At 32.8% G+C, this 144179-nt stretch overlaps 5 protein-coding genes and 1 long non-coding RNA gene across 9 annotated transcripts; 3 read left to right on the top strand and 3 right to left on the bottom strand.

The window, feature by feature from the left end:
* Positions 1 to 5220: 5220 nt before the first annotated feature.
* On the bottom strand, positions 5221 to 25193 carry LOC109803296 (villin-4). 2 transcript variants are annotated; one of them, XM_020364809.3, is made up of 24 exons: positions 24773 to 25193; positions 23206 to 23303; positions 22926 to 23025; positions 22305 to 22373; positions 21955 to 22191; positions 21644 to 21821; positions 21432 to 21564; positions 20451 to 20613; positions 20203 to 20350; positions 19965 to 20065; positions 12138 to 12293; positions 11551 to 11619; positions 11386 to 11454; positions 11148 to 11285; positions 10882 to 11010; positions 9774 to 9921; positions 9644 to 9654; positions 8236 to 8376; positions 7890 to 8015; positions 7738 to 7803; positions 6388 to 6721; positions 6051 to 6253; positions 5739 to 5904; positions 5221 to 5659 (listed from the first exon to the last, which is right to left on the bottom strand). In XM_020364809.3, the coding sequence occupies exons 2-23, from the start codon at positions 23259 to 23261 to the stop codon at positions 5791 to 5793; spliced, it is 2889 nt and encodes a 962-aa protein (XP_020220398.2). In that variant the 5' UTR covers positions 23262 to 23303; positions 24773 to 25193; the 3' UTR covers positions 5221 to 5659; positions 5739 to 5790. The 2 variants fall into 2 exon arrangements, with proteins under 2 accessions (XP_020220398.2, XP_020220397.2); XM_020364808.3 differs by having other exon boundaries at positions 5221 to 5631; positions 24773 to 25192.
* Positions 25194 to 49862: 24669 nt separating this feature from the next.
* Positions 49863 to 76298, top strand: NOF1 (U3 small nucleolar RNA-associated protein). Of its 2 annotated transcripts, XM_020364695.3 has the most exons (24): positions 49863 to 50021; positions 50280 to 50343; positions 50944 to 51065; positions 51463 to 51640; positions 52057 to 52195; positions 52858 to 52981; positions 53306 to 53403; positions 53480 to 53596; positions 53963 to 54043; positions 57065 to 57249; positions 63204 to 63276; positions 65955 to 66014; positions 66143 to 66181; positions 66277 to 66365; positions 67932 to 67996; positions 68478 to 68524; positions 69249 to 69308; positions 71436 to 71507; positions 73870 to 73899; positions 73995 to 74089; positions 74250 to 74355; positions 74469 to 74531; positions 75045 to 75116; positions 75809 to 76298. In XM_020364695.3, the coding sequence occupies exons 2-24, from the start codon at positions 50309 to 50311 to the stop codon at positions 75884 to 75886; spliced, it is 2028 nt and encodes a 675-aa protein (XP_020220284.1). In that variant the 5' UTR covers positions 49863 to 50021; positions 50280 to 50308; the 3' UTR covers positions 75887 to 76298. The 2 variants fall into 2 exon arrangements, with proteins under 2 accessions (XP_020220284.1, XP_082915260.1); XM_083059134.1 differs by lacking the exon at positions 71436 to 71507.
* Positions 76299 to 78491: 2193 nt separating this feature from the next.
* On the bottom strand, positions 78492 to 91276 carry LOC109803141 (pumilio homolog 6, chloroplastic). Its single transcript, XM_020364592.3, has 10 exons — positions 91027 to 91276; positions 89422 to 90122; positions 87760 to 89117; positions 87526 to 87667; positions 87315 to 87422; positions 86195 to 86407; positions 85997 to 86107; positions 84622 to 84816; positions 83768 to 83936; positions 78492 to 78937 (listed from the first exon to the last, which is right to left on the bottom strand). The coding sequence occupies exons 2-10, from the start codon at positions 90058 to 90060 to the stop codon at positions 78924 to 78926; spliced, it is 2949 nt and encodes a 982-aa protein (XP_020220181.1). The 5' UTR covers positions 90061 to 90122; positions 91027 to 91276; the 3' UTR covers positions 78492 to 78923.
* Positions 91277 to 96212: 4936 nt separating this feature from the next.
* Positions 96213 to 102868, top strand: LOC109803142 (mitochondrial outer membrane import complex protein METAXIN). Its single transcript, XM_020364594.3, has 6 exons — positions 96213 to 96540; positions 96847 to 97178; positions 97550 to 97626; positions 97771 to 97831; positions 100414 to 100576; positions 102477 to 102868. The coding sequence occupies exons 1-6, from the start codon at positions 96375 to 96377 to the stop codon at positions 102608 to 102610; spliced, it is 933 nt and encodes a 310-aa protein (XP_020220183.1). The 5' UTR covers positions 96213 to 96374; the 3' UTR covers positions 102611 to 102868.
* Positions 102869 to 111539: 8671 nt separating this feature from the next.
* LOC109804033 (nitrate regulatory gene2 protein) lies at positions 111540 to 116698 on the bottom strand. Of its 2 annotated transcripts, XM_020365773.3 has the most exons (6): positions 116532 to 116698; positions 116368 to 116420; positions 114510 to 115815; positions 113977 to 114188; positions 113145 to 113368; positions 111540 to 112402 (listed from the first exon to the last, which is right to left on the bottom strand). In XM_020365773.3, the coding sequence occupies exons 3-6, from the start codon at positions 115708 to 115710 to the stop codon at positions 111694 to 111696; spliced, it is 2346 nt and encodes a 781-aa protein (XP_020221362.1). In that variant the 5' UTR covers positions 115711 to 115815; positions 116368 to 116420; positions 116532 to 116698; the 3' UTR covers positions 111540 to 111693. The 2 variants fall into 2 exon arrangements, with proteins under 2 accessions (XP_020221362.1, XP_082915257.1); XM_083059131.1 differs by lacking the exons at positions 116368 to 116420; positions 116532 to 116698 and having other exon boundaries at positions 114510 to 116337.
* Positions 116699 to 133366: 16668 nt separating this feature from the next.
* LOC145949369 (uncharacterized) lies at positions 133367 to 138358 on the top strand. The gene is made up of 2 exons (XR_014427564.1): positions 133367 to 136598; positions 138144 to 138358. It is a non-coding gene; the product is annotated as an uncharacterized LOC145949369 (long non-coding RNA).
* Positions 138359 to 144179: the final 5821 nt, after the last annotated feature.

Raw genomic sequence — 144179 nt, forward strand, 5'->3', positions numbered from 1 at the left:
TTGTTGAATTCTGCTGAACAAAACTCTAGGCCATTATTAGTTCTGAACCTTTTAATTTTCTTACCTGTTTGATTTTCCATCAATGCCTTCCATTCTTTGAAATATCTGAAAGCTTGATTCTTATGACTTATTATATATATCCATGTCATTCTTGAGTAGTCATCAATAATGGAGAGGAAATATCGTCCACCACCTAGTGAGAGTACTCTAGAGGGCCCCCAACAATCTGCATGAATGTAATCAAGGGTTCCCTTGGTGGTGTGAACAACTTTAGGGAATTTAATCCTATGTTGCTTGCCAAATACACAATGCTCGCAGAACTTAAGTTCATTCAGTTTCTGATTTCCCAAAAGTTTCTGTTTCTGAAGTGTCATCATTCCTCTTTCACTCATATGACCAAGCCTCATGTGCCATAATTGAGTTGAGTCAGGTATGTCCTTATCAGATTTTGATGCTACAAACACTGAAACAGCATTCACACATGTTGTGCCTTGAAGTACATAGAGATTTCCCCTCTTTATACCCTTCATTACTATTGTAGAGCCTTTCTGAAATTCCATAATTCCATTTTCAGCGTTGCACTTGAAGCCCTTACCATCCATTACACCTACTGAGATTAGATTTTTCTTCAGTTCTGGAACATGTCTAACCTCAGTGAGTGTTCTGATAATTCCATCATGCATTTTGATCTTTATAGTGCCAATTCCAATTGTCTTGCATGGGGCATCATTTCCCATAAATACATTTCCACCAGATTTCTTTTCATAGGTGTCAAACCAGGTTCTGTTAGGACACATATGAAAAGAACAGCCGGAGTCTAGTATCCACTGATCTTCAGAATGTTGGGGGTGATCAGCAATTGAGAGTACTAGCTCATTTTCTGATGTGGATTCTTCCTTAGCAACAGCAATAGAGGGTTTACCCTTTTTCTTGGGACAATCTTTCTTCCAATGACCTGGCTCCTTACAATAGTTACAAATGTCCTTTGGATTGACATTTGTCTTCCTTTTACTTTTGTGCTTCTTTTTCTTCATGTTCTTGCCAGAATTTGAGACCACTAAGCTAGAACCATTTGATTCTTCAGAATTTCCAGATGCCCTTAACCGAAATTCCCTTGAATGTAGACTGGATTTAACCTCCTCCATGGTGATACATTCCTTACCAACACTAAGAGAGTTCACAAAACTTTCATATGATGGTGGTAGAGAAGCTAACAGAATCATGGCAGCATCTTCATCCTCTATCTTAACATCGATATCTCTTAATTCCATCAAAACAGAATTTAATTCATCAAGATGGTCCTTTAAAGGTGTACCTTCTTTCATGTGGAGACCAAATAGACGCATTTTCAAGAGAAGTTTGTTGCAGATGGATTTGGTCATGTATAGTTTCTCTAATTTGCAACACAAGCCACTTGCAGTTTCTTCATCAGCAACCTCATAGAGTACTTCATCAGACAGAGAAAGCAGGATTAGTGAGTGAGCTTTTTCTTCCTTTTCAGCAAGTTCTTCAATCTTTGAAGCAGAGGCCTTTTCTTTGGGTTCAGAAAGCACTTCTTGCTTCACAAATGCTGATGCTAGCGGAGCCCATACGCGTTGTTCCTTCAGCAAAGCACGCATCTTGATGCGCCACAGATTGAAACTGTTCTTTCCATTGAATTTCTCGATCCTGATTGTGTTTGACATGATTTTTTTTTTTAGAGTTCTTGATCCCAAGTTCGTAGTACAAGCTACTAGAAACAAGACTAACAGAGTTTGATCTTTATATTCAGACGAGAATCTTGAATTCCCTTGATCGCAACTTGAGCTCTGATACCAATGTTGGAGAGTTTTTAATGCCGGGGAGCATTCCACACAATGGGTAGTGAGTAAGTCATACAAGTGAGCTTGACACTACAACATAACCTAAAACCTTAAGGCATTAGGTAGGTGGGTCTTTCTCACTTATATATTACTCAACATGCCCAACTCTAACCAATGTGGGACTTCACTTCACACTTGAACTCCAACATACCAATGTTGGGGAGTTTTTAATGCCGGAGAGCATTCCACACAATGGGTAGTGAGTAAGTCATACAAGTGAGCTTGACACCACAACATAACCTAAAACCTCAAGGCATTAGGTAGGTGGGTCTTTCTCACTTATATATTACTCAACATGCCCAACTCTAACCAATGTGGGACTTCACTTCACACTTGAACTCCAACACTCCCCCTCAAGTGTGAATCCCTTCCACATGGTCACGCTCCTCCTCAAGCGAAAGCTTTTTCTTTCGTCCACGAGTATTCAATGGTGGCCTTACTTGCACTACCGTTGCACTTCAACGACACACGTCCTCCACACCTCTAGAGAGACTTTTAGTACAAGGGATGATCCTACTCTTGGATCTCCTGCCAATTTCATTTAGGATCCCACTCTTGGATCCAACTAATACTCGTCTGAGCCGATCACCATTCACTTGGTCGAACCGTCGGCTCTGATACCAGTTTGTTGTGAATTTGAAAAAGAACAAACAAAAACAGAACGTAATATACACAAAGATAGAGAAATATAAATGCGAAAGAAAAAGAGAAAGAATACAATGGATTTACGTGGTTCACCCACAGAATTGGGCTACGTCCACGGGAGGAGCAGAAACAGATTTTATTGCTTAATGAAGTACACGAACCAGCAGTACAAAGAAAGAAAGCTTCGTGACCTTTTATAACATGGGTTAGCCGAAGCATATGCTTTGTGGATCTAAGTCAAAATACCAACATATATATATATATATATATATATTGATCTTTCATTTTATTTATGTTAATATTGGAAGGTTATGTATACATGATATTTTTGCATATTATGTGTTTGGTGATTATTTATTGTTGCATTTGAAACTAATTTCTAATGCATGCCAATTTTTTTCATTTTTATTTTATGTTTAATTTAAAACAGCATATTATGTTTTGTAAATAGAAAACTCGTCATAATCACATTCATACTTTGGAAGATAATGAACAATGCATCAATGATTTAAAGGGAATGATGTTTCTTTTGGAAGTCATTGATACTTATGTAAGTAGAACTAAAAAAAAATAGTAGATGATCAAAATTATTTGAAATACATATTGTATTACCCATGAATTCATAAATTATCTTTATTTTTATGAAATCTTTGTATTAAGAAAAATGTTTAAATTTTGATTTCTTACATTCATTATTACCTTTCATTGGATTTATACATTTTATAAAATATATGTTAAAAAATTCCAACATATTATTAATTTTTTTATTATTGTATAATCTAATAGCACACATCATACTATTTTTTATGAGATTGTTATGTTGAGATTTGAAAATCTTATTCAAGTACCGGATGAAATAGACAATCTAGTATACCTTATTGTTGATTAATCCGGAAAGATATTGCTTATCAAACAACTAAAAAAGAATGATTCTATTTAGTTGTATTATTTTAAGTGACAAAATTTAAGTTATTCTTCAAAATTTACATGATGTACTATAATGATAGATATTGATTACAAAATAGTGTGATAGTTAAACTATGTGATTTTGTGTTTTTTGTTTTCATTTTAAGCATATTAAATTTATAAGACTTAATTAATTGATGTAATTAACTAGCACAAATTTGAAAAGATAAAATAACTAACATTTTTAAATCAACAATAAAACATTAACACGATTGCACATCTCCAAACAAGAAAAATATTAAAAAATTAAATAATTCAAGTAAAAAGGTTGTTAAGCCTGTTATGGGACACAAAAGAGCGATTTAATGCTCTCGGATCAATTTTTGCAATACAAAATTAATGGTTAGTCAATAAAAATTATGCCTCACAATTTAGATAGTCTTTCGCTTTCGATAATTACTTTAGATATTATATATCTATCATAATTTTTTATTCGTTTACAGTAATATTTAAAAATTAAACTTTTATGATCCACTGTCCCAATTCTTTTTTTCAAATTTCATTTTGACAACGCTGGAAGTGTTTTTGCATACTTTCGAAAATTAAATTCCCAAAGTCGATTCAATTTTTATATTTTAGAACATAATTACCAGAACTCATATTTTCAATGATCCAGAACTCAATTAACATAAAACCCGGTATATTAACATAAAATTAGTATTTTAGTCTGATTACTATATTTAAATATATAAATTATATTTGAATTTTTATAATGAATATTTTAAAATATAAATTATATTTTAAATTTATGATAAATAATTTATATTGTGACACAAAATTATTTTTAATTATTGATAATTAATCTTAAGAAAATTACATTTTAATTTATAAATAAAAATAAAAATAAATATGAAGTTAAAATAATTTCTAAAAGTATTTAAAAACAATCATTAAATCTGTGATGCAAGATAGTAGTAACTGATTGTGTTTAATATACACGTGTGGATGCATAATGTCGACAGATAGAAAAGTGAAAACTTCACCGAAAATATTAAAAAGAATGACATCGTAGTTGTGTACCAGAAAATGGTGTGCACATAAAGTACCTAAGGGTGATCATTATGTGGTGCGTGGGTTGGGACCTGCCCACTAATTTCCATGCCGTAGTTTTAAATCCAACGGTGATGCACAAGTGAATCATGTGAGTGACTCGGTGCCCACACTTATTCTAATTAGTTCATATTTATTTAAAACTACAAAATTAAGAAGAAGAAAAATATTACAAAAAATATTATAAACGAATTTTGTGTTTTAATATACTGTTTATGAATATTGAAAATATGAAACTACCGCATATTATATTCTAATTCTAAAAGTATGAAAATGGGAATAACTTAGGGAATATACTTCTAAAATCCAATTTCTAGAACAATAAAACCAAATTCATGTATAAAGACATTGAAAATAAATTAGCCATAAATTTGAGAAAGGGTGTAAATAGCATAAATGGGATGAAAATTCATTTGCCAACAAATATAGGCCATTTTATTCACTTAAAACACGTACACGTTTAGTTGCGTCTTCTAGTAAGATTAGACTAACTGAGGAATTTAAATTATTTGCACAAAATCATAGTTTCACTTACGGTAAGGTAATTAGATTTCTTACATGAGATTATACATTCAAATCTCAATGCTCCTATTATACCCCAAAAGAAATTACCTTGATGATGATGATGCCACTACTTGTTAGTTAAGCTGATACATATCAAAGTTAATGAGTTAGGAAATTTAGCTCGAAAGTGCAATTGAAACAAAGAATCACACTTTATTTCCAAAACAAATTACGAGTTGACTGATAGTTACACTCACTGTACACACTTCATCCTCAATATCAGTAAAACCTAAGTAGACCGCATTTGCAACCCAAATTGCTTGACCAAAACAATTTTAAATTAAAAAATAAATTGAAGACTAACATGTTGAGACCCCAAAAAATATAAATAAAAAAGCAAGCTCACAAACAAACTCTGCCCTATAAAATTAATGCCACGCAGCTAACTCAACAAAGAAATAACTAACATTCAAACCATTTCAAAGAGATGGGAAGAGGTGGAAAATCTCTAGTTTCTCTTCAAGAAAAGTTTCTTGGGAGCAGATGCAGCTATGCTAAAAAAAACACTGATGCTGTCCCTTTTACTTCAACGTTTAGTTCCTCACTGCAAAACAGAGAAGCTCCCTTGAGCTCTAAAACACACAATACAACAAGTAAACATAAAAATGTCAATGAGAAACACTAAAATTTTATGATCAAAATTTCTTCTACCTGCAACCTAAACTGCAGGGAGCTGATAGAAGGCTAAGTATACTTGCAAGAATCAGAATAACTGAACAGCCATTTTGAGTTTGTTTTGTTTCCATTTGGGCAACTTGTAAAAAGCATCCTTGGACATCCCAAATTTCTCTTTGAACTCCGCAGATGATAGATAAGTCTGTATACGTCAAAGCACAAACAAATCAAAACTAAAATGAAATAAAGCCCTATTATAAGTTGCAATTGTCAAATAATAGCAGAAAAGCAACAAAAAGGCAACATAAAATGAGAGAAGAGATGTTATAGCTAGATAATCCATTATACCTCTCGCTTGGTCACATCAATATTTGTTACAGGATCTGTGGATGTTATTTTAAGGCATTCATATGGGTAAGTCACAAGACCTTCCTCATCTTCAACTTCATCCTCTTTCACATCTTCCTGTATGGTTAGTGATTCAACTCTGCCGCTCACAGAATTCTCCTTGTCATTTTTCTCAGGGTTTGATTTGGGCATTACTGGACTCACTTCACATTGTAACAACCCAGAGAAAACAAAAAGCTTATTGTATTTAAGTAAATTATAACACACTAAGCTGTACACAAACCAGGAAAGGGGGGGGGGGGGGGGGGGTGGAAGAGGAGGACGTTCAATTATTTACCTTTAACTGAACGAGGTATCAAACTTTCTCGTGCTGAAGGTGGCTGTTCAAAAGAAGAACTAAGTGCAGCTATGGCTGCAGATTTTGGTGCCAGTATTGCAGAATCTGGTGTCACAGATTTTGGATACAGCTTTCTAACTACTGGAGGTGGGGTTGAAAGGTTCCTTGCATTAGGGTTCTCAAAATTAGCTGCTAGGGCATTAAAGGCTGGAGACCTGCCCCTCACGCGAACACGATCAGGACTGACGGACATGCTGCGGGAGGAACGCTGGGATTTATCTGGCACGCTACTCGACCGTCCCCCATAAGATACTGGTGTTCTCCGTTTGGGTTTCTGATAATATACCAGGCATTCAACAATCAAACAGAATAAATGCAAATAGAAACAATATATTTAGACTCAAGTATTTTTGCCTCCAACGTAGCAAGGCAGAGCAGATTAAAAGATTAAGTACACCAGAATGATCTGTGAAGCACCTCAGTTTAAGTCTGAATAAGTAGTAACTGTTACATCTATATCATGTAATAATTAGATCTATAACCTACTCAGGCTTGTATGATCCTTTATCAAGGATCAGAATTCAACAGCTTCACATATCCTCAAATTATATATTATGTTCTATTTTATCACGCATGTGTAGCTCAACTAAGTCTAACAGAACTTGGGTGTGATAGTCATGTCAGACATTTGATCCACCCTATCAAACCAACTTTCCTCCCTTAAATAGTATATATGATGCATACATATATAACTGACTCTATATGCATACATACATACATATACACTCGATCAACCAGTCCGTTTTTATTTTCCAAACAATCAACCTGTCTAAATTTAATTTCCAAATAACCCACATTTAATGAATGTAGCATTAGGAAAGCATGTTTAGAAGTTTCTAAAAGCTATAATATAAGATTAGGCAATAATTAACTACAGAAAAGAAACAGATTTTTTTCCATAATATAATTTATTTTTTCTTTTTTACAGTGAAGCCATTAGAACATTTATGCCACCCTGCCGTATTTAATTAATTTATATAATAAGCACAACTGCACAAGTATGCAAAACTCGATCACTAAACTATTTGCACAACATTTTGTCCACAAAGCCTAAATTAGTTGCAGTTATTATGGATCCCTATTTTAAAATTGTATACGTTACCCACAATAATTTACATAAGAAAAGGGGTTAAGAAAAATCCTTTAAGTTGAAGCAGCATTTCATTCATTAAATTGCAAAGAAGAAAAGAACATTGAAAACTTGACTTTTGAGTTTGAACAAAATATTTATAGGCAAGAGAAGAAACATTTCATTAGTGATGTAAGAGGGGAGGACAACAAATGCCTTACATCCAAAAGTGGTGCACCCCCACTTTTCACAATTGTAAGCTTCCTTTGAAATGAGTTCCCCAGCATCTTCAATGTAAAAAAGGAATAGCAAATAGTTAGGATATTAAAGCGACCAGAAATCATATCATGATGTCATTACATTGAGAACTTACTGCAGATTTTGCAGAATCCCATTTGAAGAAGCGTGTGAAGAAAGGTGGCTCGCTCCCTTCCATGACAACATATACTGGAGCTAGACGAGATAATTTTTCTAGAAGAAAATCATGCTCAAGAAATTTCTGTTCAATTCAAAAGAAAAATTCAGTAAATCCACACCTGACTTTGGAAATTTTAATATGATATCAAAACCATAAGATGTAAAAGACAGAAGAATGCTGAAATTATGATTTTCTAACAATACAGGGATGTTGTAGGACTTAAACATTAAAATAACTGAAAAGGCAAAACAAAGTCTTTAAAACAGTAGTCACTAAATTATACTAGCAAAACCAGTCATACCTCACCAATTGTTAGAGCCTGCATTCTACTCTTGGAGTCGACCTGCTGTCCAACCCAGACAAAGATATCCGTGCGACAATTCAAGATGAAAATGTCTTCTGTCATTAAATCATCCTGGGAGAAGTTATATACCTCTGTCACCTGAAAATATTTCTTCAGATTAATGCATTGCAGCAGAAATGAATCCAAGTAATTTATCTTCATAAGCAGCATAGCACACTGGAGTAAATTAACCCTAAAGATTTCATAGATGTGCTTCTAGTATAAATGGTAACAAAAAGGTGATCCATAGACATTGAGCAGACTCTGTTGGCATTCTTCACCAAAAGTCAGTCTCTAAAATAAATGAAAAAACCATAACCACTTTGAGTGCTCAAGCATGCCCCAACACCTAATATTTACAGTGACCCATTAGCAGTTTTTGTTCTATTTTGCTGCTCAAGTGCTCATTATAAAACTAGTCATTAAGTTTGACTCTGAATTATATTTTCTGCAGTGTCAATACTTTTCAATAAATATGACAGAACAGAACATCTAACTGAGTAATATGAAGACATTAGAACATTATGAATGCCACTATAAAGAGGTTGATCATCATCTGATGATGTATTTTTTGATGGAACTCATGTTGATGAGCTTCCTATGCAGGTAGGTATATTGGAATAGGAAAAAAAGGATGCCAGTCAAGGCCAAAAATGCATGAGTTATTGGAGGAAAATTCTAATAGATCGGACATAAGGCAGCTGGAGATAGGAGACAGGGATGAGGAATCATGGGGCAAGGCTTGAATATGAGGAGGGGAGAAGAGATTGAGGATGAGAGGTGTCCCAAAATATAGTTAGGAACTTAGGGTGGTTTAGAGGCTTAGGCTGCAGGGAAGAGATAGCTCACTGCTTCACCAAGATTTTTTCTTTTTTTTCTCTCATATTTGTCTCTACATTTTCATCTATTTTTACCATTGTAAGAGAAGCAGTGCTCCCAGTTTTTCATACTGAACCATTATTAATATCGGTACTTATCACTTTTCTATCTCAGATTTTTTCTACAGCACAACTGATTTTGGATTATGTGTCTTTCAAAATTGTATTTCATCCTCGTTCTGTAGCTATTCATTGATCATCACCTTCACCATCATTCTTGAGAACTGTGATTTATCACTTACATTTTCCAACAGTATCAGGTTGATCAAACTAGCATCTATTTCAATCATTTTAATCATGTGCTTAATGAATGGCATCATTAAGCTTTTATTTACATGACAAGCAACTTGACAGGTCAAAAATAATATATTTTTGGAGGCAAAGAGTGAAGGACTACTTTAATACACCTTCATACACCATTGGATCTCCATAAATTACAAAATCATGTATGCAGAGACTAGAGCTTACAGATCAGTGGGTATACTCACCTTTAAATTTCCTGCACATTGCTCAGTCAGGCAGCGCAAGAAAACCATCATAACAAGTCAGCTGTTTTGCCTTCAAAAGGGGGAAGGGGGAATGGATAAATCATTTTAACAAGCAAAAATTATCCCTTACCTTTAGAGAAGTGACAAGAAAATAGGTGAGGATCACTTTCTGCCTCTCTAAGAATCTTCTGACTGGGATATTCTGATTTTCCTCCTAACAATTCCCAAAACTGTTCAGATTCGGAACCTTCCCTTTGTGGTTTGGATTGTAAATTTGGCTGCAGAAAATAACAGAGCATGAGAACCAGATAAACGAAGATAACAAATATATCAGAACTGGGTAAAGATAAATTACACTCTCCTCCCTTGGAAGATGCTAAAATTACACTGTCCTCTCTAATTTAAAAATTACACTCTCTTTCATAAGAGGTGAATTGGGCTACATTTTAGTCCATTTTAAGGGAAATGAAACCTAAAGCCATGGTGAGAAACTACAAACAATCGACCTAGGGGGATACTTCCTCACTATGAAACTTTTAATTTCACTGAACTAATTCTGAACATCCCATTATTGGTTTAGAATATTTATAAGATTAAATAAAGTTTTACATATTTCTACTATCAGCTTCAAAACTACACCTAAAATCTGCATTTCATCTTTTAGGTCTTGAAGTTGTAAGAGTCTGAAACTAATTTACAATGATGTTAAGAATCACAAAGAGAGAAAAATTGTCCTTAAGAAGCTCCTTTACATCAAAATTGGTTGCAGTGTGATGCATATCAATCCCTTAGGAGAGGAAATTATAATTTTATAAAATTGAGAGAATGATAATGTAATTAGACATTTATCAGGATGGGGGGAGTAATTTACCCATTTAATAATAATCTTCTAAAAAAACTTGAATATTTAAAAACTTGAACTTTGCATAGATGTATTGATTAATATATATATTTTTTTAATATCAGTATAATTTCTTGGCTAGGAAAAATAGTCATTTGGTAAATGCCACTAATTAAACACGAACCTAAAACCTCTGTGACAACAGAAGAAATCATAAAGCTACTAGGCTATAGCCTAAATGGCAATTTTTAATCATTCTTAACATGAAAACATGTACATTTTCACGTATAGCTGCTTTTCTAACAATTAATTTGATCAAATGGTATGCTAACTTCCTCGTATTGGTTTAGATGCACGACAGTTTTCTCACTAATTATATCTTAAGTACATATCAGACCTTTATCAAATCCAGCATCCTCTCAACAAGTTCCTGGTCTTCTGCACTTGTAGAGTTTCCAGACCAAGTAAAGACAGCAGGCCCATTATGAAGTATGTAACAATAAGAGGAATTCAAGGAAGAAGCAACCTGGTTGACATAAGAAAATGACAAGGAAAAATTTAATGCCAAAAATAAAATTTGTACATTCAAAAATGTGTTGCCCAATATAAAATGACTTGTTACTGGATAGGCATATGACACTACAAAGAGAAATCAGGGCATACTGGTTCAACTTGTATAGCTTGCATATTGTCTGGTCCAGAGCCCTGGATGCGGAATAATGCAACACCATTCTCATTGTATGTCTCATCAGGAATTCCCTTTTCTGCAATGTAACTCTTGTATCCTTCACTAAGGCCACCCTAATGATTAAAGGAATAAAGAGTTAAATGGCCAGTACTTTACACACACTCATGCTAACAAGAGTATTTTTTTGGTTCCCACTATTAGGATCCCACAAACCTTAAAAACAATGAAGCTTTGGAGGATAGAATGAAACTGAATTGGTTCATTGCCTTCGTATATACGAGCCTACAGTTAATCAGATATGCATTATATCAGTAAGGAGAGAAATGAGCACAAATAATATCTAAGTGAAATGAATAAGACACTTTCCAGAAAAATTACCTGGGAAGCAAGAAACTTCATTGACTCAACCATTTTGCTTGCCAATGAATTGGCTGAAGCTCGTTCTTCCTGTTTTTGAATAAAAGAGCTTGTAAACAATGCAGGCAGTAGGTTCACAATATAGATAGATAGATAGATGTAGATATATAGAGATAGAGAGAATTGTTGAGCTTAAGAATGCAAGCAGTAGGTTCACAATGCAATCTTTACACACAAAAATCCCAAGATAAGAAATGCAATCTTTATGTTTCTAGTCTCAATAGTTTAAAATAATAAATGACTTCTTAAAATTTCCAAAACTTTTCAAATAAGATCACCAAATCCAATATGTTGTTAGGTCCCTATACAGATGTGATTGAAAGAAACAATAATATAGGGACCCAAACCCAATTATAGTTTTTAAACTGAAGGGGCCTATTTAAGAATACCCTACACATAAAGGGGGTTGCAGATTAACTTAACTGCTAATATATACTTCACCTACAGCCTATATGTGAACATTTTGCAACCAGATTAGTTGTTTATTTTTATATTAAAATCACATATAAGAAAAGGTAGAATCAAATACTAAATAGTAAATATTTTACCTCAACACTATTCTTTCCAATCCACGTTCCTATAAGACAATCTTCTTTATCCTCTCCAGGATATGTATACTGAAAGATGCAGCAATCTCCGCTATAAAATTTTGACTGATCAGAAGCTTGAAGAAGAATCTTTTCCTGGCCATTGACGCGCCAAACCTGTGCAATTAGAGTAAAATCATTGTCAACAACAGAAACAAAAGAAAGCAATGTTGGGATTGTATCACACCAGATCACAACCTCTCCACCCTAATAAAGAGAAGGATAAAGGGTATCTTTCAAATTCTCAAGGAATAAAACAAACAACACCTAACATATCAACTGCAATCATGAATATAACCCTATAGTTGGAAACTAAATTCACGTTGATGTTTAAAGTCTCAACTTAACTTAGTAAATTACAACATGTTTCCAATGGAAAGTTGAAATCTAAGTGTATATTTGGAGAATTCTTTGGCACACCAAAGCAAAAGGGAAAGAAATGCGAAAAATATTTATTGAGACTAATATAAGCATACGCAAAACAGCCTCTTTTCTTTTTTTCTTCAATTCATTTTGATATTTCTCCTAGTCATACCTAACCCACTTTGAGGTCTGTTAGAATGTAGGTTTGTGTCAAACTCAACCTCACAAAACCAACTTGTAAGGTAAAGACTACTCCCTACTTATATACATTATTAAGGCTTTATCTCTAATTGATGTGAGATCTCCAACAAGATCAAAATACTATGTTAAATGTATTGATGAAAACCTTTATTATAATATACTTCATGTGAAAAAGAGGTCTGAATTGTTCTTGTTTCAGAATTTTAATAAAGAGATCAAAACTCAATTTTGTATTCATATTTATACTTTATTATAGTTATTGAGAAAATCCCAAGTCTCACATTGATTAGTGATAAGGCCGAAGTAGTGTATATAAATGAAGGCAACCCTCACCTTAGAATTCAATTTTGTAAAGTTGAATTAGGCCAAAACCCACATTTTAAGATGATATCAAAGTCTATCCTAAATCCATTAACGGGTCACCTACCATATTACCTATGTACTAAGCCCAATAGTATTAGACATTAAGGAATGTATTGGGAAAAATCCAAGTCTCACATTGACTAATGATAAGGCCAAAGTAGTGTATGTAACTGGCAACAACTTTCACTTTAAAAATTGATTTTGTAGGGTTGAACTGGCCCAAACCACGTTCTAAGAATAGTGATAATGCCAGTAAATTTTCATTTGTTTTTTCAAATTCATTTTTGCTTCTAATGGCATTCTTCATGATCACTTGTGCTCATACTCTCAACAAAATGCAGTTTCTACTTGCTAATCACAAAACAAGCACTTTACCCATACATCACAGTAGTGTCCCTTTCTAATTTTGGCATGATGATCCTTATTGCCTGCTATTTGAGATTAACAACATGCCTCCTCTGGGCTTGAAGTATATACCTTATTTTGTTGTTTCCTCATTGTTAGATATAATTTTATCTTATAGTCTTTTATCTTATAGTTTTTATCTTATGGGCCTAGGCCCACTACTTTGTATTTAAACACATCTTTTGCTTTGCAATACACAAGGAATATGTTCTCTTCATTCACCATCACTCTCAACATGGTATCTAGAGCCTAATCCTTGACCTCCCGGTGGACCCACTGTTCATCGGTGCCCGGAAAACGTGTCTCATTCCGTTTTCCGGCTACCCACCCTGTCGTGTCTCATCCCGACAATTTTTTCCTTTTTTTTTAGGGTTTTCTTCGTCACTACCGCTGCTGTCCACCGCCGCCGCCGTCGACTTTCCGGCCGGCGACCAACCCACCCAGGTCGCCCTGCTCCGGCGACTCACCCGCCACCGGTCACGCGGCGAACGGAGATCGCACGCGCCGATCTCCTCCTCGCGCGTTTTTCTCTCTCCTCCACGTCGGCCGCCGCGCGTGGCGGCGCGTCTGGCCACCTTTCCGGCAGCGACCACCGGCACTGGACTCGCCCAGACCCCCTCTACCCCGATCTGTGATTTGTTTTGTGATCGGCCATCGTTTGTCACGGGTCTCTTCCTTTTCGGGCCGTTTTTTTTTCTCTCTCCTGTTGCTGTTTCTCTCTCCTATTACAGCATCTATGTCTTCCTCTTCCGCTGCTCGGCCTGACTCTGCTATTTTCACTAATTATGTCAATGTCCCTCTTTCCATTGACAAGTTAGATGGCACCAATTATGATACTTGGGCTTCGGATATCAAGCTTTGGCTTAAGGGACAGGATTATGTTGCTCACCTTACCCAGACAGCTACTTCTGTTGATGAGAAAGATCGTCCTCGTTGGTTGAAAATTGACGCTCAAATTTGTAGTGTCCTTAAGTCGACCATTCATCCCTCCTTAAAGCAAATTTTTCGTGCCCATGAGACATGTGTTGATTTATGGGAACAAGCCCGAGTGTTATACACCAATGATACTCAACGTCTCTATGGTGTATGTCAAAATCTCCAGAATATCATCTCCCCCCGACGCCTTGATGGTTCCATGGCTGAGTATTTGGGCAAAGTTCATGGCCTCCTACATGACTTCAATGAACTTTTGCCTCCTGCTGACACTCCTGCCAAGGAACTAGAGCAACGCCAAACATTCTTTATGTTGATGGCACTGTATGGGCTTCCTGATGAGTACTCTTCCATTCGTGATCAGATTTTGGGATCTCCGACCGTGCCTACCTTGAACTCGGCTTGGTCCACTCTGTTGCGTGTGCCCTGCAAGTCTTCCCCTAACATACCTTCTTCAGCTACCACTGGCGACTCCTCTGCTTTGGTTTCTCAACGTGATGATCGTCAGCGTTCTCGCAAACCAGGCAAAGGTCGTCCCAAGTGTGATCACTGTCACAAACTGGGTCACACAATTGACCGTTGCTATGTCTTACATGGTCGTCCCCCTCGCCCTGCTAGTGTTGTTGCCCACACTGCCTCTCCTGTCTCGACTGCATCTGGTGCTAACCCCTCTGACAGTTCTGGCTCTGGGCCCCCAGCTCTCTTCAATGACTTCCTTAAATGGTATGAAGAACGTCAAGCTTCCAATTCCACTGCTTCTGTTGCGCACACAGGTCCTTCGTTTGTTGGTCTCACTCACTCCACCTCTCTTGGCCCTTGGGTCCTAGATTCTGGTGCTACCGATCATATTTCTGGTAATCGGTCTCTTTTCTCATCTCTTTCTACCTCTACTTATTTACCCTCTATCACTATGGCTAATGGTTCTCGCGCCACATCTCATGGTGTTGGTACTGTCCATCTTTCTCCTTCTCTCTCCATTGACAATGTCCTTTATGTCCCAGAGTCTCCCTTTAATTTATTATCCCTTAGTCGTCTTACTCGTTCTCTTGATTGCCTTATTTCTTTTACTAAAGATTCTGTTTTCTTACAGGACCGGAGTTCGGGATGGATGATTGGCACCGGATGTGAGTCTCATGGCCTTTATCACCTACGCACCTCTGCTCCTGTTGGTTTGGTGGCGGATTCCCCTACCCTCATCCATGCTCAATTAGGTCATCCTAGCCTTGCCAAGCTTCAATATCTTGTACCACGTCTGTCTAAGTTGTCTCAGTTGTCGTGTGAGTCGTGTCAGTTAGGCAAACATAGTCGTAGTTCTTTCTCTCCGAGTGTTCACAAACGAGCATCGTCTCCTTTTGCTTTAGTTCATTCTGATATTTGGGGGCCGAGTCGGGTCCCGTCCACTTTAGGATTTCAGTATTTTGTCACTTTTATTGATGATTACTCTCGATGTACTTGGTTATTTTTAATGAAATCTCGTTCTGAATTATTTTCCATATTTCAATCTTTTTATAATGAAATTCAAACTCAATTTGGTGTTTCTATTCGTACTTTTCGTAGTGATAATGCTCGTGAATACCTCTCTCACTCCTTTAAAGCCTTCATGGCTTCCCATGGCATTCTTCATCAGACTTCTTGTGCATATACCCCTCAACAAAATGGGGTGGCTGAGCGCAAAAATAGACACCTAATTGAGACCACTCGCACCCTCTTACTTCATGGTCACGTTCCTCAAACTTTTTGGGGTGATGCTCTTCTCACTACTTGTTATCTCATCAATCGAATGCCATCTTCTGTCCTCAACAACCAAATACCTCACTCTATTTTATTTCCCTCTCAACCTCTCCACCCCCTACCTCCTCGCGTCTTTGGATCTACGTGTTTTGTCCATAATCACAGTCCTGGTCTTAACAAACTCTCCGCTCGGTCTCATAAATGTGTCTTTTTAGGGTATCCTAGGTCTCAAAAAGGGTATAAATGTTTCTCACCCTCCCTTCGTCGCTACTTAATCTCGGCCGATGTCACCTTTCTTGAGTCTTCTCTCTACTTTTCATCTACTTCCTCTTCTCCTACACCTGTCCTTGCCCCTTCACTCTTACCTCTTGTCTTTGATACTCCTCCTGGGTCTGCTGTGTCACCCGACCCACCACCTCCGCCTCCACTTCAAGTTTATCATCGTGGCAACGCTCCAGCCTTCCCATTGGACCCTCACCCGACTCTACTTCGGTGCCACCTCCTCTGTCTCCTCCGGCCCAACAACTTGAGTCTGACCTCCCTATTGCCCTTCGGAAAGGTAATCGTTCTACTCGTAATCCTTCCCCTCATTATATTACTCTGAGTTATCACCGGTTATCCCCCTCCCAATATACTTGTCTCTCTTCTCTTTCTTCTGTGTCTATTCCTAAAAATGTAGGTGATGCCTTGGCCCACCCTGGTTGGAAACAAGCCATGCTTGATGAACTGTGTGCTCTTCAGAACAATGGTACTTGGGATCTTGTTTCTCTGCCTCCTGGGAAGTCTGTGGTTGGATGTCGATGGATCTTCACAATCAAGGTTGGTCCTGATGGCACCATTGATCGACTCAAAGCTCGTTTGGTCGCCAAAGATTATACTCAAATTTTTGGATTAGACTATAGTGACACTTTCTCTCCTGTTGCCAAGATGGCCTCTGTCAGATTATTCTTAGCCATGGCTGCTCTTCGCCGTTGGCCTCTCTATCAACTGGATGTTAAAAATGCCTTTCTTCATGGGGATTTGCTTGAGGAAATTTATATGGAGCAACCTCCTGGGTTTGTTGCTCAGGGGGAGTCTTCCGGTTTGGTATGTCGTCTCCGCAAATCACTTTATGGTCTTAAGCAGTCTCCAAGGGCATGGTTTGGTAGATTCAGTACTGTAGTCCAACAATTTGGTATGACTCGAAGCGAAGCTGATCATTCGGTCTTATATCGACATTCCACTGCTGGGTGCATCTACTTGATAGTGTATGTTGATGATATTGTTCTCACTGGTAGTGATCATCATGGCATTTCTCAGATAAAACAACATCTTTGCCATCACTTTCAGACAAAAGACCTTGGTAAACTTAGGTATTTCTTGGGGATTGAGGTAGCGCAGTCTACAAATGGAATTGTAATATCTCAAAGAAAGTATGCATTGGATATTTTAGAGGAAACTGGGCTAATGAATTCCAAGCCCGTTGATACACCTATGGATCCTAATGCTAAACTTCTACCAAGTCAGGGGGAGCCTTTCTCAGATCCTGAGAGATATAGAAGACTGGTTGGGAAATTGAATTATCTCACGGTAACACGTCCTGACATCTCTTTTGCGGTTAGTGTGGTCAGTCAATTTCTCAATTCTCCATGTGCAGGACATTGGAATGCAGTCATCCGCATTCTGAAGTATATCAAAGGTGCTCCAGGAAAAGGTTTATTATATGGCTACAACAATCATACCCAAGTTGTGGGATACTCAGATGCAGATTGGGCAGGCTCTCCCTCTGACAGGAGATCCACCTCAGGTTATTGTGTCTTTATTGGCGATAACTTGATTTCGTGGAAAAGTAAGAAGCAGAATGTAGTGGCAAGATCTAGTGCAGAAGCAGAATACCGTGCCATGGCCTCTGCTACGTGTGAGCTTATTTGGCTCAAACAGTTGCTTAAAGAACTGAGATTTGGCGAAGTTACACAGATGACTCTCATATGTGATAACCAAGCTGCCCTGCATATTGCCTCAAATCCAGTATTTCACGAGAGGACCAAACACATTGAAATAGATTGTCACTTCATTCGTGAGAAGATTTTATCTGGGGACATTACTACTCAGTTTGTTAACTCTACTGATCAGTTGGCAGATGTCTTCACCAAATCATTACGGGGTCATAGGATTGATTATATTTGTAACAAGCTTGGTGCATATGATCTATATACACCAGCTTGAGGGGGAGTGTTAGATATAATTTTATCTTATAGTCTTTTATCTTATAGTTTTTATCTTATGGGCCTAGGCCCACTACTTTGTATTTAAACACATCTTTTGCTTTGCAATACACAAGGAATATGTTCTCTTCATTCACCATCACTCTCAACACTCATCAACCCAAGAATTTCATTTTCCCTTGAGTCTTTGGGTCAACTTTTGTCCATAATATCACTCCTAGTCCTAACTAATAAAATTTTGGCCAAATACTTTGTGTTTCTCTCAGTTACATTTAAAGTTATTCTTGTTTTTCACCTGCTCTCCAATGTTACCTCCATAGTAGTCAATCCCAAATAGCAGCACAAAAGACAGCTCCAAAAACACTATCAGGATTGTGGATAGACAGATGACTACTATTTTGAACCCTAAGTTCTAAACACAGACTTATAATACATGTCTATAAGCTGAAAAAGAAAAATATATAAAATTAAAGACATTTTCATAATTAATGATTAAAATTCATATTGTCAGCTTTTAGAGATTTAAGACAATACATAGATGGAAAGACTGAGTTTAGTGTCATTGAGTAAATCCATCAGGACATTGGCTCTCAAGGTTGAGATCCTATATCAACAAGAGATGATTGATCGCTAATGTAATCCTTATAAAGCTTGGGTACTCCTTACCTTACTAGTCAGTTTTGTGGGTAGGTTAGGTCCTAAAGCCCAAATTCTAAGACTCAATGAATCTTTATAAGGAACTTAGATAACTTATGTTTGTAACAAGCTTGGCACATGTGAGTGTGACTTACATGCCCCAGCTTGTGGCTAAATGTTTTAATAGTGTAGATGATTTTGTTGAGTGCGCACTTCATAGTGTCACTGTGGAACTGGCTGAACAGTATAACTCCTTTAAGCAGCTAACTAATTACAGCTGTAGTGAACTATTAGTTATATTAGTATTTGTCAACCATTCTATCAGAGCAGTAGATAAATATAGTGACTAAGCCGTATTGATCATTCTCCAGATTTCAGAAGGTTCACTGAAATTCTCTCAACTTTTCCTCCCATATTCTCATTCCTAAAAATTTCTTTAGAATGTCAGAAACATTCACCATTATTTCTAAGTTTAGTGTACCATGTGATTACAGTAATTAGGAAAATGCATCAATATATTTATCATAATGATGATATAATATCAAATCCATGATGTAGTTGAAAGTTGAAGCTATAAGATCTTCAACATGTCTCTCTTTCCTCTCTCAACCCTCAAGCCTCAAGTTTATACAGTCTAATTTGTATAGGAAGTGGTATGCTTCCCATTCTACACTAAGTCCTTTCCATAATCAGAGGATATAACAGTTACTTATTTAGTTCAATTCAAATACCGTATTCCAAATCTATGATAGAATACAGCTCTTACGTCTCATTCTGGATTAGAGACAGTGGGAGTTTCAAGGGGTCTCCTGATAGTACTAAGAAATTGTCTCATTAGAAGAAATCAATTATACAAGATATAAAACCGATAAGAAAGTGATAAGAGTAAAACAAAGAAAAGTTACATCAAGAAATAACAGTTGTGAGGAATACTAAGTAACTGGCAGAATACCTGCAAATGTCCTGTACAATCAATGTGGGGTTGGGGCTCTTCCCTCACTGGATCAGCTTTCAACAAGCCCTTTACATTTACTCCTTGACGTTTTAGAAGTGCTACCAAGTACAAAGTCATGAGGGGAAAAAATGGAATGATATAATTACAACATTACCAATGATATTGATGACAAAATTTATTGTTATAAGAATCACTTTAGGTCACAATAACAACTATAAAATTATTTAACACCTACCTGCTACCTTGCCACGACCATCTTCAGATACTGTTACATCAGTTGTCTGAGGCCAAGAATCAAATTTGGACCTGAACATCACTGTTTCAAATCCTTCTATCACACGAATTATTTGGGGTTTCAGTTTATCAATATCACTGACTAACTCCTGTTTGTGGATCAACAGCAATTAAACAATAATGAGAACTTATAGCAAAACTAAATCTTATAGCAAAATGCCAAATGCTACTGATAAAGAAATGTGTTACATCTGCGACTCCACTTGCACTTTTTCTCTCATCAAGGGAGGTATTTCTTCCCATCCAGACAAACACTTCAAACCCACAATCAAGGATATAGCATTTATTAGTGTCAAGTAATTCCCTTTTCAAAGAATCAGTCTCAACAGGTTCAGCCTTTTCCTTTTCAACACTGCAAAATTGATAATTTCATTAGAACTAGATTTTAGTATAACAGATGAATTTCATAAATGTGTTGTCAAAATAGTTAATATTTTGAAATTTTCAGTATTATCAATTGATACGACTTTAGACAAAGAGTTGTGGATTTGCAAGACTTCACATTGAATTAAAGTTATAGTTTCACAAGTGAAGCTGAATTAAAAACAAGGGTAAATGCTAATTTCACTCTTCAACTTTGAGCCACATGTAGACTGAAGCTTAAAGGCAGAAAATATATGTAGATCTCATAAATTTTATGTGTGCAAAACCCCTTTCACTGAGCAAACCATTAAAGAACTATAGGAAACCAGGAAATCTCATGTGAGTTACATGTTACACCAATAAAATGTTTTGACCTCAAATAATACCATGAAACTGAAAATTAACTAGGTTTTTCCTTTTTAACAGTTTTAGATTTTCATTTAATCAATATATTACTGGAGGTAAAATCTTGTTATAATAGGTATCCAGGAAAGTCTCGTGCCATTTCTATTTAGTTGACAATGACATCAGGGTTTTACAGTTGAAGTGAGAAATTGGGTTTTTGGAGGAGAGGGAGGGGGCATTTCATTTACACATTTTCAAACTATGTTATAATCAACACATGGCTAAAAATTAAAAGGTGTAAACAACTACTTACCCTAAAAATAATAGGCGAGAGAGGAGGATTACAAAACATGTAAAAAGTAAAAACCAATGAACTTCATCCAAATGACATTTAGCTAAAAATATAACAAAATACACTGTAGTGTGACCAAACAAAAATACTAGTGAGAAAACTCATATTACCAAAGCAGCTTCGGAGGGCAAAAATCAGTAGGCTTGTCATCATCACTGGCCGTTTTTCGAGGAAGAGGAGCAAATCCGCCAAAGAAACCCCAGAATTCCCCAGTTTCTGGATCAGCCATCAACTTTCCATCCTCTGCATGGAAGTTCGAGTACGGACGTTCAATTCATAATAATCAGTAATCACAAACACCAAAATATATTTGTTCACTTACCAACAGCAGCTACCTCACATTTCCCTTCATGGTAGGTATCCTTAATATACTGTACAACTTCCAAAGCTTTAGCCCTTTCTTGAATAGATGAATTGGAACCATTAAATTGGAAAATTTTTGACTCGGTATCCAGAACAAAAATATCATCATGGTTGAGTGAAGCTCTAGCAAATGGAACCTATAACCAACACAAATGCTTACTCAACAAGCAGAAAATAACATTTCTATATATGCATGCATCTGACTCAGTCTGTACAATAGTGACCTACAAGACTCAAACCTCAATGGCAAAGGACTAATCTCAAACTTGCCTCTTTGACATGTACAACATGTTTCCCTCTGCATACAAACAACCGTGTCTTATGTTTTTCAGCCTCGGCATGTTTCAAACCAGAAGCAACTCCACCTTCTTGAGGGATAATACATGGTTTGAAATAAGACAGGAACTTTTCAGTTTCATGGCCTTGAACTTCACGGTACTGAACAGCACGTCCTCCAAGAGCTGCATCCAGTTCAACTGTCTTGATGGCTGCAGTGCCAGCCTCATCCTGTTTTGATGTTACAGTCAATGGGTAACAAGTAAGCAAAAATTAAAACTAATGCTTAACCAGAAAAGGAAACAAATTACAAAAAAACAATCTTAAAAATATATAACAAGTACCTGACTGGTGTCTTTACCAAGCCAGTAATGGATGTCATGGCGCATAGCACCACTTTTTGATGCAGTTGTCTACAAACAAAGAGGATTAGAAATAAGATAATATTTATACTAGTGAAAAATTTTGTTTCATACACAACGCAGTATGCACGGGCAAATTGATGTAAATCTAGCCAAAACAAGTTTATATAGAGGAATATGTTGATATTTGAATCAAAGACCTCATACAATCTTTCTCAGCAAGGGAAAACAAAGCTCATGGGAAAGTGGCCAACAATGTATTTTCACTGACCTCATGCTCACATATGATTAAGAGAAAATAATATATTTTGTATACACAGGCATCATTTTTTTAATGAGAATTCATGGTGCACCAAAAGTGAAAAATGTATAGAAGCTCCATAATGAATGTTTTCCAAAGAAAAATGAAGACAAAAATTGATCCACATGCCATTACATACCAATATTCTGATTTTTGTCATGCTGGGAACAACAATTGCTTTTTAATTACAATGTCCATGCAATTTAATAATAAACAGAAATTGAAACTTCCTGAAATAGTACCAACATGACTACTTGAGGCTAACATTGTATGAATGAATAATCACTGAAAATATGGCTTACCTTTAAGATCACATAGGAGTCTCCAGTGAAAAATTTCCCATAAGAGGACTTAGGGACAGGAACTGGATTAAAATTCTCGATACGCCATATTTCAAGTCCACTATCTATGGTTAAGGAAAATAATGCTCAAGTACCGGGAACAGATCAACTATCGAAGCAAGAGATTAAATTAAGCATGACAAAACCAAATTAAGCAGAAACCTTGAATGAATCCTCTAAATATGAAAATCTGATAAATAGTAAAAAGAACAATATGTTAACGAGAATAGAAGCAGGATACGCCTTTTGTCCAGCTCCCTGGAAAGCAGGATCCAAATCTCTCATGGAAACGGCCATAATATTCTTCTATTACCTAACTTAAATATAGCAATAAATACCCTGAAAGAAAACCATAAATGATATAATGAGTGAATATAAAAGCAAGATCAAAGTGTTAATTTTCTGAAGCAGAAATTTCAACAAAGAAATTCTGGCACAGTAATTACTTTATTCAGACAGTAGAGAAATTTCTCAGGAGTTGGAATAGATTATACATAAGGTTAGCATCATTAATTTACAAGGGAAAGGTAATAAAAAGTAAAAAAGAACAACTAGGCAAATTGTAACTGCTATAATCTTCTTTAATCTACTATTACGAATCCCAAGTACATAAAGAGCTTATTTGCCTATATTCATGATCACAATTTAAGACAGGTGTATCACAAGAAGCAAAGAAAAATAGGAACACATTCTCAAGCACGTCATTGTCAGCAGCTACACACTCGTGGTTGTTCGCAGATAAGTAAATAAATTGCACTTTCAATAAGCACAAATGCCTTTTTCACAGAAGCTTCTTAAAAGTAGAAAAAAGCATAACAGAAAATTGCATCTTTTGTCACCATGTCCGTTCTGCATACCTAATTAATGCAGCTAAATATTTTGGTACTCATTAATTGACATAAGTTTAAGCTATGTGAGACGTACATGAAAGATAAACACGCATCCTCATATTTGCATCCAAAATAAACTTTGCACTGCACTGTGCAAAATTTCACTAATTCGATTGAGAAGTGAGTTGCCATTGGAATGGAAGCTCATAAATCCCAATTCTACTATTCTAAAAAAATTGCCCAATAATATATCAAATAAATTAAGTAAATCAATCTTGATCATCCATGTAAGAATGAATGGTCAAGATTATTCATCTGAACTCCCCCCCCCCCCCCCCCCGCCCCCTCTCTCTCTCTCCCTACGAACAATGGATAACTGATCCAACGCCAAAGATACTTCAGAAACAAACGCATCCAGCGAAGAAATTAGTCAAAACAAGTGAAAGAAAACCAAAATCACATAATCCTCCACGTAGATGACATGCCACGAAATGCACACATGACAGGTACAATTCGCAAACGCCACCGTTTAACAATTTAACAATTTAACAATAACAATAAACCACAAAGAAAACTACCCGTATACCTAGCTAACTGACACGTATTCACACACACAATACGATACGCCACAACATCACTTAAGCTGATCCCGAAAACACAGCGTCGCTAAAAACGCTCAAACACTTCCCTACGATGTCGTTCCATTCCCCAAAATCTCGAGCCTCAACATCTTAGATTTCGCAAAATAAATAAACAAATAATAAATAAACACAGTCACACACACTCACACAGAGATTTTTCAAAATCCGAAAAACGAGAGAAAAAAAAAACGCAATGTCCGATTCAGGTCAATCAAGTTCTATCGCATTTCAGACCAATCGGAAACCGGATCGAAATTCGAGCAAAACTCATGCAACTTCAACAAGAGTAAAAAGCGTAAAAAAACAAAAACGGATTCAAAGACCTTCACAATCATACCTGGAAAGAAGAGGCAGAGACAGCAGCAATCGATTTTGTCTCTATCGAAATCCGCACAAAAACCGAATATTCGAGAAACCGAGAACCAACAAAACACGAATAAACGCGAAGCACGACCTCAAGCTGAGAAAACCGGAATCGCGAAATTCAAAAAATAAATTAAAAAGAAATGATGAATCGAAATGAATAGGAGGCGCAGATCCAATCGGAGGAACAAAATTGTAGGGATTCAACGGAAGGAAAATGAAGGTGGCGGAAAGTGAGAGAGAGAAAGAAGAGGAAAGTAGAGAGTGAAAGAAGAAGAAGAAGAAGAAGAAGAAGAAAATTTAGAGAGAGAAAGAATATTTAGTAGAAGAAAAAAGCGTGAATGTGAGCGAGAGAGAGAGAAAGCGAGGGAATGATGAAATGCCAGGCGTGCTTATCACTAACGGCAACATAACCCCAACCCCACAACACACCACACACATGAACTGTAAAACTGCGTTTTTAATTAATATTTTCTTTTAGGCCACCCAAATTAAATATTAAATTAATAATCTTCATTTTTTTTTTTTTTTTTACTTTGTGGGGGTGAAAAGAAAATCATGATTGTAATTGTTGTCTTTGTTGCTGTTTCCCACTGTCTGGTTCAGGTGCCACTTTGTCGCTCTTGTTCGCGGTGGTAACTTGGTGTCAAAAAAATAAGTGCTGTAATAATTTTTTAGATTTTTATGAACCAAATGTGATGTTAATTAAATGCAAATTATTAGGTTTAGATATCGGAGTTGAGAGATATTTAGATGAAGTGAATAATAGCATTAATTATCATCTGATTGCTTCACAAGAAAAAGGGAGGAAAAATACAGAAAATGATATGTTTTTATTTAGTTAAATAAAATAAAATATTTTATATTTTTATTCTTCTAAATCAAGTGAAGCATTGAGTTTGTATTATAGTATAAATTTGATGAGTTCAATTCATTATAAATCATGATAAATGTAATTTTTGAGTTAAAATAATGATTATAAAAATTAATAAAGTTATTTTATATTCAAATTGAAATGAAATAATAGTATCAAAATATTTATACTACATAAATTATTTACTCAAATTTAATTACATTCATACATGTTTAGAAAAATTACAATTAAGTAATATTCAAAGATGTTTTTAAGTACCAAACCATAATTTAAGTGAAAAAATAAAAATATTTTTCCACTAAACTGAAACATTGTTGTTAGTCAAAGAATCTAACTTAGTTAATTCAACATTGCATGTGAGTTATTATTATAAACTTGTTTTTATACCAATTGCAAAGTATAATTTACACACATCCTAAATCAAACACAGTGAAAAAACCAAAAAGCATGGAAAAAGGTGTAAGTGAAACTGTGACACAATTAAGTAGCTACTACCCCTTTTACTAATATCCTAAAGAACAAGTTAAAAGGTCCATTTTTCTGCCTTCTTTTGTTTTTTTCTGGTAGGTGAACAGAGGGGAATATGCATTTAACCAAGCTTTGTAAGTCAATTTAGTATCATAGTAGCTTAATTCATGTTTCCAAAATTGGATTTCTCATTTGGCTAGAGGGGCTTTTGATAGTGAAGTGCAATTCATTTATTATATATTTGTGGGCGAGATGACAGAAAGGGAAAGGAGTTTGAGTTGGATTGAGGGTTAAGGGCTTAAGGGGTGACCTATGAATTGAAAGGATTGGATGCCAAAAAGGGTGAAACTTGGAAAGGTCGGTCACCGGCTAATGCTATTATTATTCATGTAAATTGCCATAAAGCCTAATGTGAGTGGGTCTACTTGCTTGCTACAAACTTTAGTATGGCAAAAGTGTCATGTCCCTCATTCACCTTTTTTCCCCCCTCTTTTCTATGTGTTGGAAAAAACCAAATTAGAATACTTTTGACTTGGGAAAAATACTACTATTTGCATTGCTTTTTCTTGTTTCTTTAAAGGGGTGTTTAGTATTCAGCCAAAATAAAATTTATAAAAAAAAAAGGGTATGTAGCTTCTTATTTAATGTTTTGAAACATGGAGAAAAAAAAAAGAAAAGGGTAAAACATGTCTTCCGCGGAATTACTTCAATTAGTAGGTTAAAAATATAGTTTGTTTTTTTATGCATTCTTATACTATTAACTAATAAAAATTAGATTATTATAATTTTAAAATAACTATTACAAAAATAAATAAATTTACTGTACGTGTAACTTATGATTCAATGACAAGGTAAAAAAAACTTGTCAAATCATTCATTATTTACGCGGTTTGTGATTTAATAGCAATATAAAAAAATTGTCATTTCATTCATTATTTTCCCTTAAAAATATTATTTTAAAATTTTCGAGGTTGGTTTTAATCAGTAATTTTAAGAGACATAAAGTGGAACCTTGATTTTGTTGCATAGGGTTTAAGGATTAGTTTATAAAACAATAATAATAATAATAAATGAATAAATAAATGGTGAAACATGATGATTTGGTTCGAAGCTTGCATTTAACATGGGGTGAGATAGGTAACATGTTAGAAACATACAAATGCAATGCCCAAATTGAAGTTTGGAGCACTGAATTTAATACTTCCCAAAGTGTCAACCATGAAACTCACACATCACATGAGAAAAGAACACCCCGACCCCGACATATTGCCAAAACACGAGGAGTGTGTCATTGTTATGTTTTCGAGTTTATATTGTTGCTCTCTTACTTAATTATTTTTTTTTATTTTTATTTTATAAAATGCCCTACTTTCTTTTTCTAATCATATTAATAGTGATGATTATTCCAAAATTATTTAAACATGTTATCATTATTAATTTTTTAATATTGATTACACTTAATTTAGAACACTAATTGTCACATTATTCCCACTTTTGTAATTTATTTTTCCCCTCGTGCAATGTACTTTTATGTGTATGTTTTTTTAGCGTGTATTAAAAAAACTGTTGAGTGAAGTAAAGTTAACTTTGAAGATTTTATTACTCAAAAGAACTGATTTTTTATCATTAATTTTTTATCTCTTTTCAATCAATTCACAATTTTGTTCTTTTATTTAAACTTATGACATTTAATCTCTTTAATTTTAAACAAACAGAATTTTGATTATTGATATTTATTAATTATTAAATTTTAATAAACACTCATGTTTAAACAATAAAATAATTGATAACATGACATTTAAAGATTAAAAAAAATAAAAATAAACATGTAAATAAGATTTATTAAGAAAATAAATATCAACTAATTGTTAAAATAAATACAAACAAAAATATTTTATATATTATCTTTTTAATTTTTATTCTTATATATCACATCATTAAATATTATTTCACTTAAGTAGTCAGTTAAAATTAGAATTTAATTATCAAAAAACATTAAATTAATGATAGGAAAAAAATTTGTATTCGTAAAAATAAGAGAGTAAATATTTCTATTTTAAAATTTAAAAAAAAAAACAAAATTACGAATTAAAAAAATGTTAAAAAAACTAAAAATATAATTTAACCTCAACTTAAAAAATTGACATGTAAAATTTTAGACTAAAAAGAATAATTTTTAACGATAAACATAAAATTATCCTTTTCACTTTTTTTTTAAAAAAAAAAAACTTAATTCTTAGACATTTTATCTCTTTTAATCTAAATTTTTTAAAAAATTTATTTGAATTATAAAAAGAAGGACAATATACACTAACTAATTAAGAAGAAGTATTAGTAATCAAATGTATCAATCCATCGATATCGATTTTTAATCAAATTTTACTTATTTTTTAACTGAATCAAATTAATTTAAAACTAAGTTTTAGAAAATTGTAAAAAAAAAAAACCAAATTTATAAAATAATGTAACAATGACGTACGTAACCTAGAAGAATTAATTTTTTTAATTGTGTTTTAATAAAATGATAAAATAATTTAGATTAGATTAAGATGAAGTTATAATTTAAAATTAGAAAAGTGATGCATTATTTGATTGGTTATCTGTAAAGTAAATGAGAGGCACCGGCCCACCGCAAAGCGCAGTCATCGCAGCCATTCACAGGTTGGTTCGGTTTCTTCTTCTTCTTCGAGACAATGATGTGTTGGACGATTTCTTTACATAAATCAAATGCTTCATGTTTTTATTCAACATTGACCAATAAAATATTGCTTCATGACAACGTGCATCTTTTAAAAGTTGCACGTATATTGCATATGTCATCATCATCATTATCTTCAATTCAAGTATTCATTTCTAAGTTATAATTTTCTTAAGAGTCAAGTGCTCGCAATGCCCACTTAACAAAAATTTGGTTTGCTTAATTTTGTTGACTCTTTCTGAGGAGAAGAAATTGTTAACTAATTAGAAAGAAAAAAATTATTACCAAAAAGAGTATTTATCTTTCTTTTTTTCGTCCATGGAGTATCAAGACAGTCATTAATATCTTCATTACGTTAAAGGCACCTCAAAGGATGAGATAACTGACAGTGACTAATCTCTTCGCTACGTTGGAGGCACCTCAAAGAGTGGGATAATTGGCCCCAAGATTTAACGTGACTACATACACAGGGCAGGATTCGAACCCCTGACCTTGCTTAAGCGTGGATCAACCTCTACTGTTGAACCACACACTTGGAGTTAAGGAGTATTTATTTTTGAATGTAACTAAAACTTAAATTTTAATTATTTAATTAAATAACTTGAATTTCTCATGGCTCGCAATGAAATTGATCGGTGTTAATTAGATAATATTTAATTAAAAATTGAGATTTATATTTGAGAAATGTTGCAATCATTGTCGATTTTCATTCATTCAAATATAAATTGATAATTTTTTTAAAATGGAATAATTTATTTAATATAAAATTATTTTGATGACGATTTGTGCTATGTATTATTTTTTTTTCATTTTAAACTTGCTTATATTTTTATATCATTTTGAAAATTGAAAGTAAACTATCAGCTGTATTTCGTGTTTTGGGTATTTTTTGTGAAATAAAACAAATTAAATTAAATAAAAATTTAATTGATAATTGATATATTAATTAAAAAAATAATGAATTTATGAAAACATAAAATACTTAGTTCATAGAAAATTATTTTACTTAAATATTATTAGTTTATGTAAAATCAGAAAATTTTGATTTTAATTCTTATATTTTTTTGTTTTCATCTTTTAAATAGTTGAAATATTTGTTTATGTCATTAGTATTAGTGTATTTTATTTCACAAATTAAATATTTATTATATAAATAAAATGTATAATAAATTATATAAATAAATATTATATTTATATATATTATGTTTAAAATTATTATAAATGGATATTTTTAATATATAAATTATATTTTAAATTTAAGATAAATAAATGTATTGTTTTTAGTGATCTTTTTGTTTTTATAAAAAAATACTTTTAATTAATTATAGCTTATTTTAAGAATATTAAAATCTAATTCATAAATAAATCTGATAAATAAAAAAATTGAATAAGATATAAAGTTTAAAGAAACCCTTAAAATGCTCTCATCAAAGAATAATTCTTAAAAATGTTCTTGTGTAAAATAATTATTCGTATTTAATATGTGTAAATTAATATTTAACTACTTATTTGTTTAGCAATTGAATGATTACAAATTATTAGTATTTGTGGTACATATCAAGACTGGCCAATACATAAAATTGGGCATATCCATATTCTAAGCTTCCACACTAGTGCAAAAAACGACATTTAATGACAAACTTTTATATCAGGTGTCACCCACGCAAAATAGAAAGTGGTGTAGTAGCATATTAGTAATTATGGCAAATTTTTTTATGATGAGTGTCGATTCACCCATCATCGAATACTTTTTCTATGTTGGATAAATTAATATCCGTCATTAGAAAGTATTGGTCTGGATTAACATAGGATTTGACCCCACAAAGTAAAACTTTTTAGGTACATTCCACTATATTAAATATTAACTTAGATGTGTTTTAGGTTTCTATAATTAGTAATAAACTTAGATAATGTAAAATATAACATTATTCAATTAAAATATAAATTAAATAATTAAATTAAGCTATAAATTTATATTAAGTAAAAATTGTATTATTAATCTTTCTAATAGAAAATCTAATGAATACATGTTAGATTATGTTAATTATATGGTTTATATATATAAAAAAATATATGTTAATTTAATTATATTGCAGTTCTTAGAATTGATCGATTGTGAGCAAATCTTAGTTTTTGGTATGAGATTGAATACAATACTTACACACTTAATGTATAATCATTGTATTGAATATTGAATGGTCCATTTGAACGATTTAGGAAGATATATATTTTTATGGTTGATTAATATACATGTAAAGGTTAAGTCACATTTTAAAATTGGTAAGATTTCACTTGAATGCATTTTTTTTTTGTTCTCTTGGTGTGACAAATTTGATGTGACCATTTTTGTGGAGAAAAGAAAAATATTAGAAGGGGGTTGAATAGTATCCATAAAAAGTTCAACACTTTTTCAAAACAGTGAAGTAGTATCAAAACCTTACAAGTGTAGATGAAGAGTTAAAAGAAAAGAACACATAGTATTTTTATAGTGGTTTGTCTTAACCATCAAGACTACGTCTAATTCTTGATCAACCCAATCAAATTTTATCATCTTTTACAAGGATATGAGTATTATTTCACAAATAACTTTTGACTCAACCTAAGTGTTCTTTGACTTGTCTCTTCAAGTAATTAATCAAGTATTTTTTGAACACAAAGCCTCTTTAAACTCCTACAACCAAGTATTATTTTAGAGTCAAGCATCTTTAAACTCCAATAAGCAAGTATTCTTCTATAATCAAGTCTCTTATGACTCAAAGCAATAATAGAAAGTTAAAGTTGAGAAATGACTTTGTTGTTATGTTTTATTATCAAGAGGTGATATAACCAATAAAGTATAAAACTTTTTATAGAAAAGAATGTATATAAAATTTATAATAGCAGTTTTCTTTGTGTGTATGTGTGTCTCTATGCCTTTCTGAATCTTCAAACTTATTTATATAGGTGTTCCGTGAAGATGACCGCTACAAATCATTGAGTATCTCTCACAAGCTTATTTCTTCTGTCTTTGCCTTTGTTCCTTGTGAAAGAAAGTGTTTATTGGTGCATTAAATGTGGGCAATAAATGTGTTTCACCAAATTATTACTCATTATCTGATTAATGAAGCTACTTATCACTTTTTTTGTAACAAAATGGAATTATTGTGTGTGTTAGTCAGAAACTATGTACCACCTTTTGTACATAAGAGTGATCATGTGAAAATTTGCTACCAGAGTTTCATTGGACATCTCCTTATCATCAAAACTATTAGAAGAATAAGAGTCAAAGTCAGAGTTTATCTCTAATCTTGTTTCGTCTATCTTTTTCATGAGACAGATGTTGACCTTTTCATCATTTGAACTATTGTCAATGTTATTATCCATATCTTTCCAAGTGACCATCAGACTCTTCTTGCTTTCTTCTTGCTTGTTTCACCGATCCTTAGAGCAACAAAATCATTTGCTTTAAGATGATCTCTATTGTTCAAATGGACTTCATGAAATCTCAAAGCTCCTAAGAGTTCATCAAGTGTAAAGAGTTTTAAGGCCACATGTTTCTGGTATCATGGTGGCCTAAGGTTCCCTACTAATCATTGGAAGACTATCCAAGATCTTGAGATTGTTTTGAACTTTAGAGAACTTGGTTCTTAAGAAATTTAGCCCATTGAGAATAGTTTGAAATCTTCCAAACATATCATCAATGGTTTTGTTCTCCGTTATAGAGAACAACTCATAGTGTCTATAAAGAGTAGTAGCTCGTTTGAGCCTAACGTTTCAATGCCCTTATGAGTTATAGATTTGTTGGCTTTCCACATTTCTTTGGCAATTTTGTAGTTGTAGATCTAGTTGATTTCTATTCTTGACAAAAAGCAAGCCAAGATATATCTTACTTTGGTGTTGAGCTACAAGTGTTATAGTCATTTTGCGAATACTCACTTTCTACCTTTGTTACTACAACATCACCTCCTGTGGTGATCTTCTAGAGATGTTATTGGGTGGAGATAATGAACATCTCTATCTTGTCTTTTTAATATGGGTAGTCTTCTCCATTAAAGGTTAGTGGACTTCTAAGAGAAACTCCTTTAATTAGGTACTAACTTTCACTACTTCCAATCTTAGGATTCTTCCCTTTAGCACGGTTAGATGCTCAACCTCATCAAAGGTTAAACTTTGATGCCAAATTATGCAAAAAAGAAAGACATCAGACCTTATGAGCGTAGACAAAAAGTTAAGAGAAAATAACACATAGTGTTTTATTATGTCCAAATTTTGATCAAATTGATCAATTTTCACCATCTTTTACTATGTGTAGACCCCTAAAATTGTCCGGGTCGGAAATAAAGCTTGAAGACTCTCAAAGACTGAAGGAAGATCCGCCAGAAGGACTCCTGGAAGGCCCTAGGAGGGTTCTCTGTAGGTCTAGAGGTCTTAGAATAGCTCAAAATAAGGAAGTGGAGGGAATGAAGCCCAATACAGCCGTACTGAACTTAATACGGCCGTATTGAAGCTTCAATACGGCCGCAGTAAACTCAATACGGCGTATTGAAGTTTCTGAAACTTCAATACGGCCGTACTGAAATCAATACGGCCGTATTGAAGCTTCAATACAGCCGTATTGAACTCAATACGGCCGTATTGAAATTTCTGAACTTCAATACGGCCGTATTGAACTCAATACGGCCGTATTGAAGTTCAAAAATTTCAATACGGCCGTATTGCTTCTGTAGGCCGTATTGCGCCTATTCCCTATAAATATGACGTCAATTGGACGTCATTCCGGACTTTTTCACTCAGTTTTGACTCCCTCCTTGAGTATTCTGGGGTTTTTGAGCAGTGTTCTGCCCTAGAAATCTCTCTGGGAGTCGATCCGACGAAGTTCCGGAATTCCGAGCACTTAGCTTGGAGATTCGAACCTAGTCGAAGGGAAATCCTCCGGATTTCCATAGTCAAAAGTTTTTAGGAAGGAGCGAGCGAGCTTGTAGAGCGAGGGAACGCCAAAAAGCTTCCCAGTCTTACTCAATATATAAAAGCACGCTTCAAGAGGTTTCTTCTTAAATCCTTCCTTTTACTGCTTTCTGTGTGCATATTTAAACTATCACCATGTAGATAGTTAATTTATAATCGCTTATAATAAATAGGGGTAATTTAGTAATTTTACGCTATTATTTTAGAAATAATCTGTCATAGGGAACCCGAAAGGGGCGCCGTGGGGTGCTAACACCTTCCCCACGCGTAACCGACTCCCTTACCCGACTCTGGTTGTAATGGCCAAAGTTGATTTATAAAATCAATTGCCTTATCCCTTTTTCCAATGTTTTGAGTAAAACATTGGTGGCGACTCCACGAACCCTCCTTTTGCGAAAACCACTAATCCATGGAGGGTCCCGCTTGGGATTAATATGGATTAGTGAGACTTTTAATAAATAAATTGGATAAGATCGACAAGGTCTCAGTTTGAGAACAAGTCGTTCTAATAATCCAATACATTTTCAAACTAAAAATAAAAGCGAGCTCGACCGTCTTCGCGACCGCCGAGGCCCGTTCGGGCCGGTGGCGACAGATGGCGACTCCACTGGGGAAGCTTCGAGAGTCAGTCCCATTTAGTGACAGATTATTTTTTAACAAATGATAGTTAAAATTACTTTATTACCCCTTTGCTTGTATGATAACATGCTTTATATATTTGGCTTTAAATAACTGTTGTTTGTTTAAAATTCCGCAATTGTTTGAAATATAAATTGCACACAAACCTTTGCACACAACAGTTCCCTCTATACCCGGGGGCATGAGTGATTAACCATAGGGAGTGGATGTTAGTACGGCCGGTTGTCGAATGGGTCTATAGGTGCCCGTAGACCGTTGTCGGAAAACATCACTCAAGGTGATAACCATGAACTTAAGTCCGACGGTGCGTTGGAACTTTCCATCGACCCACGACGAGAGGAATTGGGTCCCTATAATGGGGGCACCTTGGGGGCCTCAGACCGGTGAGAACAGTTAGATCCACCTTGAATATGCACTTTTCTGCAGGATACCCCCACCTCGTGATTCGCTCGTGACTGTTCGTGGATGAGTGAATTGTTTGTGCATTGTTTATGTGAAATTGTTTGAGCATACATTGCATTTCTTTAAACATACAACATTCCTATTCTTTTAAAATAAAAATAAATAGGAATAAGGATCTTCCATTGCATGGTGTTAACATCTACCTTCATCACATTCATATAGGTAGTTTCCCTTTTCACCCAAAAATACAAAAAAATATAATAAATAAAAATACCCAAAAAAAAAAAAAAAAAAAAAAAAGGTTATTTATCCAAACCAAGCAATATCATGCATCATCTTAGGAACATCCTAAAAACATGATAATGCTTAGTTGAATAAACACTATGCATGCATATCCACCATCATCATCTCATATCATGCATATAGATCATGGAGGGATCTAGGAGTTATTCATTTCATACATCTCTCCTAGTATTCCATTAATAAATATTAATAAAAAGAAAGAAATAATCGATGCGTATGTTCAAAGAATGGATCGCACGCCGTTCGTTATCAAGTGTAAGCCAACAACCATGCCAAGCGAGCATACGTCAACTCCGTTGTTGGTAATCAGACAAACAAAGGGGAAGGTCCAACACCATTAAGGATCACAGTTCCAAGGCCTTTCCCTTGCAAATCAAATAAGGCTGTGCCGTGGATATACGACATCTACTCTTCTGCCGACAGCGATATCTCCAACATCGCTGGACTTGGGGGCATAACTAGGAGTGGCAGGATCTACACTCCCGAAGATCTTTATGATAAAGCCCCCAAGAATAAAGAAAAAGAAGAAAAGAAAACCGAGGAAAAAGAATCTGAGGAGGAGACAGACGAGCTGTTAAAGTATATCCGACAGAGCGAGTACTCCACCGAGGATCAACTTCATAAGACGCCAGCAAAGATTACGCTGTCGTCGTTGATCCGAAGCTCCGAACCGCATCGACAAGATCTGTTGAAAGTCTTGAACAAGGCATATGTGTCGCACACTATCTCCCAAGACGAGTTTGAGGGGATTGTTAGTCACATCAAGGCTAATGACCACCTCACCTTCATCGATGAAGAAATCCCCGCCGAGGGATCAAACCACAACAAGCCCTTGCACATCTCTATAAAGTGCAAGGAGTATCACATCGCTAAAGTCTTGGTAGATAATGGATCTTCCTTGAACGTAATGCCAAAAAAAAAGCGCTCGAGCAAGTGGCAATCAAGGGAATCCAAATGCGCCAACAACATGATCGTTCGAGCCTTCGATGGATCTAAAAGAGAAGTGGTGGGAGAGATCAATCTTCCAATCCAAATTGGACCCACTATCTTTAATGTCGAATTCCAAGTGATGGACATTACTCCCGCATACAGCTGTCTCCTCGGCCGACCTTGGATTCATGATGCGAAAGTTGTACCCTCTACGCTCCACCAGAAAGTCAAGTTCATAGTGGGTGACAAACTGGTGACTGTACAAGCTGAAGATGACATACTCATCAGCAAACCATCCACCATACCTTACGTGGATGCAGCGGAGGAAGCTTTAGAAACCGCCTTCCAAGCATTGGAAATCGCCAATGTCGAAACGTTTCCCCGAGAAATGAAGAAGGTAGCCTCCATGCTCACCAAGAACGGATACTTGCCAGGACAAGGATTAGGCAAGGACTCCCAAGGAATCCCGGAGCTACCCATTATCAAGGATAAATCCGGGGAAACAAGGGTTAGGATACAACCCTAACAAAGATCAAAGAACGAAGAGGAATCAAGATCCTTCTCGACGTTCTTTAAGCCAGATCTTTAGGAAGGCCGGTTCACAAGCGTCAAGGCCGGTCGTCGTCGTCAAAATGTTTTTCTCCTTCCGATAGGGATGTATAGACTCAGTGACTATTAGAGATCACTCCTCGGGGACAGCCCGACCCCCGAGCCTCGATAGGGCACATGTTTCCGCTGCGATTATAATAAAATCATTCTTCATTAATTCTTTATTGCTTCTTTTCTCGCTTGCAATAAAATTCTAGACCACATTATTTTAACCCTGTTTGAATAAACATGAATGAGGTTAAAATCATCTTAATAAAAATAAACCCACATCATTTTTATGTGGAAGTGTGTGTGTCAACTTGGAGCACCTTTTCTTGGCCTCAATAAGTGCCGTCATGGATAAAAAGAAATCCATTCAGGACAAAAATCCTAAAAAACAAAAAAGCTCGGCAGGAAACCCAAAAAGGGGGCTGCACAAAAATAAGAGCAAAAGACCCGCTAGGAATCCCACAAAAGGGTGACCTAGGCAAAAATTAGGGTTACAAAATAATGAACAAAAACAAAAGCCCGCTAAGACATCACAAATGGGTGTTTTAGGCAAAAGTTAGGGCCGTTAAAAAAAGAAAAAAACAAAATAAATCCATGATGGTACCATCAATTGAATTCAACAAGGGGCTCAAGAAAAGCTATCCAAGTTGTCAAAACACAATCATTAATAACAAAGATGTGCTTAACCTCATAAGTGTTTAATCGAACAAGCCTAAACACATAAGCCTACCATGGCCAGCCATTCTTACAAAATCTATTTTTCAAAAATAAAATAATCCCCTCTAAAACACAAACTTTTGAAAATATATATCCTTTCCTTCTTTTCTCTCTTGTCCCAACGATTTTTGAATAATCTAGTGGAAACATGGAGATATAGTGGTCAATAGGAGGGTTGACACATCTTCTAAAGAAAGGGAAGAATCATTTGGTTGATGACACCAAAATCAAATATGCATCATTCCTCGGTAACAGAAATCGGCAGAGCACAGTCCGTCTGGAGGAATGGCAAAATCCAAACACAAAAACGCATCGGTTAATTCTTTTGAAAAAAGAATCAAATAGAATTAGGTGCATCATACTGCATACATGCATACAGATGATAGGTGTACTGGAAGATCACTTATTCTCTGTTTATTGAAAAAACAAAAAATATATAAACTTCAGAAAAAACAATACGCCCGTATCATGTTCAGTACGCCCGTACCAAAATTAGGGTTATGAACAAATTTTCAATTCAAATACGGGCATACTGAAATGGATGCGGCCGTATTGGCCATAAAGAAATTTTCAAAGACCTCGTCATGAGGCAACCACATAAAAATAGAAAAATAGAAAAATTGCTTGTGTATGACAGCAGCAAACAAAATGCAAAGATTCAGAAAATCAACAGCGTCATACAGAATAACTAAGCCTGGAGAGGCTTGCCGAAAGAATACTCTCAGAATAACTGAGCCTGGAGAGGCTTGCCGAAAGAATACTCTCAGAATAACTGAGCCTGGAGAGGCTTGCCGAAAGAATACTCTCAGAATAACTGAGCCTGGAGAGGCTTGCCGAAAGAATACTCTCAGAATAACTGAGCCTGGAGAGGCTTGCCGAAAGAATACTCTCAAAATAACTGAGCCTGGAGAGGCTTGCCGAAAGAATACTCTCAAAATAACTGAGCCTGGAGAGGCTTGCCGAAACAATACTCCCACAGAATAACTGAGCCTGGAGAGGCTTGTCGAAATAATACTCCTTCAGAATAATTGAGCCTGGAGAGGCTTGCCGAAATAATACTCCTACAAAATAACTGAGCCTGGAGAGGCTTGCCGAAATAATACTCTCTCAGAATAACTGAGACATTTCTATACAGAAAAAGCCAAAACCAACAAAAAAGGCAAAAATACAGAAATCAACAAAAATACAGAAAAAGCCGAACTCAACAAAAAAGGCAAAAACACAGAAAAAGCCAAATCAGAAGAAAAGGCGAAATACAGAAAAAGCCGAAAATGAAAAAAGGCAAGGATATAGAAAATCCAACAAACAGATTGCACAGAATAACTGAGCCTGGAGAGGCTTGCCGAAATAATACTCCCGCAGAATAACCGAGCCTAGAGAGGCTTGCCGAAACAATACTCATCAGTTTGTACAAAATAACTGAGCCTGGAGAGGCTCGCCGAAATAATACTCTCAGAATAATTGAGCCTGGAGAGGCTTGCTGAAATAATACTCTTTCAGAATAATTGAGCCTGGAGAGGCTTGCAGAAATAATACTTCCTCAGAATAACTAAAGCCTGGAGAGGCTTGCAGAAATAATACTCCCCCAACTGTACAGAATAATTGAGCCTGGAGAGGCTTGCTGAAATAATACTCTCATCAGAATAACTGAGCCTGGAGAGGCTTGCCGAAACAATACTCATTCAGAATAATTGAGCCTGGAGAGGCTCGCCAAAATAATACTCCACATCAAAGAATAATTGAGCCTGGAGAGGCTCGCAGAAATAATACTCCCCAGAGAAACCTCAGCTCAAGCTCACGGAAAAATCCCCAGCGAGAGCTATCAAAGCAAAATCGACGCAATCCCCAATGGAAGTGCGGTCATCCAAACAGTATATACAAGTCAAAGGACTTAACACTTCCTCAGTGGAAGATAGCTCTCCGACTCAAAGCGCTGAGCGAGGCTAAGCCTGTAGAGGCTTCCTAAAAAATACTCTGGGATACGTAAGATCCCCAAATCCCCAGTCGCCTACTCAAGAGGCATTTCTACAAAAAGAAAAGATTAAAAATTTCAATAAATATTCCCCAAGCGGAATGCGGCACTCAGCCAAACACTGAACATCAAGATAATTCGCCTACTTAGAGGCACTTCTTCAAGAAGAGAAAATCAAAAAGATCAATAATAATTCCCCAAGTGGAATCCGGCTCTTAGCCAAACATCAAGCGAGGCTAATCAAAATGAATGACAAAATCCCCCAGCGGATAATAGCCTACACAGAGGCGACAAAAATCAGAAAACCCAAAAGAGACACCCGAATAATGATAACCGGGATACTCCACCAACGTCCAAAGGACGTCAGCCAAATCATAAGGCACTGCTCATCTCAGAAAGAGCATCTTCGTGTCTACACCCCAAGGAAACAGAAATTCCTCAATGGGCGCCAACTACTCAATGGAAAGTTGGGACACAAGAACCTATGAATGACTGCACATCCCCTAGACGGATCCCTGCGTTATCCAGCCCTCAGTGGCATAAAAATCAAAAATAATCGTCGAAGCAGCATCGTGGACTGTGGAGACAAAATCAACATCCAGAATCCCCAGCGGATAACAGCCTACACAGAGGCAGTAAAAATCAGAAAATCAAAAAGAGTCACCCGAATAAGGATAACCGGGATACTCCACCAACGTCAAAAGACGTCAGCCAAACATAAGGCATCGCTCAACTCAGAGAGAGAGCATCTGTGTCTACACCCCAAGGAGTCAAAAATTCTCATGGGTACCAACTAAGCAATGCAAGTTGGGACACAAGAACCTATGAATGACTGCACATCCCCTAGACGGATCCCTGCGTTATCCAGCCCTCAGCGGCACAAAATCAGAAAAACAAACCGTCGAAGCAGCATTGTGGACTGTGGAGACAAACTATACTCAACTACCTCATCTTTGAGAGGCAAAGTCTGGAGAGACGATACTCAAACGAAGTCTGGAGAGACAGTACTCAAACAAGGTCTGGAGAGACAATACTCAAACAAGGTCTGGAGAGACAATACTCAAACGAGGTCTGGAGAGACAATACTCAAATAAGGTCTGGAGAGACGATACTCAAACGAAGTCTGGAGAGACAGTACTCAAACAAGGTCTGGAGAGACAATACTCAAACAAGGTCTGGAGAGACAATACTCAAACAAGGTCTGGAGAGACAATACTCGAACAAAGTCTGGAGAGACAGTACTCAAACAAAGTCTGGAGAGACAGTACTCAAACAAGGTCTGGAGAGACGGTACTCAAACAAGGTCTGGAGAGACAGTACTCAAACAAGGTCTGGAGAGACAATACTCAAACAAGGTCTGGAGAGACGGTACTCGAACAAGGTCTGGAGAGACAATACTCAAACAAGGTCTGGAGAGACGGTACTCGAACAAAGTCTGGAGAGACGGTACTCAAACAAGGTCTGGAGAGACAATACTCAAACGAGGTCTGGAGAGACAATACTCAAACAGAGTCTGGAGAGACAATACTCAAAACAAGGTCTGGAGAGACAGTACTCAAGGTCTGGAGAGACAGTACTCAAGGTCTGGAGAGACAATACTCAAGGTCTGGAGAGACAATACTCAGCCATCAGCGTCGTCAGAGGCACGTTGGTGTTAAACTTAGCTACCGAGGTTGTCAGAAGCGCCGAGGTATGCAACAACCTGGAGAGACTACTCTATAATTTTCCACCGGAAGACGCTACAAGTCAGAAGGTTGGCACATCACCCGGACAATTGGGTCAACTCCTTTACTTGTCAGCCGGTACACCAAAAGACCGTCCGACTAAGTAAAGGGGGGGCAGCTGTAGACCCCTAAAATTGTCCGGGTCGGAAATAAAGCTTGAAGACTCTCAAAGACTGAAGGAAGATCCGCCAGAAGGACTCCTGGAAGGCCCTAGGAGGGTTCTCTGTAGGTCTAGAGGTCTTAGAATAGCTCAAAATAAGGAAGTGGAGGGAATGAAGCCCAATACAGCCGTACTGAACTTAATACGGCCGTATTGAAGCTTCAATACGGCCGCAGTAAACTCAATACGGCGTATTGAAGTTTCTGAAACTTCAATACGGCCGTACTGAAATCAATACGGCCGTATTGAAGCTTCAATACAGCCGTATTGAACTCAATACGGCCGTATTGAAATTTCTGAACTTCAATACGGCCGTATTGAACTCAATACGGCCGTATTGAAGTTCAAAAATTTCAATACGGCCGTATTGCTTCTGTAGGCCGTATTGCGCCTATTCCCTATAAATATGACGTCAATTGGACGTTATTCCGGACTTTTTCACTCAGTTTTGACTCCCTCCTTGAGTATTCTGGGGTTTTTGAGCAGTGTTCTGCCCTAGAAATCTCTCTGGGAGTCGATCCGACGAAGTTCCGGAATTCCGAGCACTTAGCTTGGAGATTCGAACCTAGTCGAAGGGAAATCCTCCGGATTTCCATAGTCAAAAGTTTTTAGGAAGGAGCGAGCGAGCTTGTAGAGCGAGGGAACGCCAAAAAGCTTCCCAGTCTTACTCAATATATAAAAGCACGCTTCAAGAGGTTTCTTCTTAAATCCTTCCTTTTACTGCTTTCTGTGTGCATATTTAAACTATCACCATGTAGATAGTTAATTTATAATCGCTTATAATAAATAGGGGTAATTTAGTAATTTTACGCTATTATTTTAGAAATAATCTGTCATAGGGAACCCGAAAGGGGTGCCGTGGGGTGCTAACACCTTCCCCACGCGTAACCGACTCCCTTACCCGACTCTGGTTGTAATGGCCAAAGTTGATTTATAAAATCAATTGCCTTATCCCTTTTTCCAATGTTTTGAGTAAAACATTGGTGGCGACTCCACGAACCCTCCTTTTGCGAAAACCACTAATCCATGGAGGGTCCCGCTTGGGATTAATATGGATTAGTGAGACTTTTAATAAATAAATTGGATAAGATCAACAAGGTCTCAGTTTGAGAACAAGTCGTTCTAATAATCCAATACATTTTCAAACTAAAAATAAAAGCGAGCTCGACCGTCTTCGCGACCGCCGAGGCCCGTTCGGGCCGGTGGCGACACTATGATATAAATATTCTTTCATAAGCCATTACTGACTCGATCTAAGTGTTATTTGATTGGCCTCTTCAAGCAACTACCCAAGTATTCTTTGAACACAAAGCCTTTTTAGCCTTCAATAACCAATTATTCTTTTATAGTCAAGTCTCTTCGGGCTCAAAACAATAACACAAAGTTAAAGCTAGGAAATGACTTTGTTGTTTTATCTTACTATCAAGACATGACACAACCAATTAAGTGCAAAACTATTATAGAAAGAATGTATATAAAATTTACAATAGTTGTTCTCTTTGTGTATATGTTTGTCTCTATGTCTCTCTGAATCTTCAAGCTTCTTTATTTAGATGCTTCGTAAAGATGTATTGCAAATCCTTGAGTGTTTCTCACGAGTTTATTTTATCCATCTTCATTTGTTCCTTGTGAAGGGAAGTGTTTGTTAGTGCATTAAATGTGGTCAATAAATGCATTTTTACCAAATTGTTACTTCTTATCAATCAAGGAAGCTACTTATCACATTTTCAGTATCAAAAGAGAGAAATTATTGTGTATGTCAATCAGAAACAACTTTTTTTTATAGATTTTGCATGTTTCGATGAATTTACTTGTTCTGTCCCTAATGTAAAACATGTATGTTTTCCTTTTTGTAGTTGGAGTACTAAAGAAGTTTTTTTTATCTGTTAAGGAATAACATAGACAAAGATGATTTGGTTATTAGAAATCATAAATGATATATATTAAATGTTTTTGTCTTACAAATGAAGTTATTCGTCTAAGAGACTTAATATCAAAATAACTAATCATCTTATAATTATTCCCCTTAGTAAGATCTGAAAAACACTTCTCTAAAAAAATATTTGAGTTTGTTATCATTAAAACTTATATTTTAAGATATCTAAGATCATCTTTTGACTTAATAATTTTTATTTTGTGTATTAAAAAACTAATGCAAAATGTCACCAAAATCTTGTAAATTTTAATGTGTGAGTCTTGACCTCTATGTATTAATCAATTATAAATAATTATATTTTTGAATGGGTAGGGCCACACCTTGTATTAAAAAGCGAAGTTTAAATGGATTATGTCACACGAACGTAGTGATGGAATGGAGTAGGATAAACTATTTACGTCCAATTGCTGAATATGAGAAAGGAAAGGAAAAGTTTATTCAGATTGTACAAAGGAATGTTATAAATAATAATGGACAGTTCTACTGTTCTCGTGTGAATTGTTTCAATTTGCAAAGGTATCCAGTAAAAGTCATATGAGACCATGTTTTGAGTAATGGGTTTCTAAGAAGTTACACATTATGTACATGACATTGTAAATTGTTAGACATGCCACATGTATAAGTGTCTCAAGTACAAGAAGAACAAAATGATTTAGAGATGAATGATTGACTGGAGGACATGATCAATGATATTGGAGTTGATTATTTCAAATGCACATATTGTATGACAGTTTATGTAGTGATGCGGAGAAACCTTTGTATCCAAACTGTGTTAATTTTACACGGTTGTCCGCGGTGTTAAGATTGTTTAATCTTAAGTACAAAAATTAATGAAATAATAAAAGTTTCACTGAATTGCTTGAGTTGTTAAGTGATATGCTTTCAAAGGTAACATATTACCGACACATCATTATGGTGTGAAGAAGATATTGTGTCTGATAGACATGTAGTATAAAAAAAAATACATGCATATTTGAACCAATTGCATTTTGTACAAAAGAGACTTTGATAAATTACATGAGTTTCTATAACATGTGATATCTCGATACAGATTGAAAGAAAGTGACTTTGAATATGAGGTGAGCAACGATCCTCCTGCGAAAATGTTGTGGTATCTTTCTATTGTTTCAAGATTCAAACAATTTTTCATTGACGTCCATGATGCCCAAAACATTAAGTGACGCAGAAATGGACAAAAGAAATATGAACTGTTGAGACATCCAACAAATTCTTTACAATGTAAGAAAATAGATTCCATGTTTTTAGATTTCGACAATGATCTAATAAACTTTGGGCCTAAACTTGCTACATATGGAATGAATCCATATGGTAACCTAAATAGTAAACATAGTGCATGGTCTATTTTAGTAGTGATTTACAACTTACCTCCATGATTGTACATGAAGTGTAAATATGTGATGTTATCTATATAGGTCCAAGACAATTAGGAAACGATATCGATGTTTATAAAATCATAAAAATTATGCAAAGTCTTTTAAAATCTACATGAGTTTTTTCAACTAAAAAAGTCTTTTAAAATCTTAATCCAATACACTCTCCTAAATATCCTAGTTGGTGACTTGAGGATGTTATGGGTGAAAGACTTTAATGTGTTTGACAAATTTTCTAGCGAGACTTTTAAGATGCACACTATGTTATTTTGCATAATCAATGTTTTTCTAACATATGATAGCTTGAGTGGCTACAATGTTAAGGGACACAAAGCGTGTCCTATATTTGAAAAGGGCATATCTCACCATTAATTACAATATGGAAGACAAATAATTTACCTTGACCATAAAAAATTTCTTAGTTGTAATCATCTACGGCATAGATTGAAGAAAATATTTAATGGTTGTTAGGAAAATGAAGTAACTCCAACGTCCTTAACTAGTGATCAAGTTTATGAATGGGTGAAAAACTTAACTATGGTACTAAGAAAGAACGAAAATAATTGATTGAGAGAAGCAATTGGAATGGAAAACACTTCTTTTCTCTTCTCTTCCACTTATCTTTTTTCCAAACAAATCATAAGAGACAAGGTCAATGAAAATTTTTAAAATTTTAATTGTTGGAGAAGTTGCTTAAGCCATGCTATCTTGCATGCAACTACTACCACCAATTGACATATATATTCATTAAACCCCTCAAGAGCTTCTGAGTTGATGACATTTGTAACAAGTTCGACTCATATGACATATGTGCTCCAACTTGAGCTGAAATGTTAAATATATGATTTAGTTTGATATGATTCATTTATAATTATGGAAACTTGTATAGTGAAAATTATGCATTCTACTCATTATTACCTGTTATCTTTTATTTTTGTATTAATTTATTTTATATCCTTATTCATTATAAACAAAGGATTACATGTATGGTAGTAAACACACATTTTCTCAACATACATACATGGTATTATATGTAGAGATGAATCCTTAATTTTAGTATATATTTTTAAATAAAACACATTAACTTGTTAATTTTATTTTAATTCTAGAGATATGTAAAATTTAATAAATACCAAGAAACCTAAAAAATAAAAAATTAACAATTAAATTAAATTTTACTTAAATATATAGTATGAGCTTTAATATTAAATTACTATCATAAATTGTACTTTAAATTATTAAACAATTAAAATTATTAATTTTTATATTTTAATCATTATAATTAAAATACAAAAGTATAAAGATAAAGTCTCAACTCTTGTTAAAGCTTTCATTTGACATCCAATAGTGACACATACAAGTGGTCCATTAGTTTTGATTGTCTTATATTACTATTTTAGGCTAATTGTTCTCTTATTAGTTAAAATAAACCTGAATAAAATTTTTCTTCCGTTCTTTATGCATGCTGTTATAGATGGCTCCTCTAAGTAGTTTTAGGGTTTAATTGCATTTTTATCCCTCAAGTATTGTAATTGAGCAATTTTGATCCCTAAAATTTTAATTGGGTAATTTTAGTCTCTAAAAGATTGTAATTGTGCGATTTTAGTCCTTCAATTTTTAATTAAACAATTTTAGTCCCTTAAATATCATAATTGTGCGATTTTAGTCTCTTCCATTAAAAATTTAATAATTTTAATATATATATATATATATATATACAATGTTTTAAAATTATACAATTATTTGTCTATTCAACTTAACGCATATTATAATTTTCTTCAATGCATCAAATGATATATATTTATTATTAATAAATAAATAAAATTTATATATTATTATTTTTATAATATTACTGATAAATTAATATCAATAATATTATTAGTATATTTATAGATAAACTAATAGTTTGATAAATATAATTTATTATATATTAATATACTTTTATAAAAATATAAGTATATTAATTAGAAATATACATATCTTTTTTTTATATATTTATATTTTTATAAAATTATATTAATATATACTAAGTCATGTTTATCAAATTATTAGTTTATCTATAAATATACTAAAAATATTATTGATATTAATTTATCAGTAATATTAAAATACTAATAATATATAAATTTTATTTATTTAATAATAATAAATATATATCATTTAATATATTAAAAAATTATAATATATGTTAACTTAAATAAGAAAATAATTATATAATTTTAAAACATTATATATATATATATATATATATATATATTCTAAAATTACTAAATTTTTAATGGGAAATACTAAAATCACACAATTATAATAATTTAGGGACAAAAATTGTTTAATTAAAAATTAAGGGACTAAAATCATATAATTACAATCTTTTAAGGAATAAAATTACTTAATTAAAATCTTAAGAATCAAATTTACACAATTACAATACTTGAGAGATCAAAAGCACAATTAAGACTAGTTTTAGTTATTGTTTTGTTTATCCATCTATATATATATATATATATATATCCCTAGGACACGCCCATTAATTGCTCGAGCCTATTTCTTTATCCCTTCAATGTTCGGTCATTTTATCTCACTTAAATTTCCTTAACCCGTCATTTTCTTCACTTTGATAATTCTATCTTGAATTATTGCCATGTGTGTTGATGCATGAGATGGATTCCTTCAATGGATCACATGTACACTGTGGTTTGAATTGATTTCATAAATTAACAAAACGTGATTGCAAATGGTGTGATGAATTGAGTGGTAGATTTCAGGTTAATTGTTAAATGCTGATTAATTGGTATTAGAAGTGAAAATTGGACTCTTCCCACTCTTTTTTGTCCAACATGGCCTATTCAAGAGGTATCAATTATGATTTTTTTTTAGTTGCTAATATATTATTAAAAATAACAAATTTAGGATAAGATCAATAATTCCAACTATATTGATATCTTCTCAATTAAGAAGGATATCATAATTTTTGTTTATTTCCTTAAGAAAAAAGTATAATTCATTTTTAACAGATCATGAACTATAAATATAAAATGATACTTTTAATTGCGATTTTTTTTTATCCAAATTAGATATTAATTTTGGATCGTTATTTAAGAATCACATGTATATAAAATATGGGGTGAACTTAACAGCTAAAAAAAATTAAAGAAAAAAGAAAATGGGTTTTATTCACAGCAGTTCATAACTATTATATGATATACAATAATCATCAAATTTACTTCACACACTTTCAGAGGACTGCAACCATAGCAACACCAACAAGCCTGTTGGGCCCATTGGGCTAGCAAATCCCCTAAGGCCCTAACCACCTTTTTGAAGGGGATCATGATATATACACCTGTTTTTTTTTTTTTTTTTTTTTAAGTACACCCCCTTTTAAAAAAAAATTAAAATTTTAAGATATCCTTAATTTTTTTATTATTTTTAATTTTACACTCCTAATATTTAATTTAATACTTTTTTTTTTACATATCTCTTTCCCTTATTTTCACATGCACTCCATTAATTTTTCTTCACCCCACCTATTTTAGTAGGTAATTTTAATTATTTTAGTTTTACATTATTTTTTTTTCTTTCCTCTTCTAGTTTTCTCACTGATTTCACTATCTGCATAGTACTCTAGAATAGTGAAAATGTTTTTTTTTCATAACACTAAATTTGATGTTAAAGTTTTTGGATGAGTAAAAGGAAAAGAAGTGTTGAAAGAAAAAATATGTGTCTAGTTTGATAGAAATTATCGAGGAAGCTACACTTATCGACAATGTTGTCGCTTATCAGTTCTATGATTTGAATGCATGTGAAAAAGTGAAAGAAGTGAGAAAATAAGAGTATAATATAAAAATTAAGAGAACTAAAACTATCCACTGAAAATGTGATAAATTAGAGGAAAATAAGATGATGTATGTGAAAACTGGAAAAGAGAAGGAAGGAGATGTGTGAAAAGAAAAATTAGTAAATTAAAAATTGTAGATGTAAAATTAAAATTTTTAAAAATAAAAAGAATTATGAATATTTTAAAATTTTTTATAAATAAAAATAAAAGAGGTGTACTTAAGTGTATATATCATTAGTCTTTTGAAGGTTAGAGAACTCAAATTACAAGCATCTTGGGCCGGGCAAGCCCCAATGTTTTTCTTACACCTATCACCCATCAAAGCTCCTGTGAAAAAAAAAATGAAATATATAATAAAAATGGAATAGATGAGAAGGTTACAACTTACAAGCATCTATAAAGTAAAAATAATTTTAATTTTTTTTTTGGATGAGGAGGTCATACATCGAAAACTCAAACAATTTTACACCGTTAATTAATAATATACATATCATTTTATATATTTTGTGTCATATTTCTTTTATAGATTACATATTAATAATGTTTTTATATTAACAGGAATTGAATCCACAATTTTTTTTTTAAGATATGAGTCTGTTTCTTATTTATTAGACCAACTTTTAAATGATAGTGTAAAAGTATTGTACATTGTGTATTTTTTTTTTCGAAAAATAAAACGCTTATAAAACTAAAATTATTCTAATTTATATATAGAATGATAATATTTAAAATAATTTTTAATTATTTAATGATATAAACATTCTTATAATGACTAAAAATTAAAGTGTAAAATAAGTTCTTAATGTGGATTAAAATCTAATTGGAATAGAACTTCTAATTAAATTCTTCAATTTAAAGTATTTTTTCTACAGATTTTTAGTTTAAGGTTGTTTAATACATTATTAAGATTAAATCACACTTTCTTCATTCATTTTATTTAATTTGATTGCTTAATTTTCTTAAAAATGCAATATGTTTTTTCTGTTTAATTATAACTAGCAATTTTAATTTCCCGCACTTGTAGTGATACATTTTTTTAATGTGCACATGTATAAAATTTTTTAGATTATTAGAGCATCTGCAATGTGGGTTGTTTATAAGTAATTTCTTGTGGCACATCACTGTCACATCATCTCTGACCCATCTTATGGGTTGCTTAAATTTTAACAGAGTTACTTGTAGAAACAACCCTAAACCCATAAAGTGGGTTAGAACTGATTTAGCAGGGATATGGTATAGAGATTATTTATAAGTCTCATTGGAGATGTTATTAAGTCCCATTGGAGATGTTATTAAGTCCCATTGGAGATGTTATTAGTCTTTACTATATTACACTTTTTCAAAAAAATTAAGTAATTAAATTTAACCTTTTAACAAAAAAGAGATTAAATTAAATAAATTGAGAAACAAATCGAATAATTTAACATATTATTAAAGATATATCAAAATTATTTAAAAACAAAAACTTTTTATAAACTATCGAAACTCTCGTAGTCTTGTTGCCATGAGCTGTGGAACCGGTCAATTCAAAAGTTCAAAAGATTACAAGCAGAAGAAGCTCCCTCGCCGCCGCAGAACCCTAATCCGAGTTCCCTCGCCGTGCCGGAGCACCGTTCCAACGCCGTCGCTGGTTGGTTACTCTTTCTTCTTTCCACACACATCTATTCTAACTCGTGAATTATCCAACATTACTCATAAGCTTCAATTTCAATTCACTTTCAAAATAATCTTCCATCTCGTTCGATTTTCCTCAACCTAGATTATTTTGCTATGCCATGCTTTTGAAGTTTCTGTTCGAAACTTTTTTTTTTCTCTGTTGCTGTAGCGCTACCGTTAACTGTTTTCCGTTCCTATTTTCTTTTCACTCACTGAATGCAACACTATGCAGGGAAACCGTTGAAACAAAACTCTAGCGCCATGAAGACTCCACAAAGTGCGTCTAAATTGAAAAGGTAATGCTAATGGTTTTGTTTGTTCTAACTGGAGGTGTCTTAAATCGGACATTTGTGTGTTCTCATTGTGGTTTAGAGCTTAGTGCGTGTTTGGTTTAGGAATTAGCTTACTTTGAAGAAATAGTCGCATTTTGAGAGAGCTTTTGAAAGATAATATGTTACCAATTACCAAACTGCATGTATTATTAATAAGTTCACCCTGTGAAAGCTCTCTTAATTGTATAGTCATGATGAAATAAAACTTGTATGATTTCATTACTCTACCAAGCATGTAACAATGAAAATCAAAATTAAAAAATTCCTAGTTCATGCTGCAGCTTTCTTGCCGTTGCTTTATCTTGGCTTTCATTCAGGTGGGGATTTTTTTTAATTTTTTTTATTTTTTAAATAAAAGAAATTAAATTCTTGCTATTCATTCTGTTTAAGTGTGTTTGTAAACTTTGAGTTTCAGTGATCCCTGATAATTTACTCCTTTGTTTAAATGATTGATTAAATGTTATATATTATTAAATGTTTTATAAGGCTTATATAGAACTTTGTTTTGTTTTGTTGGAGTTCCTAAAGGTTAAAAATTTGCATTGCTATCTGCCCCTTTTTCAGGAAAAGGGAAGAAGGTAAAGGTAAGAAAAAAAAGAAAGAAGGCAATAAGCAGGAAAAAAGGAAAATTGCAGATGTCCCTAAATCTCGTAGCATGCTGGAGGATGTCCATGATGAAGGGGAAGGTGAGATTAAACATATTTTGAAATTATATATTTATTTGAAAGGCAAAAACTTTGATATGTGCTGCAAATATTTACTTGTTAGGTTTTCATTATTTGTTTTTTTTCTGTAAGGCTATATTGTGTTTATGATCAGGTTCATACAATTTTCTTATTGGCCATAGGTCTTTAATTAAATGCTGTACTTGATCCTATTATTTTTTTTTTTTTATAGAAGCACAAGTAGTAAAATCCTTCTGTCAGGTCATTATTATATAAATAAGTGTAATTATTTGTTTCTGATTGCATGCTCTGGCACACTGACTGATTAATGATTATTTGTTTTTCTGCAGTCTCCCATTTTTCACTAGCATAAGATAATTTATCTTTTTGATGAAGCTGTTGCTCTTTGTTTTCTTAGGGTTTGACAATGAGTCTCCTAGTAGCAAAGTTACGGAAAGTTTGTGGCAAGATCCTGATGACAATGATTCTGGATTAATAGAAGGTTCTGAAACCGAAGAAGATGTTGGGTTTCATTCAGATGAAGAAGATATTGTAATTAATGGTCGACTGACTTCTGAAGATTCAGTGCAGTTGAGGTTTGTTAATATTAATTATCTTTTATCTTTTTCCTCAGGGATAGAGCAAACTTCCCTAGAGAGAAACTAAAACAAGGGGGGAGGAATAAGGTATCCTGACTATCCTCTGAAACATAGAGGTCAATATAAAGAAAAGGGCTAAGTGGCTGTTAGATGCGTCAGAACTCTTTTCATTCTCTTTTAACATTTTTTTTTTTCTGAATTCTTTTATAACTGGTTTCCATGTTATTGTTTTATTAATTGTGTCATTTATAATTTTGACCACTTGCCTGTTCTATGATTTGTTTTGCGATGAATTTGGTTATTACTGATTGGTTACTTGACAGTGTATTCTTTTGTAACATCAATCATATATATTTTCTATACGTTTTCCTTGCTAGGTCATCCTTTAATCCGACATTGTTTTTTCCATGCAGTTCTTTTGATTTACATTTGCAACATGATTTATCCAAAGAAGAAATTGACAGTGAAAGGAACAGGAAATTTAGCTGGGAGACTCCAGCTATTGGTTTGTCAAATTGCAAATGGACAGGAACTGGAGAGAACATTTTGGAGGTATTTCATGTTATTATATTCTTTTGGTACATCGTATATGCAAGATTTCATGTCTCTGCAACCTCTGTGAAAACACAAAATTTAGTACAATTTCAAAGCCATCTGCCAATCAGTAGCCATGAAGTAATGGGGAATGGTTGGCTTTGGCACACTGCAATGCTACATTTTCTTTAATGGTGGTCTTTCATCACTTTCTATTTATGTCTTGCCCTCAAATAGATGATGTCGTGTCAGGTGAGAAAATCTAATTAGATATTGAGCGTGGTCAATGTTGATGCCCTTTACCCATTGTTTTTTTGAAGTAAAAGGACCAGTTGACTTTTTCTTTGCATCCCAATTTGTGAGGTTACTATTTAAGTTGATTATTGTAAATTGAGTCAATGTTATGTTGTCTACTTACTGTCTGCTTGGAGATATTGATTAGTTGCCTTTGCCTATTCAGTGAAATAAAATACAACGGTTTGTTTCAAATGGAATGGACAATTTTCTTTTGTCATTGTATCAGCCATATATTGGCTTTGTTGTAATTTTTTTATCACGTAAAATCCACTCACATCACAAATTCAGAATCTTACACTGTCTTATAAAAGATATGTTCATCCTTCATTTTGCTGAAGGCTTCAAATACATATTACATTGTTCTCTCTTGCTATCTTGTTTAGGATTTGGATATCAATTCTTGTCATGGTCTCAAAGCAAAGTTGTCTGAGCATTGGATGGATGTATACAAGACATCTGGAGGCAAAGATATTAGTTCTCCTAAACAAAAGATGTTTTTCTCCCTTTGTAAGTTGATTTCAAATCATTACATTATGAGCTTTGTGCATTTGCAATAATAATTATTAAATGCCTAAATCCTCCCATTAGTGTATTTAGATTTTTATCATTAATGTTTGCTTCACCATGGGTGCGTTTAAGATTCTGTTTCTTCTAATATCATAAAATTATACTATTTCTTCTATTTTTCTAAAAATATTTCTTGTCTGATAGGGGATTATGTTGGTTATTTAGGGAAATTGCAAAATGCCAAATAAAGTAGTTAATGACTTTTCCACTTTTGATTTTTTTTATCGTTTTATTGGCAATTACTTCATGTTGACTTGGTTCCAGGCAGCAGCTACAGGGATATACTTTACTGTAACAAGAGGCCTTTCTATCTCAAAGGGCTTGAAGATGCAAGCATCATGGATGCATACATAATGCATTCTGTAAGTATATTTCCCTTTCATTCTATATAAAATTATAGCTTGTAAGCGTCTTTGACATAGTGATTATTATGCACAGCTCAATCATGTCTTCAAAACTAGAGACTGTGTGAAAACAAATGATGCCAAACTGACCAAGCTTAAAGAGAATGCTGATAGTGATAGATTTCGAGATCAGGGCTTTACTCGTCCTAAGGTTAAGGAGTCTTACTTGTTTCTTTATTACAAATTTATATTTATTATAATTGCATTTGTCACTTCAAATCTTTAATCAGTGTTCTGCAATTTATATTTCCATTTACTATACTTGTTTCCTTTTGAATTGTAGAAAACAAGCATACTTTATTTATTTATTTTAATATAATAATTAATTGATTTAGTATTCCTTGAAATACATATTTCTTTGTGATTTGAAAATACTCCCTCCTCCCCCCTCTTCTTTGTCACATGTTTAATTGATAAACTTAGTATTCCTTTAAAATGAACTTAAAGTTAGAAGTAAGCTTCTATTTAATATTTGCTAAACATATTTTATGTATGTTTTTTCTGTTTCATGCTACAGGTTTTAATTTTATTGCCATTGTCAAGCATTGTATATCGTGTTGTAAAGAGGCTTATACAGCTCACACCTTCAGCTTACAAGGTATTTTGATGTTCTCTCCTTTGTTTTTTTGAAATGTATAGTCAAGCTAAGCTAACCATCGTGTTGACCCTTGAACATTGCATAATATCAATGAATGTTTTGGACAATGAAATATTTTCTAAATTTTCAAGCTGGGAATTTGAATCGATTTTTTTGCATAACACGTTTATTAATGAATTAAATGACATACTTTTAAAGTATAATTCCATAAAATTTAGCTAGATGTCTTTACTTGTGCTGTTGTACTTGTGCATCTCCCGTAGGATCAAAAATACTTGTTCTGCTTTGGTGCTGATTTCTGCTCCATGTTTTCTTTTATGGGTGTTCTATATTTCTATGCTCTTTTTAATACTACATCTAGTCCTAATTATAAGCAACAAATTTAATTTTTCTTTGGTCCTAAATATAAGCAATAATCATTAGTTTTTAAAATTACTTGGGTTAAATTTCTTTTGTACCCTTCATTTATTATTAACTCTATTTCCTATGCATCTACTTATAACTAACATTAAATATGACAACTACTTAAAGTAAATGGTATATTTGGAATAAAAATTGAATTTATGGTAGAATTAATTAAAACTAATCATATTAATTACTTTTTTAGATCTTGATAATTTGTCCTATGTTGCTTATAATTAGGACTGATGGTAGTAATATTTTCTATTATAAAATAATAAAGTAAAAGCATAAACTAAGAAATAGAAAGAGAGAAACATTACAAAGAAAAGAGAATGGTCTATGCTCCCTTAATTAAGCAGAAATTAATAAAAAGATGGAGTTTAATAGAAAAGAGCTCCCCCAAGCTGTATGAAGTTTGATTGTCTACTAGAAACTTCTTGATATATACCGTGAGCAAGGCAGCTAAGCTCCAAGGAGAGTCTTTACTCCTAAAAAAATAATTGAATATTATACTGATTAATTGTTTCCTATTTAGATGTGATAGGAGACCTGTGGTTAAACAGGTCTATGTTAGGAGGGAAAAGGGAGGCAGTTAGTTATTTTTAATAACTAACTGATAACAGTCCTGTAGGGACTGTTATATTGTATAAATAAGAAGAAATAAGGGCTGGAGAAAATATTGTAATGTTGGGAGAGTAGGCACTCTCGAAATTGCCTTGTATGACTGAAATTGACTGAGTTGGAGTGGCTCAGCAAGGGGGTCAATAAAAATCTTGCAGACATCTTTTGTTTTCTTCACGATCTCTCTCTCTTTACCAGTTGATTCTATCAAGATGTTTGCAATGGGCTTGCATCAATACTTTTTTAGTACAATTTAACAACAGTATTTGTCAGTCAAAAGTAGATACAACATGATATACAACTCATGCATGAGGTTTTCTTAATGTTAATATTGAAATTTTTAATGGCCGGTCAGGTTATGTAATACTTAGATAGTGTTTGACCTACCTTATTTTGGGTTTCTCTTCTCCTTTAAAGGAGAAGTCAGACCAAACAAAATTTTAAAAAATAGTTGTTAAAAAATAGCTTTTTTTAAAATGAAGAAAACTTAAAAAGATAAGTATCTTTTAAAAAAAACTAGTTTTAGGAGCTTTTACTTCACCTTTTTCCGTTTCTTTCTATATTCCAAATCCTAGGGTTTGGGAACTCATTAACTTAGAAATTATACTTTTAAGCTTAAAAAATTAACCCCCATTATAAAGAACTTTCAACTGAATCACACGGACCAATATAAGTTGTTATATTAGGTGATTTTATTAGATTTATAAAACAAAATAACAATGTAACAATTTGACCCTTCTTATCATTAAGTTTTTATGGGAGAGGTGAAAATATTACTCTGTCAAAGCATATGCACAATACCAATAAAATTGATAAATGACAATTGGAGAGTTTAAGAGGTGAGAGAGAACATTTATTTCTCAAATTCTCTTCTAATTATTTAACAAGAAACATATATTCTCATAATCTTTAGTAGGGGCAAATTATGAAATATAAAATTAATGTTCTATAGAAGTTATATAGTGCCTTATAAAAGAACCACGATTTCCTTTTATTGTGCTTTATAATAAGGATTGGAGGGAGTATAAAGTTAACCAACAACACAAACTTATGAACTCAGTATTTGGAGTCTTATGTTGTTTTATTCTTGTGTTTTAGGGTTTCTTCTGATTAATTATTCTAATTCTAATCCATATTTGGCATCGTAAGTTCTGATTCTAGCCCTAGGTTGAAGTTGGAAATTTTTCTTGCATCAATAGATAATTGTTTGAAATTGGGGGACGTCAATTTTTTGGTTATGTAGTTTTTAAGTAAAATTAGAGTGGTAGGGCTGTATACACTACCCTCCCTAGACTTCACTTATTATGAGCCTCATGCACTTGGTTGCCCCTTTTCAAATTAGTGATACTAAAGAGTTTTAGTCAATATGCTAGGTAAAAATTCAGTAGGGAACATAAGCATTTAATTTTTTGCAAAAATAATGTCTTCAGCTAATATCAATTAAATGTTCAGCTGATGTTAGCCTTTTATTTACATTTGAATGTTATATTCCCTCTCTGTACAAATTGGATGTACTTTTCTGTAATGAGTGACTTCTAGAGAAATCCTATGAATAATCAGAAAATAAAGAATTATGTAGTTGTCATTTATTTTCCTTCTATTTAAGAATATTTCTGTGATATTATTATAGTGTTTTTATCTGATTTTGAACAAGGTTAGCTATGATTGCATTGGGTTGGTCTAGAATGTGAGAAGGTCTACAAATGCTTGTATAGTGTATATAACTCCAATTCATTTTATTGATTTCAATGCATATCAAATTGCACGGGTAGTGAAATTCTAAGACCAGCAATATATGTCTCCATTGAACCTTCATTTGAACTTGGTAGTCTGAAATGGTAGCTAGTACACAACTTTGTGCTCAAGTTTTTGGCCATTGACTCCTTGTTGCCAGTGTTTCTTATTAATATTATCCATCTTATTATATTGTATTGCATCTCCTTGAGCAATATAAACAATTCCGTTGGTCCTTTATGACACTTGTGTTTGTTTTGTCAGGTCAATGTTGAACATATGGATCGTTTTTCAACAAAATTTGGAAGTGAAGAACATAAAGGTGATATAGAAAATGGCGAAGAGTCTGAAAATGCAAAACCTCACAATTCTTCCAAGCCGTCTGACTTTCAAATACTTTTTGGTGGCAATAATGAGGATGACTTTATGATTGGCATCAAATTTACTAGGTAACTATACTCTTACAGTGTAGCATTGTTTGTTCGCTTTCCTTTTACAAGATATGTTGTGGAATCTTGTAGAAGTCTGCCATCAACATCTGTTTTTGTACTCGTCACTCCATGTTATTTGTGGTTATTTTTTCAATTGGTGAGTGGTTGAAGCCAATGGTTGATGTGGGCACTGTCGGGGTTCCAAAACAACTACAACAAAAGCCTTATTCCACTAAATGAGGCTGGCTACATGGATCACCCTATGTCATTCGGCTTGGACCAAATCCTTAGAGATATTATTTACCATGAGATCCCTCTTAACAATTTCTCCAATGTTCTTGTTCCTTCTCCCCTCTTTTTGTATGACTAAACACTATGTAATTAATCTTCTCATCAGTGTTTCTAGTGACTTTTTTTGTATATGTTCCAACCACCTTAAAATGATTTTCTGTAATCTTTTCTCGATTGCTACTTCACCAATATCTCTTTATTATCAGAAGTGGAAGAAATCATTCTTCTTCTTATTATTCAAATGATTGGTCTAGTACATAAATAGGTAAAACAGGGAAATAAAAAAGGAAACAAATAATAGGCAATTCCTATAATTATATAATAATCCCTATAAATCAGTAACAACAATAAAGAATAAATCATAGATCCTAATCCCTGAAATTCTGCAACATAATAATATCCCATAAATTTTGGGATTTCTATCCAACACTCCCCCTCAAGCTGGTGAATAGATGCTAGTCATTCCTAGCTTGCTAATATTAGACTCAAAATCTGACTTCAACAAAGCCTTTGTCAGCAGGTCTGCTTCTTGTAATTTGGTTGGAACATAATGTAGAGAAAATGTACCATTTTCCATTTCTGACATGATGAAGTTTCTGTCAATTCTTACATGTTTCATCCTGTCATGTTGCACTGGGTTATGTACTATGTTTATGGCTGACTTGCTATCACTGTACAGTTTCACAGGCTCTTGAAGGGGAATAAATAAATCATGTAATAATCTTTTTATCCAAATCAGTTCACAAACTCCTTGAGCAATTGCTCTATATTCAGCCTCTGCACTGCTTCTTGCAACAACCGATTGTTTTTTACTTCTCCATGTCACTAGGTTTCCCCATACTTTTGTACAGTATCCTGTGGTAGATTTTGAATCTTCAATTGAACCTGCCCAATCAGCATCTGCAAAACACTCTACACTTCTGTGTTCATTTTTTCTGAACAGTAATCCCTTCCCAGGAGTACTTTTGAGATAACGAAGAATCTGATTTACAGCATCCAAATGCCTCTTCCTAGGAGAATGCATAAATTGACTTACCACACTAACACCGTAGGCAATATCTGGTCTAGTGAGAGATAGGTAGATTAGTTTTCCTACAAGGCGTTGATATCTCTCCTTTTCAACTAGAGGATCATCTTCAATAATCTTGTGCTTCCAATTTCGATCTAGGGGAGTTGTTGCAGGTCTACACCCCAGTTTCCCTGTTTCTCGAAGCAAATCAAGAGTGTACTTCCTTTGTGAGATGAAAATACCTTTCTTGCTTCTAGCTATTTCCATCCCAAGAAAGTATTGAAGCTGCCCAAGATCTTTAATCTTGAATTCTGCTTGCAAACAACTTTTGAGATTGTCAATTTCTTGATTGTCATCACCTGTGATTACCATGTCATCTACATAGACAATAAGAATAGCCCTTCTTTCATCTTTGGATTTTTTTTTACAAAAAGGGTGTGGTCTGCTTGGCTTTGAACATAGCCAAGTTGTTTCATAGTAGTGCTGAATCTTGTGAACCAGGCCCTTGGGGACTGTTTCAGTCCATACAGGGACTTATTTAACCTGCACACAACATCATTATTTTCTCCTTCAAATCCAGGGGGCAATTTCATATAAACTTCCTCCTCCAACTTCCCATTCAAGAAAGCATTCTTCACATCTAATTGGTGTAGTTTCCAATCCAGATTTGCTGCAAGAGAAATGAGAATTCTAATAGAATTAAGTTTTGCAACTGGTGCAAATGTTTCTTCATAATCTATACCATGGGTTTGGGTATAGCCTTGGGCCACTAGCCTCGCCTTATACCTGTCTATCTTCCCATCTGCACCCATTTTTGTGGTAAATATCCATCTGCAGCCCACAACTTTCTTCTCCTTGGGCAGCTTGACAATATCCCAGGTCTTATTTTCTTCTAGTGCAGCCATTTCCTCTAGGACAACAGCTCTCCATTTTTCGTCTTTAAGAGCATCAAAGACAGTGTTTGGGATCTGAACTCTATCCAATTCTGTAACAAAAGCTCTATATCTCGGAGATAGGTTAGAATATGTGAGGAAATTTGATATAGAATGCTTTGTACAAGATCTAACTCCTTTTCGTAATGCAATAGGCAAGTCAAATTCATCCATAGTATCATTTTCAACATTAAGATTTTCAACTGCACAATTACCTTCAATGTTACAGTCTATTGCTTCCACATGATTTGGCTCCAAGTCTGAAGATTGACCTTGCAAAGGAACATTATGTCTCCTAGTGTAGAATTTTGGAAAAAATTTGAACTCATTTTGAGTCCTCTTTTCTAATTCTCCCCCTTGACTGGTTATTGGTGTAGATTCTGTTTCAGATTCTTTTTGTATAGGTTCAGGTAAAGGAAGAGAAATTGGAAGAGAGATGGAAGGATCCCAATGATGAGGTTCAATCATATTCTCCCCCTGAAACGAATCATTGTGAAAGAAAGGTTGATTTTCAAGAAAAGTAATATCACATGATATGTAGAACCTTTTGGATTTTGGGCAGTAACATTTGTACCCTTTTTGTGTGGGAGAATAGCCAAGGAATATACATTTATGAGATTTTGGATCCAGTTTTCCTCTTGTAGGACTTGAGTTATGAACAAAGACTGTACACCCGAATATTTTTGGTTGAATAGACTCCAACATTCTGACTAAAGGAAAAAAATTTTTTAGACAGTTAAGAGGGGTTAAAAATTGGAGAGGTTTGGAGGGAAGACGATTGATAAGATAGGTAGCAGTTAACACAGCTTCTCCCCAAAAATGGTTGGGAACATTTGTGGTGAACATAAGAGAACGAGCAACCTCCAAAATGTGCTGATTTTTTCTTTCAGCAACCCTGTTTTGTTGCGGGGTATGATTGCAAGAACTTTGATGGAATATGCCATGTTCCTGTAGGTAACCATTAAGATCATTAGAGAAGTATTCCCGCCCATTATCAGTACGAAGGATGTGAATTGAGGAGCCAAAAATATTGGTGACAAGTTTATGAAACTGTTTAAAGGTTGTGCTGGCTTCAGATTTTTCTTTCAAGAGGTACACCCAACACACACGAGTATGGTCATCTATAAAGGTGATAAATCATCTAGCTCCATTTATGTTAGGAATTCGAGAAGGACCCCCATATGTCACTATGAATGAGGTGGAAGGGTTGTGATGGTTGATAGGGATGAGAGGGATAATTAGTTCGAGATTGTTTTGCAAGAATGCAATGTTCACACCTAAAAGAAGAAATATTTTTATTGATGAATAAATCTGGATACAAGTGTTTCAAATAATTGAAATTAGGGTGACCAAGACGGTTGTGCCATACAAAAACATTTGAATCTGACACGGTTGATAGGGAGATGGTTTGAGGAGAATTCGACTTTGATGGTGAATTAGATACAAAGTACAGACCATTATGTTCCTTAGCACTGCCAATCATCATCCCCGAAGACAAATCCTGAAAAATACAGTGAGAAGGGTAAAAAATTATTGCACAATTTAGATCTTTAGTCAATTTACTGGCAGATATGAGACTGTATTTTAATTCAGGAACATAAAGGACAGATTTTAGTTTTAGTCCTGACAGGTTTAAGTCACCAGTACCAGCTACCATTGATGAATTACCGTCAGCTACTGTAATAGTAACACCTTTATCAACTTTCTTGTATGACGTAAAGTCAGCCAATGACCCTGTCATATGGTCAGTAGCTCCGGAATCTAGGATCCATTCTCCTGTATTTTCCTGTCTAGACAAGAAAGAAAACTGACCATTACCTTTGTGAGCAATGTTTGCTGTAGAGTTTGCTGGTGCAGAAGCTTCAGGTTTGAGTTGAGAGAGTAGGTTCTTTAGCATATCCATTTGCTCATCAGAAAAAATAGTAGAATATTGCTTCTTTAAATCTGCAGAAGATTTAGCAACATTAACAGAGGCAGCAGCTTTGCGCTGACTTCTAGGTTTCCAATCTGCAGGTTTTCCATGAATGAGCCAGCATGTCTCCTTGGTGTGGTAAGGTTTTTGGCAATGATCACACCATGTCTTGGCCTCTTTAGGACGAATAGTCTTTAGATCATTTTTCCGAGACACAAGAGCTGAGTTTAGATGAGGATCCTCAATTGTAGGATTGTTTTGCAACATCACTTTCCTCCTACTTTCTTCTCTTCTAACCATGGCAAAGGCTTCCTTGAGAGTTGGTAGTGGTTTGAGGCCAAGGATCCGTCCCCTAACTTCATCTAATTCTTTTGTAAGTCCCTGAAGAAAATCAAATACCCTTTCTTTTTCCAGCATTTGGTCATACAACAATTTATCCTCAGAACATTTCCATGAAACAGTATAGAACAAGTCCATTTCTTGCCATAACTCTACCAACATATTAAAATACTCGGTTACAGATTTGTTACCTTGTTGAGTATTACGCAAAGCTGACCTTATTTCAAAGCATTGGGCTGAGTTTTGGAGGTCTGAGTACATCTCCTGAACAGTGGTCCATATTTCATGGGCAGTTTTGCAGAAAAGGTAAGTTCTGCCAATTTTAAGTTCCATTGAGTTTATCAACCAAGCCATGACAATGGAGTTCTCTGCATCCCAGTTACTGTAGGAAGGATCAGTCATTGGTGGAGCTGCAGAAGTCCCTGTAAGATAGCCCATTTTTCCTTTCCCTTTGATGACAAGAAGGACCGACTGGTACCATTCTCGAAAGTTTAACCCATTTAATTTGTGTTGGGTTATTTGAATTGAGGGGTTTAGGTCAATAGGTTGGAAGGATGAAGCCATATGGGCTGGGTTGTTTAGGTTTCTATTGGAAGGCGAAATATTTTCTGGTGTGGATGGTTGTGTGGGTGGCGCATCAGCCATGAAACTTTATTGAATTTTCATCTACGATGAAGAAGAATTGGCTCTTGATACCATATTATCAGAAGTGGAAGAAATCATTCTTCTTCTTATTATTCAAATGATTGGTCTAGTACATAAATAGGTAAAACAGGGAAATAAAAAAGGAAACAAATAATAGGCAATTCCTATAATTATATAATAATCCCTATAAATCAGTAACAACAATAAAGAATAAATCATAGATCCTAATCCCTGAAATTCTGCAACATAATAATATCCCATAAATTTTGGGATTTCTATCCAACAGTATACAACTGATTCTTATCCTGTCCTTTCTTCAGTGGCTATACATTTATCTTAACATTCTCATTTCTGCTACTGTCATATTTCTCTTGTTGTCATTTTAAAGTCAAGCATTCATTACCATAGAGTATAACCACACATATAACTGCACGATAAAATTTGTCTTTGAGCTTAGTAGGTACTTTCTGGTCACAAATTGGTGGGGGCACTATAAATGGATCATGCTGGTCAACTTGTATTCTACTATTCTATAATAAAAATTCTGATCAATGAGAAACAATTCTGTTCTCTCTACTACTCTTTCTCTCAACTCTAACACTTGTGCTAAAATCAATTTGATCAGTCCCTATTTATTCCAGATTTACATGAACACTTTTATTGCATATAAAACATCTTTTTATGTTTGAAGATTTTTCTTAAAATACATGGCAGATGGCACATTACTATACTATCTCAACCCATGGGAAGCTGCTTTTCTCAAACTGTATTTGTTGTAACTTGCATTTGCAATATGAGATGATTTTCCAGTTCCAATTTAAGTTTTATGCTTTGTTCTGTGCAGGAAGACAATCAAGTTGTTCAGTGATTTCCATACCTCAGACATTATTATTGCCTCAGCACTTTGCTTGGTTAATGTAAACAGTTTTTTTCTTTCATTTTTCATTTATTTTAGTTTCTTTTATTCATATTTGACTCTATTGATTTCTTTGTGCTTCCTTTAGATTAAATTTACATATTTTTGATTGATCCATTCAAGTTTCCCTTATATTTTGGCTGGACAGTTATTTTGTTTTGTTGTTTATTTATGTTTTTTAGTGAACAAATCATATTAATACATAGTACAAGAACCAAAGCATAGGGTAGGCCATCCTCTTCTAGGAAATAAGGGTGAATAAAACCCCAAAAGCAGAGAAAGTCTCATAAGAAAACCAAGGCGAGGAGTATGTTACATGCCCTGAGCATAAAATATTCACGTACTAATATTCTAATTATCACATCTCATGTCATCTCTTCTTTGAACATTCTGCTCTTGAACTGAAACCATTGTCATGTCAATAGCAATATTGCTCATGCCATCAAAATCAGGTGCTTGTCACCTTGGAAGGTCAAGGTGATGGTAAATGAATAAACGTTTATGGAATCTTTTTAACAGGTTAGAGAAGATACCCAGTGATGGAAGTGACAATGTCATACAAGTCGTCTTCATCCAAATAAGTGGTTTTCATGTACAGTGGCTTGGTTTGGGTTTTATTGTTGGGAATTAAATTTAGGGTGTTGCTAACCAGTTCCCTTAAGACACTGGTTAAGGAATCAATGTATAGAAAGGTTTTACTGAAAATCACATTGAAATTGCATGGTAGAGTGCACTCTTGCACTTTACAATGAAAATATTTCCACTTTTAATTTCTTAACCAGGCTTTAAGGACATTGTTAGTATTTTCCTTAACTTTTGTATAAATAAAAAGTATTGGGCATTCTAATGCTGTTTGCTGTATCTATTTACATTTTTATTTTGAATAAAATAAAATTTGGATCAGTTCATATCATAGTTGTCAGTAAAAACATTCTATATGAATATGAAATTATCTTTCTGAGGGGAACAGTCCCTAGAATTTTCCTATTTACACAGTAAGTTGATTCTATTATTTTCCTGGTGAGACTTGAACAATAAATAACTTCTCTCCTCTAACTCTTGGGTAACCTTTATGGTTACAGAGCAACATTTTTGTTTTAATTCTTATGGTAACAGAAAAACTTTGGTTAATGCCACTCTACTTTTATCTGACTTCTAAGAAAAGGCAGTTGGTGTTAATGATTACAGACCTGTCAATCTCATCACCTGTTTGTATAAAATCATCACAAAGATACTTTCCTTTTAACCAAATGGGTTTACTATAGGAAGTCAGAATGCTTTGCAGGTAGACAGTTTTAAATTTTTTTCAATAAATGAGAAGCTTTTATACCATCATATAATTAAATGCATGTGGATTTTTCTTTATAGGTTAAATAAAAAGTTTGTTCCATATACCTGACACTTTTTTCCCCTTCAGTTTAGTCCCTATATAAACAACTCTACTTTTTTGGTCCCTACATGAAAAAAAAATCCGAGTCCTGGTTGTTTGCTGTACCTTCTGGGTCTCCAATTTGCCCACCTGGCCGATCAATGTCTTTACGCGTCACCAACGTTCGAGCCAAGAGGACTGTGTACCCTCCGGGTCTCCAATTTGCCGACCTGGTCGATCAATGTCTCTACGCGTAATCAACGCTCGAGCCAGGAGGACTGTGTATCCTCCGGGTCCCCAATTTACCGATCTGACTGATCAATGTCTCTATACGTCACCAACGCTCGAGCCAAGAGGGTTGTGTACCCTCCGAGTCTCCAATTTGCCGATCTGACCGATCAACGTCTCTGCCTTGATAACGCATAAGCCAGGAGGGTTTGTGTACCCTCCTGATCTCCAATTTTCCGAGAAGTCCGAACAGAATATATCCTCTTGATCCCCATCCAACCGAGCATCCCGGACTTTAGGCTAGTCCTAGGTGTATGGATGAGTGAGTTCCGGTAAAACTAATCAAGGTTGTGATTTCCGTGATTCTTGCATAGATTTGATTACGATCATAAAGGCGGATCATAGGCTCATTAGAGAGGGGGATCCACACGCATTTAAGGGAATGAGGATCGATGATCCGAATCACGCATATATGACCCATATAAATAAGGAGAAAGGGAACTGGTAAAAGGCAGGTTATTCTCATTTTTGAATGTTCTAGGTCAGGACGGCGGCTAGGTTCTCTTAGGGTTATATCACTAAGGGTTCTCCGGCTGCTATCCATTTACTGGAACATTTGCCAAAGTTATGAAGCTTTGACACTGCCAGATTTGCTGAGTTCTTCTCTGTCTTTGCTGTGATGGAATGATGGCATGTAGGAAAAAAAAATTAGCTAACTCAAGGAAATGAAAATCTGAAACTGTTAAACTTAGGCAAACGATAGGGACCATGTCATAAATGTTTTTCATCTAAGACCCAAACTGTGGAGTTTCTTTAATTGAAGGATCAAAATGAAAATGGTTTCAAGTATAGGTACTCAATTTTTTAATTTTACCTTCTTTATACATAGTATGTGACTCTTTTAGTAAAGTAGAGAATACACATTTATTTTTATAAATTTGTTCTATATATTGTTCATTTATATTAATACGATTTTAAATAGTTTTTGTTTATTAATAATCCTCAGTCGTATGAAACTCTGCTGAATCTTTTTATAAATGTATTGCTTATATATGCTAACATCAGCTTGTTCGTTATTATAGAAAATTGAGGAGGCTGGGAGTAATAAGGAAAAAGATGTAGATTTTCTTTCGTCCATCGAGGTAAGTTGCCCTACTTATAATTAATGTTATATCATATTTAATAAATATCAAATCTATATCAATATGTAGTTGCTCTGTATATGGATCATAGAATATGGAGTTGATAAAGCATTATTTATTCTGAACAGGTTCTGATTATTGATCATGCAGATGTAATAGCAATGCAGGTATGCAGTGATCTTTGTTTAAATTACTATAACTGATTTCCTCATCATTTTGAATGCAGTAACTGTTGTTTCTCATTAATGTTGAAACTTGCCAGAATTGGTCTCATGTGCATACAGTTATTGAACACTTGAACCGCCTGCCATCTAAGCAGCCAGGAACAGATGTAATGCGCATTAGACCATGGTACATTCTGTAATTTTTCTGCATTGAAGTTGGTTTTTATTATGTTTTCACCCCCTTGATTAGTATTAATGTTGTACAATTTTCTTTACCCATGTTTTCAGTTTTCTTTTTAAATTAATTGGAGGTAATTTTTTTTCTTTGTTTGAATAACACTAAGAATAAATTAAATTATAGAGAAAAAATAAATGAGAGAGGAGGATAAGATATACTTCTACGTAGAGAAACTAAAAGGAAACAGTTGAGAGGCAAAAAAATGAACATATGCTTGAAGACCTTAAAGAGCATGCACCAATCACGGTTGAAAAGAGGCCTTGCTTATTACGTGGAATTAGTGCACTAATCACTGTTGAGAAGTTTAAAAATGTGATTAGTGCACTGATTCCACAGACATAAAGCAAACGTGTATTCTTCTGCATGCAATTGTATTCTCTCTTTTCTTTTCCATTCAATTGGATTATGGAGAAGAAAGATATTCCTTGGCTTTTAATATATTCATTATTCATTTGTTTTATGAACTGCATGTTACTATCAGGTTATCAGAGGCAACGGGGTCAGAAGTAAGATATACATTTCTTGTTTGTTGTGATTCAAGAATTGTGTGTATTGTTGTACACATACCAATCTTATTTATAGAGTGAATATAATAAATGATAGAGATACTAATCTCTAATATTATGGAAACTAATCTAATCATATCCCTAATTGATAGTGAGGATAATAGCCATAATATATGTATCCACAATATCTGTAATATATTCACAATATCTGTAACACTCCCCCTCAAGCTGGAGCATATATATCATATGCACCAAGCTTGTTACAAATGTAATCAATCCGAGGTCCTTTAAGCGATTTTGTGAACATATCTGCTAAATTAATTGGAAGCAGCCGGAGGCCGTGGTCAGAGGCGGCGAACGGAGGCGACGGCCACCTGAAGCGACGGTCGGAGTCAGCGACTGGAAGCGGTTGTAGGTGGCGATCGGAAGCGGCGGTCGGAGTTGGCGACCAGAAGCGGCGACCGGAAGCGGCGGTCGGAGTCGGCGACAGGAAGCGACCAGAGGCGACGGTCGGCGGCGCGGCAACTGGCGGCACGACGACCAGAGGCTGTAGTCGGATGTAGCAACCGGAGGCGGCGGTCGGCGGTGCGACGACCGGAGGTGGTAGCCACCGGCGCAACAGCCGACGACGGTCAGAGTGGGCGACCGGAAGCGGTGATCGGCAGCACAGCGATCGGAGGCGGTAGCCGCCGGCGCGGCGTCCGGCGGCAGCCGGAGGTGGCAGCAAGGGCCTTTGCAAGAAGAGAAAAAAATATATTCTAAAAGAAAAACCTAATAAGCTCTAGATACCATGTTGTAATTCAGGAATTGTGTGTATTATTGTACACATACCAATCTTATTTATAGAGTGAATACAATAAATGATAGAGAAACTAATCTAATCATATCCCTAATTGATAGTGAGGATAATAGCCATAATATATGTATCCACAATATCTGTAATATATTCACAATATCTGTAACATTGTTTATACCAGAATTTTGAGATTTGTATGTTTGTATTTTTTAGGTATCTTGATGATCATGCCAGATTTTACAGGCAAACAATAATACTGGGTTTTTATTCAAATCCAGGTAATGATCCTTCCTTGTAGTCATGTCTTTTGAGATCAAATTTACATTATTATTTTTTGCCTTTACCTTTTTTTTACAGAAAGCTAGGTGTTATCTGTTGAACATATGCATTTGCATTCCTTTCCCTTTTATTATGTTTTAGTAAATGGGGCAGATGTTAGTTTGCGGGAAAAATAATTGTTTTTTGGCTTCACAATGTGATCCATCTTGCCTTTTGCAAGAATGATTTTATCTATTTATATTTACAATTTTACATTTTACATTACAATCATCATGATAATCTGTTACATTTTATAACATTGGTGAAATTTTGGTTTTGGAATTTGCCTTTTCTGAAGGAAGATGAGTGGTTAAACCTATGCTCCATTTCACCTTTTTATATGCTCAGTTATAACTAGAGTTTGTTATTGAATCCATGTTTACGTGTGTGCACTATTGAAACACAGCCAAGTATGCTATAACGCATTTTTCCATGTTGCAGATATAAATGCTTCATTCAATCATCAGTGCATTAATTATGAAGGGAAGGTATGTAACATAGCCAAATACCGGTTCTGGCAGCACCATAGCACTGTGGATTTTAGTAGAACTGCCATTCACCATTGATAGCATTGTACTTTTCACCATTTTCTTTCGGTTACTGAAACTGCTACAACACTATGGCAGAGGATTACTGTTTGACATGATTGATTTTCCCTTTTTAAAATTCCAATATTCTAGGGATTCAGTAATAGGAAGCTGCATCCCAGTATTTTATGAGATTGGGATTATGTAAATGAATAGCAATATTTTTGGGCTTTGCTCCAAATGTAATCTGCAAGTATACCTCAGCCTAGTGGTGGAGGGTTGGGGATAAAGCTTATTCACTTTGGGTAATCACACTATTCATTGGTTTTGCTGAAACCTGTCTAGACACTTTTAGTGGGTCTTCTCTCAATCATATTTTTTTTTTCTATTTGCAAGACTTGAATCCGAGACTATGCCATAAGCCATAGTCGATTTTTGCTTTGGTATAGACTGTTAAAGATGCATCATGACTGAAAAGTTCACAATGTATCAGAATGACTTAAAATTTCCCTGCTCTTTTATAGACTTTTTTAGGAATGGTGTTGATGATCTTGTGAAATGAAAACTGCAATCAAATAGTGTGCATGCATGTGTGTTTTTTTGTCCTCCCCTTAAGCAATTACACCAACCAAAATAATTGTTTTTAATTTTTAATTATTTAAGTATATTTTTTTTACATCTGCAGGTGAAACTGATCTGTGAATATAAAGGTGTCTTGCACAAAGTGCTACCTGACATACGACAAGTAATTTTTTCAATATTGCTGCTTGCTTGAATAAATAATCTGCCTTTTGGTCCTATACTTATGTGATGCAGTTAAGGTCTAGTTGATGCCTAATGTTTCAGATGGGAAGGAAACCAATTGGTTCTTTATGCATTCTGATAGTCTAATTGGCAATTTTATTAATTACACTTAGATTTCTTTGCATCGTATTACATGGGAAAAATATTCATTATTGTATTTTTACTACAGTACACGAGAGAGATGAGTCAGTGATATTATTATCTACCTTACTATATTTTCTGCTCAGAAATACAAAAGAAATAATATTTATCAGGATGCTTTATTTCATCTGTAAATCATTGGAAATGACTGTAATATCTGTATTTCACAAATTAGCATATTTTCATGGACGTCCAATTATGTACGGAGCTGCTAATAAGCTCTCACTTCTTTCAAGGAACTGCTAACAAACTAAAGGGTCTTCTTCTCATGATTAGTTCCTTTGATATACCAATGTCCCATTTTTTTTCTTTATTACTAGTATTTTAACCTGTGCACAAGTTAAATATTTATTATATATAATTAAAATTTATAATAAATTATATATACAAATAAATATTATATTTGAATACATAAATTATATTTAAAATTTGTATAAATAGATATTTATAAACATATAAATTATATTTTACATTTTAGATAAATAATTTATATTGTAGCAAAAGATTATTCTTATTTGTCAATAAATTATTTTTGTTGTGATTCAGGAATTGTGTGTATTGTTGTACACATACCAATCTTATTTATAGAGTGAATACAATAAATGATAGAGATACTAATCTCTAATATTATGGAAACTAATCTAATCATATCCCTTATTGATAGTGAGGATAATAGCCATAATATATGTATCCACAATATCTGTAATATATTCACGATATCTGTAACACTCCCCCTCAAGCTGGAGCATATATATCATATGCACCAAGCTTGTTACAAATGTAATCAATCCGAGGTCCTTTAAGCGATTTTGTGAACATATCTACTAACTAGTCACCGGAGGCAGCGGTCAGAGGCGGCGATCGGAGGCGACAGCCACCTGAAGCAACGGTCGGAGTCGGCGACTGGAAGTGGTTGTAGGTGGCGACCGGAAGCGGCGGTCGGAGTTGGCTTCCAGAAGCGACGACCGGAAGCGGCGGTCGGAGTCAGCGATCGGAAGCAGCGGTCGGAGTCGGCGACCGGAGGCGATGACCGGAGGTGGCGGTCGGAGTTGGCGACCGGAAGTGGCAGTCAGAGGTGGCAATTGGAAGCGGCAGTTGGAGGCGGCGACAGGAAGCGACCAGTGGCGGCGGTGTGAAGACCCAAGGTGGCGGTCGGAGGCGACAACTGAAGGCAGCGACCAGAGGCGACGGTCGGCGGTGCGGCAACTGGCGGCACGACGACCGGAGGTAGCAACCGGAGGCGGCGGTCGGCGGTGCGACGACCGAAGGTGGTAGCCACCGGCGCAGTGGCCGACGGCGGTCAGAGTGGGCAACCGGAAGCGGTGGTCGGCGGCGCAGCGATCGGAGGCGGTAACCGCCGGCGCGGCGGCCGGCGGCAGCCGGAGGTGGCAACAAGGGCCTTTGCAAGAAGAGAGAAAAATATATTCTAAAAGAAAAAACCTAAGCTCTAGATACCATGTTGTGATTCAGGAATTGTGTGTATTGTTGTACACATACCAATCTTATTTATAGAGTGAATACAATAAATGATAGAGATACTAATCTCTAATATTATAGAAACTAATCTAATCATATCCCTAATTGATAGTGAGGATAATAGCCATAATATATGTATCCACAATATCTGTAATATATTCACAATATCTGTAACAATTTTAAAATATTAAATTTTAATTTATAAATAATTATAATAAATAAAATTTAAATAAGATAAAAAGTTAAAAGAATCCCTAAAACGTCTCTTGTAAAAGAGAAGTTCATAAAAACGTTTTTGGGCAAGAAAGACATTCGTATTTAATGTTGATTGAGGTCAGGCAATTCATTTTTCTGCCTTCTGTGTTATCAATTTTTATTCAGATTTATCACTATATGTTTGTACCTTACTCTATATTGGAGCTAATACTTATCTAAATCTTGAACCCTGCAGATTTATGAACGATTTAGTGTAGACTCAATAGTAGAAGCTGATGATGCCCGTTTTGATTATTTTGTTAAGAAGGTATCTATTTTTGACTTACGGATTTAAAAATATTATGTTATGTTGAATTGGTTTTGAAGAACTTACTGTCCATTCTTTCTGAGAATTTGATGTTGTTGATCTTCTTTCTTTGCTAATTTTGGGTCAAGCCATATTTCTAACCTTTAAGAGTGAAAGTCATTGCTCAAGTAAGCCCTGATGGCAAAGTTTAATCTCAGGATATCCATGGTACTAAAATTTTGGGCGCTTGTTTTGGCAATTGCATTATTTATAATGTTGGGAAGACACACTGTGTCTGAGTCCTGTCTACCTGATGACCAAGGAATATATTTTTGTCGCATGCCCTTGTCATTTAATCACTCGCATTATAGCCCTTCTTGATCTTAGGTTTCCAAATAGGCCACAATGGCAGTAAGTTATGATTTCTTGTACTAGCAGTTAGCAGTGTTATCAAAAAACGGTTATGGCGGCGCCATAACGGGGCCATAACGGCGTGGCGGCGGCCGCCGCAATCCTTTATGGCGGTTTAGGGTGAAAATGGCGGGGTTCCGCCATTTTGGAGATGGCGGCCGTTACGGCGGGTTTGGCGTGGCGGACATGGCGCCGTTTTTGGGCCATTTTTTTTTTGTTTTTCGTTTTGGCCCTTTTTTTTTCGTTTTGGGCCTTTTTTATTTTATTTTCTGGTTTGGACCCGGGTTTGTTTTCCGGGTTGGGCACCCAACAGATGAAATAGGGCATTAGAAACCCTAAATCACTTATAGTCCCTTTCGTGCAAACCTCCCCCCCCCGCAACTGCTTCGACTCCCACGCTGCATCTGCCACCATCGCCGACGACGCAACCGCCATCGACGCCGACGACTCAACCGCCGCTGTCGCCTCCGACGCAGCTGCCACCGTCGCAGCCTCCGACGCAGCCGCCACCATCACGTAAGAACTAAGACGTCTCTTCTCCTCCGCTTGCATCACTGTCGCGCCACCATAACCTCCGCCACCACCGCAGCTGCCTCCGCGCACGCCACCCTAGCCTCCCCGCGAGCCGCCACCACCTCCGTCGTCACCTCTGCAGGCCACCCACCGTGACCTCCGACAAGATTTTCTTCCTCCTCCTTTGAGTTTTGCCATCACAACTGCCACCGCATCCGACAATCCGACAATGTCAGGGGAGGCAGAGGATTGTTGCTTTGTTTTAGGATTAAACAAAATAGTTTTAGGAATGACAATTATGTTTTGCTATTTTTTAACATTGTTGCTTTGTTTTGATGGCTATTTTTGTTGGTTAGGGGTTTATGTTTCTTTATGATGACTATCAATAGATTATAAATGCCATGAATTTTAGATTGTTATATGGTTGGTTTTAATATGTGACTGTGTTTGTTATTTTTCTACTTTTGCATCATATTATATGTATATATATTTTTGTTTTTTTTTGTCCGCCATGATGTCCGCCATAGACCGCCATGGCATCCGCCATGGCAATATGGCACTTAAAGGTCCTTGCCGCCATCCGCCGTATAACCTTATTGATAACCTTGGCAGTTAGTTATTAATTTAGCCATAATAGATTAGGATAAGAATAGTCTCTCCATGACTTTTAACTCTAGTCAGCTAATTGTTTTCTTTTTTACTCATGGCATTGGGTTAATACTTAATACTGCAGTTTAAACGTAAGAGTCATGTAATCGAAAATGATATAAAGAAAATAGAAAAGAAATGTATTTCTTTCCCTTTATGAGAGAGAGTTTAGAGAATTTAGTAAATTGTATTATTGATAAATCTTTAGAGTACATATTCATGAGATACAGACTACATATATAGACAAGTCTCAACAAGGTAGATAACAAACCTAACACAACTAACTAACGTAATGAGCTTAACAGAAACTTACTATAGAAACTAACTCAATACAGTTAATAAAAGTATTTATTATTCTATTCTCTAATACCCTTTAGTTGCAGTTGTTCATATAATTATTGACATTAGAGGACTATTGTTTTATCTCTTGTTGAATGGAAATTCGTTCAATCAATAGAAAAGGATGTAGTTGCTGGCATTTTAGAAATTTGTTTTTCACCTGTAATTTTTCCCCTGAATGTCAAATGTCCTTATTTGTGTGTTGTTTTTTTTTGTACATATCTTATTCGTGTTTAATAATGATGCATCCATTCAATTTACTTAAGCTTACCTTGGTATAACTCTTGTCTATTTTGTGCATATCCTTTTGCTGACTTCACCTGCGTAGAAGTTGTGAGCTAAATTTTTCTGTTCAATTTCTTTAAATAAGTGCCTTAGGATGGTCCAAATGGTATTAACAATCATGTGCTCGTTATTGAAAAAAATTGACAATTGGGTCATTTAAATAATGTCAATCATTCTTGTGTTGCAGGTTTTCCCCAGAATAAAAGATTTAGATCAGGTTACTTTTTAAAAAAAACTTTGATATTTTTTCTAGCTTGTATGCATGTGATAATTTAAATTCATAGACTCAATTTTTGGTTTTCTTTGATGCAGGGAGGGACTATGTTATTTACCAATTCTTACTTTGAATTTATTCGAATCCGAAATTTTTTAAAGTCACAGAATGCCTCCTTTTGTCTGCTTGGGGAGTAAGGATCCAATTCTTTTATGGCATTATCGTTCTTTATTTTTTAGTTGAATATGATTATTTGATCATAATGTAGTTGCGTTTTTCTTTTCTCTAAATTCTTTTTAAGCTAGTTATTATGTTGCATTTTGATTCATGAGAGGTATTTTTTGTTAATTTAGGTATACAACACAAAGTGATATTTCTCGTGCACGTCTTTGGTTTTACGAAGGCAAAAGAAAAATTATGCTTTACACGGAAAGGTCTCATTTTTACCACAGATATAAGGTTGTATATATTGAATAATTTATTTTTCCCTCTCCTTTCCCGTTTTTTACCTCTGCATTCTTATTTTTATTGATACTGAATACCAACATATTTAGTTTATTTCTTGATGGCAGATTCGTGGGGTTCAGAATTTAATCATTTATTCTCTCCCAGAGAGGAAGGAATTTTACCCTGAGGTAAGCAGGCTTGTAAAGTCAGATATCTTTTCCTCTCACTCATAAATAATGACCTAAGAAAGGAGCATAAAACTGATGAAATAGGAATCCTCCATGGCTACAAAGATGTTAAATGAAAGAAATTGATAAAATACCTATGTTTAAAAGAACAATGTAGTCCTATTGCATGGTCAACCTTGGAAAACTGAAAAAACCAATATGCAAAACCACATAAGCAAGGTAAGGAAACAAGCCTGTCCCATTAAAGATGGAGAGGGATAAATTTATGGCTAAAAGTTTTGGAATTGTACTCCAGCACAATCAACTGACTCCAAAAAAGCACTACCAAAATATGCCTCAGTAGTTTATTATTCTTAATTGTTTCTATAACATGCATTTCATCGAATTTTTTGTTCATGATTTCTTTTCTATGTTGATATAATTTGCATCAGATGTCATTCTTATGTGTGACACTGAAAACAATCTAGATTCTGAAGTCAATTTTTCTTCATTACTTTCCTTTTTCTGTTGCAGATTGTGAATATGCTTGATGGGTCTGACAATATGACATGCACGGTCCTTTTTTCCTTCCTTGACAAGCTTCGGGTAATACTTTATTCTCTCTTTGATGTGCCTTTATAGTGTTACTTGCTGGAATTTTGTGTGGGTTTAGCATGTACTTCCATGAAAAGATGATTAGTGCTAGAAAGGGAGAGAAAGATGGAAAGATTGGGATTCTATGACTTGGTATATTATTGCTTCCTAATTTCTTTCCTAGTGCTACATTGTTGACTGGAGTATGCCTATAGATGATAGATGGGCTTTTTCACCACTACAGTCCATAGCTCGACTGACTTTGTCTATCCAGAGCTATCTGTTTGTTTTTTTTAATAAAAAAACCTTCATTGACAAACTGCCTATTTTTGCTTTAACTTGTATAACTGCTTGGACCATCTGGATATTTTCTCTCATACATAACGTCTACAGATTTTAACATTAATGGTATCGTAGGGGTTATGGAGTTTTGTCAAAATGGTGGTGCTCTTAATTGAATGAGAAATTGTTTAATGGTCTTCTTTCGCTATTAAAATTGTCACGAGTGTAGTATTATTGTGAGAATGTGGGAGTTATATTTAAGGTGGTAGTGACATTTCGTTTAATTTTGTTTTCTGCTGGATTGTAGTAGTCTATTGCAGTATTTCTTGACTGCTACTCCTCTAATCTTGTTTTCCTTTTCTGCTTTTCACTCTTCATAATTGTTAATTGTATTATACTCCTGTTTTTGGATTGCATTTCAGCTGGAAAGAATTGTTGGAACTACTCCAGCCAAAAGAATGGTGGCCGCGGACAAAGGTGTTTTTGTTTTCTGCCATTAGAATTCTGCCATGCGAATTAACTTGGGTCCGTCGTGGTGGCATCGTTCCCTTAGTCCCCAAGAGGCTCTTGAAAATGATTTTGACGCAAAGATGAGTCAAAAATAGTTTTTCCAAGGATGCTTGGAGGAAAATTTTGTTTGGGTTTCAATTTAATGATAGCAGACATTGTAAAATAGTAGAAGGAATTACAATTTATAACTGCTAGGTGCTAGCATTAATTCTGATAATAGTTTTATTTTTTTTCGTAAAATATATTGAATAATACCAAATGTAACGGAAGTCACGTTTTATTTGGTACGATCGAACCTTGGGACTTGGCGAAGCATTGTGAGCAACGCAATCCCATCCATCTGCCATTGATAATCTTGCCCTTCCATGATGATCGTTATCTACTCCGTACAATTTCTTATTATTTTTTAAAGAACTACTTATTAAAATTAACATAATTTCATATGCCCACTATGCATAAACCCAAGTTAAATGATAAACAAGATCAAAAATAATTCTGCAGTTTCCAACGTGTACTTGGTATTTACAAAAGTATTTGACGGAGTGTATAGCCAAAATCAAGAGGAAACCTTTTCAACGTGACCATGTTTCTCAGGAAACAGAGGACTTGTGATTTTTCTGAGAAATGCTGTATTCTCCAAGGTAAAGACTCGTAGACTTTTCTTGCAAAGATCAAAAACACAAAATAGTCCATTCATTATGCAGGCTCACAAATTTCCTAGCAAGAATAAGTTTCTTGGCTGCAGGCAGTAAACATTATTAAAATAGAGAAGTTTAAGAAAGTTGTCACCGTCGGCCTCAAATTATTAAGTTGTGGTATTGAATTAAGACATTTTTTTAATATAAAAAAAGTTTTATAGTATTTAATTAGAATTATTTTTAATAGTATGTAAAATTTAGAGGAATTAATAATTTTTTAACTTAAAAAAATCTATTGGTATAAAAAACATAAATATTTAATGAATTATTTTGAATGATAGATTTTGAAAAATCTTTGTTTAATTTACATATAATTTATTCATTTAACACAAACTTACAAGATTTTGAGGTTTTTTTTTTCTCGCTCTTCAATCTTCTTTTATGTATATCTGGCTTTTATCTCTTTCTCCCCTCTTCTTTTATCTATCTCATCTTCTTTTTCTCTTTCAAAAAACAAGTGGTTGAAGTGATTAAAAATTAAAAAAAAAAGGTAATATTTCTAAAAAAATCTAAACAAAACTAGTTAGACAAGTTATTATTTGTTTTATTTCAACCATAATTTTAATATTTTGACAAATGGAACAATCATGATCTTTCATGATAAGTATTATTTGAAAATAGTGTAAGTGCGAGAATGAATAAAGGGTTACAAATCATTCCATTTCCCTCAAAATTATTGATCGAACAATCTGCAACCAAAGCACAATGAGAACGAGGTAGTAACATTGGGTAGTGTCCCATCTCGTTGCCATCGTCAACAAACACAAAGTCTCTCATCGAGTTCAAGATTGCCACAAACACAAGGACCAAATATCCTGACTCCCGAAAAGCATGATTGAACAAGAACCAATGTGGCATTGGCAGTGTACACATTAAAACTTAGATTGACAAAGGCAAAAATGACTAACATGCGATTGATTCTGATTTGACAAAAAAGTGACGGTTAGTTAAAAGCTAACAGAAAGACTAAAGTGACTACCAGAAAATTCATTAGAATTAGAAAAACAAAAATGCTAAAGCCTTCGAATTCGAATTCTCAAACATCCTTGGAATGCTTAAATTTTTTATAATGTCAAACATGTAAGTCGATCAATATGAATGATTGTTTTAAGTGTTCGAACAAATTTTCGGAAGATGGTTTTGGAATGTATAGCATTACTCTTAAAAAAATGAAGACAAATTTCATTAGTTTGGAAGCAAAAAATACTCCTACAAATTGGACATACGAACATATTTAAGCATAATATTTAGTAGTTGATTTATCCACTTGTATAATTGGTTCTTGTGAAATTAATAATTGATATTATGAATAAAAATATGAAATTAGAAGTGTTCATACAGTGGAATCTCATACCATTTTAAGAAAAGGAAAATAAATGAATGCGAGCAAGACACTGATTTATTAGTCTCTAAAATTAATAAATTTTTAAAATATGAAATAAATTCTTAAATTTAATTATTTACTATCATTTGCCTCTCAATGTATGTCGATATTATCTCTTTAATCAAACATATTTTAGTCACAGACCAATGTTTTTTAAAGACTAACATGTCAACACCTTCCACTTTAATGTTCATTCTGTAATTTTTCTTTACTATAAATCAGCTTCTATATCCAACGTAAAACGGATTTCGTCATCGATCCAAAAATCTGAGTAGAAGCACAGAACTCGAGCCTTCACACAAGAAATGCATTGTTGGGTTTAAAATATATAAAAGATTATTTTCTCTTTGTTGTCTGAAAACAAGTCTTGTTTTCTTTTTCCACTTCTACAGAAAGTCGGTGTGGCTTTATTTAAAAATACAAATTATATTCACTCTTCTACAGTATCGGCTAAACTTGTCTTCATCTCCAATATATGCTACAACCAGATAAGTATAAACCCTACAATTAGAGTGATTAAAAAAACCCAACCATTCAATTTAATCATTCCCAATTAAAGTATGCATCACAAGGACTAGGAAGCAGGTGTTAGGGTGACAAGGACTAGTTGAGTTTTAAGAATCCTTGTATCTCCAAGAAAACCACACACCAAGCACGGAACACCCTGTAAATTTTACATCAGGAAGGGAAGGGTTTCCTTCCAAATAATTACAAATAACATTCTGAACCAATTATTTGAATGACATAATTACATTGAGTTTCAAAGTATAGTTGTATATACTAATGTCTCCTGAAGCCATCAATGGGAAAGCAATCAAGGTGCGGGTATGAAGTCATTGGAAGCTATCAACGTCTCATTCCTGTGATCAACAGAACATATGTTGAAGCTGCAGGGTTTGCATTCCGCAGCAGCATTTCTGGAGATCCATCGCTTCCTCTCTATTCTCATGTTTGATTCTCTGCTAGCAAAAAATAAAGTATAGGATGAGAAGGCATACAAGAATGCAGATAACATATATATGATAGTTAGTCATCATGATCCAGGTACGAGTTTGATTCTCTTGCTCCATACAATATTTTATCTTCTCCCTTTCAAGATAGGGTTGAGGATGCTTTTAGACACACCAAGCAGTATCGTCTGGTTATATTAATTTCCAATAATTTAATAATATCAATATCAATAATCAATAGTTTATACAAAAAGAAAAGGGCAATATGGAAGACAGGAAACCTAATTCTTCGTATGGACATCTAATCTGTGCTTGGTTAAGCAGGTGGAGAGTGATATGCAGGACATCACCTATTCACTATTTGAGAGTAATACTCAAGAATGTCAACTTACAAACCCAGAACCGTATAGAAAATAACAAGGCAGAACAAAAGTATGATAATGAGCACTCAAAAGAAAAGTGAACGTCGCTGCTGTATTATTTCTGCTGAATAACAAGAAAAGGTTACAGTGGAGTGGATATTCCACTGCTGCAGTGCTGAGCTCCTACAAAGGGCTAATACTCTCTGTCTATAACTAATTTCCTGAACCCCTCAAAAAGTGTTGACCCCATTACTCCCTACCAATATAATAGAAAACTCCCTCACCCAAATTGTTCCACTCCTCTCTCTGCCACATCAACATTCTCTCCTTTCCCCCTATTGTTTCTCCTAACATACTCTCCACACTTTAGGCTTGTTCAGATGATGTGCTAATGGCCCATTAGGGCCCAAATGATCATGTAAGGACCTATCAAAGAATGATAGGCATCAGTTATAGGTTCTGTTCCAACGTTATGACTTAACTGTTAAGCAATTAGGTCAATTAAAAATGTGGCTCAGATGCCAAAATAATTTTATATTCAACATATGCAGGACATCACCCGGATTTCACGCTCACCCACTATCCTTGTGATGTTGAACATGTCCATCGTATTTTGAATACCAATGATGGTTTCAATTCCACCTCCTCAGTTGCATAATTTGGATAGTTCATTTGCCTGCCTATCCGGGTCCTTGGTTCCTTGATTTTAGTGTTATTCATGTTGTCATTGTCATTGACAACTATTCATGTAGTACTCGGTTTATTTTCATGCAAGCTAGGCAAAACTTATTTTATTTTCTATTTTATGTTCGGTATTCCAATTCACAATTTATGTACTGATAGTGCGAATACTACTCAGTTTATGTTTTCCTTGATTACACTATCACAAAAGGGGCATTGTTTTCCTACTCTGTCTATGATGTTATCTCATTTTAGACAATGTTACCTTTTCCAAGTTTGTTTATTTCTTTGGGTCTTGTGCCAATCTCTAAGATCTTGTGTTTGCTCCTTGTAATAGCCCAGATAAACTGGAATGAGAGGAATTAAGATATTTGTACAAATGTGAGATTGTACAAATAAGGATGACTTAAAGGAATTAATTTGTACTACCTGTACCGACAAGAAGCATCTACTTTTTGATAGCTCATCAATATAGAATTTCATAATTAAGTATGTTTGACTTAGAGCAATTTAGAGATGGGTAACCTTCTAAGAAGTTTCTCATAAAGCATGCAAGGACAAAACATGTTGAAAAGTCTTGTGTTGATATGTGGAGTCAGTCATTGATCCTAAAAACAAACAAGCATCTCAGAAAGGACTACCACAAAGAGTTTTAACCGATGAAGGATTCTAAACAATGAGTTGTGTAAAGTGTCACTGTGTGAAGTGTCGTAAAATGAAACCACTGAGAGGTCAAATCTAAGAAGAATTACAAATGGTATCACAACAGGTCCTCTCTCCCAGTGCTGTGTGATTCAAGGACGAATCAGGCAAAAGTTGGTGAGCTTGTAACAGCTCGACACACTGGAATGAGAGAAATCCAAAGATTTATACAAATCTGAGATTGTATAGTTGAAGATAACTTTAAAGAATTAATTTATACTACCTATACCAACAAGATGCATCCACTGTTTGATAACTCATCACAAAAGAACTTCATAATTAACCATGCTTGGCTTGGAACAATTTAGGAATGGGTGACCTTCTGAGAAGTTTCTGAGAAAGTGTGCGAATGAGGATAAAATACACTGAAAAGCCTTAAAGCAAACAAACATTTAAGAAAGAACTACCCACAGAGGGTTCTAACTAGTGAAGAGTTCTAATCAACAAGGAGTTGTATGAAGTGCCATGGAGTGGAGCTCTTTAGACATCAAATCTAAGGAGTGTTACACTCTTTTTCTAGTCTCGACCAAAATTCACACACCTTTGACCCATGTTCTTAAGGAGCACACCATTATTCTTCACCCTCTCTTGGTCTATCATTGTTGACCAACTCCACCGTAGCATTTTGGATCAACCTCCTTCCCTTGTTGCTAATGATGTTAGTATGGGCTCTTCATCAAATCCTACCTTTACTAGTTCTAGCACGGCCTCTTAAACCTAATATTCCCATTCACATAAGATTAGACACGAGTAAGGTTTTAAATTGTAATTGCTATCACAATTTTGTTGCTTTCCTTGATATTGTGGAAAATTGTAGACAAATGCAACCAATGTTACCATAATTGCAGTCACATTGCAATTGCAGTTGCCAACACAATCATTGAAGTTGCATCCAAAATCATAGTAACAAATTGTTTTTTATAAATCATGGATAGGAAACTAAATTGTCCCACAAACACTAGTCTGGAAATTTAATATTTGCAAATAGTATGGTAAGTTAATTCCTTAAGTTACTGTGTGAAGAGCATTGAGACATATAGTAACATAATATATGTCAAAGGAGCTCCAGCATAAGGTCTTCTGCATGTAGATAAAAGTAAAAATCAGATTCTAGGATAGGGATACTAACTAGATGCTGATTGGGCAGGTTTCCTTACTAATATGGAGTTCATTTCTAGGTGGTGGTGTATTCATTGGGGAGAATATAAGGGGAGTATACATTGGATTGGGATTTCATTAGACTTTTTTAACATAAAAAAGTCTCGTGAATTTTAAAGGACTTTGTAGGAATTTAATGACTTTTAAGATTTTTTTTTAAAAGACTTTTAATCAAGATGTTGAAATATGGATTTTAATGGATTTGTATGTTAAGAATTTATAAGATTTGAAAGGATTTTATTAGATTTCAAAGGATCGCATGAATTTTTAAAAAACAATACAATTTCTCTACATACAGAAATGACAAGGTTTGAATAAAGAAAATAAAATTATTATTTTTTTCAATCTTTCAATAAACAATTGATTCTAGTTTTGTCTTTTTTAGTAGCATTTTTCTACATACAACCGCACTCTATGCATTTATATTTTCTCATTCATACTATTAAATTTGAACAGTATGTTCAAATTTATGGTATTCATTAATCGGTAGAAATTGTCAAAATATATTTTTAATATATGTTTAAAGATTTGATATTTCAATATTAAATTTTATTGAAAATAAACATGTTAAATTTTCATAATTTAAAAATTTTAACAACATATAATATTTAATAATTAAAAAAACAAACATTGATAAATTACACATTAATATTAATAGATAAAAATGTAACAAAAAATATTGATAGATAAAAAAAAGATAAGAAAAAAAAATAGAGAAGCAGAAGAAGAAATAAAGAGATGAATAAAAAGAGAAAGAATATGAGAAAGAGAAGACATAAGAAGAGAGAGGGAGAGGGAGAGAGAAAAAAAAGATGAGTTAGGGAAGAGAGAGAGAGAGGGGAGAAATAGAGAGAAAGAGAGCAAAGAGGAAAAAAAGAGAGAGAAGCAAAATAGACAAGGGAGAAAAAAAAACGAGAAAAAAGTCATGTAAAATCTCAATGATTTTTGTGAGATTGTTGGATGAATGAATTATATGAAAATTCTACTAAAAAAATCTCATAAAATCCATCCATAAAAAAATCCATTAAAATCTTTATGTTTTTGAATACCAACAGACTTTTTTTGTTTTAATTGAATATTATTAGATTTTGACATACTCTAAAAAAAATCTTGATTGTCTTAATTAAATACCATCAAATTTTGATGGACTCTTGACAAAAATCCTAATTGTTTTAATTGAATACTACAGACTTTTTATATTAAAATAATTCTTAATTGAATGCCACAAAACTTTTTTATATAAAAAAATCTTTTAAAATCTTTTGAAATTTCAAACAAACACACCCCTTTAACATCATAGAACTAGAAGATTAGGACACTATGTGGTTATGCAAATGACATCAATAATTAAGTTGCACTACAAGTGGCCTTTAATTCAATGTTTCTATTTGAGAGAAAATCTTATTGAGGACCACTAGCTATGTTAACTCAAATGATCGACCGAAGGATATTTTCACTAGGTTTTAGAGAGATCTTTGGATAAGTTATATATGAAATAAGCTTAGTGCATATGCTCCAACTTGAATGGGAATATGGGAAAATAAATAAGTGAATAATGTAAATAGGCTAGTTAAATATTGTTACAGTATTGGGTAATTTATTATTCTTGTAATTATAAAAATAATCCTGCAAAATAGTGTCTATTCCATCGTGAAATTCTGACAGATTTCATCAAATGTCTTTTGTTTTATCTTCATCATAACAACTAAATCAATATTTGTAGATTGACAATGTTAAAACAGCAAGAAGGAATAAAAATCTCACTCTCCTCACCCTTCTAACTTTTTTTATGGCGGTTAACATTTTTGTCCATACCACTGATTACGTGGTATCAGCTAAGTTAGCATATCATGAGAAGATGACCATGATTTAAGAATAATTTAGCAAAGAGAACTAGGATTTCTAAATTGTCAACTAAAGTACTGGAAGTACACACCTCCAACTTGATGTTCCAACCGAGCCACAATGTGTTTTCCATAAGTGTATTTCTTCAAAGCATGAGCATGAATTCTTACGTGAGAAAGCAACATTGCTCGCTGACTTTCAGAACAGATATCAATGACCTTCTGAACCACATAATTTGCAAATTGGTCTTTCATCATTGTCTACAATGAAAATCAAAATACAACATAGTAAGAAATGTACAAACCCTAAAGTGTATGCAGCACCAATTATAAAATGATTCAACCCTAAATTAAATATTTGCTTAATTAGACAATTTCCTGAAACATGTCCAAGATTTAGTAAGTAGCTTTGCTAGTGATATATACTTTTTATGGGGGGAAGACAATTTGATGCAATAAATAATAAATTGATGACAAAAATTCATCAAAAAGTTAACTTGCAAAAACCTAGGATACAAGATTCGGTTAAACCATGGGAATGACTTTAATTGCCCTATTTCTTTCATTTGTTCAGTCTGGTTATGCCTTTTGTCAATAAAATAAAATAAGCAAAACCCCAATGTGCCAAACATTTAAAATAACTAGATAGATAGCAAATTTTCTTCAATAACAGTTATAGAAATGTAATCCCACATAAACAACAATGTATTAAAATTTTACTACATGAAAATGTGATTTTCCTCTCCATGAAAGACTATGGAAGTATTAAGCTGCCTTCCCGAAACTAAATTTATTGTTTAGAGATATTTCAAAGTTTATTGGGAATCTCCTTCAACAACAAACTAAACAAAGAAGCTGATGAGTAAAGCATTTTTTCTAGCATGGAACAACTCAAAATTCTGAAGAATAATTAGTTCGTAATTTGCCTTCCTAAGTTTAAACTTACCAATAAATTATCACTTTGTTCATCAGGCCCAAAGATCTCTGCAATTAGCAACTCCCGTTCAGTGGCATCTCCATACTCCAAACATTTTTCTACAACATTTGAAGCAAACTTATGCTGGCTTAGTTGAACAATATGTCCTGTCAACTTGTTGATAATTTGGCTCCTTTCCTGAGGCTTTCCCCTCTCCAAGACATGCTGTGGTGACAAAAGAAAAGCATATAGCTTAAGAAATTGAACAAAATTAACATATGAAAGGACACAAAACATAAACACAAATATTGAGTCCAAATCCAAAGTAGCAACATTAATCATGTGAACCCAAAATTAATCAACATCAATTCATGAATAGAAATATAGACCAAGGTTGTTAAAGTTTCAAGTTAACTTGTAAACTCTTACGAGAAGAGTTTAAGATCCCAAGTAGAGAAAACGTATTAACTCTAGTAAACCCTTTTCCGGATAAACTTTTTAAACTCATGTAAACTCTTATAAACTCTCGAATCAAGAAGCGAGATTGAAATCAAATGTAATTTTTGCCCCCCATTGACTTCATCCTGTTAGTGTTTTACAACTCAAATGATTAGAAGAAATTAATTGTTTTTTTGAATATTTTCACTTTAGGAACTATGTTTTATGAAATTATATATTATTTGATCATTATGTAGTTTAATCCTATTTAGTACTAATATTACTATAACACTTTATTATTGTAGTTTAGTACTTTGCTTTTTTATGGAGTTAAAATATTGAATTATTGTTGTATTAAGAGTATTATGTTGTGCATATACATCATTAATAGGTTTTCTAATGTTATTTCTATAATAAGTAAATTCTTATGAGTTTACAAGTCTCAAGAAGCTCCACAAGCTTCCGTAGACACTCGAGTTTGACAACCTTGATATAGACCATAATGCTATTGGTAAATACATTATGAAAATAAATCTTAAATAGAACATAAATACACAGAAAGTATTCTCACATGAAAATGCCAAGGAAAGGAAGAGAAGGAGACAGGACTTCAAAAGTAAATGAAAAGTATAATAAAGAGGAAGTAAAAAAAAAAAAAATAGAAAGTGAAATATTGATGTAGCACTTGCTGAGACTGTCACAAATCATGCCATCTTACTTTTTACAGTACCAGTAAGACTATCAAAGATTTATTCAGTGTGTGGTGGCTAGTAGCCACTAGCCTGGCTAATTCTGCAATATGGCCAATGTTCAGATTCTGCAATTTACAATTATGTATAGATAAACGGACATTACTTGCATGTAATTACCTCCAACTTGTCACAGTATTTTTAACTAAGCACCATAAACACCAGAAGCTAAAAATCAAATAGGTATAGATTATTGGAGAGAATAGTGACTAAGGTACCTGTGTAACATAATTACCATACTGGTCCTGAGCAAGAGCACAAACTGACTCCAAGATTTCATCCACAATAAACTGACATTGACTCTCATCCGTGCAATGTTCCAGAACTCTCTATAAAAAAATATTATCATAGGATTAAATGCATGACCAAACAAACAGAAAAATCCTTTAGAAAGAAAGAGCAAAGCAATAATTTACCTGAATGACTCGGCAACCATAGGGATGCATTGAAAGGGTAGCAACTTGACCACAAAATGCAGATAGTATAAAGCTAATTTTTTTGGTTGGAATAGATTCAATACACTTTTGAATTACATGGTTCCCATTTTGGTCACGAACGCATCTCATAACATTTCCATCTAGCTCAAGAACAAGTTGAGCTTTCTGTTCAAGCTCAATAACCTCAAGTGCCTGCATGTACATAAATGATAACTTATTTTCTAATATACAATAATAGTTTAAAAACATGTTCGAAGCTTGAAGGTAATAGATATGCTTCAATTTCTTATGCAGCTATAAGGTAAATAAAACTGAGTACCAAGAATAACCAGGTAAACAAACTGACCACAAAGTGCAATATACAACAACAACCCAGCCTTTTCTGCCCACTATGCGAAATTGGCTACACAAATCAAACAATGCCAAAATTTTCTACATGAATCATGACTATAGACCATAGTCAATCCCAAATATTGAAGCGAATTGGCCAACCCCAAAGGCCCAAATCTGTTGTAGAGGGATAGCAGGTGGCAGGATGGGAACTATTCTAAAGTTTTGATATACACATTAAATAATTATTCTACACACAAATCCTCCAAATTTGAAAAAAAGATATATATTAAAGGGTAGTAGAGAAACAGCAGAGAAAGATGAAAGACCTGTTACCTGTTTCATCTGTTATACAGGTCAAGGTATCTATGATTTAATCTAAATACACTGGTTTAGTTATCAGTTGGAATACTGTGGCTATGAAAGAAAGGTAGATTTAGAAGATAGGCAACTAAACACTGAATGCAAGCCAGATTTTATAAACTTTACCACAAGATGCTGGTGGGTGCAAAAAAGGCAAATCAGGTTAGATAATCCATTTTAACTTTTTAAGAACATAATTTGTTAAATACTCAATACCAAACTAGGATTAGGATATGCACAAAGCATTAATAAGTCTCAATTATAAATGCCAATGCTATGATTCAATGACAGAATCGAAGTCAAAAATCCATACTCAAGATCCAAGCACAGTAGATATGGCCTATCAAGCATGCCAATAAAACTAGTGTTCAAAGTTATGTTAATCATTATAGATTATATTATATACCTTTTGGATTACACGACAGCCATACATTTGCAGACTTAAAGGCAGTATCTGGCCAAACAGTTGATCAGCAAGTTCCCTCCTCTGCTCAGGGCTTCCATACTCAAAAAACTAAGCACATGTGAAGGGAAAAATTAGACCAGCATAAACTTCAAACAACCAAAAGCAACTCTTAAGGCTAATAATGACAATATACATCACTTCAAAAACACACCTTCTGTATTACATAGTTACCAAATACATCAGTCATTAACTTAGAAGCATGTGGAAGAACCTCTTTAAACACCAATGCCTTCTCTTCAACACTACAACTTTCCAACTTCTGCTGTATAAATCGACTTCCATGCTGATCAGCGCTGGAGTTAAAAAACACACAACGAAGTTAATTATCAAAGCCATGAAACTGATCAATTAGACATCTGGAAAGACAAATGAAAAGGTTACTTGCCTAAATTCAACAATATGTCCAATAATATCAGATAGCTCAAATCTTCGACCTTTTCCAGATTTTAAGTCTTCAAGAAAATTAACAATTTTGGGGTCATGACCACTGTCAAATGATCTGTGACCTTGCCATCCAGATATTACGCCTCCATTCCTACCAGAAGCTGGGGAAAGTTTTATTTCACTCCTAACTGCTGGATGACCAGGACTTCCTTCTGGGTATCCTGATAAAACAGGACTATGGAGAGGTGAACTTGGATACTGCATTACAAAACCCATGTTTGGCACGTGTCCAAAATAACTAGGAATCAATAATCCACCTCTTCTCGAGTTCATATTACCACCAGTTCTCTGATCAGGTAATTTTTTATCATCCATATAAGCACCAGTACTGGGCCTTTTTTGTGAATCATAAGGATTGATTTGGCCAACACCACTTGCTCTAGGTGTGAGAGGATCAAAATGACCAGAAATACCATATCCCTCCACAAAAGGTTGCTGATGATATTGCATGTACAAAGGATCAGCAAAAGAAGGCTGTAGAGGAAATCCAAATTGCCCAAGGTACTTGTTTGTCTGAAGCATTTCAGCTCCATGTGAAATGCTTCCCCCAGTTGAAACCCCTGGTGTTAGTGGAGTATAACTGGAACTAGTAGCCCCATCAACAACAAGGGGTACAGCACCATGAGGAGGGTATGCAGTAATATATGGAGGAAAACCTGTGGGGTTTACAGTGTATCCACCAACATATTGTGGAGTATATATACCTGAGGCCTGCATATTAGCATAAAACGGATTTGTTGAGGTCATATAAGCAGCTGCTGAGGCATATAGGGGAGGTGTAAACCCAGATGACTGCAGTAGTGGCTGGACATTGGAGAACTTGCTAGAATTACAAGGGAACTGTTCCCTACCACCGTATGCAGAATTTATGTTTTGAGAATTGGCACTAGGAACATCAGATTGATTGTTTTGTTGCTGGCATCCCTGGTGTTGCATCATGTTGTTCTGGTAGCTGGTCTTCCATTTTTCTTCGTAATTCAGACTTTCTGGATTTGGTAGATTAGATACACCAAGAGCCTTTAGTTGAGATTCAACAGTTGCAACGTCTAAGTCACTAACATCAATGCTGCCTGTGGATTCAAGAGATGATGAACTTGCAACAGGGGCATGGGTATCAATACTTGATGACAACCTTATATCATCAGCACCTACAGTAGATTTAGCAGCCTCTACTGCAGTAAAAGGGGGGTTATGATAAGAACTAGAACCGACCTCTAAGTCAATTGGTTTATCCACTAGTCCATGACTTACAGAAAGAGACTTATTATATACAGGTGACATGGTACGAGGAAAATCTTCCTGAAAGTTTAAGTATTGAACAAAAAATATAAGATTCACAAACACAAATTTATTTTGGAGGAGGCAGGAAATATCAAATACTTAACAACTCATAGAAAAGAAAAAAAGAAAATAGCATAGTTGTGGGATTACTACCCAATGCAGTAAGCAAAAGGCAAAAAATAAACTAGAGAAAAAAAATCGAGAAAAAAATGATAAACATACTATTCCTATGCAAGAATATGAGGGACATAAAATGTGTAATTTATATGCAGAAAACTGAAAGAATTTCACAAAATTGAGAAGTTCATATCAAAATAATCACCTGAATTAAATCAACCACATTTTTGAGCTGAGATGCCAACGAAGCTGCATCAGATTTACGCCTCATTCCACTTGCCTTAACAAATTCGTCATCATATGACTGTTGGGGTGAATCATCTTCAGACTCCTCCCTGTGTGTGGAAAGAGTCATTTGAGGCAAATGTAAAGGAACTTTACCACTATCATCTGCAGTAGACAATCTCCAATTATTTCTAAAACTGCCACTATGACGTCCTAGATGGCGATTTTCCCACGACGTAAGAGGGGGAGGAAGTCTAGGGTTTAGGTTGACATTGGAACTGTAATATGCCAAATAAGCTGGATCGGCTCGCAATTGCTCTTCAGACTCGCAATTTTGCATGATGCTGCTCAGAGTTGAGGAGCTTGCATTCTGGGTGGTGTTCTGCTGGGCTAAGAGGTTTTCTATGGCCAGAAAAGAGCCTTCGATGCTGGGAGGCGCACTGCCACTGCGATTAGGTGCCACATCCTGTCCACCACCATGGAACCTATGGCCCTTCAGAAGTATACCCAAATCCTCTGTCACCATGTTACGAGATGGTGAACCAAACGCTGCAGCTTTGTTGTGAGAGGGCCATTTACCCCCAGCTTCTGAGATTCTAATAGGACTCTCGGTTGCCATACCGCAGAAAGATTAGCTGTCCCCTTCTTTTGTAATGAAAATTACAAGTGTCACATTGTCTCCTAAACACCACCGAAAACCGACAAGTCAGCATAAACTCCTAATAAGAAATACAACTTACCAATGATGCTAAATTACACTACAAAAGTAAACCAGAGAGGTCAAACAAACAATAGTTCCAATCAATTAATACGGTGAGTCGTGAAAAATCCATTTAATCAAACCCTTCACATGAATTTGCAGGGGCGTTATGTAACAAAAACTCAATTTCACTAAGGCCACATGTCAATTAACACAAGCCAAATAACAACCACGACATATTGCTTAAATGCATACGCAAAATAAGGTAGTAAGCACAGGTACTCCATTTCACGAAGGCCACATGCCAATTAACACAAGCCAAATAACAACCACAACATATTGCTTAAATGCATATTCGAAATGAGGTAGTAAGCACATGGTCCTATCCTCGAACTCGTCATTATAATTATAATTCTAACTGATCCAAAATAAAATAAGCCAAATGACATCACACAAAATAGGAACCTCAACTGTGATGTCAAGCATCCATGTACACCAAACAACAACCATTTAACGAAACCAAATATTACACAAGCACAAAATATAGTCATTAAAAAACATCAAGAGCAATCCTATTCATCCATACACAACTGAAAAAAGAAAAGGAAAAAAAAATCATTAAAAAAAAAAACTTGAAACAAAACACGCTACACAACAAACGAGCTAGTTTCACTAGTCAAAGAAAAGCATGCTCCCTCTCGTTGACCAAACAAGCATGTTCCGCAACCAACCAACCACGATCATCATCATCACCACCACCGTAACACTTCACAAAAACAAGTTAAATTCCATGCACACACACACACATAGAGAGAGAGATAACGAAAAACGTTGTAATCGAAAGAGAGAAAGTAGTGGAAGGAACAAGAGAGAGAGAGAGAGAACCTGAGGTGCGAATATTCACTGTTTCAAAACCCTAGATTCATCGCGCGTAGTGAGTGAGAAAAGAGATGTTGATGGGTTTGAATGAGTTTTGAAGAGGGTGCAACGGTGGGGAAGAGGAGCAGAGGATTTTTTTTTACTTAAATAGAAAAGAAAAAAAAATGAGAAGAAAGAAAGAAACAAAAGCTGCGTGCGAATGGATAAAAAAGAAAAGCGCTAATTCCACGCACCCCCTTTTGCTATTTCTTCTCTTTGGTCTCTCTCGTGTGAGGCAGAATGGGACAAACATGGAAACTCGCCTAAATAATACTATTAATGTTACCCAATTATTCTTCATTTTTAAGGAAAATAATAAACAATTCAAATTAGGAAGGTTTTATTTTATTCTAATAATAACATTTAATCACAAGGAAATATTTTCCATGTTCTATTGATAATTGTATCCAAATTATTTACTAATTATTATTTAATTGTTATTCCAAAATAGTGTTAGGTTCAATGAATGTTTAAATATTTTTAATGGAATTAAAAATTCGTAATTGTTATAACAAAATATTTTCTTAATATAAAAAATTATTAATTTGTTAATAAAAATTAAAAATCATATTTCACTTTCTTTCAAGATCTTAAGTATTATTTTCATGAAAGTCAATCTTATTTGAGTTAGTGTCGTGGTTTGATTATTAGTATTACCAATATAATTATTTTTCAAATTGTTTCAAATTAAATATTTGACTAAGTTTAAAAAGGATTGTTAGCTGCATTTTCTCCAACACACCCTAAAATGTTGTCTTTATTTTTGGGACTGAAATTTACTTAATAAGTTAATCTTGTTTTATCGTTAATTTTGAATCTTTCATGTTATTTAATGAGTCACTTTCTTAATTAAGTGATTGAACTTACTAAATTTTATGATTTTTAACTAATAATGGAGAATATTAGTAAGAAAGTGTCATTCATATTTCTTTAAGTTAAAATTATCTTATATTATTTGATCCATGTATTCAATAATCCTAACTTGCATAAATATGAATAAAGTTTTTCTAAAATTGATACTTAAATTATTAAATTACATTATTTACTTTTAAATTTATAAATTTTCATATTTTTATTGTGGTTGTCAACTATTTTGATCATCATCTTTATTACCATAATTTTTTTTCATCATCAGTATGACTTATTATTATAATTGTTATTGTTATTATTATTATTAGTGTAAATGCAACTGTCATTATTAATTACTTTTTATATCAATTAAGAGTGTTTTTACAAAAAGCATTTTTTATTATATATGAAATAAAATTATCCTACAAAAAAATATACGAAATAAATTGCTATTTTTAATTCTAATTATAAGAAACATGAAATCATTATGGATGTATTGATAATTATGTTTTTATATCTTTCTTTTGTATTTGATTTGTGAATTATTTTTATTTTTTTAAGAATTTAAAATTAGAAATGTTAGTTTCTCATATTTGATTTATCATTAAAAGAAAATCTTGAAAATATAGTTTTTTGAAAATGTTCTTTATACAAGTTTTTTACTCCCATCACATTATTCTCATGATAGGTGAAAATCTAACATTTATGGGTTAAAAGAGATTTCTTATCATAGTAAAAATATTATATTATCTTAATTTATTTAATCAATATAGTAAAAATATTTGATATCATGAAACATTTATAAATATTTTCAAAGATATTTTTGACCAACCTAAGGGAGTGTTTGATATACAAAACGATTTTACTTTTTCAAAAATTTGACGTTGAAAATGTTAATCTCTCTTGTTTGATTTATTATTTAAAAAATAATAATTTTAAGTAACATTGTTTATCGATAATACTTTTTACATAAGTGTTCCATTGAATTTTTTTCATGGATGAGATGAGAAACTAATATTTTTGAATTAAAAAATAGTTTTAGTGGGAGCATATCAAGTGAGAAGAATTTATTATGAGAAAGTGAGAAGGTTAAAATATAACCCTTAGATTAATCAATTTTCTCTCACTTGATTAAATCTCAAATTTTCTCTCACTTGATTAATCTAAGGGTTATATTTTAACCTTTTCACTTTCTCATAATAAATTCTTCTCACTTGATATGCTCTCGAGTTTTAGTATTCTAAAAATGTCACATTATCTTTAATTGCTTATTATAAACATTTCAAAAACACTTGTGATTAACCAAATAGATTTTCATCATTACTAAGAATCATTATTCTCAATATTTATGATTCTTAGGCATGAAAAAAATTATCGTGTACCAAACATCTCCTAACAAATTTAATCACTTATGAATCCTAATTCTTAGGATTTATAACTACTAAGAACTATGATTTTCAGGCATGAAAAAACTTTACATTTAACAAATGTCCCCTTATGGAGATACCTACTTACCTCTCATAGAAATAAGTGTATTATTAATTGCTCCCTCCATTCCTTTTTATCTATAAGATTTTTAGTAAAATTTTGTCTATTTATTTACTCCCTCCATTTTTTTTATAGTCATTTTGTCAGAGTTTGTTGTTTTTTTTTTCATTGTCATTTTACTAAATTCAATGACTTATTAATTTTTTTTCTCCATTTTTACCCTTGATAATTAATACATGTTTACTGAACAGTGTGTGTATTTATTTTTGATGTCTACCTATTTTTTCTCCAACTACCCATATAAAGTTAATGTGCATTTATAAGAGCAATATGTTTCCAACAAAATACAATAAAAAAATAAAAAAAAAGCAAGCACTATAAAAAAAGCAATATGTAATCAATGCATTAATAATTAATGGGGTAGATTGCAGTTCAACAGTCTCAAAATTGCAAAAAAAAAAAAAAGGTAAAATAGGAAAGTAAATAATAAATGTTTTTGAAAACTAAAACATCAATGATTTCCTTAAGTCCTGTGCAAAACCTTAAACGACTATGAAAAAAAAAACGGAGGGAGTATCATTTTTAAATTTCAAGACAACATTAATTACTATGTTTTCAATATCATTACATATCATTAACTTTTAATTAATTTATACATACCAACTAATATGCATTTATTATGAAGCAAGGGTGAAAGAAAATATACTAGGAAACATGAAAAATCATTAAATGAAAATAAAAAGTTATTACATTTCTTTATTTGTGTAAAATAACCTTAAATGACTATTATAAAAAGAATGGAGGTAATATAAATAAATATTTATTGAATTAGGTGTTATATTATTAATTTAATCATTATTTAATTACTTAAGTTTAGAGATATTTTTGAAATAAAATTAAATTTTACAATATTATAAATTAAATTAATTAACTTGACTATTTTTGATGGGTCAATTATTCATTTATTTCTTATATGGAAAAATAAGAGAAAATATTTTGTATTCTCAAAATCATATATTTAGACCATACCTAAGAGTAAAACATAGTTAAGAATTGACATATTTGTGAAAAAAAAATATAACAACTTGATTCATGAAAAAAGTCAATTGATAAACAAACATTCTATAATCATATTACTTAAAAAAAACACACAATAACAAGAAAGTGATTTAGTTGGAAATAATTTTTTTTCTTAAATAATAAGTAAAGACTTATTAACTTTAATTCAATAATTTATATTTAGTAGGTCTCATTTTATCTCTTTACTAACATGGGGGGAACCAACATGTTTGAACTACAATGGGCTCACAAGGCCCATTCTTACATGCGCGAACCCACCACCCATTGCTTACCTCTTTGGAAATGTAAGGAGTAATTTGATATATAAAGTCTCTACACTTGAGTGGTTCAACCAATGTGGGAATTTTCCTTTTGAAATATCATATGTGCAACAATTAGGACAGTTGTTATTTTAACATATTAGATTTTATTTGAACTTCAATTGATTCCGTTTGTTAAAATGTGATACCCTTCTGTTTAACTTTTGGATTTCATTTACGATAGATTTTCTTAATTTAGATTTATTTAATTTATGTATTATGATATGTGGAGTAGAGAGTGTAACAAATTTCATATTGTAGAGGATAAAACTGTTTGTTATTAGAGAAATTATTGCAATACTTTTTGCTTTTTAATTGCACCTTTTGATAGAACAAATAGGTAAGATATTTTGACTTTGAAAAAGAGCTATAACGAGATTTTTTATTAGGATAAACTTTTAACTTGGAAAAGATACTAATATGATGCAAAAGTATATATAGAAAATCATATATAAAGTTGAGTTCAAACATGTATTTATAAATATGATTTGACAAATACTTTTTATAAAAGTTTTAAATGTTTTGTAATTTTCAAAATTAAGTAAGATCAGTCACATTTTGTCTAATAATATAACATTTCAATCTTTACTAGGACAACTTGAATTAAGGATTTGCTAAATAAGTTCACTTTTAGAATGCATTTTTTTTAACAAACAACACCATTTTAATGTACTTTCAAATAAAAAGAACAAATAATCCAGATTCATTAGATAATTTGGACCAATCCATATAAGTTTAACATAAATTATTAACATAATGTACGAAGTTACTTCATTGATTCTTCAACTGAACCAAACAACCTAATCAAAATTTGAAACCATGTTCATAAATATATCAAAAAAATATTAAAAATAAATGTGACAATCAATTTTTTTAAGGAAAAAAAACTATGCACCAAGAATGCAAAACAATTTTATATTATTATTTAATTATAAACCACTACTACCATGAATGATTTAATGATAATACACTAAGAATATATAACAACTTTACATGATCATTCAATCATAATTTACCATAAATAATAAACTTATTAACTTTTATGATAATTATTTTAAAAACTAGACACATGATTAATTTATTGAGTTTTAAAATAATTATTTTAAAAATCATTACAATACTAACTTTTATTAGTTCACAATATAAATTGTTTTATATTTATTTATAAATTGTAATAATATTAAATTTTAAATATATAATAAAAATTGTTAAGACAAGTGATTCCATCTTTGTCCTCTTTAATCAAGGAACGAAGTTCAATTGTTAACTTGAATATAAAATAATATCTGAAAATATCACTTTATTGCTAATATGTTATAATCAACACTCAAATCTCTCACCACTTTTGTACACATTTATTTAGTGTGCATGTTCTTTAATTTTAATTTTAATTTTTTTTCTATTTTTATATTTGATAACAAAATTGAGGAAAAACCCAAGCCCGGACGCACATTGTACGGAATCCAAAATTGAGACCATAGTCCAAATCCTAAACCCTGTTTTGGTTCCAAATTCTTGTTTGTTGTAGCGAACCAACCTTCCCCTTGTTCTTAGGGTTCAGTTTTGAGTTGACCCATCACACTCTTCTTATACTTGTACATGGCAACGGAACAGAATGAGAGCACACAAAGGAACAACCTTGTCGTCAGAAAACCATGTTTTGGTCTCCCAACCGGTTGCCCTCAATGTCTGTCAGCTTACATCTTTCTCAAGCTCTCTCAACATCCCTTCAACTTAGACTACCACCCTAACTACCCTGATTCTGGTAAGCCTCATTCTTCATCTCTTTTATGCTAGAAAATAAAGTTTGGTTATTTATTTACCATTAGAATAATAGCCCCTTTGTTTAATTTTTCAAAGTTTAGGCCTTTTGGCCATTTGATTGTGTTTGAGGCTTCTGGTTCTGGGTGGGTAATGTTACTTGCATTCATACTCATAATACCCCTTATGATGAAAGTTTCTTTCTTTTTGCTATTTTTGTTCCTTTTTTGCATATGGGTGTTTGAATTTGTTTGCTTTTTTATGCTTTTAATGAATTTTCTTTTTTGGCTGTGTTCTGTGTGGTGTTTAGATCAGATTCCTTACTATGAGGCTGGTGATTGTGTGGCATATAATAATGAGAAGGAGGGGATCGTTGAGTGCTTGAAAAGGGATGTGGGTGATTTAGATAGTGGGGTTTCTTCTCTCCCTGATTGGATACCAACCAAGGTGATGCTTACCACCTGGCTTGCTGATGCACTTGAGTATGAACTATGGGTGGGATGTGACAGTTCCTCGGCTTATGGTATCTATTATTCTGACCTCCCCTGGCCTATAGGGAAGGTCTTGTTATGGAAGAAAGCTGTCTGGGTAAAGCAGAAACATGGGATAAATAAAGACAATGCTGAAGTAAAGGAAGAAGAGGTTAGTTTCTCTTGATACTTGCTCTGATGACACTTGAGGTTATGAAAAGTTCTCTATTTCCATTTCTAAACTTTGTATGCTCTGTAGGAATTTATTTTTAAGAGTTTTGTTTTGAAAGATTTTTACACTATCTGTCAACCAATTAGAAATCACTCTAGATAAGACTTTTGAAGTAATTATTATAAAATTCAGCAATTTTCAGTTATATGGCAATTCAGAATTTGATGACATTATAAGCTTTTACTCTATTAAATTCTTTTTTTATTAGTTCATTTTTATTTTTGTGCACAATAGCTTCCATGCTGTACATATATATTTATGTTTATTGTCTCTGATTTTGATAATCATATATAGCCTTCTCTGATCAACAGATTTATGCGAGAGCAAACTCTGCATATGATGCTCTGTCGACTTGGTTAGGGGAACAGAACTACCTTTTCGAAAACAGGTGACTCTGCTGGCCATGATATATGTCACATTGTTCATTGTTAAAGCAATATGTGCTATCATTTTGAGTTCTTTTCATGTTGAGATCAAGTTTTGACTTTGAACTTCTGGTAATGTATTTCCATGCTTTATTCTGTTTACGCAGGCCATCCAGCTTGGATGCTATTTTTCTTGCACATGCATTAGTTGTTCTTCAAGCTTTACCTGTGAGTTATATTATCAATTATGCCATGATTCTGATGTATATTTTTTAAAATAACATGGATACTCTGGCGACTAGTGGGATGTCCAGTTAGATGAGAAATCCCAGGTCAAAAAGAGTTGGACAAAGAATCTGTGTGTTCTGGTATGAATCCAAAGGAACTCAAAAGTGCTAGAGTTAGGTCCCCAGAATTATCAAGCATAAATCTCATAATAGAACTAGTAAAATAATTCATGGTTGAGCAAACTTACAGCTGGGTTGAGCGTGTGCTTAAAGATGAACGGCCATAATGAGTTGTAAGGGTGACAGCAGCCAGTGGGCTACATGAAAAGCCAATATTTTTTTGTAGTGCTGTAGATTTGATTGCTTGAACTGAGAGTAATTGGTGTCTCGGAATAAGCATCACTGCCTATTAACTGAACCATTAAATTGTGTTAGTAAAATTTATTTGATAAATATGGAAGAAACTTGTAGAAATTGGTGGATTTCTTTGGTCAATCTTCTCTCCTGTACAGGTTTTGTAGTTCTTTTCCACTTTGTAGCAAACTGCATTTACTGTATTTAGTAACAGATGCTTTCCAACAAGAATAATCAAACCCTATCCTAGTATGTGTGGCTGGTTACATGGATTAAAAAACATCATTGTTCTCTATCAAAACCATCCAGTTGTGGTAAATTTATTTTCTAGTGGTTTCTCCCAAAATTTTTTGGTCTTCCTCTTCCTTTTTTAATTGAACCATCTTTTTGTGTCACTGATGCCATAGCGGCCCTTAACATTCACTGCCATAGACCATTGCTGGTCTTGTATATGGTCTGGTAGGATTTTCCTTAGTTTGATTGGAATCTTGCGACCACAAATTATACCTTAATGCATTTCTTCATTTCATCCACTTAACATGCATCCTGTTTAGGGTTTAGGGTTTAGGGTTTAGTAAGATGCTTGACCATGCAACTTATTATGACGTGCTCTCCAATTTACACGTATGAAACATTACTAACTTGCTGAACTTTTATTCCTTATTCTCTTTAATCCTACTTGATGTAAAACCCTTTAATTTCAAATCTTTTCTCCATATTTCAAGTTTATAATTTTCTTCTTTTCTTAACTCATCAACTAGGACTGTATCATTTGCAAAAAAACAGCATATTGTGTAACTTGCTCTTGAATGTGCTTGGTATGTCATTACTAAGGTAAAATGATTTGGACTAAAAGTGGATTCTTGGTGCTAAAGAAATTGCCAGTACCTTAGTTATTATTTGAAAGGACTGAAGGATATATATATATATATATATATATATATATATATAGAAGAGGGGTTTATGATTAGGTATCCATCTAGATTCTAGAGAGTATCACTATATAAAGTGTGTCCATTGTCCAAGAGTCTGGATACATATTTTTAATGTGTAAGGAAGACAATTGTTTGGTTATTCCGAAGGAATTAATGTAGAAGAAAATTTTATCTAAAAAGGGACATAGTGCACGAGGCTCCTGAGTCCTACCTTGTGGGATTGGGAGGAAGGAGGGCTTGATAGCCTTACTGGAAAACCAAGAGGTTCTTTCCAAAATTTGAACCCATAATATCCAGTTCTCAAGGCAGCAAAACCTTACCATTGTGGCAAGGCTTGCCTCATTTATAAGTTATCTAATTCTAAATTAAAAAAACACTAATGCTAGAAACAGTAAGAATGAGCATAAACTATCAGTTTGCCTACTAATTTTAATTTCACCATTCTTTGCTTGATGTTATTATTATACATGTTAGAATACAGATGCAATATTTATTTTTGGCTGTCATCAGCTCTATTGGAAGTTTTTGGACTTGAATAATTGTCTTCGGTATAAGAAATGTTAGAAAAATTATAAAATGACTTGTCAACAAGGGGCACTGCAAATGTGAGATTGATAATTGCCATTTTATTATTTTCTTCGTGTTGGGGAATGTTATTCTTGAAGCATAACCAAATACTGGAAAATATTTTGAACAAGGAAACTCATGTAGTTAATGCTTCCTCAAAAGTGTTGTAATCCTTTGCACTTTAGTTGTTTTTGAACAAGGAAACTCATGTAGGCCTAAATCACTTTTTTTAAGATGATATCAAAACTATCTAGATCAACACTAAATGGGTTGCCCACCATTGATACACGCATCAAACCCAATAATGTTAGGCGTGAGGGGTGTATTGGGAAAAAATCCAAGTCCTATCTATTCTGGATCATTAAAAAGGGTCACCCACCATTTATCTACATACCAAGTCTAATAGTGGTAGACGTGAGGGGATATATTGGAAAAAATCCAAGTCTCACATCGACTAGAAATAAGATAATTAAAGAGTATATAAGTGAGGGACAACTCTTACCTTACAAGCCAATTTTGTAGGATTGAGTTAGGCCCATATCACTTTTCTGAATTCTAAGACTGCCTAATGAACATTATAAAATTATGTTTTACCTTTTCAATTTTTGCTCTTTAACCATGTGCTGTTTGTGTAACTGGCTAGCAGCAATTGCTTACTAGAAGCACTGGGAATTATTATTTTGAGGCAAAAATTTTAACTTCTGTTCCTGCATTTGTCTGCTACCAGGAATCATCAATTTTGAGGTCCAAGTTTTTGGAGCATGCCAATTTAGAGAGATATGTGCAACAACACAAGACAGAACTTATAGAAGCTGGTACTTCTCCTTCCAATGATCCACATTTGCATGCAGACCCATCATCATCAGCTTCTAGTAGTCGTTCAACTTCAAGTAAGATATTTTTAGGGTTTATTTGATGGATTTCCTTGACATGTGCAATTAGTTCATATTTCTTTTCCTTTTCTTTTTTATTTAAATAACTACCACACAACTCCTCTCTCTCTCTCACTCTTTCACTCTTGGAATTGGTTGTAGCAATGATTTTATTTAAAAACAGTGGCTTGAAATACTCTGCCTTGATATTGTAGCAATAGGATAGTACCATTGCGATAAGGCTAAAACTACTTTGAGATATTCCTGGTATGGACGGAAATGTTATGAAATGTGTAGGTTTCCAGTTGCTGTGTTATAGGAACGAGTTTAATACAACCCATGGAGTAAAGTTATTCTTTCAACTTTTCTTGATGTGGAATTTCATGATAAATTGGTTGCCATACTTGTGGAATAAATGAAATGGGCTATGAACATGCTGAATGATTCTAGGCTTGTGATCTTGGTCTCTGATCATCATCATATGCTTTGCATCATCAACAATGATAATCTTATTCCACTAGGTGAGGTCGGCCACATGGATCACACGATACTGTTGAGCAGCTTAGTTAAAAACCAAATTCTCATGGATATTATTCATCAGGAGGTCCCTTTTAATTCCCTCTGATATCCTTCTTGGTCTTCCTCTACCCTTTTTTTTATCAAGCTAAACCATATAAGCTACTCTCCTCATTCATGCCTCTAGTGTCCTTTGTATGAGTATTGATCTTCTATCAATTTTTCTGTGATAAGTGCCACACCAATTCCTCATATACAATCGCTATGTGTTATGTCCTTTCTTGTTTGACCACACAACACATTCATTTTAACATATTATTTTTGTAATTCCCACTTTTTCTCTTGAACCTTTAAAGCTCAACATTCACTACCATAGTAATAGAATTCAGAGAATCAGATAAATAGAGAAGAAATGTAAACTGAATTGTAAATCTTTCATTTGAAGGAAAGTACAGAGAGGGCAACCTTTTATATCTAAAAAGTATAACAAATTGCTGAGTCAGCGACATGAACAGAAATTGCAATGCATATACTTTTTGTCTTACTTTTACTAAAGTGAAAACCCTTTGAATTCAGTGTCTGTCTTCAAAGTTCATGTTTAGAATAACCTCTTTCCTTGATTGCTCAATCAAAACTATATTATCTGCATATAAGTATGCACAGGGATAATCTTTTTTGTGTCCTAGGTAAGCACATCAAATATTAGATTGCAAGTAAAACTCAAGGTTGCACCATAAACCTGAAAATAAATGTTCCTACTAGTTGCATTAGATGCTTTGAGAAGCCTTATAAGCTTTGTCCTGTGTAAATAGAATAGTATCTGAAAACATGATTGTATTCTGTTACATAGGAAAATGTGAGGTTTCATGTCAGAATGCTCATTATGAAGTAGTTTATATAAGTTTAGTCAAATGGGCCTAAACGCATGCTAAAGGTGCTGACGAGAGATGCTGGAAGGGTCAGCACCTCTTGATGGTTGAGGTGCACCTTTTTGTTTCATGAATATCATGCATCTAGCTTGGATCTTAATATTGTAGGGGTGTAAGTAGTCTGAATTCTGAAAATGAAAAAATTGGTAATTCTTGGTTTTTTGGAATGGGTTTTATGACTTGAACATTTGAAGTTTTGAACCATTTACTTTTACTATGAATGTTAATATATTATGTTTGTTCATTTGGTTCATATTGAAATACAAAATAGTCAAACATTTTACTGTTCATTCTTTCACCTCTTCTTTCTATTCATGGCGCTTCTTTAATTTTTGGAATTTTGTTCTACTATTTATATAGTTATGTGAAAAAGGTTTTATTTGCTATGTGCTTTGCTACAGTTTCATTTGCTATTTTAAGACCTTATATTCTGTCATTCTTAATGTAGTTTGATTTGTAAATTTTTTTCTTAGGTTCAAAGCCCAAGACTAAACCCAAAAAAAAGCCACAAACAAAGGAGGAGAAAACCTTTAGAAGAAGGGCTAAATATTTTGTGGTAGCACAGGTGGTTGCTTTGGTTCTTTTCTACAGTGTCATCTCTGGATAGTAATAATGCTGGGCTGATTGACCGTAGTGGGGCTCTTTTAAAAACATTTTACGCAAATGAGGTTGTTTTGTAACTAATTAGACTTTTGGGGCTGTTTACAACAGTATCGCTATGGGCCATAGCGACACCCATGACATGTGGCATTTTTTGAACTTCAGGAAAGTCATGAAAGCCATATTGATAATGTCGCTATAGCCTAGGATGACACAAAACGGCTTCACTCAAGTCACTATAGCCTACAGCGCTACATTTTTAATATGATTTTTTTTTAAAAATATAAGTAAATAGTTAAAAAAAAAAAAATTTTGTAAAAGTGGCGCTATAGGCCATAGCGCTACCTATTTAAAAATTAAAATACATAAAAAGAAAAAAAAAATAATAGAAAATATAGAAAAGATAAATATATAAATATAGATTTATATGAAATTCATAAAATAAACTAAAATGTGGAAAAAATAAATTCAGTAAATAATTAAAAGTGGCGCTATGGCCTATAGCGACACAATGTCGCTTTAGGCCATAGCGCCACCAATTTAAAAATTAAAATACATAAAAAGAATAAAAAATATATATAACATAAAGAAAAATAGACAAGATAAATTTTTAAATATAGATTTATATGAAATTCATAAAATAAATTAAAATATGGAAAAAAAAATTAAGTAAATAATTTAAAAGAAAAAAACGTAAAAAATAGTGGTGCTATGGCCTATAGCGACATAGTGCCACTCTCATAAATATTAAAAAAATATATAAAATAAAGAAATTACAGAAAATATAAGTTTATAAATAGAAATTAATATTTAATTCATAATATAAAAATAAAATATATAAAAAATAAATTTAGCTAATAATTTTAAAAAAATAAAACGTAAAAAATAGTAGCGCTATGGCTTATAGCGATAATGTGTCGCTATAGCCCATAGCGACACTGGTGGTGGTTGAAAAAAAATTAATGACGCTAGCCACGTGTCAATTTACCGCGGATTTATCTAATGGTAGCTTGACATGTGACGTTTAACAGTAAAAAAAAAAAAATTACCCCTCTATATAAGGGATTTTAACCTGAATATGCTGGTCCCCCATTGTCTCCCCCACGGAACTGAGAGGTATGCGTTTTCCTTTTATTTTTCTGTCTTTAATTTAATCATTATTTATTTTATTATTTTTAAATTTTATGTAAGTTTTATATATTTTAATTATTATTTCAGGTTATTTCTGTTTTTTTGGGATATCCGCAAATGTATTTTCTGTTTTAGGTATTTTCTATTTTTTTAGTTTCTGTAATTTAATTAGTTATATTTATTTTTTTAGTTTCTGTAATTTATAATTTTTTTTCTGTAATTATTATTAAGTCGCTATAGGCTATATCATCTTAAATAAATTATGTAAAAATTAATTTTATTTAAATTTTAGATTTTATAATTTGTGTAATTATTTAGTTATAAGTATATTTTTTTCTGTAATGATTGTGAAGTTGCTATAGCCTATACCATTTTAAATAATTTATTGAAAAAATTAGTTTTCTAGTTTTCCAGTTTTTTTTAATTTATATATATATATATTTTAAATTGTATGTAACAATATAATTTAATTGCTTCAGGTAGTTAGTGTTTTTTCCGGGATATATTTATCTTCATACGAGGTATTTTGTGTTTTAAATTTTTTAATTTTTTTTCATTTTCTACAATTTATTTATTTATATTTATATAATTATTTTTTTGTGTAATTAATGTAAAGTCGCTATAGGCTATATCATTTTAAGTAATTTATTTAAAAAATGATTTTATTTAAATTTAAGATTTTATAATTTAATTATCTGCAATTATTTAATTATAAGTCTATTTTTTTATAATGATTGAGAAGTCGCTATAGCCTATACCATTTTAAAAAATTTATTTAAAAATGAATTTTGTTTAAAATTTAAATTGATTTAATTTAATTCTGTGTAATTTATTTAGTTATATTTATATAATGTTTTTAAATTTCTATAATGATTTTAAACTCGTTATAAATTAATTTAACAAATAATTGTATTTAAATTATAAAATTAAAAAATTGATTATTTGTAATTTAGTTATATTTAAATTTTTTATTACGTTTGTTAGTGTTATATTATATATTAAAAAATGGTAATAAGTATTATGAAAATAAATTATATAATTTGTCCAAGTTAAATTTAATTAGTTAAAATCATTTATAAAATAATTGGTAATAAATATGGTGTGGGCTATATCATGTTAAATAATTAATTTCAGAAATAATTGTATTTAACTTCTAAATTTATTAATTTCAATCTGTAATTTATTTATATTTATAATTTCTTTTAATGTTGTTAGTGTTATATTACAAATTTTTATATTAGTTTATTTATATTTTATATAATGTTTGAAAATTTGTGTTATCATAATAATTAAATGATAAATATTAATATTTTATAATGGTTTTAAATTAGTGTTAAAAAATTATATTTCCTAAAAAAATGGAAAATATTTATATTTTAGTTTATTCTGTTGTTAAAATTAATTTAAATTATGAAATAATGTATTGTTATATTTTGTTATAGATGACATCATCTTCTACAGCTATGCGTGTGACATGTGGACCCATTGAGGATGATTTATTGACATTGCAAAATATACATGTTTCACAACATGTTTGGAATAGAGAAAATGATAGGAGATTAATAGCACGACGTGCTGTTCCAACGCGCACTGAAATTGAGGGAGTTCCACATCAAATAGTTTTGTTATTAGAGCAAGCTGGATTTGGATGGATTGCTCATTTGAGTTATATCAAAGTTAGTCTTGGTTTGTTAACTGCTTTGGTAGAACGATGGAGACCAGAAACACACATTTCACATGCCATTCGGAGAATGCACAATTACTATTCAAGATGTTAGTATGCTTGTTGGTCTTCCAATTGATGGTGAACCAGTGTTAACTCGAGGCAGTACTAATATATTGGGATTAGGTACTAAAATAACTTTACTTTAAGTTATTTTTTTTGTTTTACTAATTGTTTTTTATAATATTAATAATCGATAAATAATTTGTTTTATTTTATGTAGCTCATGATTTTTTAGGGGTTGTTCCACCTCAGTCAGAAATTAAAGGACATCGCATTAAGTTATCTTGGTTGGCAACAAACTTTAATGACATTGCAGATGACATAAATGATCTACATCAATTGCTTCCTTATGCTAGAGCTTGAATACTACGTTTTCTAGGAGGACTTCTTGTTCCTGATAGATCTTCAAGCTATGTCTCATTAAGGTGGTTGGCGTTTTTAGGTGACTTTCAAACTATTAAGACATATGCATGGGGTGCAGCTGTACTTGGATGTTTGTATCGTAATTTATGCACCTCTACTGATTACAAAATGCCAAGTTGTGGTGAGTTTACACTTTTATTGCAGTTATGGGCATGAGAACGATTCCCAAGCATTTTCTCTTCACCATTCCCACCTAGAGAGAATGCTTGGGAATCGTTCCCATGCCCATAACTGTTATAAAAGTGTAAACCCACCACAACTTGGCATTTTATAATCAATAGAGGTGCATAAATTTTGATACAAACATCCAAGCACAGCTGCACCCATGCATATGTCTTAATAGTTTTGAAAGTCACCTAAAAACGCCAACCACCTTAATGAGACATAGCTTGAAGATCTATAAAGAACAAGAAGTCCTCCTAGAAAACGTAGTATCCAAGCTCTAGCATAAGGAAGCAACTGATGTAGATCATTTATGTCATCTGCAATGTCATTAAAGTTTGTTGCCAACCAAGATAACTTAACGCGATGTCCTTTAATTTCTGACTGAGGTGGAACAACCCCTAAAAAATCATGAGCTGCATAAAATAAAACAAATTATTTATCGATTATTAATATTATAAAAAACAATTAATAAAAAAAAAAAATTAACTTAAAGTAAAGTTATTTTAGTACCTAATCCCAATATATTAGCACTGCCTCGAGTTAACACTGGTTCACCATCAACTGGAAGACCAACAAGCATACCAACATCTTGAAGAGTAATTGTGCATTCTCCGAATGGCATGTGAAATGTGTGTGTTTCTGGTCTCCATCGTTCTACCAAAGCAGTTAACAAACCAAGACTAACTTTGATATAACTCAAACGAGCAATCCATCCAAATCTTGCTTGCTCTAATAACGGAACTATTTGATGTGGAACTCCCTCAATTCCAGTGTGCGTTGGAGCAGCACGTCGTGTTATTAATCTCCTATCATTTTCTCTATTCCAAACATGTATATTTTGCAATGTCAATAAATCATCCTCAATGGATCCACATGTCACACGCATAGCTGTAGAAGATGATGCTATCTATAACAAAATATAACAACACATTATTTCATAATTAATTTTAACAACATAATAAACTAAAATATAAATATTTTCCATTTTTTTAGGAAATATAATTTTTTTAACACTAATTTAAAACCGTTATAAAATATTAATATTTATCATTTAATTATTATGATAACACAAATTTTCAAACATTATATAAAATATAAATAAACTAATATAAAAATTTGTAATATAACACTAACAACATTAAAAGAAATTATAAATATAAATAAATTACAGATTGAAATTAATAAATTTAGAAGTTAAATACAATTATTTCTGAAATTAATTATTTAACATGATATAGCCCACACCATATTTATTACCAATTATTTTATAAATGATTTTAATTAATTAAATTTAATTTGGAAAAATTATATAATTTATTTTCATAATACTTATTACCATTTTTTAATATCTAATATAACACTAACAAACGTAATAAAAAATTTAAATATAACTAAATTACAAATAATCAATTTTTTAATTTTATAATTTAAATACAATTATTTGTTAAATTAATTTATAATGAGTTTAAAATCATTATAGAAATTTAAAAATATTATATAAATATAACTAAATAAATTACACAGAATTAAATTAAATCAATTTAAATTTTAAATAAAATTCATTTTTAAATAATTTTTTTAAAATGGTATAGGCTATAGCGACTTCACAATCATTACAGAAAAAAATAGACTTATAATTAAATAATTGCAGATAATCAAATTATAAAATCTTAAATTAAATAAAATCATTTTTTAAATAAATTACTTAAAATGATATAGCATATAGCGACTTCACATTAATTACACAAAAAAATAAATATATAAATATAAATAAATAAATTGCAAAAAATAAAAAAATTAAAAAAATCTAAAACACAAAATACCTCGTATGAAAATGAATATATCCCGGAAAAAACACCAACAACCTGAAACAATTAAAATATATTGTTACATACAATTTAAAATATATATATAAATTTAAAAAAATTGGAAAACTAATTTTTTCAATAAATTATTTAAAATGGTATAGGCTATAACGACTTCACAATCATTATAAAAAAAATATACTTATAACTAAATAATTACACAGAATCAAATTATAAAATCTAAAATTTAAATAAAATCAGTTTTTACATAATTTATTTAAGATGATATAGCCTATAGCAACTTTATAATAATTACAGAAAAAAAATTATATAAATTACAAAAACTAAAAAAATAAATATAACTAATTAAATTACAGAGACTAAAAAAATACCTAAAACAGAAAATACCTCTGCGGATATCCCAAAAAAACAAAAATAACCTGAAATAATAATTAAAATATATAAAACTTACATAAAATTTAAAAATAACAAAATAAATAATAATTAAATTAAAGACAGAAAAATAAAAGGAAAACGCATACCTCTTAGTTCCGCGGGGGAGACAATGGGGGACCAACATATTCAGGTTAAAATCCCTTATATAGAGGGGTAATTTTTTTTTTACTGTCAAACGTCACGTGTCAAGCTACCATTGGATAAATCCGCGGTAAATTGACACGTGGCTAGCGTCATTAATTTTTTTCAACCACCACCAGTGTCGCTATGGGTTATAGCGACACATTGTCCTATAGCGACTTTGTGTCACTATAGGCAATAGCGCCACTACTTTTTACGTTTTTTTTCTTTTAAATTATTTACTTAATTTTTTTCCCACATTTTAATTTATTTTATGAATTTTATATAAATCTATATTTAAATATTTATCTTTACTATTTTTCTTTATGTTATATATATTTTTTATTCTTATTATGTATTTTAATTTTTAAATAAGTGACGCTATGACCTATAGCGATGTTGTGTCGTTATAGGTCCTAGTGCCACTTTTAATTATTTACTGAATTTCTTTTTTTCACATTTTAGTTTATTTTATGAATTTCATATAAATCTATATTTATATATTTATCTTTTCTGTATTTTTTATTATATATTTTTTTTTCTTTTTATGTATTTTAATTTTTAAATAGGTGACGCTATGGTCTATAGCGACACAATGTCGCTATAGGCCATAACGCCACTTTTACAAATTTGTTTATTTTTAAAACTATTTACTTATATTTTTTTTTTAAAAAAAATTTATATTAAAAATGTGGCGTTGTAGGCTATAGCGGCTTCAGTGAAGCCGTTTTGTGTCGTCCTAGGCTGTAGCGACATTATCAATATTGCTTTCATGACTTTCCTGGAGTTCAAAAAATGCCACGTGTCATAGGTGTCGCTATGGTCCATAGCGATACCGTTGTAAATAGCCCCAAAGGTGTAATTAGTTACAAAGTAATTTCATTTGCGTAAAATATTTTTAAAAGAGTCCCACTATGATCAATCAACTTTGTGGGAATGAACCATGATTTGAGAGGATCTGTGGGTCTGTACATGTAAATTTTGGGAGTAACTTTTTACTATTTCATCCGTCCTATAATAAGTCTTACAAGAAAAAAAAGTATTAAAATAAATTATTTTTGTTTCCAATGTAATATTAATTATTTATTTTCATTTATATTTTGAATAATATTTTAAAAAAGTTATGTTGTATTATTTCTAGTAAAAGAGGTTAATAATTAGGTTTATTTTTATAAGATAACTATTCTCTTTCATTTATTTATTAGTTTTTTTTGGTCCATAAAAAAAAAACTTAGATGTTGCTTATCATAAGACGGAGTATTATCTTGTGCAAATGGGGGAATTGTAGAGTTTTGATAAAACTTCTATGGAAGATGGTTGCATAATTTGGTGAGCTATATAAGATCTAAAGGTGAAGTCATGATAAAAAAAATTAAATGTTTTTACTGTGTAAAATAAATGAATTTTGATTCTTAAGTTTTTTTCTCAGTTTTTTACCTTTCTAAAAATTGAAATAATTAACTTTTATTTTTGTAAAATATTTGTTTTATTAAAACATTTAATTTTGTGCATATTATTTCCTATTCGACTAAAAGTAGTGATCCTTGACATGTATTATTTAGCCTTTTATTTATTTATTTTTATTTTTATAAAATTAATTCTTATGTTTTAATTTGTCAATAACCTTTAATGTGATGAATTGGACTTGGGGCCCAATCTACTCAGATAGATCATCTCGGTTCAAAAACAACGGTCAACCCAAGTTGATGGTGGACATGTTGACCTAAGCCAACCAAAACACAATCCAAGTGCAAAACCACTTCAATTCAATTGTGTATAATATAGTACACCTTGACTTGAAGTGAATTGATAGCGTTTTACTCCATAATAGATAAAAACTTCCTTTTTGTAATGGTCCCGGGTCCTATGTCAAGTAGTCTAACCCATCTTGAGAGTGAGAGTGTTAGGTATGCCTTTATTACCTATATTAGTTAAATCTTGAGTGTTTAGAATGAACTTAAGCACTTTAAAGCTATTGAGCCATTTTATGAGTTGAGAGAGAGAAAGAGAAAGAGGGGAAATCGAATATTTGAGCAAATAACTTGTATTATTCGTGAAAGGTATTGATATATTTTTAACACTCATGTTTAGTGAGTAACTAATTATTGATCTAATCCAAATAGATTTAACTAATATCTAACCATCATTGTAATATACAATGAATTGTTAGCTCTTTAGTTCCCTTCTTAAACACATAGGTGGTGAGTTAACTTGGGACCATAAACTTAGAAAAGTAAGAGCTTGAAACTACCTTAGGGAGATGTGCTATCACAGTATGTGAGAGGATGAAACTAAAAAAGAGACTCACATAAGGATGTCTTCATGAGGGACAAAGGAAACGCTCTACAGTGTTATTGTCTTAGCTTCCTTCTAGGAGAGTAACGACTAAAAAATGTTGAGGTGTTCTTATGGATATTGGTGTAGCAAATATTTTTTTTGTTTGTTAGTGAGTTTAAAGCTTTAGCTTTAGTAGCTTCATCCTTAGACAACCTTTCTAATGATTCAATGATGTAAGCATGGTCATTGATGAGAGGACCTTGTCATTGATAATGATAAAGGTTCATCTAAAAAACTCCGATCCTCAAATAAGTTACAAAATATTACACTGCTTAATAGTTTTATATTAAATAATCTAAAAGTAAAGAACTTTCAATCTAACAGTTAAATTTACAAAATTCACATTTAATATAAAGTTATTGAGCGGTGTAATACTTAATAAAAGTTACACCGGTATTATTATAACCCTCCTTCTCTCTCTCTATATATATATATATTGAAAACAAGTCTTTTTTTTGTTAAATCTGATTTTCAACATATGTTACTCATGTAAATCACCATAGCCATTGATGGTGGCTGGCTTCACCTTAAATCCCACCCCTAAGCATCATGAACATCGAAGCGCAACTTCTCCAATGGTATCAAAGTGTCTAATTACAAAATCCAAAGAGTAATAAAGTTTAATAACAATTGGGACAAAATTATGAAGTTTTGAACACCAATTTAAAATGGACAAAGTTTATGGGGGTTTGAATTATTTTTTTTTTCCTGAAAAAGTACTAATTATATTTATGATCCAAAATGGATTTTAGAAACCGAGGGATCTATTGACATAAAAAGTAAAAAAAGAAAATCCATTTTATCAATATTGGGTGCAATTGCCCTTGCTATTCTACCTTTTGTATTGGTTAGTTAAATACATAATTACATTCTCAGACACACCCATTGTTAAACAAGCCTAAACTAAGTAACACAAAATGTAAGACACTATGTTCTTGTCTCACTAGAAGTAGTATTTTGACACTTCACATTGTTCCATTGCTTAACAACTTCATTGTACCCGTCAGCAGAATCCAAAGCAAACTCAGCCAGTGAGCTAATAGCAACAGACATTCCAGCACAAAGCACCTTAATAGCCACTTCAGCCAGCTTCTCTGGAGCCATTACCTCTTCCACCTCACCAACTTCCACCATTTCCATGCCATTGCTTTGTTTTGATCCATATGAGTTTCTCCTTGAATCTTCTCTTAACTGATGTGCATAGAGGGACCCCATCCCAGCTGCAAAAAAGTCTAGGCCTTCAAGCACTGCCTTTTCATGTATGGCATCTAGGCGCCTCGACCACTGAATGCAGAGTCCAAACAAAGGGTGAGTGCCACTGGACCGGTGAGGAGAGCCTGGTAACTTTGACACGTCAGGTTCGGATCTCATGCATCGAAGAAGCCATCCTGTTAAGGCCTGAATGTAGGATCTTTGAGAAGTGATCCATGACTCGAAGGTGTTTCTCCAGTTCCTTAACTCGAATTCAAGATTCGAGGCTGAACGCGCCAGCCTGCTTGGATCAGTCATTGACATGGAAGACTGTTTTCTGGAATGTGATTTAGAAGGAGTGCCAGCTAGAAGAATCTTAGCTTCATCTAAGGTTCTCTTCTGTGTCTGATGGCATTCTGCCATCACTTTCCACATCTTTTCCAGCCTGTCATTTGTATAATTGAAGAATAAGCAAGCATAATATTTTATGTAACTATCTACATGCAATGCCAGTGTGATATATCTGCATTTCATAAGGCAGATGTAGGCTGTTTTCTTTAATAAACATACAGTGTCGCTCATATGGAAAGTAAAACCAAGAATTAATACATGTCAAATATTATGGAGGTCCTAGAAACCTGGACAAGGTTAAGTAGATGTTACGTAAATTTGATGGTTAAACTCGGGGTTTGCTCAGCAAGTTGATGGCATTGAGTGACAGGAAAATTCTAATACTAAACTTGTTTATATACAAGCTTAAGAGTTTCTGGAAGTTTTTCTCCCAAAACTAAAGAGTTTTACAAGTCCTTAAAAATAATTTTAATTTGTATCTAAATAGACTCTAAATATTACTTGAGGTAATGAAACATTTGGGCAATTCAACAAATATAAGTCATTCATAATGACTTTGAACTCTTTAGATGCAAGTTTAGAAGTGTTTTTTAGAGTTTTTCTTTATTTCCAATAGAGTAGCTCTCAAAGTAATTCTAGCTTTAATCTAAACGAACTCTTTATCTGAAATTGTTAGTAGTATCGAAGTCAGTCTAGTGGTCCTATCTTTCTTAAAGGACCAAATGAAAACATTAGCAGTATGTTTGAAGTCTGAAAATACTTAAAGTTTTGGCAGAAGGGAATTAGTTCATATAAAAAAACAAAGGTGTAAGGGGCTATTTGACTTTTATACATACCCTTGCACCAATTCAAGAAGTTGGGGATGCAACTCTTCATCCCTTAGAGTTTCGATTCTCCTTGAAATAGCTTCAACCGAGTGTATTGAAACTGTAATCTGGGTATCTAGATCTCTAATGGCTGCTCTTGTTCTATCTGCACAAGAGGGGTCCTCTCCTTTTATATCAAGGTTCCTGAGTTGCTTCAATTTCTTCTCATACGCAATTCTGATACGTTCTCCAGACTGTTGCAGAAGAAAGTGGCCACAATAATTAATAAGTTTCCCAACATTAAAATAAAACTGTATGTGATATCAAGCATAATGACCTGTAACAATAATAAATATAATTTTTTAAAAAGTACCAAAAGAAAAATAACTGAATATAATTTAAATGGTTGAAGCTGATCTCTGCTATCACTTTTTCCTAATTCTGTTAAACATATAACAGAAAGGTTTATGCTCATTTGTTAGAGGCATAGTGTTTCTACACATTATGTAGAAGGTGAAACTCTTTCATGATTACTAGTGCTCAATTACCATGATAAGTTATTTAATTTTCGATTTCCAGTAATAACCATAGGAACTAAAAAGTGCATTTGCCATTGATGAATTCATAACATGAGTGATTCATTGATTTTGTCCATCCGTCAAGAGTAAGAATATCAGAATCTGAAGGATTTTCTACATTAAGTCTTAGATAATTGAGGAAGCATAAGTAGCAGCTTCTTTTTGGCTATTTATTTTAAGTAGAATTATCTGTTTCTATGAATGTCGCCAGAGAGAACCTCATTGAAATCTTGTTTTTAGAAATTTGACTTCCTCTTGGATGTAAGATAAGTTCAGTAATATACCCTGACTTCCTCATATAGCTTCTTCTCCCATGCATTTAATCTGTCTAAAGTGGAGTGGTGACTACCAGATAACATACAATGTTCCTCTGAGAGACCTTTAGTTCCTTCACAACCTTCCTTGCTAGTGCTTGAACAATTAACTAAAAATCTTGATGAAGAAGAGCGTGAAGAAGCAGAGCGGATCAAAGCTACTGGGTTCAACAACTTTGATGCTGCAAATAAATTACAACTCAAATTTATGTTCCTAAAAATTTACAGATAGATAAGACTGAAAGGAAAAATATCACTAGAATCAAATGGGGAATAGGAAACATGAAAGATGATTTCTGGATATATAATTTGCACATTATCATAGTGGGATTTGTTACACAAATAAGATTTTTAACAATGAAGTTTATTATCCAACTTCAGGCTGCTCTTGGTTCTATCCATTCCTAAGGACTTTATTCATAGTTCTGACTAATATGGAAAGCATGAACATGAAAATACACTAACAACAAAATGAAAATATAAATTGTTTGTTTCCATCGAACCTGAAAGTTCATTAGATGTCGATAAATACTGAGATTTCTTGGCCTCTAATAGTGCTGAGACTTCATTGGCTGCATTGCAGACGATTGTGAATTGAGTTTCAAGATCATTAATCACTTCTGCCATGCTTGTTGGCCTTCGGTTTACATAAACAGTAAAACCTGGTGTTTCTTCCCCAGATTCCTTCTTACCAATTGCCATTTCCCTGTGGCTTGATTCAATATGACCTGCAGCTTGAGATTTTGACACTTCAAAACTTGCACCACCATGAGCTTGTGAACCTTTGGCATCATGCTCAGTTTCAGTTTCATCTTCAATGTCTGTTCCCTCCTCTTCTTCGTCCTCATCCTCCTCGTCCTCATCCTCATCCTCATCCTCGTCCTCGTCCTCGTCATCAACATCTTCAACAATAACTTCTTCTTTGGAAGAATTTATATCATGTCTAGTTCTTTTTTCTGCTTCATTTCTCTTCCCAACACAATCTTCTTGTTCAGTTTCATCTTCTTCCAGGTCTGGTATTCCCTCTTCTTCTCTAACCTGCCTAAGTCCCCTGTATTCATAATCCATAGCAGTCTGATCAAGGCTACTTCTTGCAGGATAACCATAACTATCCAATGATGAAAAGGGGTTCCAAAAGAAGTCCCATTGGGAAGCTTGAGGTGAAGGGGGAGGGATATTAGGCCTATCATTGGGAGAGTAAGCAAAAATTGAGGGATTCACTGGTGAGGATTGCATGTTGAAAAAACCATCAATGCCATACTGCTGATACTGCTGCATTGGAGAATAATACGTCTCAACCCGAACCCTTTCGGGGGATTGAGGCCTTTCCTCAACTGAAATTGCAGGGTTACCACCAGGCCTAAGGTAATTCACTTTCAAAGTAGAGTTTGGTCCAACCCCGAACTCAATTGCTGTTGCTGTTGTGAAGGGCTTTGCTGATATGGGAATAAATCCTGGGCCAGTTTTCTTCTTCACAGGTGTGAAAGGTGGTGTGATGACCGTATCTAATGAGAACTCACGAGGCTCATCGCCTTCAATGTAATCACGAAGTGCTGCTGAAACCCTTTTCAGTGATTCTATGTATGCTATGTGTCCTGTGGCAAATCGAGTCCTTTGTTCAACAGCTTGCTTGATGAACTTCTTTCTGTCTTTACAAAGCCGAACTGACTCTTCATCATCCAACTTTGAATGTGAACATCCCATCTCTTCTTAGCCCCCTATGAATGAACGCCTCAAGCTTGCATTGAAATGGAGACTTAAAGAGAACTTTTCTCTATGCCACACCAGATTCATAAAGAAATCATAAATCTGTCACCAAAAAATAGAGAAGTTCAATAACACTCACAAAATTCCATCAAACATGACTAAACCACCAAAACTAATATAAAAAATAGTATTATATTTGAAGCAAATAATCTTGGTTGCTTTTCTTCATTTCCTAGCCAGAAGAAGGGTGACGAAAATACAGACATGCTTAACAGATTTTTCAAACCCTTTCCTCTATGATTTCCACAAAACCAAACAATGCTCTACATCATAATACAAGAAGAAAGCACACAACTTTGCATCTGGGTTGTTTTTTTTTTCTTCCCAAATGTAGAGATTAAAAAAGAAAAAAAAAAAACAGCTTAACCCCCGACGAAAACCATCTTCCAAATGAAAAAAAAAAAAAAAGTAAAAACAAAAGGCAGACACTATAGCAGACTCCAATTAGCTTAATTAACAGAGGAATAAATGTAAAATATATATATAAAAAATTATAAAATCCATAGAGCAATAAATTAAAAAAGAATAAAAAAAGGTAAAAACAGATAATAAAAAAAAGCATAAAAAAAGCTGATAAACATAAAACCAGAGTACCCATTTTAAGGAAGACAAAGTTTTCCATGACACCCTTTTTCAGTTTCTTGCTTCTAAGAGCCAAACAAAGAGAGAAGAAGCATTAGGACAAAGAAAAAAAAAAGCGAGAAACACACATTAGCGATGAGTTTAGTTATGAAGAATGATGGAAGGGAGAAGAGCACCAGACACCAAGGAGGTGAAGGGAAACGACAGCGTTTGGATGATGAAAGTGGAGAAGGAATCAGTGAGAGAGAAATGTGTGTGTGTGAACAGAGAAAAAGCAACGGTCAAAACAGAAGGAGGAAGGAAACAAAGTATATAAAAGAAGAAAAGAGAGACAAAGTTAGAAGCTTTAGTTTCAGGTTGAGGTTGGGCAGCTAATAAAGGAAGAAGCAGATGAGAGTGTGACAAGTGAGGGTGATTGCCCTCCATGTTGGACTTAATTTCAAGAATGCCACACATGAAAGCTGAAACTAAATCACAGTTTTTGTTCTTTACTTGGTAAAGTGGCTGGTCAAAATGTCTCATTAATGGGACCCAATCATCATATGTCCAATAATTTTGTTACTAACAGACAGAGCTGTCAAAGGTTAGCTACTTAGCTATTTCTCATGCTCAATTTGGCTCAACAAGTTTGTTTTCTTAGGGGTCATTAGAATTCTTTTTTATAGGTGTATGGTGTGAAGATAGTTTTCTTTTTCTTCTCTTTATCGATGATTGGTTATAATCAAAAAATAACTTATTTTAAGAATAAATTTTAATATATTTATTTTATTTTATAACTAATAATTTATATTGTATTCTAGTAATTAAATTAAAATGTTTTAATATATTTATAGAAAAGGATGGAGAGAAAGAAATATGGCTTCTTACAATGAAAATAATCGATATCAATTTTTAGATAAAAGTGATCAAGTTAGATTAAAAATTTATTTTAAAATATAAATCTCATTATTTTGATTATTGTTATTGTTCTCATATCAATTATTGTGGATAAAGAAGGTAGTGGTAGTCCTAGTTGTGACAATGATGATGATAATAATGATTATGATAACTATGATAGTGATATTGTCGGTGTAACTATGTTATAGTATTTTGTTTGAGAGTAATATATTTATTAAGAGAAAAGTTATTATATTTTGTTATTTTTTTATCGGTTATTTGTATACAACATCACATTTGTTTTGATTTTGTCTACTTTGAATTTATATCTTCATGATTTTATTTTTGGTCATTACTCGAAAAAACAAATGGAGTATTTGTATGTTTACTAAACTAATATTTCTCTTATTGTTTTTAATTATATGAGACCTTATTTATATCTAATAAGGTAATAATTATAGTGGTGGTAGTGTTATTAATGGTAATAATAGTATGAATAACAATGATGATGATAATAATAATTGTTGTGGTGATAATAACAACACTAAAAATAACAACAATGCTAACGAACACCATCACAAAAAGTAATATTAATAATGAACTCATTATGATTATGACCTCCATCCTCATTGTAAACTCAACACTCATATAAGAAACAAGTTATTACACAGGTAATTATCTTAATTAGGAGCGTTGGAAAAGATTTTTTTTTTTCTAATGAGAACAATTTTAAAGAACCTTTTGGTGAAATTTATCTCTTTCAATTTATCTTTTTGATTTTATTTCTAAATTAAATTTTAGTATATATTTCAAAAAATAAATTTCAACCACTAAAAATATTTTTATATCACAATATAAATTATAAATTATAAATCTAAAATATAATATATGTTAAAATTTAGTATTTATTTTATGCATTGCAAAAAAAATTTAATTATTTTATATCCTTCTATTACTAGAAAGAGTGTTTAAGAGTTTTTTTTAATAAAAGTAATTGTAAAAGCTTTTTTTTTCTAATGACAATGTTTTTAAGAATTTTTTTATAAGAAATTTTGTTTTAGAGAATTTTTAAACCTGTCATCTATCTCAATATATATTCTCATACTTATTTTACATTAATTTCAATAAATTTAAAACATTATGAATAATTAAAAATAATCTTGTATCACAATATTAATCATTTAATATAAATTTAATACTTTTTACATGTTCAAAATATTTTTTTTTATAAAAATTTTAAATATAATATAAAAATTCAAAAAGAATATGAACAATAATTTATAAATTTCAAAGTTGTTATTTATGAATTATATATTTTATTATTAATATTTAAAATATTTTTTTATTATTTAGTTCTATTTTATGATTTAAATATATTAATATTATCTCATTATTTTCTAACTATAATATAAAAAATATAGTTAGAGACTAAAAATATATTATAATTAGAGTGTAAGATGTACCAAAAAATTAACTTTTGAAGATTAATAGATACCGAAAAGTTTTGCTCTAACTATATTTCATGTTTTTAATCAACGTAGAGACCGATTATTCCAATCCCTAAATTGGTTTGTAAGTGACTACACAATCTCGGTCTCTATTCATTGAATTTCTACAAGAAATTTTCTTCCAATGAAACTTGATCATTAATCATTTATTTTTATTGAAGATGTCTATCATAATTTAAAAAAATATTTAATATGTAATTTTTTGTAATTGATCGTTCACTTCTTTTTTATTTATGTACATATTTTTTTTAGAAAATACTTATATTTTTTAAAAGAGACAAATATGTTTGAATTAAATATAATTATTAAGGACAACAAGTTTTTTTTTCTCCTAAAAATGTATAACGTGACAAAATATTTAAGACTCAAATTTAAAATTACTAATTAATTAGCTAAAACAATCTCTTATAATTAAGGTGATTTATGGTAATTTTTTTTATTTTGTATCTTTAAATAAAAATGCTTTCAACTTATGATTATATTTAAGGGGAGTGTATTGGTTTAAGATTTCATAGGATTTTAAAAGACTTTTTTTTTTAGTAAAAAAGTTTATTGGTATTCAATCAGGATTTTATGTTACTTAAAAACAATCCAGTAGTATTTAATAAAGATTTTCAAGATTTTTTAAAGAGTCTATTAAAATCCATTGGTATTCATTTGAGACTTTTTACAACTTCAAAACAATCCATTGGTATTTAAAAATATAGGAATTTTAAAGTATTGTTGTATTAGAGAGATTTTGATGGACTTTTTAGTGGTATCTATAAATACCAAATTCATAAAACAATCCCATCCAAACCCATAAGATTTTGGAGGATTGTTTGGAGTGACTTTTCAAGTGCTTCAAGAATTTCCAAGTGAGTTTTTCATTTTTTTTTTCTATGCTCATGTCTTCTCCATTTTTTTTTTCTCTTGTTAATAATACTACACTACTACTTATATATAATATTGTACTACTATTCCCATTTCATTTCCTTATTTGGTGAAATTTCTATACGTAAATGATGGTGTCATTAACTTGCTTTATTTTTCTCTCCGTTCTCTTTAATTGACTTGTTCTATTTTAGTCTATTTAATTGAGATTGTTCCTCAGTTATATAACATAGAAAACACTTAAAATTTTAACTTTTTTTATAACACGCGTCAAGAAAGGTGAAAACTAAAATTAATATATATATATATATATATATATATATATATATATATATATATATATGTAAAAGATGAATTTGAGTTAGGATTTTTGTAAGTAGAATGGGATAAAAATGAATCTAGTTGGGGGAAGAAACCTCAGCACAAAAATTACGATCTCTCTCCCTTTCTTGAATTTATTATTATTATCCTTCCCCTTTTATGACTCAACAATTATTTTATTTATTTATTTTACTATGAATTTTATTTTTTTAATTTTTATATTATGAAATTAGGATTTTTATATTTTAAAAAAGAAAACTAACATAAGACACGAGTGAATAATTAAAAATTAAAAAATTATTTTGTACTTGTAACAAATTTCATAAAAAATTATTTTGTCCCACTATTTTTTTAATCATTTATAATATTATAAATAAAATATTTTAAATTAAAAATTATAAAAAATTTAAAATGTTGTTTAGAATATTTTTTAGCATATGTGGGACTACATAACTTTCTTCGTAAAGAATGTCATTATGATGAATTTTCAATTGAAGTGATGGACGAACCTTCATCTTCAACATTACTAGTTAATGAAAATCATAATTCTGAGCCTATTATTAAAACACAGGAGCAAGAGCGAAAAGATACTAAAGTTTGGAGAACTAGTATAGATATGAATATGTGGGTAAATTCTATTTAGAACAACATGATATTACGAAAAAATATTATTTTTATTTATCCAGACATTATTGTTTTTTTTATATTTGACTCTTTTTTAAATTTGAATGTATGAAAAAAAATCTTGAACTCTTATCCTATTTAAAAAATTTATGAAATTCTGTAAAGTTCACAAAGTCATGCAGAATCCATTAAAATCCTAACTTAAAAGTCTTGCATAATCCATTAAAATCCTGATTGAAAGTCTTGTGGAATCCTACAAAATCTTAAAACTCATGAAAATTTTGTAAAGTCTTTTAAAATCTACAGGACTTTTTTCAACTAAAAAAGTCCTTTAAAATCTTAATCCAATACACTCCCCTAAATCTCTGAGTAAATTACACTAATATTAAAATTTCATGAAATTACTCATAATTTCTTTACTTTTTTTTTTAATGTTTATAACATTTTTATTGGGATACCAATGTAATATTTTTAACAATTATTTAATTGCCAAGAAAAACCCAATTGTTTGATTTAGAGACTAGAGTTGAAAGGGGATCTAACAAGGTAGGGGCAAATTCAGCTCAAACCATGAAGATAGGGTTGAATTTATTAGGCAACTTGAAACATGAATTGACAAATTTTTTTTTTTTAAAAAGAATTGTCGATTTGTTTGAATGGTCTCCAACTAGTATATGTGACATTGATTAGACAATATTGTTCAAACATATGTTAGTTGCAAATTCATCTGTAAAATTGCTTAGCCAAAAACAATGATGCATGCATGGGTCCTGATGGAGCCTTAGAAGTGGAAAAGCAAGTTATTTAAGGGCAGATTTCATCATGAAAACACTTTACACTACTTGACTTGCAAATATTGCTATGGTAAAGAAAAAAAAAAGGGTAAGTGGAGAATGTGTACGTGGATCGAATTAGAACAACCATTGCCCAAAAGATTCATACATGCTTCCTTTCATTGACAAGTTGGTCGATGCTCACCTAGGTATCAACCTTTTATCTTTCATGGATGCTTTCTCAAGGTGCAACTAGATTCTTCTAAGGGTAGAAAATCTGGAGAAGACTGTATTCATGACAAAGAAGGGAAATTAGAGAGAAGGAGAATCTATGTACTACATTGTATATACAAGCCAAAGCAAGCAAATAAACTAATGCTTAAACTTTAGTTGACTTTGGGAGTCCTCTACATTTTGTATTTCAAGTGTACAGAGAGGATTTTCATTCCTTACACTAGTTTTCTTTCTTTTTAAATTTTTTTTCCTAATTTTTTCTTATGAAACCAAAAAAAAAACTTTAATTGACTTCATGGTTAAGTTAATTCTAAAGGTTTCAGCCAATTATTCATTCTTTATCATATATAAATATTATGTCGTTAATTTGAATAATTGAAAAGTCATTAGTTTTTAAATAATTTATAATCTCAATTATAATGAAAATATTAAATTATTAATTTTAATATTTTCCATTTTAAATATAATTTGTTTTTCAAATAGTATAAATTATCTCTCTCACACATATAATTTATCTATGTATCACATTTGATCAAATTTAACACAAATGAATATGATTCACGCTATAGATCATACTACCATCCAATCATCCAAATATATATTCTAAGCTTTATACCGTTTCACTCACTTACTTAATTTTGTTTCAATATTTTTACTGATTGTCAAATTAACAAATTTCATAAAAATGATTTAATGAAATAATATTTGAAATCTTTTAGTTAAAACAATTTTTTTGTATGATTCTTTTTACACTTCTATAAAAACTACTTGAGTTCAAAATGTAAACATAGTAAATTAAACTTTAAATCTATATTTAAAAAGTAAGTACATTTAGTTTTTTAATTCTATTTTTCTTATTAATGAATAAATTTACATCTAATAAAATGTTTTTATAATAGTAAATTAAATTTTTATTTCAAAAATTATTTTTTATTAATACTCATTTTCACCCTTGCATCTGGCCCATGCTTTGATTTCTAATTTAAGTTACAATTTGTTAATCCACACAAATACGACAGTAAATAATATACAACAAATTATACAAAAAGAACCTTCTCCATAAATAAGTTCTCTCTTTCACACTTTTATAAATTTACCATTTTAACTAAAACTATAAAAATGGTTTGGTTGAAACAATTTAACAACACATAAAGGTAAACCAAGAAAAATCAAAATCATGTAAATGACATTTTTCTTTAAAGCCACATGAATCGTGAGCCTCCTAATACTATAGTTATTGCTAAGTGAGGCACGCTAGTTAGATGAAGCTGTCAAATTAAGAGCACGTGACATGAACAAAACAAACAAAAGTAAAAACACCAGGCACACTCATCGAAGCCGAAAGTAACTCATGAATTTGATACCACTTAAAGGCATGTTTACGACTAATTCAATTAGAGTTGAAATAAAAGTGCAATTTATAAATTTTTACTTTTTCTACATTAGCCCCCATGTGCTTTATCTTTAAAAGTGATTTAAAATTAGTATCTAAACATGCATTTAAATATAGTTTAAGAAATGTAACAACCCGTCAGACCGTCACACAACAACAATACTACAACACCCCACAGAAGAACATGCATATATATAAGCAGCTAAATATATATACAAGGTCTAATTTGGGGCTAAAAATCAGTAAAAAAATACATTCAGCAATCCTACACTAAGTAGCTAAATACAACAAAACATCAAAAGAATAGTTCCATCTGCTAGCTGTAGACCTGCTTCTAGACACCAACCTAACCTTGCTCTACTCCCATACCACGTATGATCATCGCAGTCCAAACCACATGGAAACAATAAAGGGTAAGCTAGTGAAAAGAATCAACATACATATATATAAATACATGATTGGTAAACAGCTATAGCTAACAACATATCATATATCATAGCATAAAGCATGAACAACAGTAAACACACAATGCGTCGTCACGCATATCAGCTAGATTTGGTCGCTTGTAAGCGGTATAGCTCGACCTTGCCCCTATATCATGGTCGCTTTGTACACGTGTCCCTCGACCTTGCCCACACACGAGATCACTAAGAACTTAGAGGAGATCGAACAACACAGTTACCATTCCAAGGGTCAGCTTTTCAGGGAGGGTTTTTAACAAATTGGGCTCTAAGAGCACCACAGCTACCTCAATCCACACAATAGGATGAGAAATTTCAAAAAAACATCTCCTCTAGTCTTAGTGATCAACAGCTCAGCCTTACGGCCTACAATAGCTCAGCCTTACGGCCCATAACAGCTCAGCCTTACGGCCTACAACAGCTCAGCCTTACAGCTTACAACAGCTCAGCCTTACAGCCTACAATAGTTTATATCAGCATGCAACACAGTACAACAAACCAGCAATATCAGCATACAACAATAACAACATACAACACAACTTATACATCATAATTCAGCATTAATAATTCACAACACAACAATATTATTATTCAGCTCAACAATATTCGTCAATAATAGTTCAGCTCAGCATAAAACAATATTTATCAGCATTTCTCCACATCTATCAACATCATCCAACACATACTAGCATAACATCAATTATCATCTCCGCGCCCGGCGTGGCCCAACCAGAGAGCACCAGGGCTCAAACGCGCCCGACACAATCCCTATTGCGCTCGGCGTGCTAGGAGGCAGAGACCTCAGAAGGTCTCACAAGCCCGGTGTGCCAAACCCGCGCTCGGTGCAGGGTAGACAGAGACCTCTCCAAGGTCTCACGCCCAGTGCAATATCAATTGCGCCCGGCGCCACCTCTGGTAGAGACTCCCAAGGAGTTTCCACGCCTGGCGAGACATGGTCACGCCTGGCCCCACACCAGAAACCCAAAAATGCTAAGTTACTTCCTGATATCGTGCCCCGCGCGGTCCAACCACGCCCGACATGGGCCAACCAGAGGCTCACACTCTCAAGCTCGCCCGACGCACACACCTTTGCGCCCGACGACTTGCACAATGGAGCCCTCTAGTGGTCACGTGCCCGGCGCCAAGAACTATACTCGGCGTGATACCAAATAGCAACTCTCCAAGTTCAAAAATTTTTCCCAAAACTTGCAAAAATCAACATTTCTAGCACATGCAAACCATCCAAAGTGTGACATTTTCAACCAACTAAAAAATCTCATCTGTTTACACATGCAACCACAAATCATCAAAAATCCAAAATTTTCATCAAAACCCCGAAAAAAATCCTGAAAACGAGTTTTCATCACAACAGCTCATCAATCATCAGAAAATCAGCCACACAATGAGTTTATGAACTCATTTCCAACCCAAACAGCCATAGACCTAGCTTCCCTTACGCTGGTGTGAAGAATCCGAGCTCTAGGAAGAAGAATGACGGAAGAGAAAGGAAGAAGGAGAAGAAGAACAAGCTTGAAGAATCAGCTCACTCTCAACTAACACCTACAACCACCAATGATCAGAGAAGGATCAACAAGGTTTCAAGAGAATTTGAGAAGAGAGAAGAGTTCAAGAGAAAAATAAGTGAGAATAAAGTTGAGAGGGAGAAAGAGTCAACTACGGGTCTCACAAGAAATATTAATTTATTATATATATATATATATATATATATCAAATTATTAAATATTATAAAATTTAATAATGTAATTATTTAGTAATGTGATCATCAAATTTGTCAAGTGAGGTTTCACTTGAAAAATTTTACGATTTATTATTATTTATCAATATCTATATTATTGGAGAATATAATATCTAATAATTTAATGTATATACTCACTATATATTTCGTACACTTTGTTTAATTACATATAAAAGAAATAATTTTTTTTAATATAAGATGTCATTTTATTTATATGTATAATGTAAATATTGATAATAAGATTATCAAATTTGTTGAGTAAAAATTCACTTGACAAATTTTATAATCTGTCACTATTTACTAACATCTACATTATTAGAGAATATAATATTTAATAGTTTGATATATATATATATATATATATATATATATATAATATTTCTTACATTTTTCTTGATTACATATAATAAAAAGTGTTTTTTTTAATATACAATGTTATTTTATTTATATGTATTTTTAATCTTCATTAAAGATTAAGATTATGAAAATATGTAGGATAAATATTTTGTTTTTAATATAGTCTATTTTATCCTTATTATTAGTGTTTGAATTCTGAAATAATTTGATTATTATTTGTATCAATGGTTACAATTACCTTTTCTTTTTGATACATCCTCACAGTCTTTGTAACGCATGTTTCATTTGTAATTTAAAGCTGAGACAGGGACACTATGGTACTTTCATGACCCAATTGTTTGGCCTTTTGAGGCTGAAAGTTGAGGAAAGGAAAACGAGTGAAGAATTTAGAAAAGCAGAAAAAAGTATATAAGTCGGCAATAAAGGAAAAGAAAGAACCATGGGATGCTTAATTTCTTGTAAATATAGAAGAAATTAAATACTATTTCCATCTTAAAATCTTCCTCTAGGACTAGGACTAGGACCTTTCACCACCATTTCCTATATATATCCCTTTGTGAAGAAAGTTCAAATCCTTTTTTTTCCAATTTTATCTTTCGATATTTGACCCTTTGGTCCATTGCACCATGTTGTCTTGATATTGATCCACCAAATATTTATTTTGTAGTTTCTATATGGTTGAAAACATTTTGGGTAAGGTTGAGTTGATAATAATCATTGCCAATGCAATGTCTATGTCTTATTCTCACAATGTATGCATAAATTTTATTTTATTTTTTCACATTTTATTTAATAATTATGTTTTCTCTGTTGCAATAGTTTGTGCTTATATACTAGAAGACCATTTAATTGTACTACTAATGATCAACAAATAGCTCTGAGAAATGACGTTTACACCAATATATTAATAGAAATTCTACTTTTTTTTTTCTACTAAGTTTACTTTGCATAGAAACCCTAAACTTCATGAGACTTTTTTTATTTAAATATTACAAAAAAAATACTAAAATATCATACCCTAAAGTGTATTTATTAAAATGTTACGTTTATTATTCATATTAAGAGTTTATATATATATATAGAAAAGTATATATTATAAAATAATAATATTATAGAAAAACAAAAATATAGAAAAAAATGGAGAAAAAAAGTTACAATTGAGAAATTGATTATCATTTAATCATTTTTTCAATGCATAAATAAAAAAATTTAAGTGAGAAATTAGTTAATGAAAAATCAAATTCTCAAATATAACACTTTGATAAATATATTTTAGGATATGATATTTTAGTAAATTTATTTACTTATAATATTTAAATAAAAAAAGTCACTTGATGATCTCATTTAACTTCTTAGGTCACCATGACTTCTCTCTTTTTCTAGTGATCTCACCCACTGTAATTATATCTGACATCAATCCATTCACCATCTAAAACTTACCTAACTAGCTAGTAACTACATAGCTACTAACTACACACTTACATCACAATTATTACGGTCTAAGTCGATCATATATATTGATGATAACTAAGTCGATCGTATTGTACCATATTAAAATGTTGATAAATATTTTAAACTGTACAGTAATATATTTTATTCAACTACTACATATCTAATATTTTAATCTTAAGTGTGTGGTTCAGCGACAGAGATTGATTTACATTTAAGCAAGGTCAGGGGTTCAAATCCTGCCTTGTGTTTGCAGCTGCGTTAAATCTTAGAGCAAGTTATTCCACTCTTTGAGGTGCCTCTAACATAACGAAGAGATTAATCACTGCTATTTCAGGAAAGAAAAAAAAAAACATATCCAATATTTCAACTTATGTTGAAATGTTAACAAACACACATAGGTATTGTTATGGTTCGAGATGGTTTTGGGCCTTTTGGCCCTTTAATTTCTTATGCAAAATAATTGTATCGAAGTGAAATATATATAAAAAAATTATTGTCATATTATAATTTAAGATAATTTTAGTATATATGTTGTGAAGTGATTAATTGAATTTGTCCCTATGCTTACCATTTTTTTTCTTGTTGGTTTAGCGATATATATATATAATATAATAATAATAATTTTATGATTATTCGTCAATTTAAATTAATAAAACTAAGTATTAAATAATTTTCAAATTTTCTGAAAATTTGCAGATTTAATACATTAAGAACTTTAAATTGAACGGTTGGATCGTTGAAATTTGATGTAGAACATTAATTATTAAATAAGTAAGTCTAAGTTGACTTATTCCTAGAGTAACAAGATCCCTCCTTTTATATATATATATATATATATAACATTCTTTACACGATTATCTGATTGTTTCTTGCTTACGTATTCCTTGGATAAGAGTTGAAATTAAGAAATAGAATAGAAAAACTAGAAAGGAAAGAAAACAATAGAAATAATTGTTTAAGTGAAAGTTTGTGTTGTTTTAAGTTGATATAAATAAGAAGAAAATAAAATAACATTTATTTTTTAGTTGTTTGGTTGTAGGAAAAAAATGAATGGAAAGAATTGAGAAGTGATAACAAAATATAATTATACTTTTTTAAATGTCTTATAATTAGAGTTGATAAAATAGGTTGAGTTAGCTCAAATTTGCTCGATAAATTATAGGATATAGATCGTAGATTTTAAGACTAAATTAAGTGCAGATTTTACAACTGTATATAAATAACTCTACTCACCAGTCAAGCGACTATACAAGGTCAAATTGCAATTAGAGCAACCTCAACCAAAAGAGTCACTACCAGCATGACTAGCCACCAAAAAATTCAAGCAAACCTGCTAATGCTGCCCTACCTTCGTACCAAGTATGATCATTTCAAAAAAAAGAAAAAGGGTACGCTTGTGAAATAGAAACAACATAAATATACAACATTGACTTACAAAAATACAACATAAACAACCTAATCAACATCTCATGCAATACTACATATCAACTTTCCACTTATAAACAACATCTTAGCAATTTACAACACCACAACAACATAACTTCCTTTTAACCCCTTAGTTAAAAGAATTAACTATAGTTACCAACAATCATTCCCTCAATTAATTAAATAAAACATTTAATCAAAATCTTTAATTAAAACACCTTATATTATATTCCAAAACATATCAAATAATTAAAATAAATATTAAACAACTCCATTAATTAAAATACAAATACTAAAATTATTAATTGATTACTTATATTTTATAAAAAAAACAGTGTTACACTTAGATCTACTAGTCTCAACACAAGTCCAATCCTCTTGCATCCTTTTAGTCAAGATCTTAGTGATGAGTCCCTTAACTATTCCTCTACCATCATCAATTTAGAAGATCCAATTCAATTTGGACCTTTTTAGCCTAGTCTTGTGGCTAGAATTGGGTCTAGCCACAAAGGGCTGGATAGCCCATTTTGTTAACTAGCTCTATTAAACACTATTCTATTTTTTATACCGTAAAAAATTATATTTAATTACAATCACTATTACATTTTAATTCTTTAACATTTTCTTTTTACATTTGTTAAAATATTAATATATATTGAATAAATAAGTGATTTTGCAACATTTTTTTTTTGAAAAATGTTACTATAAATATAGTAATATTTTTTATATTTTAATATTATTCTTTTCATTTGTTTTCAAAAGAAAAATCTCATATCGAGTAAAAAAATGTCAGGTAAGTTATTTTGCAATATTTTTTTTTAAAAAATGTTACTACAAATAAGTAACAATTTTTTATATCTCAATATTATTCTTTTTAATTGCGTTTAAAATTAAAGTCTCACATCAAGTAAAAAAAAATATTTCTCTCATCTATAATTGTTATCCATAACTAAAGTTTCACATTGAATAAATGAATGACTCATAAAGAGTATATATAATCATATAGTTATACTTAAGAATATCTTTAAACTTCTCTTAAAGAACTCATAGGAGTAGGAGGCATAGAAGTATAATAATTGATCATTTTATAAAGTTAACAAAAACTTAGCAATCATTAAAATGTTACAAAAATACCATTTTGATAACATTTGAAAAATATTGTCTAATTGTGTAAAAATATTATTAGAAGTCTTTCCCAACATGAACTCTATACAATATTTGATAATATGTTACAAAAATAAATTAACAACATTTATACACAATTAGATAATAATTTTCAAATATTGCTACAAGTTCTTTGTGTTGTAGTGAATATAGTATAAAATTCTTACTATAGGAGCTACGCATTTGTTCCTAAAACTCACCATATTTTACGGGAAAAAAATATTAACGTACAAGGGAAATTTTACAGACAGTGATACACTCAGATAATGATTAATTAATTATATATAAAATTAATTTTATTGTACAAATGATTAAAAAGAATAAATATAATATTGTATATAACTATTAATATATAATCAATAATGTCACGAGGTTAATAAAACATTTTATGGTAGTTAATTTTGTTTCATAATTAGTTAATAATGTTATGAAGTTACTGATCATTAAACGTGGTTAGTTACATGTGTAAATATAATTATTTTTGTCTCACAAATGATTAGTAGCATTATAATTTTTTTTAGCTTCACACGTGATTATATACGTACATAAATATGTTTAATTTTGTTTCAAGTATTTAAGAATAAAGTAACATGATTGTATTAATTATTGATACGTGATTGATAATATAGTAATGCTAACGAAATATCTAACGATAATTAATTTTATTTGACAGGTAATTAATAATATTTTAATGTTATTCTGTCAAAAAAGAAAACCACTATTTTGATGTTATTAATTTTTTAATAATAATTAATTACTCGAAACAAAATCAATTATATTTACATACGTAATTAATTAATCACTTCCTCCAAATAGAGTTAAGTGTATGTTTTTTAAGAGTTAATCATCTATACATTGTCAGTGTAAAGTTCTTTTATACTGACAACCAATTATATCTCTTAATTGTGCCATGTCACTGTAAGCGCATTTACTTTTAACAGTGACATGGCACAATTAAGAGATATAATTGGTTGTCAGTATAAAAAAACTTTACACTGAAAATATATAGGTGATTAACTCATTTTTTAATGTCCGATAATCATTACTCTATTTCATCTCGATGGATGGAGACAAAGGGTTTCCTTTGGGGACCTAACAAATATTTTATATTTATCTTTCCTCATTTCCATAACAAATAGATCAAATTAAGTTTATATATACTATAAAAAAATTGTCATGCGATCATTTTTTGAGTTAAAAGTTAGTGAATTGTAAATGAGTTTTTGGTTCTTTCGTGGTATTAATTTGAAGAGAATTTGATGAATCTTGAAATATGATAGTTGCATATGTATTAAGTAGAATTTGAGTTGTTAATGATGCTTAGATGTTGTATTATATGTTGTATGTGGGCTTTTTTCTGAGTTTTAGGTAGATTGAGTCACTACAAAAAAAAAACATTTATTAATGACGAATTTTTTTCTACGGATAAATATTCGTCTGAAAAATGACATTATTGACAAATTTTTCCGACGGATATGTGTCTGTCTGGATTCCAATGGATATTATTTATATATTTATTCCGTCTGAAATTTCAGATGGATGTTACCCACAAATTTTTTTCGTGGGAAAATTATGATGTTTCAGATAGATATTTCTCACGGATTATTTGTCTAAAACGTTGTTCGTAGAAAATGCAAAATAATTCGTCGATAACTTAAAAAAATTTAATGATAAAAAATTAACAAATTAAATTCATAAATACTTAACTAATTTTCTCATGCTAATTAATTTACCATACCAACTATTATATATATATAATTTATAATTAACTGATATTATAAAATAATAATTTACTATCAATATATTTTAATATTATATAGTTAATTTTATTTAAATTGAGAAATATATAATTAGTGAAATGATATTGATGCATGATAGTCTAAAATTAAAAGATAATTTCTTAACATTTATAATAATTTTACCAATTTTGAAGTATATTATTTTTAATAAAACAATATTATTATTTAATATAATTTTAAAATGATTTTTTTAAAAATATTATCAACAATACCCACAAAATTACCGATGGATGTATCCGTAGGTAATTATTTTTTTTATTAATAATTTATTTTAAAAATAATAAAATTAATTCATAAGTAATTATGATAAATAAAAATTAAATTAGATAATTAACCACAGATGTATTCGTGGGTAATTACCGACGGATAAATCCGTGAGTAATTACTTTTTATTTATAATTTATGTTAAAATAATAAAATTAATTTATAAGTAATTATAATAAATAAAAATTAAATTAGATAATTACCTATGGAATTATCCATGGATGTATCTATGGGTAATTGCCAACGGATATATTCGTGAGTAATAATTTTTTATTAATAATTTATGTTAAAAATAATAAAATTAATTTATAAATAATAATGATAAATAAAAGCTAAATTAGATAATCTTTGGTTAGTTACTAATTTTAATTTAATATATATATATTTATACAAGTTTTAAATATGATTTATAGATTTAGCTATAATATTTATTTTTATATATAATTTATTATAAATTTTAATTATATATAATAAAAATGTAACTTGTTAAATACACAGACTAAAATATTAGTATTTTTTAATTTATATAAAAATTATAATATTATATTATATTGTAATTTGTGAAATATACTGGGATGAGAGGGATCAAAGATTGTACAAGTATGAGATTGTATAGTTGAGGATGACTTAAAGGAATTAATTTGTACTATTTATACCAATGAGATACATTTACTCTTTGGTAGCTTACTTCTTAAGAATTTCACAGTTAAACGTGCTTAACATGGAGTAATTTAGGGATGGGTGACCTAATGGAAAGTTTTTTTAAAAAATGTGCAAGTGTACGATTCTGACCAACAATGAGTTGCGTGAAGTGTCGTGGAGTGGAGCTGCTGAAAGGTCAGATATGAGGGATGTTGCACTAAATAAGGGTGTTATTTAATATAATTTCAAAATGATTTTTTAAAAATATTATCAACAATACTCACAGATTTTATCCGTGGGTAATTACCCACGGATAAAATCCATGGGTAATTCCGTCGAAAAGTTACTCATAGATTATAATCCGTTGGTAAATGTTTCAAATGAACAATTTACTGACAGATTATTGTCCGTTTGTAATCCATCGAAAATGAAGTGTTATCCACGAATTTTTTGGATTACCCACGAATTTTGGTCGTCTGTGATTTCGAAATTTCTTGAAGTGAGTAGAATTTGAGTAAGGCAAGACATGAATTTTTCCACGCTAGGCATGAGAGACTAAGAAGCTCTTTGCCTCATCCACATCAGGTAGAAGTGGATTGACACTAGATGTGAGTGAATTAGAAAGCTCCTTGTCTCAATAGTATCAGGCGTATAAAAATGGAACCAAGCGTTGGTAACTGATGAAATGTGATGTCTTAATTTGTTTAATAATTGAAGAATGATGACTTAATTATGTGATGAATGTTGAATGATGGTAACTCAATATGCATTGCTATGGGCTAATGTATATTGATGTTTAATGTTGACAATTGATTGAATGTTAATTAAGTTGTAAGATGTAACACCCCAATTTTCAAAAAGGTTATTATTATTATTATTATTATGATGTATGTGTTGGGGTAGTAAGGGTGTCACATTTAGTGGCATCAGAGCAGGTCGATCCAATTGGCCGTGAGTTATGAGTCTACTATGCTTGTTTGGTAGATGAATGATGGAATATGTTTTGCTTTATGATGAGGATAATGATGATGATGATGTTTCCCTTGTGTTGTTAGTGTTGTGCTTACACTTATATTGTTTTCTCAGAATTTGGCTGAAAGACATGATATAGCTTAGTTGAGGCTATTCATGATTGCTTATTTGTTTTGATACTTCTTTCTTACGTAAGAAGTAGTGGTTGAGTGGTATCGCTCGTATTGCGAGCATATGTGCCAGTAGTAGTGGACGAAGCCTTGCTAATCAACTAGAAATTATTGGGACCTTAGATTTGGGTGAGACATTGATTTGTCGAGAGTTTACGGTTAATGGAGTTTCTAGAATCTATAGTTGTAGCAATTGAATCCAAGGAGGTTGTATATGAGAATTGGAGTTTTGGTATCCTTGATGAGAGATTGAAATGTTGGTAATTCCCTTGAGTGTTGGTGTTGGCATGTTTACCGTTTATGGTTTAGGTAGCATGTGAGTTTTATTTTCTAAGTCTGTTGTGCTAAATATGTGTGTTGTTTGGTTTAGGATTGTAGTGGGAAGCTTGAATATGAAGTTGAGGTGTGAGTTTGGAAGGGTTGATGTATTTTTGTGGCCTTAAATATATTGATATACTATTGTTGTTTGGTGTAGAGGATATTTTCGCTGCAGTTTTGTTGTGCCATTATGACTACCATATTGACAGATTTAGATTTTATGATCTTCATAAAAGTTGTAGCCTTAGACGTTATCTTTCCAATGGAATTGGAATCAGGTAAAACAGAGGTCTAGAACTCCAGTTATAGCTACTTTGGTGATCAAAGGTCTAGTTGTAAGCGCCGAATATATCTGCTGCGGTTTTTGAAATTTTTAGCTAAGAAGATGATCTTTTAGAATTTTATGTCTTCATAAGAGTTTTAACTTATTCTCTTATCCTTCTTTTGAGATAGGTTTGAGATCATTTGGATGAGTATAACTCTCTAGGTATCATTTTCTTTGATCATTGTTGAAGGGATATGTATGGTGTCATGATATTTTTGAATCGTTAGACAATGCAAGGATAAAAATTGATTTTTTTCATGATTCTAAGATGTTAGGTGGATTGAGAGGTTGTTTAAGATTGTATGATGTTATGTGGTAAAGTTGGTTCATGTACATACTATATGGAGTAAATGGTGATTGATTCGTACATGCTTAGGAATGATATATATCGATTGTTTGAAGTAGATATTCTAATATGATTTGATATGCATGTATGTTGATATGAGGATAGATGACCTTATGGATCAATTAGCGGGTGTTTAGTAAGGTTGACCTTAACGTGTGCTATCATCAAATTGGAATTGAGAGTGAGGATTTATCCAAGATAGCTTTAGGCTAAGTTATCTAAGTATGAATTTTGGTTGTATAAGAAGAGTTTTCTAGGTCCTGTAATTTTAGTGGGGGTATAATGTAGATCTATCTAAGGTAGAAGTTGTATTTCAGTGGGTGATACCTAACTCAATTAGTGAGGTTAAGTGTCTTTTTAGATAAGCTTATTATTATAGGAGAGTTATTGAGAAAATTCTTAAAATAACATTACCTTAGACTAGATTGACGAGAAAGAGGAGTTGCCTTTATGTGGGATAGTGAGTGTGAGAGTAGTTTCCAAACTCTTAAGGAAAGATTGACTAGTGTTAATATTACTGGATTTTAGTAAGCCTTTTATGGTATATAGTAGTGCTTCTAAGATAGGTTTGGGCGGAGTGTTGATGCAAGAAGGAATGGTAGTAGCTTATGCTTCTAGGAAATTGAGAAATCACGAGAGGAATTACCTTACCCATGACTTTAAGTTAGCGGTTGTAATATTTATACTAAGATTTGGAGACACTACCTATATGATTCTAAGCTTGAGGTATTTAGTGATCATTAGAGCCTTAAATATCTTTTGACCAAAGGAGATAGTTGGAATTTCTTAAGGACTAGGATTTTAATCTTAGTTGTTATCTAGGTAAAGCCAATGTGGTGATCGATGCTTTGAGTAGGAAACCTTTATATTTGCTTTTCCTTATGATTAGAGAGATGGATCTTTTAGTTCAAATTAGGGATTTAAGCTTGACTTATGAGGTTATCCTTAGTAGTGTGAAACTAGGTATAACTTGAATAACTAGTCGATTGTTATAGGAAAATTGGAGGAACATAATTTGTTGATTCATTTTGGTGATAAGATATGAGGCTATAGGACAAGATAATGGATAAGTGTTTATCTCGGGTATAGATGAAGTGGTAAGACTTTGAGATCTAGTATGTGTACCTAGTGCACTTATGCTTAGGTGGTTGATCTTTAGAGAGGGTCATAGAAGAAAAGCTAATATTATGGCAGATACCTTGAGTAGGATGATCTTTCATCTATCGTCTTTGATGATTTAAGGTTGGATTTGATTGAAGAGTTTACAGACTTAAGCTTGATGTGTGAGCTTACCCTTAGAAGCATTGAATTGAGTATGTCGAAAGTGACTAGTGAATTAATGGATGAGATTAGAAAAAGCCCAAGAGTCAGATCCTTTCTTAGTGAACCAAGTGAAGAAGATTGATAGGAATATAGGTAACCTTTTCTGAGTAGGAATCGATGTTGTTTTGAGGTGCAAGAACAAAATTTGGGTGCCTAGTAATCCTGAATTAAGAGATGATCTTAGAGGAAGGACAAAAGAGTACTTTTAGCATCCACTTAGGAGCTATTAACATGTATCAGAGTGGCGCAGCGGAAGCGTGGTGGCCTAAGGTGAAGAGAGGAGGATAGGAAGTTTGTGTACTCATGTTTAGTATAATATAAGTCTAAGACAGAACATCATAAGCCTTTTAGGACTTTTGTAACCTTTAGATGTCCCTGTTTGGTCATAATTATTTTAATAATTATAGAGGAATATTATTTTGTACGTTTTAAATAATTATTATTTTGGACAATTATTTTGTACGTATTAAATAAGTATTTTTATTAGCATTTTTAAATAAATATTTATATGTTTTAAGAGAAGGTTGATTTTATATGATATTTTGTTATTGAAATTATATTATTATATTTAGGGTTAGAAATATATTATTATTATAGATAAAAAATATTTTATAATATACATGTATTTATTTTATTTAATTATTTTGAGGAAAATTAGAAGTGGGTTAGAAGAGAAGGAAAATGGGTTGGGTTGACCCAGTCCAATGGATTAATTTTAAGAAAGGAGTCAGGAGGTGTTAACCCTATCTGCCTCATTTGCGTTCTGAAGGGTTAGGGAAAAAAAGAGGAGAAAATTCTTGAAGGAAGGCGTAAAGTGTTCAGATTGCTCCGTCGTTCTTCTGTTGGCCTTCGTTCATCATCCTTAAGGTACGGGGGGATGGGTTTCTTCATATGTGAATATAGGGGTGTTCGGGTAGTGAGGGCAATCCCTAAGCCCCTCTAGGAACTCTATTTAAAATTCTGAACGATTATCTGTGCAATCGATGTTCTAAATTCTTAATTCATTTGGAAGAACTTATTTCTTGAATTGTCTTTGAATTCCATTGGGGCTTTCTTGTTAATTCTTTATCCTTAAATTTGATGACTTGAATTTTATGTGTTAAGAAGAGTTTAGATTTTTTTTTTGTAAAACCAATGGAAACCAATTTTTGAGGCTTGAGATGTGTATGGATTGATTTGGAACGTATGAAGAATATAAATGGAGTTAAACTGAACCAACGGGGTGTAGAAGTAGTGAAAATTGGTAAAAACCTTGTTGAAACTCATAAAACGCAGGTTTAATTTCATAGAGGGGAGTCTGGGCAGAGATTTGGGCGCTCAGCGCCAGTTTTGGGCGTCGGGCGTTGGGACCCCGACATACGTTTGTAATTTTGCGATATCTTTCTGTGTAGTTATCCAAATTGAGTGCCGTTTGTTTTTTTAGAAACTAGACATCTGGGGTTACCATTTAGACACAAGAATCGTGTAAAAATATTAATATTTGATCAAGTTATGTGAGTTGCAATTTGAGCCTTCCAATCTGTGTGCGAACCACAACATCAATTTTTGTGAGCCCTGAATGGTAACCTAAACGACTTTATTAGGATTTGTGTTCTTCATGAAAGTTGTAGATATTGATGTTAGGATTCTAATGGAGTTGGGATCACTTAGAAAGGATATGTATATCTCGAGTTATGGTTAAATTATTAACTGAATGTCATAGATATTGTGATGTGTGTGAAGAATTATGTGAAATTTGTGATCTATGATGTTGATAACTTAATGATAGGTACCTAGCATGTGAGGATGATGTTGCATGGATTGTTATTGACATGTGATGATGTTATATAATGGAGATGCATTAATTATGAGTTACGTGGGATGCATGAGTTGCATGAGACTTATGAGTTGCATGTGGTGCTTGAGAAGCCAGACGTGGCTATATTGCATTGGACCCTGGGCCCAGAGAGGGATTCAGACAGGGGGGACCATGACGGGAGGCATTCCATGCGTGGGCCGTTGGGTGTTTAACTGCGCAGCTCACTGGCCACAGAGGGTTTAACGGTGGGTGGATTGCCTTTGCACGGGCCGCTGGGTGTTTAACCGTGCAACATACCGGCCCTGGGAGGGTGTGAGAACGGTATGCCCGCATTGGCAACAACTAAGGGAATTGACGAGGTACGCCCATTGTGCGGAGTGCCAAGTTGAGACTCTTAGGAGAGGAGATGTGTATGAGCATATAGTGAGCATGTGTATGAAAGCTTGTATGATTGAAAAAAAAATGATGTTTGGTAATTATATGAGATATATTTGTTGTTTATATTTAATGATGATATTTTGGTGCACGGTGTGGGGTGGGAATTGGGTAGCTCTATGTTCATATATGATGTTATCTATCTCTCACCGTCCTGTTTTTATGTGGTTTTCTTTTAGGTGAAGATGAAGGCACTCATAGTGTTGAGTTCTAAAGGGAAAGGGTTATGCTCTGATATTGTGACATCGGGGAAGAGGACTTTTAGGAAAGAATTTTTATATGGATTTGGAATTGTAAATATCATTTTGAAAATAATTTGTAAACTTTTGTGTTTCATTTTCTAATTCTTTAATATTTAAGGTTATTAAAGAACGATTTTTGAAGTTTATGTGAACCCTTTTACCAAATTTTAAAGTTTATTTTTCTTAACCGATGTATGTTGTTTTAAGTTGTATGTTGATAGTTAATAAAGTTGTATCTTGTTTATAGTTGATTAAGTTATAAAGTTTTAGGCATGTGATGAAGATATATGTCTTAGTTGAGATACGTTAAAACTAGATGAGAATAAAGTTGTTTTATTAAGTAAATTGGCTTCTGAATGGGTAGTTATTTAAGTTGTCTCCTCGAGGTTTTTTGTGGAATCCATATGAGGTCAAGTTGAGTCATACATGTATAAAGTGACCAATTAAGTAAGGTATAAAGTCAAGGGTTAAAATCCTTAACTGATCATTGGAAAGGTGCATAGTACTTGAAGGGTAGTCAGCTAGCTAATTCCATAAGAAACTTAGTTTATGCATGCTAAGACTATGATAGGCTCACACCCAAGCTATTATTAATAGTACTAGACTTTTCTACTTTAAGTGGAAAAACTTGAGAAATCAATTTAAGTTGTATGTTTGGCATTCTCTGAAGCTTAACACTATCTATAATTGACTTGGTTAGTAATAGGTCAGACATTGTGATTTGGTAGGTTTGTGGTTTGGTAAGGTCTAACCACTTAAACTGTTCAACTTTATTGTAAGAGATCTTCATAGTTGATATACATGATGAAACATCAATTGCTTATTGTTATTCATATTAAGAATGTTGTTTGGTTGAAGTTGTTAACCTATGTTATAATTATGCTTAAGTAGAATGCTAACTTTGTACATATGGAGGTCGCCCACGCTGCGGGTGAAGCAATGCAAGTTAAATTAAAATAACACTAATAATGAATATAAACATTATTAATTAAATATAAAAATAGTATAATAATACTATAATTTAAGAAAAGATAGTAAAATACATATTACTAAAATAACAATATAATAATTATATGAATTCTAAAATTGTAGACAAATAGTATTCAAAAAAGAAAAATAAATATGATAATAAAATATAATTATATAAATAAAATTGAAATATTATAAAAATAAAAATATTTTTACATATGCAACGCGCATGTTCTAAGTCTAGTTATTAATATATATTTTTATTTTCATATTATTTAAATATAAATCTAAGAAATTAAATATTACTTTTGAAGAGTATTATTTTGATTAATATTTTCAGTCTTTTAAAGATAGTTATTTACATGAATTCGTATGTTGAAATTATTATTCGATATTTCGATAGATTCAAGAAGACGGGGACAATATTTAAATAATAAACAAGTGAAAACACTAGCTATATATAAATAAAATACCATGCAAGATATCTTATATAAGTTTTAAGTGGTTGAATAAATTTTGAGTAAAATTGATGTAAAAGATATTATATATAACTAAATTTTGTAACTAATTCACTAAAAACACGTTTGAAATACCAAATATTTTTATTTTTTGAAAATTTTAAATAAAAATATTTAGCTGGCTCCAAGATTATCCACCGTCGATAGCAGTGACTAATTTTCTCATTACGTTGAAGGCACCTCAAAGGGTGAGATAGCTGGCCCCAAGATTTAACGCGGTTGCATACACAAGGCAGGATTCGAACCCCTTCACTTCTTATAATTGGTAACTATTTTAAAGAAAAGATATTTTTAGGAATATAATTTTTTGAGATCCATTTTTATCTTACTTTTCCACAAAAAATTTTTAGGGGTTGAGAATCAAACCTTTTCAAATTAGGAATAAAATTTTATGTATATAAAAGACCACAATATCCATTTTTAAAACAAAAAATTTCTCTTTCTCTCTCATTCTTTTTATTTCTCTTTCTTCTTCTTCCTCTTTCCCTCTGTCTTTCTTTCTCTCTCTCTCTCTCTCTCTCATCCACCCTCTCTCTCTCTCTCCCAGCCTCTCTTTATTTCTCTCTTACTCTCCTTATGTTTCTCTTTCTCCCTCTATCTCTTACTCTCACTCTCCCCTTCTTCTCTCTCTCTCTCTCTCTCTCTCTCTCATATTTCATTATTTCTCTTTATCCTTCTCTCTCACTCCCCTTCCCTTTCTCTCTCTCTCTCTCTCTCTCTCCTTCTATTTCTACTTCTCTCTCTCTCTCTCACTCTTACTCCCCTCATTTCCTCTTCCCTTCTCCCTCTCCCCCCCCTCTCTCTCTTCCATATATCTATTTATCTCTCTCTCTCTCTCCCTCTCTTTCTTGTATTTTATTATTTCTTGACCTTGCTAATTTTAAAAATATTATTAAAAAGTTTATTTTGTTTCTATAGTTTAATAGTATTTTTTAACACCTTTTTATTTATTTATTTATTTTTATTTGAATGAAATAATATATTTTGATCCTTCTTAATTATTATGTAGCATTTTTTTTTGTTTATTTTTCTTGTTGAGTTCAATATTTAAATAATTTTAAGTATAAGTTTTTAAATTTTTAAAATAGTTTAATGTCATACTTGTAATAAGATTTGAGTAAATAAATATATCTAATAAGTTTATTTTAATAAAGGATACTTTTATATAAAAGTTTTTATATACCCAATAATATAATATTATAACAAAACATAAATGTGAGATCCCTTTTCTCCTTTTCTTTTCTCCCTTCACTCTCACTCACTCTCTTTTCCTTTTTGCTGGCTGATTCCTTGTTGTGACTTTGGATTGAAGGAGCTGAGTAGGTGTTTGTGCCTTCCGGAGCCGTGCCTTCCGGAGCTTCCCATTCCTTCTCTTTTCTCCTCCTTCTTCCTTCTCATCCCGGAGCTCGAAATTCTTGAACGGAGGTAAGGGAAGTTAGGTCTTCGTTGTTTCTGGTTGTGGATGAGTTCTAGAAGCTCATTAGATGTTTATTGATGGCTGATTCTTGGCTGTGATTGAAGAAAATCTTGTTTTCGGGGTTTCGGGGGTTTTTGAGAAATTTTGGGGAAATTCTTGATTTGTGGTTGCATGTACAAAAAGATGGTATTTCTGAGCTGTTGGATGAAAATGTGGTACTTTGAACCGTTTGCATGTGGATTTTCTGTTAATTTTTGCAGGTTTTGGGCAATTTTTGAACTTGGGGAAGTTGCTGTTGAGCTTCGCACTGGGCGCTGTTCTTCGCGCCGGGCGCGTGACCACCAGGGGGCTCCATTTAGGTAAGCCCGCCAGGCGCAAAGGTGTGTGCGCCGGGCGCGATATTAGTTGTGCCATATTGTGGGTTTTCTGGTGCTGCGCTGGGTGCCACCATTGTTGCGCTTTGCGCGGAAGCTCCTTGGGAGTCTCTGCCAAGTGGGCGCTGGGCGCAATTCGAATTGCGCCGGGCGCGAGACCTTGGTAGGTCTCTGCCTTCCCCACGCTGGGTGCGGGTTAGGCCACGCCGGGCGCGTGAGACTCCTTAGAGTCTCTGCCTGGGATGCGCTGGGCGCATTTGGGTATTGCGCCAGGCGCGTGAGAGCCTTGGGCTCTCTAGTTGGGGCACGTCGGGCGCGGGCACGCTTGCGTCGGGCGCGCTGGTCCCTGGTGCCCTCTGGTTGAGTCATGCCGGGCGTGACCATGAGTGCACCGGGCGCGTATGATGATGACGACTTATATGTTGATAGCTGTTAAGTTTTGCTGAAATTGTAGATAGATGTTGTTTAATGCTGAACTAAGCTGAAATTGATGATTATGCTGTGCTGACTAGATGATAATGCTGAGAATTGTTGTTAAGCTGTAATATATGTAAATTGCTGTGCTGAGCTGGGCTGGGATTGATGATTTTAAAATGCTGAATTATAGTATCACTGTACTATAGAATGTTGAGCTGAGTTGTGAGTAGTAAGTTGTGTTGAATACTACTTAGCTGTGCTGTATGCTGATTTGCTGGCTATGCTGTTTATTGCTGAACTGTATGTTGTGTATGGCCACTATTGTGGTGCTGTTCTAGCCGCTATGTCGGTGCTATTATTAGCCACTATTGTGGTGCTGTTATAGCTGCTAAGGTGGTGCTGTTATTGTCGCTATGCGATGTTGTTATAGCCACTAGTGTGGTGCTGCTATTGCTGCTATGCAGTGCTGATATTGCCGCTTTGCGGTGCTGATATTGTTGAATGTTGTGGTGTATTTTAAGCTGAATCGATGTGCTGATAGTTGTAGTTGTTTATCCTTCATATTTCACATATGTATGCTGATTCTTTTCACTAGCTTACCGTTTGTTGTTTCCATGTGGTTTGGACTGTGATGATCATACTGTGTATGGGAGCAGAGCATGGATAGGTTAGTGGCTGATGGTGAGTCTGAAGTTGGCAGACGGAGCTGATCATTTAGGATCTTTTGTTGTATTAGCTGCCTAGTGGAGTAGCCTTGATGTATTCTTGTACACTTTAACTCTATCCAGTTTTAGATCATGTATATGTATATATTCTAGATCCTATATGTATACACTTGTTCCTTTTCTGTGTGGTGTTTCTAGTGTGCTGTGCCGGGTGTAGTGACCAGCTGGGTCGTTATAATAAAAATATTTAATTCATGAAAATCCTGGATGAATATTCCCAAGAATCTTTTTAAGTAACCAAACATATTTTAGTTATTCCCAAGAATTGTGATTACGAGAATTTGTAATTTTCAAGAATCATGATTTTTGAGTATGACAGTATTTATTTAGATAATCTTTTTAGGTTATTTTGGCACATACTTAACTACCATTTTGGTCCCTAATGATGTGTCATACACTATTCATCAAGATAGGTTGACACGTGGCGCTATGTGGCTGCTAACATGACACATAACATGATGGAGTAGCATAGACCAAGAGCCATGGCTAGGAGGATACACGAAGACTTGGCTAGTTTAGAGCCCAATGGGCTTGGTGGGTCCAAGTTGCTTTTCACATGGGCCATACTTTGAGATCTTAATTATACACTATTTGTATGTATTGTATTAGTATAGGTTTCTTATATTTTGGTCTTGTATTTTGAACCACATAGATTAGAGTTTTTGGACCATATGGTTATTGGACATGTTTTAGCACTTAATGGGCCTTGGGTATTTTGGTATCCAATATTAGGCTCGTTTTGCTTTTTTTATTATTTCCTAGTGTTTAGGATAGTTTGACCATTGTATTTAGGCCATTAGAGTAGGATTTGAGAAGAAAAGCTTAAATAGGCAAAGTTAGCTAAATTGGATCACATTTAGGTGTAATTTAGGATGCATTTGGTGCACATGTGCTAACCTAAGGTTCCCAAGTAACCTCAAACTAACCCTAAATGCAACCTAAATGACATTGGGACCGCACATGGTCTTGCATGTGGCTGCCAAAGAATTTGAAATTCAAATTCCATTTGAATTTCAAAATTTTCGGCACCCAAATGTGTAGCAAGATGGGTGGTGCCAATGCTAGTTCTCACTGCCTATAAATTGAGCTTTCCTTCATTCTTTGTAGTCACTTTAAGATTAATATACAGAGCATTATGCAAAAGTTGCAAATTCTCTCCATCTTGAAGTCCAATTAGGCGTGTAGAAACTAGGGTTCTTGGAAAGCTTCTAGGTTTAGTTCTTTGTGAGAAATCCTCTGTTCACTTGGCTTAGGTGCTTTAAGTTCCATTTTTTCTCACATCTAGCCTTTGTTCTTGATCCATTCAAGTCCAGAGATTCACTCAAGGAAGATCCAAGGAGCTTGGAGCAAGTTAATTAGAGAATTAGTCCACCTTTCTTTAGAATTTTCCATCATAATGTCCCAATTACAAGTTAACTAGCGATGTTAGCATTTGAGTGATAGCAGGGAGTAGAATGAGTAACGAAAAAAATTGAGGATTAATTTTTCATTTTTTGTGTTAGAGACTTCAATAATAAGGCTCCACAAAGTTGAAAACCAAAGTGGTAATTTGC

Source organism: Cajanus cajan, chromosome 1 (genome assembly GCF_000230855.2).
Source record: "Cajanus cajan strain Asha chromosome 1, NIPB_CcT2T_4, whole genome shotgun sequence".
NCBI classification, from domain to species: Eukaryota; Viridiplantae; Streptophyta; class Magnoliopsida; order Fabales; family Fabaceae; genus Cajanus; species Cajanus cajan.

What these genes read in the sequence shown, in the direction of transcription:
- LOC109803142 (XM_020364594.3), top strand. Translation starts at nt 96,375, where the DNA reads ATGGCAACGGAACAGAATGAGAGCACACAAAGGAACAACCTTGTCGTC. An exon ending in CTGAAGTAAAGGAAGAAGAG is followed by an intron (nt 97,179 to 97,549) that starts GTTAGTTTCTCT and finishes TCTGATCAACAG; the next exon opens with ATTTATGCGAGAGCAAACTC. An exon ending in TTGTTCTTCAAGCTTTACCT is followed by an intron (nt 97,832 to 100,413) that starts GTGAGTTATATT and finishes GTCTGCTACCAG; the next exon opens with GAATCATCAATTTTGAGGTC.
- LOC109803141 (XM_020364592.3), bottom strand. Translation starts at nt 90,060, where the DNA reads ATGGCAACCGAGAGTCCTATTAGAATCTCAGAAGCTGGGGGTAAATGG. An exon ending in GTAACTATGTAATACAGAAG is followed by an intron (nt 87,423 to 87,525) that starts GTGTGTTTTTGA and finishes ACATGTGCTTAG; the next exon opens with TTTTTTGAGTATGGAAGCCC. An exon ending in ATGGTTGCCGAGTCATTCAG is followed by an intron (nt 86,108 to 86,194) that starts GTAAATTATTGC and finishes ATTTTTTTATAG; the next exon opens with AGAGTTCTGGAACATTGCAC.
- LOC109803296 (XM_020364809.3), bottom strand. Translation starts at nt 23,261, where the DNA reads ATGGCCGTTTCCATGAGAGATTTGGATCCTGCTTTCCAGGGAGCTGGA. An exon ending in ATGTTGTACATGTCAAAGAG is followed by an intron (nt 21,822 to 21,954) that starts GCAAGTTTGAGA and finishes TGTTGGTTATAG; the next exon opens with GTTCCATTTGCTAGAGCTTC. An exon ending in TGAAGTTTCTTGCTTCCCAG is followed by an intron (nt 11,455 to 11,550) that starts GTAATTTTTCTG and finishes GATTAACTGTAG; the next exon opens with GCTCGTATATACGAAGGCAA.
- LOC109804033 (XM_020365773.3), bottom strand. Translation starts at nt 115,710, where the DNA reads ATGGGATGTTCACATTCAAAGTTGGATGATGAAGAGTCAGTTCGGCTT. An exon ending in AGCTATATGAGGAAGTCAGG is followed by an intron (nt 113,369 to 113,976) that starts GTATATTACTGA and finishes CTTCTGCAACAG; the next exon opens with TCTGGAGAACGTATCAGAAT. An exon ending in CTTCTTGAATTGGTGCAAGG is followed by an intron (nt 112,403 to 113,144) that starts GTATGTATAAAA and finishes TACAAATGACAG; the next exon opens with GCTGGAAAAGATGTGGAAAG.
- NOF1 (XM_020364695.3), top strand. Translation starts at nt 50,309, where the DNA reads ATGAAGACTCCACAAAGTGCGTCTAAATTGAAAAG. An exon ending in AGTGCGTCTAAATTGAAAAG is followed by an intron (nt 50,344 to 50,943) that starts GTAATGCTAATG and finishes CCCCTTTTTCAG; the next exon opens with GAAAAGGGAAGAAGGTAAAG. An exon ending in TCCTTTTGTCTGCTTGGGGA is followed by an intron (nt 74,090 to 74,249) that starts GTAAGGATCCAA and finishes TTGTTAATTTAG; the next exon opens with GTATACAACACAAAGTGATA.